Source organism: Dendrobates tinctorius, unplaced genomic scaffold (genome assembly GCF_039654945.1).
Source record: "Dendrobates tinctorius isolate UK_male_01 unplaced genomic scaffold, ASM3965494v1 ptg000039l, whole genome shotgun sequence".
Classification (NCBI taxonomy): Eukaryota; Metazoa; Chordata; class Amphibia; order Anura; family Dendrobatidae; genus Dendrobates; species Dendrobates tinctorius.
The window spans coordinates 36,928,914-37,073,092 of record NW_027361707.1 but is presented as its reverse complement, the minus strand read 5'-3'; the positions used below and the strand labels follow the sequence as shown (position 1 = coordinate 37,073,092).

Sequence of the window (144,179 nt, the reverse complement as noted above, 5' to 3'; positions counted from 1 at the left end):
TCGACTACTGCAACATCCTTTTCTGCGGTCTCCCTGCTAACACCCTCGCACCTCTCCAGTCTATCCTTAACTCTGCCGCCCGACTAATTCATCTCTCTCCTCACTACTCCTCCGCTTCTCCCCTCTGCAAATCTCTTCACTGGCTCCCATTCCCTCAGCGTATACAGTTCAAATTACTAATACTGACCTACAAGGCCATCTATAACATGTCTCTGAACTAATCTCCCAATACCTTCCCTCATGTAATCTCCTCTCCTCCACAGTTATTCGCTCCTCACCCAACTGCCTCCAAGACTTCTCCCGAATAGCCCCTATTCTCTGGAATTCTTTGCCCCAACAAATCCGACTATCAACCACATTTGGATCCTTCAGACGGAACCTGAAAACCCACCTCTTCAAGAAAGCCTACAGCCTTCAATGACCCCGCTACCTCCTTCTCTCTCACCACTACCGGTGATCTCACCTCAACCAACAAAGAAACTGCTGCAACCCACCAACCTACTGTCTCCTTCCCCACCATCCTGTAGCATGTAAGCCCAAAAGGGCAGGGTCCTCTGTATCAGTCTGTCTTTGTTAGTTTGTTTACTGTAAATGATATCTGTAATTTGTATGTAACCCCTTCTCGTGTACAGCACCATGGAATCAATGGTGCTATATAAATAAATAATAATAATAAAAAAAAAATAATAATGACAACCTGTTTGACATATAACTTGTGAAGGGCCGCTCCTTCTCATTTGAGGGGTTTTTGCAGAACGAGGGTAGAACAATTTCTTGGTTGGTACAAAAGGCGTTCTAATTTTAGGATTATATGGTCATCCCAAATCTGAAGATATGGGTCCCGAATGGACAAGGCCTGAATCTCCCGTACATGTTTTCCTGTAGTACCAGCTACCAAAAATGCTGTTTTTACGGTACACTGTGAAATGGACATCTTTTCCCCAGGGACATAAGGATTCGAACATGGGGACCTAAGGACCAAATTAAGATCCCAGGAGGGAACTGACCACCTGATTGTGGGGCACAGACGCTGGATTGCCCTGACAAACCTTATTACCCATGGGAGAGTGGCCAGAGAGTAGGCAAAGAAAGTGCTTAAGGTCGGGGTCAGACTTGCGAGAAACTTGCATGAGTCTCACATCTCAATATCCGACACTGCCACCAGTACTCGGGACCGGAGCGCTCAGCTGCATGTATTTCCAGCTGAGCACTCTGGTCCCACGTGCCGATAGCAGTGCCGGGTATTGAGATGCGAGACTCGTGCGAGTTTCTCGCAAGTCTGACCCCGGCCTAACTTCGCTATCTGGACTTTTAAGGTACTGGGTCTAAGCCCCTTATTAAAACCAGCCTGAAGGAAGTCTAAGACTCTTGGGATATCGGGCTTCCCCGCAATAAAATCAGAACTGCCACTCTAAAAACAGATCTTCCAGATCTTATAATATATTGCAGAAGTAACTGGCTTCCTACTGGCCTGGATTGTGGTTATAACCTGGTCTGACAGCCTCCAAGCTCTCAGGATGTCCTGCTCAGGATCCAAGCTGAAAAATGTAGCCTTTCCGGATCCAGATGGAAGACTGGGCTCTGATGGATGAGGTCTTTACTCCATGGAAGCAGAACCAAGTCTTCTAATGCCATAGTTAGCAGCAGCAAAGACCAACTTCCTTTTGGCCAGAACGTGGTGATCAGAAGTACCTTTGCCTGATCCTCCTGTATCTTCCTGAGGATGGCTGGAATGAGTGCTATGGGGGGGATGCGTAGGACAGGGACCGTCATCATCTCTGACTTAATGCGTCGACGGCTTCTGGATTGGATGACAGAAGTACTGGAACACCTTGTTTAGCTCCCATTTCGTTGTCAGACCTTTCGTCTGCTCAGGTAGTCCGCCACAACATTTTGAGACCCCTCGAGATGAACTGCTGTCGGACTGTCTTCTATGCCCATGAAAACAATCTCTTTTGCCAGATCCTGGAGCATTCAATGTCTGGGACCCCCCTGGAGACACAGGAAGGACACCGTCGTCACATTGTCCGACAGAATCTTGACGTGCTGGCCCCTTAACAGTGCTCGATTAAATCTTAGGGCTTCCGACACAGCGTAGAGTTCTCTCTAGTTGGAAGACATGGAACGCATGTCCGATGGCCATTCTACCTGGAGAATACTTCCTACCAGGTGCGCTCCGCATCGCTACTTGCCGGAGTCCGTGGTTATTACCACCCATGAAGAGGCAATCAAATTAATGCCCACTTTTAGGTTTCCTGGCTGAATCCACCAAAGTAGTGACCTCCTTTCTGCTGGGGATAAGGATATTCTTCTGTCAAGGGTAGACTGTCGTCGATCCCAGGCTGACAGGACCTCTCACTGCAGGGCTCGAGTGAAACTGTGCCCAATGAACACAGGGGATACAAGCCATCATGAGGCCCAAAACTCTCATTGTGGATCTGATGGAAACGTGACCTTTCAGGAGCTCTCTCATTCTGCTCCTCACCGATTTCTGTTTCTCTACTGGCAAGAAAGATGTTCTGTGACTGGAGTCCATTTGGAAGGTGAAGTCTTCCAAATGCCACCTCCTGAAGCCCAAGGTACAGTACCTCGGTCATGTGGTCAGTGCAGAAGGTGTGGCACCAGATCCTGACAAGGTCACAGTCATCCAGGACTGGCCGAAGCCCAGCAGCCTCCATGAAGTACGCCAATTCCTTGGACTGGTAGGTTACTACCGAAGATTCATCAAAGGCTTTACTGAAATAGCCACCCCTATGCAACATCTCCTGGTGGGGCAGTCCAAGAAAAACAAACAGAAGAATTCCACCTTTGAATGGTCGGAGGAGTTGGAGAGGTCCTTCACCAGATTGAAGATGGCTCTCACAGGTGACGAAGTTCTGGCCTACCCAGATTATGACAAACCCTTTTTGCTGTACATTGATGCCAGCAATGTGGGACTAGGAGCAGTACTGTCGCAGGTACAGAACGGAAAAGAAAGAGTAATCTCTTACACCAGCAGGAAGCTGCGAACCCTGATAACTACAGTTCTTTCAAGCTGGAGTTCCATGCCATAGTTTGGGCTGTCACCGAAAGGTTCAAACATTACCCAACCTCCGCCAAGTTTACCATCTTCACGGACAACAACCCGTCGACACACTTGGACACTGCAAAACTAGGTGCACTGGAACTGTGATGGATGGCTCGGCTATCTAACTATGAGTTTACCATCATGTACTGGGCAGGGCACAAGAATGCCAACCCTGATGCGCTGTCCAGGATGCCTAATCTGCCAGATGCAGGAGAAGACCCTGAGGCTCTTGAAGAAATAGAGCTACCTCCCTTCCACCAGCCAATTGCGGCCCAACGTGCTCAAGGAGTAAGAAACGGGCGGTCTGGCTTGAAGCAGGTCACCCTGAATCCATTGCCCCATCATGACTGGGCAGAAATGCAAGATAGTGACCCTGAAGTCCACCTGGTGAAAGAGTTGCTGGCACAAGCTGACTCACGCCCAGAGTCGGATGCCCCTAAAGAAACCCAGCAGTTGTGGAAGGAGAGAGGCCGGCTGTTCATCTATGAAGGAAAGCTGTGTCAGAGGAGTATCAATACCCACACTCATGAGCTGGTCTGGCAGGTGATAGTCCCAAAGAGAGAGGCATCAATGGTCCTGGAAGCATACCACAATGGAGCTGGACACTTTGGATGGAAGAAGTTGGAAGCATTGCTCCGGGAGAGGTTCTATTGGGCTGGTATGAGGAAAGTCATTGAGAGGTGGTGCCGGGAGTGTGGACATTGCAACCTGCGCAGAAAGGATCGAAACAGCCAGAGAGCTCCTCTACAGCCAATCATCACCAAACAGCCCCTTGAGGTGGTGGCCCTGGACCATGTGAAGCTGGTTCCAAGCCGGTCAGGCTACATCTATGCTCTTACCATCGTGGACCACTACTCAAGATTCCTGGTAGTTGTGCCTGTCAAAGCTCAAACGGCCCGGACAGCAGCCAGAGCATTCCAACAGCACTTCTGTAGACCACATGGGTATCCTGAAAGAGTGCTTACAGATCAAGGTCCAGCTTTCGAGGCAGAAGTGTTCCAAGAATTCTGTAACCTGTATGGTTGTAAGACGATCCGGACAACCCCGTACCACCCACAGACCAATGGCATGTGCGAGAACATGAACCAGGTAGTGATTGACCTTCTGAAGGCTTTGCCCTTGGAGGAGAGAAATCTGTGGCCAGAGAAGTTGCCAGATCTGGTAGACCTTTACAATCATATTCCAGTGAACTCCACCAACTGTACCCCAGCATACCTGATGAGAGCGAGGCTTGGCAAATTGCCTATAGATTTGAACATGGGAGTCCTTACACCTGAGGTGCCATCCCCAGATGCTGACTAGGATACAGAAAGACAACAGCAGTACAGAAGAGAACAAGAACGTGTGGAAAAGAGTTTGGCCCAGGCAAGACAAAAGCAGGAGAAGCTTTACAATCAGAATGCACCTGCAGTTCCCTTGTCACCGGGAGAGTAAGTTCTCAAGAGAAAACGAAGACTGCATAAGCTGGATGATCAATGGGAAGCTGAACCTTATACCATTCTGCCCTCAAATTTTGATAATACCAAGGTATGCCTTATTAGCAAAGATGGAGGAGAAACCTCAGCAGAAATATCAAGAGATCATCTGAAGCTGTGTCCTGACTTGTTAAGGGAAAGAGTGGAAGAACCAGATAACATCCAACCCATAGAGGAAGAAGAGAAGGTCAGCACAATACTTGGAGAATTCCCTGCGAATTGGACTAAAGTAAACGATGCGAAAGTGGTGCCAGTGTTGACATTTTCCCAATTGGTAGCACAGGAGACGTAACTACAGAAAACCCTGAGGATCAGGAAAATCAGGCAGCAAATGCCACACCAGCAGTGGAGCCAGAGATCCCTTGCCCTGCCAGTGGTGAACATGTTATACCCGTGGTGAGTCTAAGAGTCCATAGGAGAATGCTACCTAGTTTACCCAGTTTATCCACATCAGAGTTACGCAGGTCTACCCGCACCACACAAGGTATACCACCCATCAGCTATCGTATACAGCAAAGTGAATGTAAATGTTGAAATTGTATGTATATATATAACTATTCTCAAGATTTTTGTGCCTACAGGTAACCTGTAAGACTTTCCTTTAAAAATTTTCCCGTTTTGTTTTATGGACATTGTACCACAGGACTTGTGTGGTCAAAAACTTTACTTGTATATAATTCACCATTTGCCAGGAATGGACCATGGACTATCACGCTTACCCTTATCTGCAGGAGTGTAGCGTGACCGGTCAGCGGTCCCGGTGTTGGGGAAGGAACTCAGACCACGGGGCTGTCAGAGGGAGCAGTGCAGGAGCACAGCTTGGGAGGTCGCAGGACCTGTGGAAGGGGCGGAGTGCTTGCAGAAGCACTCAGAGGCTGCAGGACCTAGCACCACGTGACATGTGATGTCAGAGGGGGCGGAGCTTATCGCAGGGACACTGAAGTGACAGGCAGAGGGCTCAGAGAGCCAGGGGTTTATACAGTAGCGATAGTCGGGCAATCCAGAAGCCATACACAGGAGAATCAATGCGGTACAGAGTCAGGCAGAGCAAGAATGGTCAGGGAAGCAGGAGGTCAGGCACGGGTCGGCTGCACGGTACAAAATCAGAAAGTCAGAGAGTAGTCTAGGGGAGCCAAAGGTCAGAACACGGGTCGAGCAGGATGGTACCAAATCAGGAAGCCAAGAGACAAAAACCAAAATCCAGACCACCAGGTCATACACACCACAAACACGGAAACAGGCGAGAGGCACTTAGCAAAGGCAGGGTCGGACACACTCAAGTATGACGTATAAACGACAGGGAAGGTTGCTCGCCTGTGGCCATAAATACCCTCCCTGAGACCAAAGAGAGGCTCCAACCATTAACCCTTCGCTTGTCAGACCAAAATTCCAGATACCATATTAAGCCTTCGCTTGTCAGACCAAAATTCCAGATACCATGACATGGACAATGATGCTTGAACTTATCATCATAGGACCATTTTTGAAGCAATTGGCCTTTGCAACTTTTTCATTTTTTAAATCTTGTACAATTATTATTGTTTAACTGTTTGTATGTTTTCATGTTTTGTTCAGCCAAGGAGTGCAGACTTGCACTAGGGGGGAATATGGCACCCCCAGGAGTATGGCCACCACACTGGCTTTGCCTTCCTCCAAGGGAGGGTAATGCCAGGCTTGGAGGCAATGATGGGTCTCTCTTGCAGTCAATCTATGCATGCAACACAGTTCCACTCCAGGCCAGCAGGGGGGATTCTGAACCGGAATTGAGGGGAGGAGTGCTCTCTGAGGGCCAAGAGGAAGGAGGAGTCAGTTAGTCTGTGGAGGGTGAAGTGTGCAGACGTGTGGAAGGAGCACTGAGATAGAGCTGAGAGGAAGAGATCATCTCGAGTGAGAACGCATGAACTGGAGCCTGGTCTCCACGGTTGTATGGATACTAACGGTCCTACAACAGACACCAGAGGAGTAGGGGGCTGTAAATGCCCTATTCCCATCTAAGACTTGAGGGCACAACAGCAGCTTGGATAGTGAGCCGGGACTCACGAGAAAGGAGTTCCCGAGATAGGCTACAGCTGTCTGCCGTGCAAGTAAGGTTCTTGAGAACATCTGACAGGAGGAACTTCAGTGTAACTCAGTACTGGAGATCCCTTAAGTAAGCGCTAGGAAAGGAGACTGCACAGCCCTTCTGCTGAGAGAGAAACCCTGAGTTGCTTTCAGGCTAGCCTTCTCCGTTACCATCTGTAATCAGGACCCTGGACTGCAGTTATCAAGTAAAGGTACAGAAATTGCACCCCGCTGTGTCTTGTCTGCTTCCTACCTTTCTCGCACTGCTACATCCCCGTGCCAACCACATCTACACTGCCCTGGGACTACAGCTTCACCTGTGGGGAGCTTTTACATCTTTACTGCACCATACCATCAGTCCCAGCGGATCTGCATGCAGCGTCGGCTCAACACCCCCTTGCCGAGCACCACAGGTGGCGTCATGAATAGAGTTGAGCGATACCGTCCGATACTTCAAAGTATCGGATCGGAATGGATCGGCCGATCTTTAAAAAATGTATCGGTATCGCCGATTCCGATACCGGAAGTCCCATTCAAGTGTATGGGACTTCCGGTATCGGAAAAAGAAAAACCCTGTTTTTGCCTTGTACAGCCTCTCTGGGGTCTGTACGGGCCTTTCGGGGGGCTGTGCCGGCCTGCCAGGGGGTCTGTGCAGGCTCCGGTGGTCTGTGCCGGCCTGCCGGGGGGCTGTGCCGGCCTGCCGGTGGTCTGTGCAGGCTCCGGTGGGCTGTGCCGGCCTGCCGGGGGGCTGTGCCGGCCTGCCGGGGGGCTGTGCAGGCTCCGGGGGGGCTGTGCCGGCCTGCCGGGGGGCTGTGCCGGCCTGCCGGGGGGCTGTGCCGGCCTGCCGGTGGTCTGTGCAGGCTCCGGGGGGCTGTGCCGGCCTGCCGGGGGGCTGTGCCGGCCTGCCGGTGGTCTGTGCAGGCTTCGGGGGTCTGTGCAGGCATCGTCCGATGGGACTACAAGTCCCATCGGGCGATGCCTGCTACCATGACAGTGATTGACACATTAGCCAATGATGGGACAGTAGTAGTCCCATCATCCGGCTAATGTGTTGAATGTAAAAAAAAAATAAAAAAAAAAATTACATGCTACATACATGCTACATACATACAACATGCTACATACATGCTACATTCATACTACATACTACATACATGCTACATTCATACTACATAAATACTACATGCAACATACATACTACATATATACTACATACATACTACATATATACTACATGCATGCTACATACATACTGCATGCTACATACATACTACATACTACATACATACCACATATATACTACATACATACTACATGCATGCTACATACATACCACATACATACTACATACATACTACATACATACTACATGCATGCTACATGCATGCTACATGCTACATACATAACACATATATACTACATGCATGCTACATACATACTACATGCTACATACATACCACATACATACTACATGCATGCTACATACATACTACATGCATGCTACATACATACTACATGCTACATACATACCACATACATACTACATGCATGCTACATACATACTGCATGCTACATGCATGCTACATACATGCTACATACATACTACATGCTACATACATACTACATATATACTACATGCATGCTACATACATACTACATGCTACATACATACTACATATATACTACATGCATGCTACATACATACTACATGCTACATACATACTACATATATACTACATGCATGCTACATACATACTACATGCTACATACATACTACATATATACTACATGCATGCTACATACTACATGCTACATACATACTACATATATACTACATGCATGCTACATACATACTACATACATACTACATGCATGCTACATACATACTACATGCTACATACATACCACATACATACTACATATATACTACATGCATGCTACATACATACTGCATGCTACATGCATGCTACATACATGCTACATACATACTACATGCTACATACATACCACATATATACTACATACATACAATACATTCATACAATACATACATAGACATACAGTACATATAACATAGAGTAACATACTTACCAATACTTGTCACATTGTTCCCCGAAGCCATTGTCTTTTCCGGAATAAATATTAACATAACAAACCACAAAAATACTCACCCACGATCCGAAGCAGTCCACGAGTGTGTCCCACGACGATCTTGGGTAGAGAACTGCAGCATCAGCTGATGCTGCCGTTCTCTACGGGCTGCAGGATTCCAATGACGGAAGGTAGGTATCCTTCCGCACTGTATTCCTCCGCCACTTAAAAAAAAAAAAGTCCCTAGTCTTACTTTATGCCATTGCTGTGTGGGAATTTCCCACGCAGCAATGGCATAAAGTGAGACTAGGGACTTTTTTTTTTTTAAGTGGCGGAGGAATACAGTGCGGAAGGATACCTACCTTCCGTCATTGGATTCCTGCAGCCCGTAGAGAACGGCAGCATCATCTGATGCTGCAGTTCTCTACCCAAGATCGTCGTGGGACACACTCGTGGACTGCTTCGGATCGTGGGTGAGTATTTTTGTGGTTTGTTATGTTAATATTTATTCCGGAAAAGACAATGGCTTCGGGGAACAATGTGACAAGTATTGGTAAGTATGTTACTCTATGTTATATGTACTGTATGTCTATGTATGTATTGTATGAATGTATTGTATGTATGTAGTATATATGTGGTATGTATGTAGCATGTAGTATGTATGTAGTATGTATGTAGCATGCATGTAGCATGCAGTATGTATGTAGCATGCATGTAGTATATATGTAGTATGTATGTAGCATGCATGTAGTATATATGTAGTATGTATGTAGCATGTAGCATGTATGTAGTATGTATGTGGTATGTATGTAGCATGTAGTATGTATGTAGCATGCATGTAGTATATATGTAGTATGTATGTAGCATGTAGTATGTATGTACTATGTATGTAGTATGTATGTGGTATGTATGTAGCATGTAGTATGTATGTAGCATGCATGTAGCATGCATGTAGCATGTATGTAGCATGTATGTAGTATGTATGTAGTATGTATGTAGCATGCATGTAGTATGTATGTAGTATGTATGTAGTATGTATGTAGCATGCAGTATGTATGTATGTAGCATGTATGTAGCATGTATGTAGTATGTATGTAGTATATATGTAGTATGTATGTAGCATGTAGTATGTATGTAGCATGTAGTATGTATGTAGCATGTAGTATATATGTAGTATGTATGTAGCATGTAGTATGTATGTAGCATGGATGTAGTATATATGTAGTATGTATGTAGCATGTAGTATGTATGTAGCATGTAGTATGTATGTAGCATGCATGTAGTATGTATGTAGTATGTATGTAGTATTTTTTTTTTTTTTTTAACATTTAACACATTAGCCGGATGATGGGACTACTACTGTCCCATCATTGGCTAATGTGTCAATCACTGTCATGGTAGCAGGCATCGCCAGATGGGACTTGTAGTCCCATCGGACGATGCTTGCACAGACCCCCGGACATCAGCACAGCCCCCCGGCAGGCCGGTACAGACCCCCACAGGGTGCACAGACCACCGGCAGGCCGGCACAGCCCCCCGGCAGGCCGGTACAGACCCCCACAGGGTGCACAGACCACCGGCAGGCCGGCACAGCCCCCCGGCAGGCCGGTACAGACCCCCACAGGGTGCACAGACCACCGGCAGGCCGGCACAGCCCCCCGGCAAGCCGGTACAGACCCCGGGCACTCCACACAGCCCCCCGGCAGGCCGGCAGAGACCCCCGGAAGGCCCGAAATGACGGCGCATCATGATGCGCACACACCGCGCATCATGATGACGTCAGGCTGTCAATCAACTTTGAACTTCCGATTCCGATGCCGAATTCCGATATTGAAAAAATATCGGAAGTCGGTATCGGAATTCCGATACAGCAAGTATCGGCCGATACCCGATACTTGCGGTATCGGAATGCTCAACACTAGTCATGAACTATTCATCTAACTACATTCCACTATTCAATCTCCCCTGTTACATGGGCGCCCAGGGCCAAGGACCGGGTCACCGCTGCTGTGACACATCCCGCTGACACCGGCCCGGTACAGAGTACACCACAGCCCTGGGAGGGCAACCCAGTTGCTCTTCAGGGCTCTGGCCCTGAGAGGATGTGGAAGTCATTGAAGTCGATGCGTTAGCTGCCATCCATCCGACAATGGCTTCAATTTGTTTGTCCCGGAGCAGTGGGGTACGGCGAGGTCCTACAAAGCTGCGCATAAAGGACTGTTGCCAGGTAAAACTGGGGGATGCTGAGTCACTGGTGCCCGCAGCAGGCACAGAATCCCCACGTCCTCTCCCTGCTGAATCTCCACGCCCACGACCACGTTCCATACTCCCTGCCTTCTTCATCTTGGTAGACTGATAAACATAGGCAGAAAAGTACAAAGGGGGGGCTTAGTGTGCTTATTTCTGAACAGCTGCTAACATGTATAAGAAACACTAATCTTATAAAGTGTGTGGACTACACTTTAATATGAGCTAATGTGGCCTACACAACTGTCAAGTGGAGTGTTTGGTGAACTCTATTTACGTGTTTTTTTTAAAAAAAAAAACGAAAAGGATGTGACTAAAGATGTGAAAGCGATAGTATCACAAACTTTTTGGAGCTATTACAATGCAGGAAGGTAACCTACAATGCAAAAGATCAGGCTCCAAAAAATAGGCTAATACTAATCTGGCAGCGGCTGCAGGGCACAAGCCAGCAAAAAGGCTCCTCTATCTACTCCTATATAGTGTTTGCAACCAACCAATGTAGATGGATATGGATGGAAGCACACTAATAGGATAAAAAAATCAGGAAAAATGAGCTACAATAAAACAAAAAAAGGACTACGTATGAGGCAGTGACGCACGCTGAGCGGACTACAACCAGAGGTGGCTGCAGAACACACTACAACGTGAGCTGCACTCACACACAGAGACCTCACAGACAGCCGTGAACAGTGCAGAGAACTGGGCACTAGCACTGAAAGGCTGCAGAAAGGCTCCGCTGTCTACTCCTATAGGGTTTGCAACCAACGTATATGGATACGGATGGATGCACACTAATAGGAGAATTAATGAAAAATGAGCAGCAATAAAACAAAAATATGTATGAGGCAGTGATGCATGCTGAGCGGCCTACAACCAGAGATGGTGCAGTACACAATACAGCATGAGCTGCACACACACAGACCTTGCAGAAAGCTGTGAACAGCGCTGCAAGGCAAAAGAAAGCTACAGTGACTGATAATGTAGCCTGGGTAAAGCACAATATTATTTAGCAAATCGCTATTTCTAACTGTCCCTCAGAGTCTTGAACAGCAGCCTGTCCCTAACTGAATTCACAGCAGAGTGAATCCTAAATGGCAGCGGCGGCTTTTATAGTGCATCATGACATCATTTCAGCAGCCAATCACAGCCATGCCATTACTTAACATGCCTACATGCCTAACAGGATGTGCCCACACTTCTGAGGATTCCTCATTGGCTGAATCAAATCAAACTGGCTCATAGCATTATGGGAACTTCCAATTTCGGTATTCGATATGCAAAAAGTTTGGGAACTCAGTATCTGTCAGGATTCGTACCGGGGTTTAGTCTGTGTTCCACAGCAAGTCTCGCTGCCTTACTTGCTGTGCCACACAACCATTCTTAATATACAGTTTCTGTTCAACTAGTTCTTTTTCGTTCATTGTTCTTCCTCCGTTCTGGTGATTGGCTGCTTCACTGTTTCCTGTGCTTATGTCCCGCCTTTTTCCTATTTAGCACTCCACAGGGCTCTCACTCCTTGCCGGTGATTCTTCTGTGGTACGGATTCCTGTCTTCCCTACAGCGCTGTCCGGTACAACCTCTGACAGCCTCCCGGTCTCTCTTTCATTGAGTACCTCTGGGACTCCAGCTTTCCTCTTTGGTCTTTGCTGAAATCTTAGTATTTTTTGTGTTAGCTTGGGGTTTCGTGGTTTTACCCTTCAGGTTCATTCACTCTTTAGTTTCACTCTAGGAGTCCTCCTTGCTGCTGCTTGTCTCCCTTAGGTTGTCCTGCACTCATTCCACCCTCAGTTTACCCTCACTGTAGCTCTCTGCACTTACGCTGAGGTAGGGACCGCCGCCCAGTTGTCGCCCACCGGCTAGGGTGGGACCGGCAAGTAGGTAGGGTCAGTGGTGGGTGAAGCTCAGTGGCACCCTCTTCCCCTGCCGTGTGGTGGAATCATAACAGAATCACCGGCCATAAGAATCTTGAATATCTCAAAACGGCCAAACGGCTTAATCCAAGACAGGCAAGGTGGGCGTTGTTCTTTTCACGTTTTAATTTTGTGATTTCTTTCAGACCTGGCTGCAAAAACGCCAGAGCAGACGCGCTATCTAGAAGCTTCTTGCCTGAACAACCGTCAAACATCCCACCTGTTCCCATTTTACCTGATAAAGTATTTTTGGTTGCTAATTCCTCTGATTTGTTTGCTGAAGTTAAGCAATTTCAACATTTGTCTCCGTCCGGCTCTCCTGATAATAAATGGTTCGTTCCCTGTCATTTGCGTTTGAGACTGCTGAATGAACACCACAACTCTCCTCTTTCAGGTCACCCTGGTATCTCTGGTACTATGGAGTCAATCTCCAGAAATTTTTGGTGGCCGACTTTACGCCGGGATGCCACTGCCTATGTCAAGGCGTGTGACATTTGTGCCCGGTCTAAGGTTAACCGCTCACGGCCTTTGGGTGAACTATATCCTCTACCTGTTACCTCCAAGCCATGGACCCATCTTTCCATGGACTTTGTTACTGATTTACCTTCCTCCCTGGGAATGACTACCTTGTGGGTTGTGTTGGATCGCTTTAGTAAGATGGCGCACTTTATTCCTTTACCCAAATTGCCATCCGCCAAGCAATTGGTCCCCTTGTTTCTAAATCATGTGGTGCGGCTGCATGGAATTCCTTCTAATATTGTGTCAGATAGGGGTACCCAATTTGTCTCCAAATTCTGGAGAGCTTTCTGTAGTAAGATTGGCGTTTCCCTTGCTTTCTCATCGGCCTTTCACCCGGAGACCAATGGGCAGACAGAACGGGCCAATCAAGCCCTTGAACAATTCTTACGTTGCTATGTGGCTGATAAGCAAGAGACCTGGGCATCTTTTATTGCCCTGGCAGAGTTTGCCATAAATAATAGGGTGAACTCTTCCACAGGGATATCTCCCTTCTTCTGCAACATGGGATTTCACCCTAAATCCAGCTCTTTCTCTGAGGACCCCTCGGACAATCCTGAGGTAGAGATTGTTTCCTCTGATCTGCGGTCAGTTTGGGAGCAAGTCCAAAGCAACATCAAAAAGGCTCATGAGTCACAATGCCACTTTGCTAATATGAAAAGGAGGAGAAGTCCTTCCTTTGAAGTTGGGCAGAAAGTGTGGCTTTCTACTAAAAATCTGAAACTAAGAGTCCCCTCTGGTAAACTGGCTCCCCGGTACATTGGTCCTTTTAAAATATCTCAGATAATCAACTCTGTTTCTGTCAAATTGGATCTCCCCCAGGCGATGAGAGTGCATAAGGTATTCCATGTCTCTCTCCTAAAACCTTATGTACCTCCAGTTTGTCCGGCTGACACACCTCCTGCTCCTGTTGTTGTACTTGGTCACCCTGAGTTTGAGGTAAAAAAGATCTTGGATTCCAGGAAAGTTCGTGGGGTCCTGCAGTACCTGGTGGACTGGAAGGGGTATGGCCCTGAGGAGAGGTTGTGGGTGTCTCATTCTGAGGTTCATGCTCCCAGGTTATGTAAGAGGTTCCATATCAATTTTCCTGAGAAGCCTTCCCTGTGTGAGGGTCCAGGGGCCCCTCATAAAGGAGGGGGTAATGTCAGGATTCGTACCGGGGTCTAGTCTGTGTTCCACAGCAAGTCTCGCTGCCTTACTTGCTGTGCCACACAACCATTCTCAATATACAGTTTCTGTTCAACTAGTTCTTTTTCGTTCATTGTTCTTCCTCCGTTCTGGTGATTGGCTGCTTCACTGTTTCCTGTGCTTATGTCCCGCCTTTTTCCTATTTAGCACTCCACAGGGCTCTCACTCCTTGCCGGTGATTCTTCTGTGGTACGGATTCCTATCTTCCCTACAGCGCTGTCCGGTACAACCTCTGACAGCCTCCCGGTCTCTCTTTCGTTGAGTACCTCTGGGACTCCAGCTTTCCGCTTTGGTCTTTGCTGAAATCTTAGTATTTTTTGTGTTAGCTTGGGGTTTTGTGGTTTTACCCTTCAGGTTCATTCACTCTTTAGTTTCACTCTAGGATTCCTCCTTGCTGCTGCTTGTCTCCCTTAGGTTGTCCTGCACTCATTCCACCCTCGGTTTACCCTCACTGTAGCTCCCTGCACTTACGCTGAGGTAGGGACCACCGCCCAGTTGTCGCCCACCAGCTAGGGTGGGACCGGCAAGTAGGTAGGGTCAGTGGTGGGTGGAGCTCAGTGGCACCCTCTTCCCCTGCCGTGTGGTGGAATCATAACAGTATCGGAATTCCGATACCGCAAATATCGGCCGATACCCGATATTTGTGGTATCGGAATGCTCAACACTATCCATAACGTGTTTCATAAATCTCTGTTGAAGAGGTTTGTTGAGCCAGTAGTTCCCATGGCGGTGCCTTCTGACCCTGTATTGGTTAAAGGCAATGTGGAATATGAAGTATAGAAAATATTGGATTCTCGCTTGGCTAGAAGGAGACTCCAGTACTTGGTCAAATGGAGGGGATATGGCCAGGAGGATAATGCTTGTGTCTCTGCTTCTGACATTCATGCCGATAGATTGGTTCGTGCTTTTCACCGGGCCCATCCTGATCGGCCTGGTGGCGTTGATGAAGGTTTGGTGACCCCTCCTCAAAGGGGGGGTACTGTTATGAATTCACTTTCTGGTCTACCTCTGGTTGCTGGTGAGGGTGTTGGAGCTGATTGTATTGACAGAGGAGTCGTGAGTTCTCTTTCCGGGCTCCCTCTGGTGGTTGCAGGAGGTAATGAAGCTGATCTAATTAACAGAGACCTGCCACCTGATAATGAGGATGACGATTGGACATCTGGAGTCTCTGACTGGATTTAAGACAGCCGACTCCCTCTATCCATGCTGGTGATTTTACCTGCCTCCAGAGGTCTTAGTTTCCAGTTCAGTCCCTACATTCTCAAGCTAAGTGTTTTTTGCTATTGTTCACATTTGATTTGGTTTTGTCTATTCAGTTTTGTGTGCTCAGCCAGGCCCGGCTGGGGCTGTGCTGAATTTCCATTCTTATGTTACTGTTTGTGCCAGGTTGCATTTTGTCCCTTATTAGAGTGCTGATATAATGGGTGAAGTCTAGTGACTTCAAGGTTTTTTTGCTATTAGAGGTGTTGGACATTTTTGAAGGGTTTTTTGGCATGATTGCAGACAGCATCTTTCCTTTCCTGTCCTTTCTAGTTAGTGTGGGCCCCATAGTTTGCTCAGCCTATTTTCCTACCTGTGTTTCTGTTATCATCTTGTCTCACCGGCAATATATGTTTGGGGGCTGTCTATTCCTTTGGGGTCTGCTCTGGGGCAGTTTAAATTTCCCCTTTTCTTGTTTTGGGCTTATTTAGTCCTCCGGCTGTGTCGAGGCATCTAGAATCATCGTAGGTATGCTCCACGGCTACTGCTAGTTGTGTGGATAGGATCAGGGGTCTGCAATCCGCTTAGTTACCAACCTCTCTGGTTTTCTGTGGCTTAGCTTAGTCTTGTTTTCCTCCTCGATGACCCAATCATAACAGCCACTGCTGTAAGGACGGAGCACGCTACTCAGCCTCCGATGCGCTGCTTGTCCACGCCAAAAATCTTTGATGTCTTGCCCGATTTATCTTAAGCTGGCCCCATGCCACTAGGTCAATGGGTCTGTTTGCTGCATTTTGACACAGTGTCGGCGCTTTGGGTGCATAGTGCACTGCCCCCCTTCGTCTCCTCTTCAGCCTCCAGCTCAAAAAGGTAGCACATCAATCTCAAGCTGGCAGCACTGCCTAATCAAAGTGGGAACAGGCTGTGCTGAAGCTAATATGCTTCTGTGGAAAAAACCACAATGCTGTAAAGTTGTGGACACCTATGAAACAGCAGGCATATTTGTGGATGAGACTGGTGAAAACACAGTCAGGCATGTTTGTGTGTGACAACGGGTGGAACCTGATGGCTGCTCTTTGGCGAGGAGATCTCACACACTTGCCATGTCTGGTTCATGCGCTTAACCAAATTGGTCAATGTTTTTTGAAAAGCGACATGGAGCTGGCAGATCTGCTGGTAAAAATACAAAGCTCTAAATACCCATTTTAGAAAGTCAGCTACAGCTTCATCCGCCATTGCCGTGATTCAACAGTGCTTGCTACTTCTGGCTCACTGACTGGTGTGTGATGCCCCCAGGCCTTGGAACTCAACACTGCAGATGTAGGAAAGGATTTCTGAGCAGAAGAGGGCAGTTGGTGACTAATCTACCAGCATCAACAATGTTGTCAGTATTCTGTTCTGTCTTCACACATAGCATATGAGGTGTGGACATGGATGTCTGACATGTGTGCCATCCTCCAAAACTTTGAGAAATCCACCAAGAGGGTGAGCGTCAAAGACAACATAACTAATGTCTCCATCCTGCTTTTCTGAGTTCTAATTTGAAGCTTTTAAGTTTATTATAGAGCGAAAACATACTTACAGCTTAACAGTTTCAAACACAACAGTCCTAAATAACAAGGATAACAATAATCAAATAATTAAACCCAAATAAAACTACCCTGCTTATGCCAGCTTACAATCTACAGTAAGCAACAACGATGATAATAATTCAACCCAAACAAAACAATCCTGCTCGTGACAACGTACAATCTAAAATTAGGTGGGGGATCTTAAAACTACAGGGGTGTATTTACAAGAAGGTATTTACAACAATGTTTGTACTCTGATCTTACTGAGGTTCGTTGTAAGTGTTGTAGGCCTGAGGACAAGGAGGAGGAGGACAGCATGATCAGTCATCCTGTTGGGGCGAGGACACGGAAGTGTTGCCTGTTAAGAGTCTGGGACTCATTGGGCTGACTTTATGTTGCGCTGCGTTTCCCTTGACCCTCGCATTATAAACATTTTCGGTGACACTCATTACTGGTTGGTGACACTACTAGATCCACGATACAAGGAGAACTTTCAATCTCTTCTTCCAGAGGCAGAGAAGTGTACAAAAATGTTGTACCAGAGGGCCCTTGTAGCGGAATTACTGAAAATATTCCCATGTGAGAACGCTGGCAGCAGACGTCAGAGTTTGTTGTACAACCAAGGAGTCCAAGCGACGGAGACAGAAGTACAATCCAGCTCAGGCAGGGGAACAATGGCAAAGTTCTGGGCCACTTTTCTCAGACCCTCCCATCGTGGCGGCACAGAGGCAAGGGGTGCTGGCACAAGAAGTGCAATGTTTGGGAAGATGCTGAGGGAGTACCTTGCAGATCGTACAAACATCCTCCGAGATTCCTCTGTGCCTTTTATTTATTGGGTATCCAAGCTGAACATGTGGCATGAACAGGCTCTTTACGCCTTGGAGGTCCTGGCCTGCCCTGCTGCTAGCGTTCTGTCAGAGGGGTTTTTAGTGCCACTGGTGGAATTATAACAGATAAGCCCATCCGCCTGTCAACTGACAATGCTGACAGGCTGACTTTTATAAAAATGAGCAAAGCCTGGATTGGGAAAGACTTCTGTACACCACCGAAAGAAAACATCGAAACATAACCTCAAATACATTGTCTTTTTTGTGGAGGTGTATTCTCATGCACCTCTTCACAACCACACATCCGCTTCATGATTTGGTCTACTTGGTGTTATCCTCCTCCTTATCCTCATTCTCATCATTCACAACCAGTAGAACACCCGGGTGAACGTATTCCGTGATGCAAAAGTCACTCAATTTTTGAGCAAGGGTGTTTGTATGATGCCCGTTACTAATTTGAAACCAAAACAAATGTTACTCCCCCAGGGGGGAACTGTCATAAAAATGAGATGTACGTTTATTCTTCCCATTTATTCTTATATTTTCCAGTTTTACTATGTCTGGACCATCCTCTAAGGACCTAGTGTTACCTCTACAATATAAAAATATTGAAATACTATTATATTATATTTTAATTTATATCCCTGTCTCTGAGCTGTTGCTAGGGACAAACATATCTCATTGGGCACATTCTGGCTTCATATCTATGAACCTGTGTTCGCCCCTCCCTTTTGTTTTTGCTTTCATAGGTGGATTCACATTTTTTATTTGTTTGATTTCAGTATGATTTATCATTATGTCTCCTCATTCTCTGCCACTAAATCACCAGGGTTAACGTGTTCTGTGCTGCTACAGGCAGTCCAATTTTTGGCAATGGTGTCTATGATGCCCATAGTATATTTTTAAAAACTGTAGCCCCCATGGGAAATGTTTGTCAGCCCAGGCACTGCATGTATATAACGAGAGTGACAGACTGGCCAAAAAAGGGAATTTAGGCCTAAAATGCCTCCATTTTTGGCCCACGGATGTTTGAGGCATGTCAGAGATAGACCCTGCTGTAAAATGTGGCCTGTTTTTTAAAATAATGCAACATAGTGCTGTATATAACTTGAGTACCAGACAGGAAATCACTGGAGCACCGACCTAAATTCCACACATTTTTATCACACGGACGTATGAGGCGTGTCACAGATATACCACACTGTCAAATATGTTTCTTTGTTTTTTGGTGGATGCAAAAGACTGCTAGATATAACGAGAGTGACAGACTGCCAAAAAAGAGAATTTAGGTCTAAAATGCGTCAATTTTTGGCACACGGATGTATGAGGCGTGTTAGAGATAGACTGGAAAAACTTTGAGCACACACAGATATGAGCTGCCAAGGAGATACCACTACGACAAATGTATGCCCTGTTTTTTTTTTGGCCTAACTAGTGCTGTATATAAGTACAGTTTCACCCAGGAAAAATAAAGAAAAGCGCCCTACACTGGCAAAACTTTGAGCACGCAAAGATATGAGCTGACACAGAGATACCACTACATTAAATGTGAGGCCTGTTTTTTTTTGGCTAAATACTGCTGTATTTAACCAAAAGTGACAGGCAGCCCATAAAAAGATAACAGCCTTAACCCCTTCCTGACATCCGACGTACTATCCCATCCATGGGACCCGGGCCCCTATGCCCATGGACGGGATAGTACGTCTACCGCGATCAGCGGCGCCCACGTGGTGAGCGCCGCTGATCGCGGCCGGGTGTCAGCTGATTATCACAGCTGACACCCGGCACAATGTGTCAGCCGCCCCCGACACGTTAACCCCTTGCACACCGCGATCAAACATGATCGCGGTGTACCAGGAGTTAAAGGGAAGAATCGGCAGGGAGGGGGCTCCCTCCGTGCTTCCCTGAGCCCCCCACGGCAGCGCAATGTGCAGCGCTGCTGCCGGGGGCTCTTTTCCTCCAGGCCCCCGAATCCAAGATGGCGATGGGGGCCTTCGGGGGTCTGGAGGAAGCTGGCTTCCTCAGTGCCTGCAAAGCGCAGGCAAGAGGAAGTCTTCTTCAATGCCTGTGACAGATTGCTGATCTGTCACAGTGATCTGTGATGTGACAGATCAGCGATCTGTCACAGGACAGTGATGTCCCACCTGGGACTATGTAATAAAGTAAAAAAAAAATAAAAAAAAAGTGTAAAAATAATTTAAAAAAAATCGCCAAATAAATTAGTAAAAAAAAAAAAAATATTCCCCAATAAATTCATTTTTTGAAAATAAAAAAAAAACAAAACAATAAAAGTACACATATTAAGTATCGCCGCGTCCGTAACGACCCGCCCTATAAAACTGTCCCATTAGTTAACCCCTTTAGCCAACCCCTTAAAAAATAAAAATAAAAAACGAAGCAAAAAATAATGATTTATTATCATACCGCCAAACAAAAAGTGTACTAACACGCGATCAAAAAGACGCATATAAATATCCATGGTACTGCTGAAAACGTCATCTTGTCCCGCAAAAAACGAGCTGCCACACAGCATCATCAGCGAAAAAATAAAAAAGTTATAGCTCGCAGAATAAAGCAATGCAAAAATAATTAGTTTTTATATAAAATAGTTTTCATTGCATAAAACCGACAAAACATAAAAAAACGACCTAAATGAGGTATCGCTGTAACCGTACTGACCCGAAGAATAAAAACGCTTTATCAATTTTACCGTACGCGGAACGGTGTAAACGCACCCCCCCAAAAGAAATTCATGAAACGCTGGTTTTTGTTCATTCCCAAAAATCGGAATAAAAAGCGATCAAAAAATGTCACGTGCCCGAAAATGGTACCAATAAAAACGTCAACTCGTCCCGCGATAAATAAGACCTCACATGACTCGGTGGGTCAAAATACAGAAAAATTATAGCTCTCAATATGTGCTGATGCAAAAACTATTTTTACAATAAAAAGCGTCTTTTAGCGTGCGACAGCCGCCAAACATAAAAACCACCATAAATAGTAAATCAAACCCCCCGTTATCACCCCCTTAGTTAGGGAAAAATAAAATTAAAAAAATGTATTTATTTCCATTTTTCCATTAGGGCTAGGGTTAGGGATAGGGCTAGGGTTAGGGCTTGGGCTAGGGCTTGGGTTAGGGCTAGGGCTAGGGCTGAGATTAGGGTTAGGGGTGTGTTGGGGTTTGGGATGGAGTTAGAATTGGGGGTTTCCACTGTTTGGGCACATCAGGGGCTCTCCAAATGCAACATTGCGTCTGATCTCAATTCCAGCCAATTCTGAGTTGAAAAAGTCATATAGTGCTCCTTCCCTTCCAAGCTCTGCCATGCGCCCAAACAGTATTTTACCCCCACATATAGGGTATCAGCCTACTCAGGACAAATTGCAAAACAATTTTTGGGGTCCAATTTCTCCTGTTACCCTTAGGAAAATAAAAAATTGGGGGCAAAAATATCATTTTTGTGGAAAAAAATGATTTTTTTATTTTCACGTCCGAGCGTTATAAACTTCTGTGAAGCACTTGGGGGTTCAAAGTGCTCACCACACATCTAGATAAGTTCCGTGGGGGGTCTAGTGTCCAAAATGGGGTCACTTGTGGGGAGTTTCAATAGTTTAGGTACATCAGGGGCTCTCTAAACGCACATGACACCCGCAGACCATTCCATCAATGTCTGCATTCCAAAATGGCACGGCTTCCCTTCCGAGCCCCGACGTGTGTCCATACAGTAGTTTTCTCCCACATATGGGGTTTCAGCGTACTCATGACAAATTGGACAACAACGTTTGCGGTCCAATTTCTCCTGTTACCCTTGGGAAAATAAAAAAATTGGGGAATAATTGATCATGTTTGTGGAAAAAATACGATTTTTTTATTTTCATGCCCGGGCATTATAAACTTCTGTGAAGCCCTTGGGGGTTTAAAGTGCTCACCACACATCTAGATAAGTTCCTTAGGGGTTCTCGTTTCCAAAATAGGGTCATTTGTGGGTGTTTCCACTGTTTAGGTACATTAGGGGCTCTCCAAAGGCAACATGACACCCGCAGACCATTCCATCAAAGTCTGCATTCCAAAACGTCACTACTTCCCTTCCGAGCCCTGACGTGTGTCCATACAGTAGTGTTCTCCCACATATGGGGTATCAGCGTACTCAGGACAAATTGGACAACAACTTTTGGGGTTCAATTTCTCCTGTTACCATTGGGAAAATAAAAAAATTGGGGAATAATTGATCATGTTTGTGGAAAAAATACGATTTTTTTATTTTCATGCCCTGGCATTATAAACTTCTGTGAAGCCCTTGGGGGTTCAAAGTGCTCACCTCACATCTAGATAAGTTCCTTAGGGGGTCTAGTTTTCAAAATGGGGTCATTTGTGGGGGTTTCCACTGTTTAGGTACATTAGGGGCTCTCCAAAGGCAACATGACACCCGCAGACCATTCCATCAATGTCTGCATTCCAAAACGTCACTACTTCCCTTCCGATCCCCGACATGTGCCCATACAGTAGTTTTCTCCCACATATTGGGTATCAGCATACTCAGGACAAATTGGACAACAACTTTTGGGGTCCAATTTCTCCTGTTACCCTTGGGAAAATAAAAAAAATGGTGACTAAAAGATCATGTTTGTGGAAAAAATACGAATTTTTTATTTTCACGCCCGGGTGTTATAAACTTCTGTGAAGCACTGGGGGGTTCAAAGTGCTCAACACACATCTAGATAAGTTCCTTGGGGGGTCTAGTTTACAAAATGGTGTCATTTGTGGGGGGTTTCCACTGTTTAGGTACATCAGGGGTTTTCCAATCGCGACATGGTGTCCGATCTCAATTCCAGCCAAAAACGTCAAATGGCGCTGCTTCCCTTCCGAGCTCTGCCATGCGCCCAAATAGTGGTTTACCCCCACATGTGGGGTATCAGCGTACTCAGGACAAATTGCACAATAACTTTTAGGGTGCTGTTACCCTTGGAAAAATAAGATTTGAGGGTGAAAAGATCATTTTTGTGGAAAAAAATATGATTTTTTAATTGTACGGCTTTATGTTATAAACTTCTGTGAAGCCCTTGGGGGTTCAAAGTTCTCACTACACATCTAGATAAGTTCCTTAGGGGGTCTAGTTTCCAAAATGGTGTCATTTGTGGGGGGTTTCCACTGTTTTGGTACATCGGGGTTTTCCAATCGCGACATGATGTCCGATCTCAATTCCAGCCAAAAACGTCAAATGGCGCTGCTTCCCTTCCAAGCTCTGCCATGCGCCCAAATAGTGGTTTACCCCCACATGTGGGGTATCAGCATACTCAGGACAAATTGAACAATAACTTTTAGGGTCCTGTTACCCTTGGGAAAATAAAAATTGGGGTGAAAAGATCATTTTTGTGGAAAAAATATGATTTTTTAATTGTACCGCTGTACGTTATAAACTTCTGTAAAGCCCTTGTGGGTTCAAAGTTCTCACCACATATCTAGATAAGTTCCTTGGGGGGTCTAGTTTCCAAAATGGGGTCACTTGTAGGGGGTTTCCACTGTTTAGGTACATCAGGGACTCTCCAAACGTGACATGGCGTCCGATCTGAATTCCAGCCAATTTTGCATTGAAAAAGTCAAACGGCGCTCCTTCCATTCTGAGCTCTGCCATGCGCCGAAACAGTCGTTCCCCCCCACAAATCAGGTATCAGCGTACTCAGGACAAATTGCACAATAACTTTTGCAGTCCAATTTCTCCTGTTACCCTTGGTAAAATAAAAAAAATTGAACCTGAAGTATTTTTTTTGTGAAAAAAAGTTAGATGTTCATTTTTTTTTAAATATTCAAAAAAACTCCTGTGACGCACCTAAAGGGTTAATAAACTTCTTGAATGTGGTTTTGAGCACCTTAAGGGGTGCAGTTTTTAGAATGGTGTCACTTTTGGGTATTTTCTATCATATAGACCCCTCAAAGTGGCTTCAAATGTGATGTGGTCCTAAAAATAAAATGGTGTTGTAAAAATGAGAAATTGCTGGTCAACTTTTAACCCTTATAACTTCCTAACAAAAAAAAATTTTGGTTCCAAAATTGTGCTGATGTAAAGTAAAAATGTGGGAAATGTTAGTTATCTAGTTTTTTGTGTGCCGTATCTCTGTGATTTAAGGGCATAAAAATTCAAAGTTGGAAAATTGCGAAATTTTCAAAATTTTTGCCAAATTTCTGTTTTTTTCACACATAAACGCAAGTTATTTGAATGAAATTTTACCACTAACATGAAGTACAATATGTCATGAGAAAACCATGTCAGAATCACCGGGATCCATGGAAGCGTTCCAGAGTTATGACCTCATAAAGGTACAGTGGTCAGAATTGTAAAAATTGGCCCGGTCATGAACGTGCAAACCACCCTTGGGGGTGAAGGGGTTAAACTGGCCAAACTTCGAGCACGCACAGATATGAGCCGGAACGGAGATGCCACAGCAAAATATGTGTGGCCTGTATTCTAATTACACCTGGGGCTAGCTATATACGGCTAAGATATCCCACAGGTAGCAGTAGCAGAACCAGAACACAGGAAGGGAATGGACCCTCTTGATATATGCAATGATCTATATACACACATAAAGTGCCTGCAGGCCTGGCACTGATGCGTATACAGCGACGTACACTACCCTGCCTGCCTAACACTGGAACCTATATTCTCCGGAATCAATTCTTAGACGGACTGTTGGTTTACCTGGATGTGATTAGTTAGGATGGTAGACCCCACACTCACTAAGAAATCCCCAATTCTGACCCTATCAAGGCAGCCGCTCTCCCTACACTCTCTCAATCCGGAGCTGAATGCGCTGAGCAAGACGGCATCCGGTCTTTTATACCCCTGATGATGCTGTGTGGCCAGCCAATCACTGCACGACCATAACAAAGATGGCTGCGGCGCTTCAATGCCTGGCAGACAATCCCTTCAGCGTGAGTGGGTCTCTAAAGTCCGTCAAAAGTGCTGGGTGGAGACCCGAGTTCCCGCCGAGTAATCCCAGAAATGCTCGGTGCTCACCGTGTAAAGTGATACTCGGGTGAATACCGAGTAGTGGCAAGCACATTCGCTCAACACTTGTTACTATATGTCCTGTACACACTTTGCTGCATTATACATGTTTTTATCACTTCCCTGGTATATGCAGCACACATTTTTCTATTAATTGATATTCGTCTATATAAGATTTTTATAATTATCAAGAGGTTGATAGTTTATATGTAGGATTATTATTCCACTATATATATATAACCATCATATTGATGTGATATGAATTACCTATTAGATTAGATTCTCACCTTCATATTGGGATACATTTTGAGTGCACCATTTTAGCTCTACATTTGGAGGCTTCATGTATGGTTATTGTATGTATGTTTATGTCTGACAATCTTTTAAATTTGATTTTGATATTTGTGTAATAAAGAAAATCTTTCCAGTCCCCTTGGCTAGTGATCCTGTATCTGTCTTTATAGGTTTTCTGTATTTAGTGGGAGAGCTCATTCCGGTGCTCAAAAAAATACCGTGTTGTATACTTTATATTATGGGGAAAAAGTTTTTTATAGTTCCAGCACATGATGTGAAAAAATTAAGAAAAGCCTTTATTTAATCCATAATTAAAAAATGCAATTCCAGTGATGATAAAAGCATGTGTAGGCTTACGCGTTTCGGATCATATTTGACCCTTAATCATAGCATAAAATACTGAATAAATGTTGCACTTATCAAGGAAAAGCAACCAGAGAAGGCTGCCTTGGGTAACACCCACCAAAATCAGCTGTGAAACTGACATCACTAATTCAAAGTTAACAATAGTACCTCACTGGTTTAACCCTATGATGCATTCATCTTATACAAACATATTACAATGTGAATTCTCACTTAATAATAATCTGATGATTAAACCAAAAACAAACAAACTTCAGCCTCCCAAGTAGCTGGGATTAAAGGCACATACCACCGCACCCGGCAAAAGAAAAAAAAAAAAAAAAAACATATTAATATAGATACATTAATTCATGCTTCAAATTTAATCCTGCTGGATATCTAGTATTAAGTTTTAGTATCCATCGAGCTTCAATCATCTGGAGTAATTTAATTCTATTGCCACCACGCCGAGGAGCAGGAACAAATTCCAAAGCACTTACTCGCAGGCTATTCAATTCTCCCTTATGTTCATGCAAAAAATGTTTAGAAGCCCCCGAAAGACTACGGGTAGTAATATTATTGATGTCATAAATGTGTTCCGACAATCTTTTTCTTATGCTACGACTTGTGGATCCTACATACTGTTTTCTGCATGTCGTGCAAAAGATGATATAAACACAGTAATCAGTGGCACAATTCATAAAAGTTTTGAGCTTAAATACTTGACCCTCATTACTTATAATAGACTTATTATTATTTATCATGAATTTACATAAACCACATAACTTCTGCCCGCATCTAAATGAACCTTTAGTAGATAACCATGTACAACCTATTTTATCTGTGTTCTCACTGAGTTCACTAGAAGAGATTATATTTCCTATCGTCAAAGATTTTTTGGGGACAAATTTGCAACCATTTTTCAAAATTTCCCTAAGTGTACTATCAGTAGTTAATAATGGTAGATGTTTACGAACAACATTAATTACTTTGTAATAATTACTATGATATGTAGTAGAAAAAATCATTTCATTAGAAAAATCTTTCTTATCTGATTTTTTCGACTGGAATAAATACTGATCTCTGCTTTTTTCATTGGCTTTAGTTTCAGCTTTTTTTAACCATTTTAAGATTATAACCCTTGTGTTGTAACCTTTTTTTAATATTATCACATTCTTCCTTATACTTGCTGTCATCGGTACAACACCTACGGGCTCTGATAAATTCCCCTGTGGGAATATTCCTAATCACGTGTTGTGGATGTTGACTAAAAGCATGCAAAATGGAATTTCCTGAAATTTTTTTACGAAAAAGCTGACAATCTACTTTTTTCTTCAGACTATCACCACCCAATTGTATGTCGAGAAAGGAAATCATATCCCTATTGGTATCTACTATGAAAGACAGATTTAGATTATTATCATTAATATAATCTTTAAAGCTGGACACTAGGTCAACTGATCCTTTCCACACTATCAAAATATCATCTATGAATCGTAAATATTGTTCTATATAATCTGAATAAGGATTAAATTCAGAATAAATAAATTTCGACTCCCACCAGTTCATGTACAGATTAGCCAGGGATGGGGAGAATTTAGCTCCCATGGAACAACCCTGACACTGCACATAGAACTGGCGGGAGAATCTAAAGTAGTTGTTTTGAAGCAAAAATAGAGTAACATCTAAAATATATTCTTTCATTACATCAGAATAATTGGAATATATATTTAGTTGATCTGTCAATGCTTGCATAGCTAAATTATGTGGAATGCAAGAATACAGTGTTTTAACATCACAAGTCATCCACATGAAATTCTCATCCCAATTCTGATTTGACATTACTGATAGCACATGTTTGCTGTCTTTCAAATAACTAGGTGACATAACTACCAATGGTTGCAATCTCTCATCTAACCAAGAACCTAGTCTTTCCAATAATGAATCCACACCTGACACTATAGGTCTGAAAGGAGGAAAAAGCCCTTTATGGGTTTTAGGTAGGGCATGAAAAATGGGAATTTTGGGATTTACTGGTAATAAGAATTCTTTTTGTTTTAAATTAAGAATGCCTAGATCAAATCCTTCTTGTAAAATTTTTTCCAATTTAATTTTTATAGTTTCCGTTGGATCTCCATCTATTTTCTTGTAAGCATGACTTTCATTTAAAATACTATTAACCTCTCTTACATATAGGGTCTTATCCAATATTACCACTGATCCCCCCCCTTATCAGCATTCTTCACTACAATGTTTGGATTATTTTGTATGTTTTTTAGAGCTTTTCTTTCTCCCTTAGATAAATTATCCCCCTTGTTATTATCAGAAAATACAGATTTTAATTCCCGTTCCACAGAGAGCTGAAATTCATCGATAATGGGGACTCTTGATTGTAAGGGATAAAAATCCACATTTGGCACTCTAGAGACCACACTATTGTCACTGACAAAATTGTCCCTTTGTGAAGAATCAGATAAGGAATTAAGTTCAGTCAAGGCAAATTGTTCTCTGAAGGTAAGTCCTGCATATTCATTAACTGGTAAGAGAGGAGTGTTGATTTCAGCAGCTGATTGATCCTGATCAAAAAAATGTTTCTTGATAGTTAATCTTCTCACAAATTTGTTGACATCCAAAATTGTAGAAAAAAAATCTCCATTATTCTTAGGCACAAAATTGAGCCCTTTGCGCAGTACTTTCAATTCATTATTAGTAAGGATACATGCAGATTGATTTAGGACCGTAAACTGATTTATTTGCGATACCTCGTTCTGTAATTGTATTTTCTGTGTTTTAACTCTGTGCTTACGCCCCGCTCTTCTATAGGATTTTGATTTGGATCTATATTTGGGGTTACACCATTTTTTGCCCCACTAGATCCTTCCCCTGAACTATAGCGATCATTTTCATCTTCTTCCATTTCTCCATCAGTCGTTTCAAGTTCAGAGGAGCTGAAAGTAACTCGTGATGTTCCTCCACCTTCTGAAATCCTATTAACTCTTTGACCTTTCAAAATAGATTTTGGTTTCTTAGAAAACCTAAAATTTCTATAAGGTCTTTGCGGGGGTCGCCAGTCATACACATGTCCGGTCTCAAAATCTTTGACATCTCTTTCATATTTTTTCTGTTTATTTTCAACAATAATGTCCTCTAATTTATCCAATCTATCCATAATGTCAGATCTCAGTTTCTTATATGTGGCATTATCAAAAGATTCTGTCAAAGAATTTTCAATTTCTTTAATTTTTAAATCAAGATCTTTCACTTTTTTTTGTTCATAATCTATAAGAAGCTCCATAAGCTTAAGGGAACATCCCGTCAAAATGTCATTCCATTCTTTTTGGAAAACTTCATCAAATCGAACAGTAGACTGTTTTTTTATTCTCAGTCCTCTGGGAATCATCAAATTTTCTACATACTTTTCAAGCATGATATGATCCCACCAGGTTCTCAGGCGTGTAGACAAGAATTTTTCCAATTGTTGCATGTTATGTCTTAAATCTGCCTGACCTTCCATATTGGGATTTCCCTTATTTTTGGAGACTATATTTGCCACTTTTTCCAATTTGGATTTGTCATTTAAACTCAGGAATAAAGTGTCCTTGAAAGTGACTTCCATTTTATCAGAAAATATATAATTCAAATGAAAGGGGAATTAGGAGAGTGCAACAAACACTTATAACTCCTATGGGCAGCTGTAACGCTGTTATTGATGAAGGATAAAAAATTCCTTCAGCGTTAATAAACCAGGGAGCACGAAAAAAGTTCAGACAGTAACAATATCAAACAATGTAGGATAGATCTTCAGCTCACCTGGTTCAGCCTGCCCAGTCCTCCTTTCCATAATCTCGGTGCACGGAGTGGATCCATCCCCATCTGGGAGAAATGCTCAATGAAAAAAAGTTTTTTATAGTTCCAGCACACAATGTGAAAAAATTAAGAAAAGCCTTTATTTAATCCATAATTAAAAAATGCAATTCCAGTGATGATAAAAGCATGTGTAGGCTTACGCGTTTCGGATCATATTTGACCCTTAATCATAGCATAAAATACTGAATAAATGTTGCACTTATCAAGGAAAAGCAACCAGAGAAGGCTGCCTTGGGTAACACCCACCAAAATCAGCTGTGAAACTGACATCACTAATTCAAAGTTAACAATAGTACCTCACTGGTTTAACCCTATGATGCATTCATCTTATACAAACATATTACAATGTGAATTCTCACTTAATAATAATCTGATGATTAAACCAAAAACAAACAAACTTCAGCCTCCCAAGTAGCTGGGATTAAAGGCACATACCACCGCACCCGGCAAAAGAAAAAAAACTCCAAAAAAAAACAAAAAACCATATTAATATAGATACATCAATTCATGCTTCAAATTTAATCCTGCTGGATATCTAGTATTAAGTTTTAGTATCCATTGAGCTTCAATCATCTGGAGTAATTTAATTCTATCGCCACCACGCCGAGGAGCAGGAACAAATTCCAAAGCACTTACTCGCAGGCTATTCAATTCTCCCTTATGTTCATGCAAAAATGTTTAGAAGCCCCCGAAAGACTACGGGTAGTAATATTATTGATGTCATAATAAAAAAAAGGTTACAACACAGGGGTTAGGCCGGAGTCACACTGGCGAGGAATACGGGAGAGTGAGAGGTGCAAAAAGCACGCATTAGACACGGACAAATGATTTTCTATGGGGTCACTCGCACCAGGCGTATATTTCTCCTCCGTATCCTACGCTGCGTGCCACTCGCAGCATGCTGCGATTGTCAGCGTACTACGCCCGTAGTACGCCAATGCAAGTCTATGGGTGCGCAAAAAATACGCATTACACACGGAACACACGTGTGACCTGCGAGCAATACGCAGGTCTTTTGGCTGGTGAACAGGAAATGGGCCAATCCATCATCAGGAAGCCTAGACATGCAAATGAGGTCAAAAAGCGCACCAGACATCCAGGAAGTACGCCTCCACGGAGTACAGCAGCAGCATGGCGTCCACATATATTAATGTAGAGATGATAATTGTGCTGGTGCAGGAGCGTCCAGAAATATGGGACCCACGCGACGCAAACTATGCGAACCGCACAAGAAAGGAGGCGTCATGGAGGCGCATCTGTCGCCAGATGTACCATGACTTTGGTGACAGACCACGTGATGAGCAGCATAAAATTCGTAAGTGCAACCATAAAAATATAATTAACCTTAGCGCGCACTATAAAAGGAATCTACAATCAGCCCCCCCCTTCCTGTGCATGTACTTTTATTAGCCTCATGAGGCCGTTACATTAGGATGTGACACGTGGCTTCACACAGCCATAATTAGGGGTTAGGCCACAAGCTCCTCATCCTCCTAGCCACTAAAATTAGTTTCAGGGGAGCTAATGAGACCCTGGGTATCGGCACAATTACATATGCCACCATGGGTAGAACGCACACCCCAGAAGGCCCCATGCCTAGACTACTGTTTGAAAATGTGACCTCTCAAATATCTGATTTTGACAATCTTTCCTGTCACATTGCAGTGGAAGATGTGATGAAACGGTGGAGAAGCATCCGGGACCAGTACCGGCGGGAACGCCAGCAGCGGTCCAGGAGTGGGGATGCTGGCCATGTCAAGCGCAAATATATATACTATGACCGGCTGAACTTCCTCGCCCCAATTCTGGCTCTGAGACCGTAAGTACATACCTCACACCACATGACACAAAAACATTACACAAATACTTTACAGGGACAAAAATATTGATGTATTTTTGCCTCTGTTCTATTTCATAACAGAACTCAATCCAACCTTACGGATCGAGGAACGGCCTCAGAGGCAGAGCCCATTATAGATCCTGTAGGGGATGAGGTGGCTGGCCATCTTCTCCCCCTACAAGAAGGATGGCTGAAGAGGAGGCTTCACCAGAACACACAATGGCTGCCCTACACAACACACCACCAGGACGGTCTGCAGCTGCAACCTCACCCATCCTGGAAGAGATGGGCAACTTGAGCAGCAGCCCAACTGCCCAGATCAGGCCCTCCCCACAGGCTGCTCTAGCATCAAGGCGAATAAGAAGAAGGCGCCAGGTCACCATTCAAGAGAGCAGGACCAATGTGGACACTGGGGTGCTGAATTACTTGTCCAGAGTCACTACAGATGATGGTGAGGAGGCCTATGCACGTAGCCTCACCCTTTATCTCCGTGCCGTTACCCGTGAGGTCAGGCTCCGTATTAGGGGGGTGTATTCAGATCCTGCTTGATGCAAGCACCCCCCCAATACCCCATATGAGGTGTTTGAATTTCTGGAGAGGTGGCAGCTCTCACCAAGAAATTTAATGCGCATGAGACCATCCACACAGATGCTTGCTCAAGCAGGGTCTGAGCAGCCCCTAATACGTGGGCCAACACCTCAACCCCTTCCTCCCCCTACCCATCCTTCTATTCCGCAGCCCCAAATGTCTTCATCAAGCCAACCCCACCAATATGGCCACTTGTACCCACCCAGTGTTGGAGGCTGGTCCCAACCTGGTTGGGGACGATCTGGCTATCTTGGTGGGTATGAGCCACGGGCCTACCAGAGCCAACAAGAAGCCCCTCACCATCATCATTATTACTCTGGCCAGTATCACCAACAGGCCCAGGAGGCTGGACAACAACAGCATCATGGGCAACAGTATGGCCCCACACAGGGCGATGTTGCCCACAATGTCCAGCAGCACCCACAGGCTGTTCCTCCCCGTTCCCCTTCCCCTACATATGAGGATTTATGATTCAAAGTTTTGGAGATGTCCAGTAACAGGTAACTGGTGCTTCTAATCTAGACAAAAAAACAGGTGTTCTCCTTCACCAACATTTGGAACATAATTTAACACACATTTTTAAACAATGTTTTCCAAACATATGAAACAATCCATCATGACAGGCAACGCTACCTCACGCCTTTCACACAGATATTACATGTGTGTATAAAAGAGAAGATTTAAATGCGCTATACTGTTACCTGAAAGGATGAAAATACACTAATCACTTGCTATTGCATAGGAAAGGCGTGCTTGCCTTTAGTTAAGTAGTCAACTTTGTTATTAGCATTCTCTAGTAAACCAATTTGAGGCGACCAGTATTCACAATATCACGCTCTCTCTATGTCTTAACAAGTGAGTTTTGTATTTTCATCCTTTCCAGTATAGCATGCTTAAATATTGTCTGTTCTACAGACAGGTAATATCTGTGTGAAAGATGTGAGGTAGCCTTGCCTGTCATGGTGGAAGATTTCTATGATTGGAAAACATTATGAGGAAATGTGAGTGTTATCTTATTGACTTTATTTTGGTGATGGAGCTCACCCTTTGTTGCCTAATCAAGGTTAATGTAGGCATGCAGCAATGTTGTTATTGCATAATGGTTATTGCAGTTTTTTTCTGTAATGTTAATGTTACACCAAGTTAAAGAAGGCCCAAAGGGGCATTTTGGCCATTGCCAAATTTGTGTTATGGCAAAATTATGTTTGCCTTTAAACAAAACCCAAAAAAAAAAAAAGGCAAAACTAAAAATTTGTCTACTCTAGTTAACGTCTCTGTGTGATTTCTCACTATCCCTCACAACATACTAACAGACACCAACCAATGCAATGAAACAGTCATAGAATCATAAGGGCTTGAGTAATATATATTTAGACCCACTTTGAAACAAAAAAATTATAACATAGACACAGCATTCTCTTGCCAAGAAGTTGCCCCCTCAGGTGAGATAATGTAATTCGTGAATATATCACGCACTTTGAGGCCAGAGAGCGGTCTATGTTGAGGGATGATATGTGGTCTCACCCTGCGCACATTGTCCGGCCTACGCACAACACCATCAGAGGAGGAACAATCATGTATCCTGGTGAAGTTATGCAGAACAACACAGGCTTTGACAACTTCATTCACATTTTGCTCACTCAACTGAATGGCAGACTGGAGTACCCGCCATTTGGCACAAACAATCCCAAAGGAACACTCCACCAGTCGCCTAGCACGTGATAGGCGCAAGTTAAAAATTCTGCGCCTGTGGTCAAGGTTGCGCCGGGGATATGGCCTCATGACATTACGTGATAACTGAAAGGCCTCATCTGCCACAAGGACATAAGGGACTGATTGTTCGGGGGAGCCTGGTAGCTGGCGTGGTGGTGGGAGATCCAACTGGTTGGTGCGTAGCCGCCGACCCATTATGGAAGTATTGAAGACTCTAGAGTCTCCCGTCCTTCCATAGGCCCCAATGTCAACAATTATAAACTTGTATTGAGGGTCTACCAGAGCCAACAATACAACAGAAAAGTATTGCTTATAATTGAAGAATTGGGAGCCTGAGTTCGGCGGCTTACGCACCCTGATATGTTTGCCATCCAGGGCCCCAATACAATTTGGAAACTGGCAGTCCTCCTCAAAGTCCCTTGAAATCCTTAACCAGTCTTCCATCCTGGGCTCGGGTAGGACCACCTGATGGAGTTTTGTCCAGATTTCTGCACATGTAGACCTCACTATGCCTGAAATGGTTGACTTTCCAATGAGAAACTCATGGTGGAGGGCGGCATAAGACAGGCCAGTGGACAGGAAGCTGTCGAACAACAGAAATAGTACAGGTTAGAATGGGTAAAGTAAAAAAAAATCAGTTACATGCCGACCAAACTTGGTAGGGAATGGACATTGCAAAATGGACATATAATGGAGCCCTATGACAGGGTTTCTAAAAGACACCTGGTGCGTATTTCTCGCAAGTCACATGTGTGGTCCGTGTGTAATCCGTATTTTTTGCGCACCCATAGACTTGCATTGGTGTACTACGGGCGTAGTACGCTGACAATCGCAGCATGCTGCGAGTGGCACGGAGCGTAGGATACTGAGGAGAAATATACGCCTGGTGCGAGTGACCGCATAGAAAATCATTTGTCCGTGTCTAATGCGTGCTTTTTGCGCCTCTCACTCTCCCGTATTCCTCGCCAGTGTGACTCCGGCCTTAGGGAAATTTTGAAAAATGGTTGCAAATTTGTCCCCAAAAAATCTTTGACGATAGGAAATATAATCTCTCCTAGTGAACTCAGTGAGAACACAGATAAAATAGGTTGTACATGGTTATCTACTAAAGGTTCATTTAGATGCGGGCAGAAGTTATGTGGTTTATGTAAATTCATGATAAATAATAATAAGTCTGTTATAAGTAATGAGGGTCAAGTATTTAAGCTCAAAACTTTTATGAATTGTGCCACTGATTACTGTGTTTATATCATCTTTTGCACGACATGCAGAAAACAGTATGTAGGATCCACAAGTCGTAGCATAAGAAAAAGATTGTCAGAACACATTTATGACATCAATAATATTACTACCCGCAGTCTTTCGGGGGCTTCTAAACATTTTTTGCATGAACATAAGGGAGAATTGAATAGCCTGCGAGTAAGTGCTTTGGAATTTGTTCCTGCTCCTCGGCGTGGTGGCGATAGAATTAAATTACTCCAGATGATTGAAGCTCGATGGATACTAAAACTTAATACTAGATATCCAGCAGGATTAAATTTGAAGCATGAATTGATGTATCTATATTAATATGTTTTTGTTTTTTTTTTTCTTTTGCCGGGTGCGGTGGTATGTGCCTTTAATCCCAGCTACTTGGGAGGCTGAAGTTTGTTTGTTTTTGGTTTAATCATCAGATTATTATTAAGTGAGAATTCACATTGTAATATGTTTGCATAAGATGAATGCATCATAGGGTTAAACCAGTGAGGTACTATTGTTAACTTTGAATTAGTGATGTCAGTTTCACAGCTGATTTTGGTGGGTGTTACCCAAGGCAGCCTTCTCTGGTTGCTTTTCCTTGATAAGTGCAACATTTATTCAGTATTTTATGCTATGATTAAGGGTCAAATATGATCCGAAACGCGTAAGCCTACACATGCTTTTATCATCACTGGAATTGCATTTTTTAATTATGGATTAAATAAAGGCTTTTCTTAATTTTTTCACATCGTGTGCTGGAACTATAAAAAACTTTTTTTCATTGAGCATTTCTCCCAGATGGGGATGGATACACTCCGTGCACCGAGATTATGGAAAGGAGGACTGGGCAGGCTGAACCAGGTGAGCTGAAGATCTATCCTACATTGTTTTATATTATGGGGCTATGTAGTTTGGGTTATGTGCAATAAATGAGGGTCCGTGCCATATCCAGAAGTCATTTAATATGATGTTTTATTTCATTGCTGTAAATGATGGTTTGCAATGTCAAAGATGTTAAATTATAATTTCTGGCATAAATAAAGAATAAAAGAAGAAAATTAGGATAGAAGGATAAGAGTCAGTGGTCACAGGTAGCTGGTGAAGGTCCTTCTATACAACTCCAGCGCTGATGGTGGATCTGCTGGTCTTCAGGGAGCTGGATGCTTAGGTTTCCTGTCCTTTAGATGGTTCTAGGGCAACAGTAACAACAAGCAAATATGCGAGCAGCCCTGGATAATCCGCGCCGGCAGGATGCTAATGTCCGGCGGAAGATGGAACCTATGAGAAGAGAAGTAAATATAATGTAAGTGATGGGACTCCATATGACATGATACTACTGTGCGGTCACTGTAACCGGACGGCAGAGGAATATTATCACACAGAGGTCCGGGGTCATTGTCAGCCATCATACATGTGACAATCCCATCACTGACAGATGACATCTGCTCCACACGAATGATTCTCACTGACATCACATAACATGGAGCTGATTCTCACACTTACCTCGTCTCTTTTTCCCCTTTTCTGGTTTTTCTGTATCATTACTCAGATTTGTTGCAGATTTTCTTTCTTCCTGAGCTGGAAATTCTGATCAGAAAATAAAAAAAGTCAGTAACGATTTGTCCTTATAGGATCTGCTTTGTCATAACATGGATGACATAGGAAACCTATAGTATTCTAGAAAAACCATCTGGAAATATTTGAGCCTTGAAGTCAACATTCCCATTGTTGGTGCTGCAGACATGGACATACCTGACAGTGTGGACGAGGATGGCAAGATGGTAGTAACCTTGTCTCTATCAGGTTCGGGGACAGATTCTTTCTGCCTGTTTGGAAAAAGAAAAGCACGTAAATCACAGGTAAACCCAGTATAAGGGGTTGTCTCACTATAAGAACACCGACTATAAGGCCTAATAGGACATGTGACTGTCATAGTGGGGAAGGTCTAATGCTCAAAACTAACTTTTATAGAGCAGAGAGGAAAACAGCTACCAAGAATGTCTGACATGTAATACTACATCTCTCCTACAGTGTGGGGGGCAGCATGAAAAATGCATGACCGGCTACAATAATGATGGACTGTTATCACAAGCACTTTGTAAGGGCAAAAGCACAATGACCGCTAACCATGGGGCTGTGGATGCTGCATGTGAGATTATGGTATTTCTGTCCTATATTTGGTGTTGTGCACATATATCTGCCCGGAGCTCCCAGTAATGACCCCATAATCTACTCACATTTCTGAGCTGTCGGTGTTGGATGTTTGGGTACACTCTGGAGGGGATTTGGGATCCTCATCGTTCATCGTCCCATTAATCTCTGGAGGGGACTTGGGATCCTCATCGTTCATCGTCCCGTTACTCTCTGGAGGGGACTTGGGATCCTCATCGCTCATCGTCCCGTTACTCTCAGGAGGGGACTTGGGATCCTCATCGTTCTTCGTCCCGTTAGTGGTGGTAGAGTGCTAAATGTGGATAACAAAAAGATATTAAATATTTTTTTTCACTCTTAGAGGTCCTTTATTTTAGAGGTTTTTTTATATATTTTGGATTTACTGATCACATACTTACTTTAGAAAGACTTTCAGAAGATGTTATTTTTAGGAAGAAAACATTCTCCTCATTCTTACTTTTGCCCTCCTCATCCTCTGTGACCAGATGGTTGCTCTTATCAGAGTGATCTACAAGACATAGGTAAGGAAGTATTGTTAGAGGTTGTCAGTATAACACAGTCGCTATTTATCTCTAGTTTCCTGGATGCTACAAAGTCATTCAAGGAAAACATAAAAAGTCCTGTACAAATTAGAGAAATAGGGATTCAGTATGGGCCCATGGTCAACACAATTGGGATCCATGAAATATAGATACCATAGGAGAACAATCGCAGAAAAACCATGTGGAAATATTTGAATCTTGAAGTCAACATTCACATTGTTGGTGCTGCAGACATGGACATACCTGATAGTGAGGACGAGGATGGCAAGATGGTAATATCATCGCCTCTATCATATGCAGAAACAGATTCTTTCTGCCTGTTTGGAAGAAGAAAAATGTGTAAATCACAAGTAAACTACGTTTTAAAAAGCAGAGCGTTAAACAACTACCAAGAATGTCTGGCATGTAATACTACATCTCTCCTATAGTGTGGGGGACAGCACTAAAAATGCTTGACTGGCCGCAATCATGGGCTGTTATCACCAGTGGCTTCTAAAGCCAAAAGCTCAATGATGCTAACAATGGGGTGGTGGATGCTGCATGTGATATTACGGTATTTATGTCCTATATTTGGTGTTGTGCACATATATCAGCCTGGAGCTCCCAGTAATGACCCCATAATCTACTCACATTTCTGAGATGTCAGTGTTGGATGTTGAGGTACACTCTGGAGGGGACTTGGGTTCCTCATCATTCTTCATCCCGATATCGGTGGTAGAGAGCTAAATGAGGACAACAATAAGATATGAAATATTGTTTTCACTCTTAAATATTTTTTTACCTAACTTGGATTTATTGATCACACACTTACTTTAGCATGCCTTTCAGAAGATGACATAAAATTTAGAAAGTCAAGACTCTCATTGTCCACACTAGTGTCCTCCTCATCCTGTGAGACCAGCTGGTTGTTTATATCAGAGTTATCTACAAGACAAAAGTAATGAAGTGTTATTAGAGGTTGTCAGTATAACACAGTCTCCATTTATCACTAATATTGAAGGGAACCAATGGTCACATATTAGGGAATAGGAGACAATCAGACACGTAGTCTATATGACGTCTCATTCTACTTACTGATGAAGCAGCTGGTGTCCATGCCTGATAAAAGCTGAGGGACATACTCCGGCTTCTGACTTAGGAGGTTGTCAAAGTCTAAGTCATTAAGGAATGGATGATCCTTGATCTGAAATGCTCCTCCTGGAAAATGAAAAACAAAAGTGATGCCGATATTGTCAGCCACTGCTCCATATCTGAGCAGTATATCATAATCTGACCTAATGATATAACTGAGCCGACATGAAGGAAAATGGCTGAAAGTCTTAGTGCGGAGATCAAGAATTGGAAGAGCAGATAGAGAAGAGCTGATCCTCATAGACATGAGCGATATGTCCTTGGTGTAACAACTAAATATTAACTCTATTATTTCTGTTACCTGTCCCAAGTCTATGCTCAGGATTTGTTCTGAGCAGCTCAGTGATGATGTTCTGAGCATCCAGGGGAGGAGCGCCGTCACAATCCCAAACTATGTCTCCTGTTGTATGGAAAATTATAGAAAATAAAACCTCTTTAATGAACTGCAATATAAAGCAAAAGAAATAACTAAACCATTATAACCAGTCAAAAATTATTACATTATTCTACTTACCAAGAAGACCATTTTTATATAGCTTATTCAGGGAATCTTCATCAAATGGTACACATCCCAGAAGAAATTCATGAAGGATGATCCCCATTGCCCACCAGTCAACAGGTCTTCCATAGCCTTGTTTCAGGATGACCTCGGGGGCTGTGTAATATAGGGTGCCACAGACCTGGAAACCAACGGAAAAAAAGATCAGATTGATGAAACTATACTGTAGTTATTACAAGTTCTCTCCATGAAAACACAAAGAAAGAAGATAGCATCAATGGAAAAGTTCTCTAGAAATGAAGAACGTAGAGAAGAGACAGTACTGTGATGAGTTTTATAAAGAACTAGCTGAGTTCTTGTAAGTAACGCCAACCTCACGGTCCTGGAACTCTCTGCTGATGTCCTCTGCTGATTCCTTGTAGATGTTGGTGTTTGATATCATTAGACCAAATTTTGACAGCCCGAAATCGGTGATTTTTATGTGTCCAGAAGACGTTATCAGGAGGCTGTGAAAGAGAAGATGGGTTTAGTCTCACAGACTGTGAGATAATAAATGATAACTCTCCCTCTTTACTACACTACAGGTATTCACTTACTTATCCGGCTTCAGGTCTCTGTGCACCACACCGTAACTATGCAGGTATTCCACACCAAGGACCGCTTCTGCAAAGTACAAGCGGGCCAACGGGACAGATAAAGGACCTCTGGTGCTTAGAAGGGTCCCACAGTCTCCACCTATAGAAGAAAGGAAATATGACCGGTGAGGGGTTTCTACAGCAGATCACCACGATGTATGATGAGAAGTGAGTAAATGCTGTGTGGGGATGTAACCGTCCACGAGGACAAGTCTTAATGATATGAGAGGTGATAAGATGTCAGCAGACTGGGCTGAATATAATACAATGTACGTGTCCTACCTCCTACATACTCTATGACCATACACAGGTAAGATTTAGTGGGGAAGGAGCAGAGCATGGAGACCACGAAGGGACAATCTGCGATTGCTAAGATGTCCCTCTCCAGATAGGCCCATTCCACTTTCTGTGGAGTATCCAGGTTCCGCTTGGCCATTTTCTTCATAGCGAAGATCTGTTGTGATTCTTTATGGCGCACTAAGTGGACGGACCTGGAGAGAAGGAGAATCCATGGTTTATAATGAACCCTTATTAACAGTCTGTATATACAAGTCATTATATGATCTTTTGCACTAATGTTTAATACCAGCAGTCCGGCCATCACTAGAAATCCATGAAATAACACTACATAGATCACCTATGGGGGTCTGCACAATGCCACGTCTGCCGGACCCTCACCCAGGTCACATTATAGATGAGAGAATCTACCGAAACTCATCTTGGGCAGATTCACTATAACCGACCAGTAGATACGATTCAGTCCAAATATACTGTAAATTGGTGTAAATTGAAAGTTCTCTATTTGCTGGAAGAAGACGCTTATTATGTTCTCCACACCCTAAGGCAGAATAAATGGGAGTGAAGGAGTCAAGTCCTCCATCCTCTGCGCCCGTCTTTGGTTGTCCTCCCTTCTGCTGCTGAGGCCAGTGATCGGACTCACATGGTCATGGTGGAGGGTGGGGGTGCAGATGTCATTGGCGTCAGTATCGTGTCACCCCTCACGTGACCGTGTGCAGCCAATCATTATTCTAAGCTTCATAATGGGAGCCAAGAAACTCAGAAGATCGGTGCGAAGGACGGGGAAGCGGTGGTGGAGGTGGCAGCATTAGAGCAGATGAGGTCTAGGACCGGTGGGTGTAATGTATTATATCATCCCTTTCCTTACAGACTGATTTGTTACAGATCTGGTCGCTCAGCTGTATATAACTGAGCTGAATAGTGACATTGAGATGTGGACAGTGATGTGGACTCTGATCGTTTCCCTATGATAACACTGAATGGCAGAGCATAGAGGCAGAAGCATTGTCATAGGGAACCCTGAGAAATGGGGATTATGGGAACAGAAATCTCACCCAAAAGCTCCACTGCCGATCAGTGTAGATGTCTCATAGTCGCTCATACGCGGCTCTCGTGCCGGGATCAATGATCTGATCACGTCCTAAAAAAGAATAAGAAATTATATTAAGATATAGAAGCTGCAGGAAAACATCTCAGGATGTAAAATCTTCTCCTATATTATGTCCCAGCTGATTTACACTGATGCGATGTAGGGGACGATACAAGCCGGACGTTCCTCATGGATGTAATATAAGGGAGATCCTCTATACACCGGTATTATTGTAAAGTGCTGGATAATACGAAAGATCACACAGGCAAGAACTTAATAGAAATCTGTCAGCAGGTTTTTCTATGTAATGTAAGAGCAGCAGGTTGTAGGAGTAGAGACCCTGATTCCAGCTATGTTACTTAATATGCCATGTGCTGGTATTTCACTAAAATCAGTGTTTTATCAGCAGAAGAATGTCACAAAAGGACTAGCTATATTGTGTCATGTAGTCCCATTGCTCTCTGTAACCCTGCCCCCATCAATGATTTGCAGCTTTCTGTCTATACACAGTGTACACAGAAAGCTGCCAATCAATGGTGTGTGCGGTGTTATGCAGAGATCAGCATTCAGAGCACTGCTAGATCTGCAGCATAGAAGACAGTGATTTTATCACAATTTTTGTACCCAATAAAGTAAGTGATACATCGCTGGATTCAGGGTCTCTGCCCAAAACATAATAATGCTCTTAGATTGGGTAGCAAAACCCAGGGACTGACAGGGAGTCCTGTAAAATGTAACACCAGATCTTGCCATATGTAACTGGTGATCTGTAGAAGATAGAGAGGATGAAGGTGCAGTGGCGTACCAGTCCAGTGGCGTACCAGTAAATGTGGCAGACTACGCATCCTGGATTCAGATACAGTTGAAAGCAATGATGGAAGAGGGAGCTGGCAATTGACAGTGGGGGCCCTGTTTCGGGGCCCTAAAAGAGTTTACGGGGCGATACGTTGGCCATTATACTATTTAGAGGTCTATGATGAGGCCATTATACAATATGGAGGGTTATGTTGGGGCTATCATACTGTGTATTAGGGTTCTGCAGGGGCCATTATACTGTGTGGAGAGGAGTAAGGGCCATTATACTGTGCTGGGGTCACTGTGGGGTATTATACTTTGCGGAATGGGGGGTAATGTAGGGTCATCAAACTATGCGTCTGGATGTTGGTATCTTAGAAATCCCCGGGGTATCATACTGTGTTTAGAGGGCAATTTTGTCGACTTCTGCTATGGGGCCCATGATTCCTATGCATGACCCTGGATGGGTCCTTACCGGTTGATCCAATGGGCGGGTCGGACATTCTATTACACACAGGACTTCTTCGGCCAGTTCTTTAAGAAAAGCCAAATCTCCATTTTGATATTTTATTTCAGCCTATAAAGAAGAAAAAATAAAATCCTGAGATTATGAGAAGGGACATAATGGGGGCGGCCATTGTATGTGACATCTGCTCCTCTCTGCAGATACAACGACTCCATATCTGGGGACTCGTCGTGTTTTATATTGGAGGAAAGAAGAAGCTTCTCTCCCACCATTATTCTCTGTGATTATGGAGAAGTTTTGTGCGGAGCGTCCGCCATTTACCTGGAGAAGTAATGTCCTGATGTTGTGACATAAATCCGTCAGATACTCTGACGTTAGACGACGTTGTCGGTGTTTCCTCAGGCAATCCCTTACTAGCTCCAGCACCAGCTGGTGAGTGAAGCTGAGGACGCCATCGGGTGGTAGAAGCACAATGTCCGGGCGATTATTGATAACAATCTCCCACAGTGCTTGTACCTGATGATTTTCCAAAAGTAATTCAGCCATAGTGAAAAATTGCAAATGCTCTCAGTCACTATAGAACCAAAAATGGCGCCGGTGACCCAGTGTACATTCTAGAAGTAGTGACTGAGCTGTGATGTCACAATGGCCAAGAATCACCAGTGATGTCATAATGGAATCTTGTGATAGAATCTTCGTGCTGAACTAACGCCAATGGTGAACATACCCTAATGATGCGCTACGTCATATTATGGGAAATATTGGACATATTTTGCACCTCACGTGTTTTTTTCACCATAGATCATTTATTTCACTGTTTGCAAAGTTTACTATTAAAAACTGCTAAACCTACAGAGCGAAGAAGCAGCAAAATATCCTGTCCTAAGATATTAACGCAAATAGAAAATGAAGGAAATAAAAAATGCCAGATAGGGAATACATATAAAATATTAGAAAGCGTTATTGAAAAACCATTAAAAAAAGAAATAAGAGACCCAAGCAGACAAAAAAATAAAACTAAACAGAAAGGATGGTATAGATGGCAATAATGGCTGCAGTGATCCATGAATGAGCTGCTTCTCACAAAATTAAAATATCATCAAAAAGTTCATTTATTTCAGTTCTTCAATACAAAAAGTGAAACTCCTATATTATATAGAGTCATTACAGAGTGATCTATTTCACGTGTTTATTTCTGTTAGTGTTTATGATTATGGCTTACAGCCAATGAAAACCCAAAAGTCATTATCTCAGTAAATTAGAATACTTTATAACACCAGCTTGAAAAATTATTTTAAAATCCAAAATGTTTGCCTACTGAAATGTATGTTCAGTAAATGCACTCAATATTTGGTCGGGACTCCATTTGCATCAATTACTGCATCAATGTGGCGTGGCATGGAGGCGATCAGCCTGTGGCACTGCTGAGGTGTTATGGAAGCCCAGGTTGCTTTGATAGCAGTACCAATACCTGGTTTATAAACAACAGTATCACTGTCCTTGGTTGGCCAGCAAACTCGCCTGACCTTAACCCCATAGAGAATCTATGGGGTGTTATCAAGAGGAAGATGAGAGACACAAGACCCAACAATGCAGATGAGCTGAAGGCTGCTATCAAAGCAACCTGGGCTTCCATAACACCTCAGCAGCGCCACAGGCTGATCACATCCATACCACGCCACATTACTTATGACTTGTGTTTTGAAACTGTTAAACTGCAAAGCGCTGGGGAATATGTTGGCGCTATATAAAGATTATTATTGTTATTGATGCAGTAATTGATGCCACAGGAGCCCCGACCAAGTATTCAGTGCATGTAGTATACATACAGTACACTTCAGTAGGCCAACATTTTTGATTTTAAAATAATTTTTTGAAGCTGGTGTTATAAAGTATTCTAATTTCCTGAGATAATGACTTTTGGGTTTTCATTGGCTGTAAGCCATCATCATCAACATTAACAGAAATAAACACGTGAAATAGATCACTCTGCGTGTAATGACTCTATATAATATATGAGTTTCACTTTTTGTATTGAAGAACTGAAATAAATTAACTTTTTGATGATATTCTAATTTTGTGAGATGCACCTGTAAAGTAATAGATCAAGGGACATCGCCAAATTGATTTTGAATAAAGTGTATCACAAAGATCATTATACATGAAGCTCTATGGGCAGGAGCAAGTAACTTGTACATAGTTGGTAAAAGCCAAGGTAGCTGAAAGATGTGAGAAATATATAGGCAAATGGAATAAGATATCAGAAAGAAAAGGAGTCCACTGGCGCCAATACTCAAATGAATAGTGGTGTTAAGCAGCCTGCTGGGAGGACAGTAACCACCTATTGTGTAGTTACAATACACGTACAGAGATCTTTGGAAATATCCCCACGCGGTAACTCAATTTGTTTGCCGATATTTGATCACAGCAGCCATGAATCTGTTTTTATTCATGATTCAATCAAAATTTCTGGATTTTATGTCCTGGAGCTGGACCTTTCTTTTCTTTTCTGGACTTCCATATACGTCTTGGCAGAGACGTGTCCGTGCTCGGAGCTTTCAATCAGTTCTCATGAACTTACTAAAGGTGAGCTGAAATTTATCCTTCACAGTACTTACGCTCTGCCAATGTGACATGGCACCCTCAAACCATTCCAGCAAAATCTGAACTCCAATATGGCGCTTCTTCCCTTCTGAGCTTTGCACTGTGCCTCAAACATAGTATTCCCCCACATTTGGGGTACGGGCGTACTCAGGAGCAATTACACAACAAATTGTATGGTGCAATCTCTCCTGTTACCCTTATGAAAATGCTAAATTTGTGGCCAAAATAACATTTTTGTGGGGAAAATGTGATTTTTTTTATTTTCATGGCTCAAGGTTATTAGCTTCTGTGAAGTACCTGGTCTTCAATATGCTCACCACACAGCTAAATACATTCCTTGAGGGGTCTACTTTCCAAAATGTGGTCAATTGTGGGGGGTTTCCACTGTTTAGGCACATCAGGGGCTTTCTAAATGAAACATGATGTCTGTTAAGGATTCCAAGAAATTTTACTTTCAAAAAGTCAAATGACGCTCCTTCCCTTCCGATCTCTGCCGTGCACGCAGAGAGTAGTTTTCTCCCTCATATGGGGTATCAGCATGTTCAGGAGGAATTACACAACAAATGTTGGGGTCCAGTTTTTCCTGCTACCCTTGTAAAAATAAAAAAGTTTCAAGCAATTTTTTTGTGAAAAAAGTTAAATGTTCATTTTTTTTCCACATTCCACAAATTCCTGTGAAGCATCTGAAGGGTTAATAAACTTCTTGAATGTGGCTTTAAGCACATTGAGGTATACAGTTTTTAGAATGATGTCACTTTTGGGTATCTTCTATCGTATAGGCCCCTAAAGGGACTTCAAATCAGATATGGTCCCTAAAAAAATGGTTTTGCAAATTTTGCTGTAAAAATGAGAAATCGCTGGTCAACTTTTAACCCTTATAACTTCTTAAGATAAAATTTTTTTAGCTCCAATATTGTGCTGATGTAAAGTAGACATGTGGGAAATGTTATCCGTTAACTATTTTGTGTGATATATCTCTGTGATCTAAGGGCATTAAAATTCAAAGTTTGAAAATTGCATTCTATAATGCTGTAGATAAGCCCCCGGTCCGACCTGCAAGATAAGAAAAATAAGTTTTATTATACTTACAGTGGGTCTGTCCGATGCGGTCTGGTCTTATGGGTGTCGCAGTCCGGGTCCGGCGCCTCCCATCTTCTTGTGACGCCGCCCTCCTGCTTGATTCTTAGCTCCCCGGCATTGAGCTCCAGCACAGGCGTACTTCTCTGCCCTGCTAAGGGCAGAGCAAAGTACTGCAGTGCACAGGCACCGGGAAAGGTCAGAGAGGCCCAGCGCCTGCGCACTGCAGTACTCTGCTCTGCCCTCAACAGGGCAGAGAGTTACACCTGCGCAGGAGTGCGACACAAAGCAAGCAGGAGGACGACATCGCATGAAGATGGGAGGTGCCGGACCTAGACCTGCGACACCCATTAGACCGGCCTGCAACGGACCGCCTCCCCGGATGAGTATAGTAAAACTTATTTTTCTTATCTTTCAGGTCGGACCGAGAGCTTATCTACAGCATTATAGAATACTGCAGATAAGGCTAGGTTCACATTGCGTTAGGGCATCCGTTTAACAAATCCGTTAAACGGATGCGCTAATGCTTATGTCATTTTTGGAATCTTTAGCGCCATAGCGCTAACTGTATGCATTAACGCATGGTAACGGTCCGGTACCTAGCGCTACCATGCGTTAGCCCATACATTCCTATGCACAGTGAAAGGGTCCATTCGCTGTGTGTTAATGCCAACGCACCCAAAAACGCTGCAAGCAGCGTTCGAGGGTGCGTTAGGAAATAACGCATACTTGCTAATGCATGCCGATTTCGGCATGCGTTAGTATGCGTTATTAACATTGCGGTCAATGGCTGTGCTAACGGATGCGTTAGATAGTGTTTGCGACGCTAACGGAAAGCGCTAGCGGATTGACCCTAACGCAATGTGAACCCAGCCTAAGCCCTGAATGGCGGTGGCCACATTTTTATAGAGGCAAAAAGAGGTGACAGGTTCCCTTTAATTATCAAATCATAATAATTTTGTCTAAGGAGGTAATCACTACAAAATTAAAATGGCTGCCATCCTCTTAAACTGACAGAAACCTGTCCTAGAATGTGAGGACAGGTACCTGCGAGCATGTGCAGCAGGACGCTGCGCCCTCCTTCATGTATAGGAAGATGTGCTCCACTAATACTACTGGAGATCCCAGAGGTGCTGCGGTAAGAAAAGGCCACTAAAACTTGTGTGTGTCCTATCTATGTGATCTTACACTGGAGATACCAGGGTTCATTCAGAAAGAGGAGACTGCTCACACTGCTGTCCACCATGTCTATCTGATCTAATACTAGAGATACCGGAGTGCTAAGGTCAGAAGAGGCTGTCTATGGATTTAAATTTGACACAATCCAACATATCAATGAACATAATACTTTTTCTATCTAGAAAAAAGAACGTTCAAGAATGGCTAAATAAGGAGGCAACTCCCATGGAAGTATATGAACCTATATAGAAATGGAGTGTAACGCCAAAAAATTCAACAAGGCAGTTATATTATAGTATCAAAAATATTAACTCTTTATTAGTACAATAGCAAAACAAGTACATTAAAAAGTACAATCAAAAATGATCAGGGAAAGTGAATGACACAGAGGAATGGAATCGCCGCACATATATGGTGAGTACAATGGTACAAAGAATTGTCCAAAAACTGCCTAAAGACCCATGCCCATGCCGCAAAGTCTCACATATGGCCATCTATTAAAGCAAAGTTACTACCAAAAGGCATAGGGAATTCATACAGAGGCTTCCATCAACATGCTGTGTGCAAGGAAAATGGACAGAGAAAAAGTTAGTCACCAAACTTACCCATAAGGGAGGTATGTGTGCGGGGTGTCCAGTCCCCAGAGCCCCTACGCACGTTTCGCACTGGGCTTCATCGGGGGGCATATGTGGTGCTGTTGCGTGTGCGGGGGATAAAATATGTATGGCACAGGTGTCCGGAATTAGCATCGCCGCGGGAGGATGTGAGCGCATGAGAGGCCGGCCCCAATCGCGGAACGTCACTTCCGGCCGTCATAATCTGTGGGAGGGACAAGGAGAGGTGCCACTCTCCTGACGTCATTGTCCCAGCCCAGATATACTGACGCCTTCCGGGACGCCCGCTCAAGACAGGACAAGCCGCGCATGCGCAACCCCGCGGCGGCCATCTATGATATTGGCAGAGGGAAGGGCAGAATAGAATAACACGGCCTACAAGGAGGCACAAAAGGGAAAAGGAAGGGAAACAGGAGAGAGGGAAGGAAGGAAAAAAGGAGGAGAGTTCAACACTGATACCAATGGCCATACAAAACCACAATCTTCCACAAACAAAATTAACGTGATTCACCAAACCCACGTAAAATATGTTTAACAGCCATTGTGATTTACGAAAGAAAAAAACAACAAAACAATATTAAACATATGACAGAAAAGTCTAGATATATGCAATTATAACTATTAATATAAAAAGCACCATACATTGATATCCAAATGTGACCAAAGCACATATTTACTCATAAATAGTATAACATCAATTAGGGCATAGCCCATAATCAATTTCATTACTGATCTTTATATCAAAAGAGTGCAACATGTCATCTCATCTAATCAAGATACCATTTAATATGCTATATATCCAAACATTAAATTAAAACACAAAAAATAATAAACAACACACAAATGGCTCTGCAAGGTCTGCATGGAAAAAGGTCAGTATAAAACCTGAGAGAACTTTCTTCCCTCTTCTTAAACTCCATATCCAGCATACAAAAGGGTTCCACATAAGAGTTTCTCCACCCTCCACTCCACGATTCCGATTCGTGCACCCAGGATAAACCCCGCAATACGTACAAGGATTCATATTAATTGTACACTAAAAAAATTAAAATAAAAACAGCAATTAAAAACAAGAACGAAAAACACCTTATATATACATATATAAAAAGCCAGAAAGACATATTAACACTACAAAAAGGGGGCAAAGGATAATTTCTCATTGAGTCCATGAGGTGTCATGGACCCTAAAGTGACTATCCACCGACACTCCAGCTGGGCTAAGATCTTCTTATAATCTCCACCCCTAGTCCCAAGATGTACTTTGTCAATCCCTTTCACTTTAAATGTCCGTGGATCGCAATTATGGACTTGCTTAAAGTGCCGAGGGATAGTCTTCAATATTGCAATATCTGAGATCTCCTTTGCCACCCTTATGTCCCTTACATGCTCCCTAACCCTCATGCGAAGCTCCCTAGAGGTGAGTCCCACATAGATCAAGTCACATGCACATGTGGCATAATATACCACATGTGTGGTACTGCAAGAGATATAATTTGTGATATGGTATTCCATACCACCATCGGCCGCCTTAAAGGTGGTTGCCCTAACAATATTTTGGCAGGCCAGACATGAGCCACATGGATAACATCCCCACCTCTGGGGCCTGGCACAAAAAGGGTTAGTGGATTTAGCCACATAGTGACTTCTCACAAGATGGTCTTTTAAATTTCTTCCCCTTCTAGAAGTCAAAAGGGGTCTATCAGGTAGGATTCCCTTTAGTGTAATGGATTTAATAGCATAAATTGATCCCATGGGATATTCTACCAAACGGGCAGGTGACAGGCATTCATAAGGATGGGTCTGTAGGTCTTATGGTAAGATTTTATCAATAGTATTTTTTCCATTTGAATAGTGACAGTATATCTAAAAAAAACTTTCTGATAACTATATGTTTATGTAAATTGTAGTTAAAATTAATTTGTATTAAAACTAATAATTTCTTAAATGAATCTTACAATCTCGACCATATAAAAAATATGTGTATAAAACGTTCCCAGAGGGGCAGATCTGCACCAAGTCAGCGACCCCAATACAGTAGTGTTCAAAATAATAGCAGTGTGTTCAAAAACATGAGTTATGCACAAAATCTTCATACTAGTTTTTATTTCCAGCATTGGGAATATTGGACACTGTTTTCGAATTTAAAACATGAAGAGAAATGTAGATAATTTTAACAACTTTACTGAAAATAGCAAAAAAATGAACATTGTGCTGTTCTAAAAAATAGCAGCGTCTGCAATTGTCTTTACAAAGTCACAATATGTATTGTTTTTGTGGATTTAGGATTCCTGTGAATCAGTAACCTAATATTTAGTTGTATACTCACACTTTTATACACCTGCTTCACATCTATGTTGCATAGAGTCAACCAACTTCTGGTCCCTGACAGCTGTTATTCCAGCCCAGGATGCTTGGACTACGTCCCACAATTTTTTGGTATTTGTTGGCTTTGCCTCAGAAACGGCATTTTTGATGTCACCCCACAAATGTTCTATCAGATTAAGGTCTGGGAATTGGGCTGGCCGCTCCAAAACCTCAATTTTGTTGGACTGGAACCAAGATTTTGCTTGTTTACTGGTGTGTTTACCGTCGTTGTCCTGGAAACATAATTGCCGGTAGGTCTAATACCTATTTTCCAGGACGTCCCTCCTGACAGCACCATGGAGAATACCAAAGTACCTCCTCAGGGTGGGATTACTGCCTGGAGAACTTTTCTCCCAAAAGCAGTCTGTTAGCTAGATAACATGTCTAATTTGTAATGACTGCAAAATGTATTAAGCCTAGCCCAGGTTGAAGCCTTAAAAATTTGGTCTACTGATGCCCCCAACCCTCTTGGCCCAGGAGGTTGATACCACTCTAGCCGAGTGGGCTCTTAAAGGGAACCTGTCACCCCCCCAGGCGTTTTTAAGTAAAAGAGCCACCTTGTGCAGCACTAATGCTGCATTATGTCAAGGTGGCTCTTTTATTTAGCGTCCCTTCCACCGCCGAAATAAGAGTTTTTAAAATTAGTCAGACATACCAGAATTTTGACCAGGGGGCAGGTCTTTCCCCCTCTGACACCGATGCCTCGCATCCATCATTCATTTCCTCCTTATGTCTTTGCTCCGCCTCCTCTGTGTTAAATTCAAATGCTGGCGCCTGCGCTGTAATATATTTTCTTGGGCATGCGCAGTTAGCGCTGCCTGTTCTCTCACATCACTTCATGGCCTGGCTATCGCACCTGAGGTGGACGTGCTGCCAGAGATCCCGCCCCACAGTCGCTTATGATTTATTCACACTGCGGGGCTGAGTATCTTGGGCATGGGAGCCGCAGAGAACTACTGCACATGCCCAGTTTTTCTTCTCTCTATTCTTTCCCCCAAACAAGAGGAACAAGTTATAGTCCTGCCTCCAACTACAAGTGGCTTCTATGTAATCCTTTCATTTAATGGTACAATCTCTGCTCCTGCTACATTCCCTGTTTGCTGTCATCTAGTGCAACCTTTCATTTAATGGTATCTAACAGTGCCTACTGAATGTTTGCTAAATTCATTTGTTGCATTGAACTCAATACTTACTGCTGTCCAGCCATGTTGGGGCCAGTAGAGATGTTATCAGGTGTAAGGTGTTACTAGCATATGGATGTAGCCAGGCCCTGTGCCTTTGATTCTCACTCTCACCTGATCCTCTACTCAGTCCTATATATTTAGATGCCGCCTAGGGGGGCATGTGTGCGGGTCAGGCATGTGTGTCTCCCTGGAGCATAAGTATCTGAACATGCAGTTATTACTACGGCAGCTATTCTCGGCAGGAGTCAGGACCCCACACTACCTGTCCCTTTTGGGTATGTCTGCTGAGTAAGCCCTTCTTATTACTTGGACTTAGCTTTTCTTAACCTATCTTATTTCATCACCATGTTTACATATGCCCTCACATTGTTTGCTCCTTTAATCCTCACTCTCCTTCACTATCCCCAAACCCCAGCACCCTCTAACCAAATAATCATCTCCCCTTCCCTCTTCCCTCCCCACCTGACCTCCTCTGCTGAACTGCTACTCAATCTCAAATCTGTCTGAATGAAACATAAAACAAGCTGCCCACTCTCCTTCTCCCATCTGCTCTCCCTTTCTCTGCTTCTCCTCACTGCTGGTGACATATCTCCCAATCCTGGACCCCCACAGCTCATACCCCCCATTACTACCCCTTCCTATCACTCCCTATCTAATAAGAACTAACGCAATCTTTCCAACTTAAAACCTGTGCCATTGACACTCAACCCCCTGCTCCCTCTCTCGGGAGCACTTTGGAATGCCCGCTCCATCTGCAATAAGCTCCATGTGATTCATGACTTCTTTCTCTCTTGCAATCTTGCCTTCCTCGGCCTCACAGAAACATGGCTGACATCCTCTGACACCGCCTCCGCTGCTGCGCTGTGTTACGGCGGCCTCCACTTCACCCACACTCCTCGCCCTGCCAACAGACACGGTGGAGGAGTGGGTCTTCTCCTTTCTTCCAACTGCACCTTCAACCCAATCCCACCTCTTCCCTCCCTAATCCTCCCCTCTTTTGAAGTCCACTCTGTCCGCATCTACTCTCCCTCCAACCTCCAAGTGACTGTCATATACCGACCTCCAGGCCCGACCACTGCCTTCATTGACCAATTCTCTACCTGGCTTCTTCATTTTCTTTCAACTGACACCCACACTATCATCATGGGTGACTTCAACATCCCCACTGATACCCTTCAGTCAGCAGCCTCCAAACTCCTGTCCCTTACTTCATCCTTTGGACTTACTCAGTGGTCCTTCTCAGCCACCCACACAGACGGACACACATTAGACCTGGTCTTCACCCATCTCTGCTCTCTTTCTAACTTCACCACCTCCCCTCTCCCTCTATCTGACCACCATCTACTCACTTTCTCATCCCTGTCCTCCTCACCAGGCACCTAGGTCCAGCAACCTGCGTACCCCCGCTGAAACCTTGCGCACCTAGATACCCACGTGCTGACTCTATTCTACCACTGGCATCTATATCCTCACTCCATGACACACAGTGCCACTGCTTTCTACAATGCCACTCTCGCATCAGCTATTGACGCGGTTGCCCCTCTCGTTCATGGCAGAATGCGACGTATCAACAGACAACCCTGGCATAACAACACCACTAAAAAGCTCCGGCAAGTGTCCAGGATTGCAGAGCGGCGCCGGAAGAAAACAAATTCGCAAGATGACTTCACCACATTCAAACAGGCAACACTCGATTTCAAATTTGCCCTCACCTCTGCTAAACAGGCCTACTTCACAACCCTCGTATCTTCCCTATCTTACAACCGCAAACATCTATTCAAAACTTTTAACTCCCTCCTCCGCCCACCACTACCTCCTCCAACCTCCCTCATCTCTGCCGAGGACTTTGCCACACACTTCAAAAACAAGATTGACCAAACAAGGCAAGTCTTCATCACTCAACCACCACAACCCCTTTGTATACCAGACCAATGCCCAAACCCCATAACCTCACTCTCCAACATCACTGAACGGGAGCTTAGTCGTCTCTTCTCCAAATCGCACCTCACAACCTGTGCACTCGACCCCATCCCATCCCACCTCCTCTCCAACCTCACCACCACACTTATCCCATCCCTAACCCACCTCTTCAACCTATCACTAACGTCCGGTACCTTCCCTTCTGCTTTCAAACATGCCACAATCACGCATATCCTTAAAAAGCCAACCCTCGACCCAACCGCTATGTCCAGCTATCGCCCAATATCGTTGCTCCCATTCGCTTCCAAACTCCTGGAACAGCACGTCCATGCTGAACTTTCCTCCTACCTATCATCTAACTTGCTCTTTGACAATCTACAATCTGGTTTCCGCCCCCATCACTTCACTGAGACAGCCCTGACCAAAATTACTAACGAACTACTTACAGCCAAATCAAATGGACAATACTCTATACTCCTGCTTCTAGACCTGTCCTCTGCATTCGACACAGTTGACCACTGCCTCCTACTACAGATCCTCTCCTCCTTTGGCATCAAAGGCCTTTCCCTAAATCTGAACTCATCATCTTTCCTCCATCTCTCAGATCTTCCTTACCCGACCTAGCAATAAAAATTAATGACACCACACTTTCCCCAGTACCGGAAGTCCGCTGCCTCGGAGTAACCTTTGACTCTGCCCTGTCCTTCAAACCACACATCCAAGCTCTTTCTACCTCCAGTCACCTCCAGCTCAAAAATATTTCCAGAATCTGTCCTTTCCTCAACCCTCAGTCTACTAAAATGCTTGTGCATGCCCTCATCATCTCCCTCCTCGACTACTGCAACATCCTTTTCTGTGGTCTCCCTGCTAACACCCTCGCACCTCTCCAGTCCATCCTTACCTCTGCCGCCCGACTAATTCATCTCTCTCCTCGCTACTCCTCCACTTCTCCCCTCTGCAAATCTCTTCACTGGCTCCCATTCCCTCAGCGTATCCAGTTCAAATTACGTATACTGACCTACAAGGCCATCTATAACCTGTCTCCCCCATATGTCTCTGAACTAATCTCCCAATACCTTCCCTCATGTAATCTCCGGTCCTCCAAAGACCTCCTTCTCTCCTCCACAGTTATTCGCTCCTCACCCAACTGCCTCCAAGACTTCTCCCGAATAGCCCATTTTCTGGAATTCTTTGCCCCAACAAATCCGACTATCAACCATATTTGGATCCTTCAGATGGAACCTGAAAACCCACCTCTTCAAGAAAGCCTACAGCCTGCAATGACCCCGCTACCTCCTTCTCTCTCACCACTACCGGTGATCTCACCTCAACCAACACCGAAACTGCTGCAATCCACCAACCTACTGTCTCCTTGCCCACCATCCTGTAGCATGTAAGCCCGAAAAGGCAGGGTCCTCTGTATCAGTCTATGATTGTTAGTTTGTTTACTGTAAGTGATATCTGTAATTTGTATGTAACCCCTTCTCATGTACAGCACCATGGAATCAATGGTGCTAAATAAATAAATAATAATGAAAAAAAAAATAATAATCAATGACAACCTGTTTGACATATAACTTGTGAAGGGCCGCTCCTTCTCATTTGAGGGGTTTTCGCAGAACGAGGGTAGAACAATTTCTTGGTAAATACAAAAGGCGCTCTAATTTTAGGATTATACGGTCATCCCAAATCTGAAGATATGGGTCCCGAATGGACAAGGCCTGAATCTCCCCTACATGTTTTCCTGTAGTACCAGCTACCAAAAATGCTGTTTTTATGGTATGCTGTGAAATGGACATCTTTTCCCCAGGGACATAAGGATTCGAACATGGGGACATAAGGACCAAATTAAGATCCCAGGAGGGAACTGACCACCTGATTGTGGGGCACAGACGCTGGATTGCCCTGACAAACCTTATTACCCATGGGTGAGTGGCCAGAGAGTAGGCAAAGAAAGTGCTTAAGGTCGGGGTCAGACTTGCGAGAAACTTGCATGAGTCTCACCTCTCAATATCCGGCACTGCCACCAGTACTCGGGACCGGAGCACTCAGCTGCATGTATTTCCATGTAGCTGAGCACTCTGGTCCCACGTGCCGGTAGCAGTGTCGGGTATTGAGATGCGAGACTCGTGCGAGTTTCTCGCAAGTCTGACCCCGGCCTAACATCGCTATCTGGACTTTTAAAGTACTGGGTCTAAGCCCCTTATTAAAACGAGCCTGAAGGAAGTCTAAAACGCTTGGGATATCGGGCTTCCCCGCAATAAAGTCAGAACTGGCACTCTAAAAACAGATCTTCCAGATCTTATAATATATTGCAGAAGTAACTGGCTTTCTACTGGCCTGGATTGTGGTTATAACCTGGTCTGACAGCCTCCAAGCTCTCAGGATGTCCTGCTCAGGGTCCAAGCTGAAAAATGAAGCCTTTCCGGATCCTCATGGAAGACTGGGCTCTGATAGATGAGGTCTTTACTCCATGGAAGCAGAACCAAGTCTTCTAATGCCATAGTTAGCAGCAGCAAAAACCAACTTCTTTTTGGCCAGTACGTGGTGATCAGAAGTACCTTCGCCTGATCCTCCTGTATCTTCCGGAGGATGGCAGGAATGAGTGCTATGGGGGGGGAAAGCGTAGGACAGGGACCGTCTCCATCTCTGACTTAATGCGTCGACGGCTTCTGGATGGTATGATGAGTTCAGCGAGTATAATCCGTCTGTCTTTGCATTTTTCCTGGTCACGAACAGATCTATCTGAAGCCTTCCCCAGAGATGACAGAAGTACAGGAACACCTCGTTTAGCTCCCATTTCGTTGCCAGACCTTTCATCTGCTCAGGTAGTCCACCACAACATTTTGAGACCCCCTCGAGATGAACTGCTGTCGGACTGTCTTCTATGCCCATGAAAAAAATCTCTTTTGCCATATCCTGGAGCATTCAATGTCTGGGACCCCCTGGAGACACAGGAAGGACACCGCCGTCACATTGTCCGACAGAATCTTGACGTGCTGGCCCCTTAACAGTGCTCGATTAAATCTTAGGGATTCCGACACAGCGTAGAGTTCTCTGTAGTTGGAAGACCTGGAACGCATGTCCGATGGCCATTCTACCTGGAGAATACTTCCTACCAGGTGCTCTCCGCATCGCTACTTGCTGGAGTCCGTGGTAATTACCAGCCATGAAGAGGCAATCCAATGAATTCCCACTTTTACGTTTCCTGGCTGAATCCACCAAAGTAGTGACCTCCTTTCTGCCGGGGATAAGGATGTTTTTCTGTCAAGGGTAGACTGTCGTCAATCCCAGGCTGACAAGACCTCTCTCTGCAGGGCACGAGTGAAACTGTGCCCAATGAACACAGGGGATACAAGCCATCATGAGGCCCAAAACTCTCATTGTGGATATGATGGAAACGTGACCTTTCAGGAGCTCTCTCATTCTGCTCCTCACCGATTTCTGTTTCTCTACTGGCAAGAAAGATGTTCTGTGACTGGAGTCCAGCAACACCCCTTAGAAAATCTTCCTTCTCTCTGGTGCGAAATCTGATTTCTGTCTTTTTCTGCGCAAAAGAGGGAACCAGTCAGGGGCTGTGATCAGAGGCAGCGGATTGCGCACAGCGCCCTTACCCCTTCCTGCTCAGTCCTGCCCGGATTCTCCATTGCACTGCTGTTATTCTGTCCCCCGCGAGATTCAGGGAAGGCACCACCTGTCTTGCCGAATTCCGTGTTCCTTTTTGGAACGCACACCGACCTTTTGCCCCGACGTCTTGCTCTGACGTCACTGGAATTGCGACGGCCTTCTCCACCGCGCAACTTCCGGTAGTAGCGATGACTTGCCGACCGGTATCGGAGCCGAGAGCCTCCCTGTGGGAGGAAGCGGCTCTTCTGAGGAGCCTCGTCCGCTCACTGATCTCCGAGGCTGAGGGACTCCCACCCAGGGAAGTGTCAGTCCCGGATTCCTTGACAGGGGGAAGGATTGGACAAGCTGCATGATCCCCCTGGGCCCATCCGGTAAGCAAACTTCCCCTTGTGCATTCCTCCATGCAGAGACAGGAAAAACACTGAGGGAATTGGGGTGAAGAGGGGCCTTTTATCCTCTTGTGTGCTTTCCTGTCCCTGTCAGGAGGAGGAAAACCTCCATGGTGCTGTCAGGAGGAACGTCCTGGAAAAGAACAATTTTACTTTCATCAGTCCATAAAATGTTTCTCCATTTCTCTTTAGGCCAATTGATGTGTTCTTTGGCAAACTGTATCCGCTTCAGTACATGTCTTTTTTAACAGTGGGACTTTGCAGAAACTTCTTGCTAAGATATTAGCTTCACTCAGGCGTCTTCTGTCACAGTGCTCACAGGTAACATGAGACTGTCTGTGATCATCTGGGAGTTGATCATTGGCTGAGTCTTTGCCTCCTGGCTTTTCTTCCATTTCCTTTCACGTCTCTCTGGTTTGGCTTTCCATTTTAAAGCACTGGAGATCATTTTAGCTGAATGGCCTATTATTGCACTTTTTCATAAATTTAACCCTCTGCAATCAACTTTTTAATCAAAGTATGCTGTTCTTCTGAGCAGTCCCATATTTCTTTGGCTTTCAAACAGAAATACATGTACAGTGCTGTGCAAATTAATTGGGACAAAGCATTTTTTTAAAGTAAAATCGTAAGTTGGCTACCAGTCAGTGATTCAAACCAGTTTTAACTGCTTTGAACTGGCACTCACACCTGCTCAAAGCAGTTAAAACTGGTTTGAATCACTGACTGGTAACCAACTTACGATTTTACTTAAAAAAATGCTTTGTCCCAATTAATTTTCACAGCACTGTACAACATGTCCTGGCTTGACCCTTAAATAAGGAAGAAAAGGGGGAAATAGGGGAAGGGGAGTTTTTAATAAAATTGTCCTTTATTATAAATCATAAATTAAAATTAAATTTAAATGAAATTATCATACATCATAAGATGTACATTGGATCATAGTATTTATTTTATAAGCACCACTATGATCACTAGTTCCCAAGTGACTGTCTCAGAATTATGATATGATATCCCAGCCACTGATCCTATAATAATAGGCTGGGTTTCAATTTAATATGGGCATTAAGAAGATCCAATGGCTTGATGTTGGATTGCCATCATTGATGTCACACCCTAAACGTTCCCGTTATTGTATTAAATTCAGAGGCTTGTATTATGCAGCACTTGGATAATTATTATTATGTATTACCTGCAGATACATAATTGTGGCACTGTAAAGCTGTGGGCAGAGAAGTACATCGGTGTCGGCTGGGGGTATCATCGGCACTGCAACTCAAACCACTCTGCTAGTTGCACAACTGCAAACTAAAGATAGGCAATTGTGCCGCCGTCTGGCAATAGTGTAGTAAGTATGAATGCCGGTGATCCCCGATCCACCTGTCGGTGTTAACTACGGGGATCGTCTGCGCTGCAATTAAGATCGCTCTTCTTCATGTCTCGTGTCAGGAGACCATGTGAGGATTGATATCAGCCCGCCAGTCCCTAAATCTCATTACCCGTGTCTCAATCAGAGATCTGACGGGGAGTAGCGTGGCGGTGGATATACGAATAGTGCCTTCATTAGTCTGAGATAATATTCTACTTGGGATGAAGTCACTGACGTGCATTTCGCCGGGGTGGCCAGCTTTCTCTAAGGGCGGCGCTCATAGCAATACGGCAGTGACAATCATAGATATCTACCGGAGACCTATGGTAGTTATGCCAACCCATCGGTGACCCGCAATCACGTGACGGGGGTCACCGATAGGCGGATTTCCGGCTCGCTTGCCGAAAGTGCGTGTTAAATGCCGCTGTCAAGAGTTTGACAGTGGCATTTAACGGGTTAATAGCCGAGGGTGGATCGCGATTCCAACCGCGGCTGTTCTGGGCACATGTCAGCTGTTCAAAACAGCTGACGTGCTGGAAAAGAAGTGGGCTTACATCAAAAGGAGGTTGTCTGACATTGGCGTATTATTATGCCCAATGTCGGAAAGGGGTTAAGGACCAGGCAGATGTGCGGCAGCTTTGCACAACTCAGAGCCTGTGAGCACAAGCCTGGATTCTAATGCAGAAATTGTGTTCTCTCATTTCCAGATGGACAATTATAAGGATCTGTTGCAACTAAGACCGTTCTTTCTATTTCAACGGTAGCACCCTCTGGTCTGGGTGTCAGCTAATTTGCCAACAGATCACAAGTTGGATTCATTTGATATATGTTCTATAGGAGTGTATAAAATCATGGGTATTCATCGTGTATATAGTCCAGCCTGATGAAGGGGCTAGACCGTCTCCGAAACACGAAGCAACGATGAAAGCTTTTATACAATGACCCCAGTGGTACATCACCTCATCATCCATGGCAGCACTGAACCAAACCCCGATTTTTCTCCCTTCCTTGGATTTCTGCCTGGATGTCAGAGTCCAGCAGGTGGAGCAACAGAAAATCAGAATCGCCTCATTATTCCTCAGCGCTGTGCCTGCTCTGACACAACAGGCTCAGGTAAAAAACAACCCAAACTCTGTTTTTTCTTACTACGATCTGCACAAGGTACGCTTTCCTTTCTCTATCATGTACTCAGATGGACACTTCTATTATTTTTGCACCACCTCAGTTCTCTGCCCGTCATACATGTGACACTTACTGCGCAGGACAGAGTATTTTAGCTTTTTTGAATCTGACACTTGGAAACATTAAGAAACACTGAAATACACCAGTTTATAGAAGCATTTTTTAATTGACTCACCTTTCCAAAATATAGTATAAAAAAAAACAAACAAAAATATTCTTTACAATTTGTCCTTCAGGTCACGTCTGCTTCATTGGCGCAGGGATATTGGCAGAGGCTTGCTCCAGGAATGCCAGAGGCCCTTGTGGCATTTCGCTTGGCTTCTTAGGCGGACCATTAATCTCCTCTAGGACTTGCTGCCAGCTCCGTAGCTTAGCCAGGTGCTTCTGAATGAGCGCTTCCTTCCTCTGCAGCTCGCTCCTCAGTTCTGTCACATCCTATCAGGAGCAAATGTAGAAAAAAAAAAAGGCAATTTATATTGTAGCAAGGGTTTGATGATGGCAAACAGCAAACAATGCTTCCTGGCAGGAGGAGGTTTGCTATTATGTCTACCAGGGCTGTGGAGTCGGAGTCGTGGTCGGTGCTCATTTTGTTGGAGTCGGTATAAAATGGACCGACTCCGACTCCTAAAATATATAATAAATTGGGTACAGTAGTTCAATGCAGAATGTGCTGAATATTTTTTCATAGGAATTTGGGAAAGTTATGAAATGTCCTATAAATGGCTGTTCTATTCCTGATCTAAGGCTACATTCACACACAGCGTTTTTCCAGCGTTTTTTGAGGATACGTTTTTCAGTTGCAAAAGCAGATCAGCTTTTTAAAAAAACCGCATCACGAGCTCATAGATAATGTTTTCAATAGCAAAAGTAGATTAGAAATCTGCTCTATATATCCATTTATCCATATCACATCTGTACCAAAAAGAATGAAGGCTGGATAGCACACAGACTACACTCCTTTTTTTAGCACCAGTCAGGTACATCTCATAGCTGCCCAAAAGGACGCCCAGGACAGGCATTGCTCGTCTTCAGTAACATCAACTGATAGTTGGAATAAATAGACTGCATTCATCACCACATCTTCTTAAGATGCAGGCTTTATTTTCAAGTGTAGGGGTGTGAAGTATGAGGTTCTGCAGCAGCTGAGGTGTGCAGTATGAAATTCTGCGGAACAGTATGAGATTCTGCCTCCCCCCCTAGGTTTGATCCTGGCTACGCCCATAGTGTGAATGAAGCCTGAGGGTCTAGGGTTTCTCTTAGCCGAGATAAGTCATAGTGTGTGTGTTTATTATATATACACACACACACAGTACAGGCCAAAAGTTTGGACACACCTTCTCAATCAAAGCGTTTTCTTTATTTTCATGACTATGAAAATTGTAGATTCACTCTGAAGGCATCAAAACTATGAATTAACACATGTGGAATTATATAATTAACAAAAGAGTGTGAAACTACTGAAAATACTGTATGTCTTATTTTCTAGGTTCTTCAAAGTAGCCACCTTTTGCTTTGATTTCTGCTTTGCACACTCTTGGCATTCTCTTGATGAGCTACAAGAGGTAGTTACTGGAAAAGGTTTTCACTTCCCAGGTGTGCCCTGTCAGGTTTAAGAAGTTGGATTTCTTGCCTTATAAATGAGGTTGGGACCATCAGTTGTGTTGTGCAGAAGTCTGGTGGCTACACAGCTGATAGTCCTCCTGAATAGACTGCTAGAATTTGTATTATGGCAAGAAAAAAGCAGCTAAGTAAAGAAAAAGGAGTGGCCATCATTACTTTAAGAAATGAAGGTTAGCCAGTCCGAAAAATTGGGAAAACTTTGAAAGTGTCCCCAAGTGCATTGGCAAAAACCATTAAGCGCTACAAAGAAACTGGCTCACATGAGGACCGCCCCAGGAAAGGAAGACCAAGAGTCACCCCTGCTGCGGAGGATAAGTTCATCCGAGTCACCAGCCTCAGAAATCGCAGGTTAACAGCAGCTCAGATTAGAGACCAGGTCAATGCCACACAGAGTTCTAGCAGCAGACACATCTCTACAACAATTGTTAAGAGGAGACTTTGTGCAGCAGGCCTTCATGGTAAAATAGCTGCTAGGAAACCACTGCTAAGGACAGGCAACAAGCAGAAGAGACTTGTTTGGGCTAGAGAACACAAGGAATGGACATTAGACCAGTGGAAATCTGTGCTTTGGTCTGATGAGTCCAAATTTGAGATCTTTGGTTCCAACCACCGTGTCTTTGTGCGACGCAGAAAAGGTGAACGGATGGACTCTACATGCCTGGTTCCCACCGTGAAGCATGGAGGAGGAGGTGGTGTGATGGTGTGGGGGTGCTTTGCTGGTGACACTCTTGGGGATTTATTCAAAATTGAAGGCATACTGAACCAGCATGGCTACCACAGCATCTTGCAGCGGCATGCTATTCCATCCAGTTTGTGTTTAGTTGGACCATCATTTATTTTTCAACAGGACAACGGCCTCAAACACACCTCCAGGCTGTGTAAGGGCTATTTGACCAAGAAGGAGAGTGATGGGGTGCTACACCAGATGACCTGGCCTCCACAGTCACCAGACCTGAACCCAATCGAGATGGTTTGGGGTGAGTGAAGGAAAACGGGCCTACAAGTGCTAAGCATCTCTGGGAACTCCTTCAAGACTGTTGGAAGACCATTTCTGGTGACTACCACTTGAAGCTCATCAAGAGAATGCCAAGAGTGTGCAAAGCAGTAATCAAAGCAAAAGGTGGCTACTTTGAAGAATCTAGAATATAAGACATATTTTCAGTTCTTTCACACTTTATATAATTCCACATGTGTTAATTCATTGTTTTGATGCCTTCAGAATGAATCTACAATTTTCATAGTCATGAAAAGAAAACTCTGAATGAGGTGGTGTGTCCAAACGTTGGTCTGTACCGTATACATGTACATGTATACAGTGTATTACATATTTACAATTTATTACAGTTTTTTGTGTTCTAAAGTTGTATTCCAATAAATATTATGTTCTAAATATCTTGATTATTGGATCATAGAAATGATTAAATGTCTGATGTTCACATTGTACTACAATAAATTTTTCACTTAAATATAAGCAATATATGTGGGAGTCGGAGTCGTGGAGTCGGTGTAAGGGAAATTGAGGAGTCAGAGTCGCAGGTTTGGCTTACCGACTCCATAGCCCTGATGTCTACTATGGTTATATTTAAAGGGGTTTTCTAGGATCTAAAATACATGGCTACTTTCTTCTAGAAAGTGTCATATCTGTCAGCCAGGAATGTCTGGTACTCCAGCTCAGCTTCGTGGAAATTAACGTGGACAGCTGTTTCTGGAATAAAGCAGCCATGGTTTTCTAATCCTTCTGGACAATCCCTGTAGGATATCTCCATGAATAGCAGATTTGCATTTGATTCTTCTGCATCTTATCAGTATGTAACATGAGCTGTTTTGTTGAGAAATTGAAAAAGATTTCAGACTATGCGTTGCAGAAAGTGAAATCTACAATTCCACAACACGGATTAACGCGTCAATTTCTGCACAAAAATGATCAGCAACGTACAGTTTGGTCCATATATATTTGGACAGAGACAACATTTTTCCAATTTTGGTTCTAGACATTACCACAATGAATTTTAAACAAAACAATTCAGCTGCAGTTGAAGTTCAGACTTTCAGCTTTCATTTGAGGGTATCCACATTAAAATTGGATGAAGGGTTTAGGAGTTTCAGCTCCTTAACATGTGCCACCCTGTTTTTAAAGGGACCAAAAGTAATTGGACAATTGACTCCAAGGCTATTTCATGGACATTTGTGGGCAATCCCTTCATTATGTCATTCTCAATTAAGCAGATAAAAGGCCTGGAGTTGATTTGAGGTGTGGTGCTTGCATTTAGGATGTTTTGCTGTGAAGGAAACATGCGTCAAAGGAGCTCTCCATGCAGGTGAAACAAGCCATCCTTAAGCTGCAAAAACAGAAGAAACCCATCCGAGAAATTGCTACAACATTAGGAGTGGCAAAATCTACAGTTTGGTACATCCTGAGAAAGAAAGAAAGCACTGGTGAACTCATCAAAGCAAAAAGACCTGGGCGCCCACGGAAGACAACAGTGGTGGATGATCGCAGAATAGTCTCTATAGTGACGAGAAACCCCTTCACAACAGCCAACCAAGTGACCAACACTCTCCAGGAGGTAGGCGTATCAATATCCAAATCTACCATAAAGAGAAGACTGCATGAAAGTAAATACAGAGGGTTCACTGCACGGTGCAAGCTACTCATAAGCATCAAGGATAAAAAGGCTAGACTGGACTTTGCTAAAAAACATCTAAAAAAGCCAGCACAGTTCTGGAAGAACATTCTTTGGATAGATGAAACCAAGATCAACCTCTACCAGAATGATGGAAAGAGAAAAGTATGGCGAAGGCGTGGTACAGCTCATGATCCAAAGCATACCACATCATCTGTAAAACACGGCGGAGGCAGTGTGATGGCTTGGGCATGCATGGCTGCCAGTGGCACTGGGTCACTAGTGTTTATTGATGATGTGACACAGGACAGAAGCAGCCGAATGAATTCTGAGGTATTCAGAGCCATACTGTGTGCTCAGATCCAGCCAAATGCAGCCAAACTGATTGGTCGTCGTTTCATACTACAGATGGACAATGACCCAAAACATAAAGCCAAAGCAACCCAGGAGTTTATTAAAGCAAAGAAGTGGAATATTCTTGAATGTCCAAGTCAGTCACCTGATCTCAACCCAATTGAGCATGCATTTCACTTGTTAAAGACTAAACTTCAGACAGAAAGGCCCACAAACAAACAGCAACTGAAAACCACCGCAGTGAAGGCCTGGCAGAGCATCAAAAAGGAGGAAACACAGCGTCTGGTGATGTCCATGAGTTCAAGACTTCAGGCAGTCATTGCCAACAAAGCGTTTTCAACCAAGTACTAGAAATGAACATTTTATTTACAATTATTTAATCTGTCCAATTACTTTTCGTCCCTTTAAAAACAGGGTGGCACATGTTAAGGAGCTGAAACTCCTAAACCCTTCATCCAATTTTAATGTGGATACCCTCAAATGAAAGCTGAAAGTCTGAACTTCAACTGCATCTGAATTGTTTTGTTTAAAATTCATTGTGGTAATGTCTAGAACCAAAATTAGAAAAATGTTGTCTCTGTCCAAATATATATGGACCTAACTGTATAAATGAGATTTATCATGTCAGTTAGCTGGTACTGTATTACTTTCTGGATTTCCACATGCAAATCCACACGGGACATCAGCCACAAACATGCAAAGTGTGGACATAACCTTTAGTTCCCCCACAGCGCTCCATCAGCCTTACAATGGATACTATTGCCACCTGAGCGACCATGTTGTCTTACAGTAAGGTCTGTTAGGGTACACAGGTAGATAGATAACCCTCCAGGTAAAGTGATATACGGTTTTATTTCTTGGGCAGGGCTGGATGGGGCCGCACATGTCTTATATAGCGTGTTATGCCTGTAAGGCTAAGTGCACACGTACCGGAACTCTCGCGGAAATTACCGCGAGAATTCCGGAATTCCAGTCCACGGGAAAATCGCATTTTAAATTCCCGCGATTTTCCCGCGGAAAAACTAGCATTTTGCAAGCGTAATTAGCTTGCAAAGTGCTAGCGTTCTCCAAGCGATCTGTAGCATCGCTTGGAGAACTGATTGACAGGTTGGGCACACTCATCAAACATAGTGTTTGACAAGTGTGACCAACTTTTTACTACTGAGGCCGCCTATGCAGCATCAGTAGTAAAAGATAAAATGTAAAAAAAAAAATAAAAAATGGTGTTATTCTTACCCTCCGACGTCCCGCGCATCCGTTCCCAGTAATCCTTTGCGAAAATGCCCGCGATGACGTCAGTTCTCGCGGGATCGTGACGTCTCGCGGTTATTCGCGATGACGTCGCGCGAATGACAGCGAGACTTCGCGATCCCGCGAGAGCGGACGCCATCGTGGGCATTTTCGCAAAGGATTACTGGGAACGAGAGCGTGAAGAGAAGCGGGAAGACTGCGCGGGACGCCGGAAGGTAAGAATAACAATATTTTTTATTTTTAAATTCTATTTTTTACAGGACAGTCTCCTCTACTCTGGACCGTGGGTACCATCCGCAAATGCTCTGCTTACTTTCCGCATGGTGTGCACAGCCACATGCGGAAAGTAAACGGAACAATGCATTCCTATGGGTGCGGGATCGCCGCGATTCCGCAAATTAATGAGCATGCTGCGGTTTTTACCACGAAGCGATTCCGCCGCGGTAAAAACCACAGCATTAGTACAGCATTGCGGAATCCCATAGGAATGCATGGGATGCTTATTTTTCGCGTTTTCGCGGCAAAATCGAGCGGTTAAAACCGCCGCGGAAACGCGAAAACAACGCCACGTGTGAACTCAGACTTAGTGGCACAACTCCCTTATTGCAGCCCTGTACATACAAGTGTGGCGGTGAATGGGGCTGCAGCTTTGGCCCTTTCATAGCACTAATCAGTACGGGCCCTAAGGACAGGTCATGAATGTTTAAAGGGAATCTGTCAGCAGAGAATTACTATTCTGATGTGGCAAACAGTCCCGTGCAGTTTCCCACCTGCTTGTTTTCCCCCATCTTCACCCCCTCTATTTTGATTGACAGCTCTGGCTTTATAAAGTCAGTAAAAGGGCGCTGATAAAAGTGAAAACAAGTATGTGAAAAGGTGCACTGAACTGTTTGGCCACACCAATGGTGCACCAAGCGCCTGTTCATGGTTGGAACAGTCTTCAGCGCCAACAGTCTCTTTTTGAGCAATCATTCAGATGGCAGACATTCCAGCCGCCTCTCTCATACACAAGAGGCGCGCGTCCCGCGTTTTCTATGAGGGAGCCATCGCCTGGCACGTCTGGCTGCAGATTATCTCAGGGAGACAATGCGATCGGCAGGCCAAAAATCAGACCTTCCATTTCATTATGCCCCCCCAACAAACTGTCAGAGGAATTCCAGACACAGACTGTGGGACAATCCTGGAGATATCAGTGGGCTCAGCTGACATTAATCAAATGTGTATGGGGTTTAAGTCCTGGAGACCTCTTTGAGATAAGCCAGTTTGCTATGGAGACATCATCCTTAGGAGTAGTGAGGAGATGACATGGTCCTCACAGTAGGATATTCACCTCCTTAATAACCTGCTCCGGCTTCTGGACAGACAGCTGTAATCTCTTCTGTAGGAAGAAACATTCTGTTTGTCTGGCCACATCCAGGAACTTCTGAATACACTGTTCAACACCTGAGGAGGAGAGAAGAAGACCGGGAACGTTTCAGACTGGTGCTACCACATAACAGACGCAGCATGGACCCCTGGGCTGGGGCTGTAGACAGACATTTGCAGTAAAGCGCTTTCAAAACATTTCAGCAGTAAGGGGACCGTCTGCTACGTCTCTGTGCCTATCTGGAATAACGGACACTTTCAGAAAAAAAAAAAAAAAAAAGTATAAATGGAGCTCACATGAGTTTATGGTGATTTATCTAAACTCTCACACAAATGCAGTCACATTTCCACGCTCCTGGCATTTATTCCCTCCTTGTATTACGTCCAGTACGCTGTAATCTCCCCACCATCGAGTACAGGCCGTCACACATCATAAACCTCTCATTTCCACTGATCCCACATCTCTCCTCAGCCTCCATGTCTCTTAATGGATTGTGTTTCTCAAGCTGGGCAGCAGACTGAACAGTTTCAGTACCGGAGCTGTGTTATGTGAGTAATTACTTTTTAACTATAAGAAATGTCTGTGTGGTGGAAGAGGAATCATTGGATCTGTAGTTCTTCACATACAGTGAGGGAAAAAAAGTATTTAGTCAGCCACCAATTGTGCAAGTTCTCCCACTTAAAAAGATGAGAGAGGCCTGTAATTGACATCATAGGTAGACCACAACTATGAGAGTCAAAATGAGAAAACAAATCCAATTACGATTTCAGTAATTCTTCACAAGGTTGGCGACACTGTTGGTGGTATGTTGGCCCATTCCTCCATGCAGATCTCCTCTAGAGCAGTGATGTTTTGGGCCTGTTGCTTGGCAACACAGACTTTCAAATCCCTCCAAAAGTTTTCTATGAGGTTGAGACCTGGATACTGACTAGGCCACTCCAGGACCTTCATGTGCTTCTTACGAAGCCACACCTTCGTTGCCCTGGTGGTGTGTGTTGGGATCATTATGCTGAAAGACCCATCCACGTTTCATCTGCAATGCCCTTGCTGATGGTAGGAGATTTGCACTCAAAGTCTCACGATACATGGGCCCCATTCATTCTTTCGTGTACACGGATCAGTCGTCCTGGTCCCTTGGCAGAGAAACAGCCCCAAAGCATGATGTTGCCATCCCCATGCTTCACAGTAGGTATGGTGTTCTTAGAATGCGGAGTTGCATACAGTCTCCTCCAAACACGACTAGTTTTGTTTCTACCAAACAGTTCTACTTTGGTTTCATCAGACCATATGACATTCTCCCAATACTCTTCTGGATAAACCAAATGCTCTTTAACAAACTTCAGACGGCCCCGGACATGTACTGGCTTAAGCAGGGGGACACGTCTGGCACTGGAGGATCTCAGTCCCTGGCGGTATAGTGTGTTACTGAAAGTAGCCTTTGTTACGGCAGTCCCATTTCTATGCAGGTCATTCACTAGGTCCCCCCTTGTGGTTCTGGGACTTTTGCTCACCGTTCTTGTGATCATTTTGACCCCATGGTGTGACATCTTGCGTGGAGCCCCAGATCGAGGGAGATCATCAGTGGTCTTTTATGACTTCCATTTTCTTATTATTGCTCCCACAGTTAATTTCATCACACCAAGCTGCTTGCCTATTGCAGATTCAGTCTTCCCAGCCTGGTGCAGGGCTACAATTGTGTTTCTGGTGTCCTTCGACAGCTCTTTGGTCTTCACCATAGTGGAGTTTGGAGTGTGACTGTTTGAGGTTGTGGACAGGTGACTTTTATACTGATAAGTTCAAACAGGTGCCATTACTACAGGTAATGAGTTGAGGACAGAGGAGCCTCTTAAAGAAGAAGTTACAGGTCTATGAGAGCCAGAAATCTTGCATGTTTTTAGATGACCAAATACTTATTTTCCTCCTTAATTTGAAAAATAATTCTTGCCAAATCAGACAAAGTGATTTTCTGGATTTGTTTTCTCATTTTGACTCTCATAGTTGTGGTCTACCTATTATGTCAATTACAGGCCTCTCATCATTTTAAGTGGGAGAACTTGAACAATTGGTGGCTGACTAAATACTTTTTTCCCCACTATGTAATTTAGACAACAAAAGCCAAAGCAGCATCAAAAAAGGTAATAATGAGTAATAACGACCTCTGAGCCATGGTGCCATCACCTGGTTTGTATGGAGAGCTATTTGGATAAATTTGGTAAAAGAAGTAAAATCCCTATAAACGACAGAGACTCAGCATCTCGGCGTATGTTACCTGTGCGGATCTCCTCCTGGTCTGTGCCGTTCACATAGTCCTGGCTCACGAGAGAAGCAAAGCAAGCCTGTAATAGAGAGGAAAACGAATTACATCTACAATGGATTATACCATTTCTGAGGCGGCCATGTTACAGCATTGCCCCGACTAGAAGTCCTTCTCTGTGGAGCAAGTGTGAGTGACAGCTGCCATCTCCAACAAGCTGCGGAAAACCATGAAACTGACAGTGGGCAGGAACATGGCTGCCCTGCAAGCACCCAGAAGAGGACGGGACATGTCTGATCTCCATGCACGGCCGGGCAGTCAGGGAAGGATTGGGGTGAAACACCCCTAAAGTAGAAACATTGTAGTAAGGGATGCTGTGTATAGCTCAGGGCGCACAGACCAGACGTTGTCCCAATGCGCCGAGTACTGGAAACACTAACAATTTCTTCCGTATTTCAGTGATTTCCAGCTGTTACAAAACTACAACTCCCAGCACGCCCTAACACATTATTAATATACATTTATATAGCACCATTTATTCCAAGGCACTTTACATGTGAAATGAGAAATATAGACAAGTATAATAAACATTTGTAAGACAAGGGACACACAAGTACATAAGGAGAGGGGACCCTGCCCGCGATGGCTCACAGTCTACAGGGATGGGTGAGGATACAGTAGGAGAGGGTAGAGCAGGTCGTGCTGGTTGTGTGTCGGAACAGGTGGATCTTCAGGTTCTTCTTGAAGGTTTCCGTTGTTGGTGAGAGTCTGATGTGTTGCGGCAGAGCGTTACAGAGTATGGGGGAAGCACAGGAGAAGTCTTGTATGTGGTTGTGGTGGGAAAGAGATACGGGGGGAGTAGAGGAGGAGATCTTGAGATGATCGAAGGTTGCGTGCGATTAGGTACCGGGAGACCATGTGACAGATGTATGGGGGAGACAGGTTGTGGGTGGCTTTGTATGTTATGGTTAGGGTTTTGAACTGGAGCCTCTGGGCAATAGGAAGCTATTGAAGGGCCTGGCATAGGGGGGAGGCTGGGGAATAACGGGGAGACAGGTGGATTAGTCGGGCAGCAGAGTGCAGGATGGATTGGAGTGGTGCCAGAGTGCTGGAGGGGAGGCCAGAGAGTAGGGGGTTGCAGTAGTCGAGGCAGGAGATAAGGGCATGCACTAGTGTTTTTGTGGTTTCATGGTTGAGGAATGCGCGGATCCGGGAAATAATTGAGTTTGAGGCGGCATGAGGAGGTAAGGGCTTAGATATGTGGTTTGAAAGAGAGGGCAGAGTTGAGGAAGACCCCAAGGCACAGAGCATGCGGGACTGGGGAAAGCGAGCAGCCATTGACAATGATGGATAGGTCTGGTGTAGGAGTAGAGTGAGATGGGGGAAAGATGATGAATTCTGTTTTGTCCATGTTCACTTTGAGAAAGCGAGCAGAAAAGAAGGCTGAAACAGCAGACAGACATTGTGGGATTTTGGTCAGTAAGGAGGTGAGGTCAGGTCAGGTCCAGATAGGTAGATCTGCGTGTCATTGGCGTACAGGTGATACTGCAAACCGTGGGATTCTATGAGCTGTCCCAGGCTGAAGGTGTAGATGGAGAAGAGTAGGGGTCCTAGAACTGAGCCTTGAACACCAACAGACAGGGGGCGCGGTGAGGAGGTGGTGTGTGAGAGGGAGACACTAAATGTTCGGTCTGTTAGGTATGATGAGATCCAGGATAGGGCCAAGCCTGTGATGCCAAGAGATGAGAGAATTTGTAGCAGGAGAGAGTGGTCCACGGTGTCAAAGGAGAAAGACAGGTCCGGGAGAAGGAGGACAGAGTAGTGTCGCTTGCTCTTGGCGGTTAGTAGGTCCTTGGTGACTTTAGTTAGGGCAGTTTCAGTTGAGTGATGTGGTCGGAAGCCAGATTGTAACCGATCACATAGGGAACAGGAGGAGAGGTGGGAGGACAGTTCAAGATATACATGCTGTTCCAGTAGTTTTGAGGCATAAGGGAGAAGAGATATCGGGCGATAGTTAGACACAGAGGATGGGTCGAGGGAGGGCTTTTTGAGGATGGGTGTGATTGAGGCATGTTTAAAGGATAATAATCTTTATTTTTATATAGCGCTAACATATTACGCAGCGCTTTACAGTTTGTACACATTAAGAGGGAAAGACACCATTTGTAAGTGAAAGGTTGAAGAGGTGTGTTAGAGTTGGGATGAAGACTGTGGCAAGGTTAGGGATGAGGTGGGACGGGAGTGGGTCAAGCGTACAAGTGGTGAGGTGTGATCTTGACCAGGGGCGGACACTGACAGCTTGGGGCCCCTGTGCAAGAAATGTGTCTGGGCCCCCCTCCTTTTATGGCGTCAAAGCTACGTGTGTATATAGCCACACACACACATACATGTATATATATTACATAATCTCCTTTATTATGTATATTGCTGTCCCTTACAGTGTGCCCTCTCGTTATGTACAGTACGGTCCCTTGCATTTTGAATTATATAGAGCCCTGTTTTTTATTACTTACCGTCCTGTCTTGTTAGCTGTATAATGCAATGATGGCTGATGGAGCATGGGAAAGCTTCTTTTCTAATGGATTTGCTGATGGACTGGTAGCCTGGTCACCGGCTCCTCGATCAGCAGTCATTTTATATCTAAAAAGAGAGGGGACTATGTAATAAAAGAGGGCAAGAATACACTATGTAAGAGACAGCACTGTACATAACAGCAGAGGAAGGTATATAATAAGGGACGGCACCATATATAACTAGAGAGGATGGTACGTAATAAGGGACGGTGTTATACATAATAAAAGAGGAAACTATGTAACTAAGGATGATGTTATACAGAATTAGTGAGTACACTATATAATTAGGGACTGTGTTAGACATAGTAAGTAATAATAATAATGTCTTCCTCCACCTCCCCCTGTTCCTAAGGCAATTATAAGTCCCCCTTCCTCCCATCCCAATCCCCCACACGCCTCATTGTTCTCCTCCCCTCACATCTCATTATTGTCCTCTCCCCCAAGCCATCATTGCCCTCTTCACCACCTCCATCATTTTCTTCTCCCCCACCACTATTTTGGCTTTCTCCCCCACCACTCCCATCATTGCCCATTCCACCACCTCCACCTCCCCCATTCATTGCCCTTTCCACCACCATCATTGCATTCTCCCCCACCACCCCATCATCATTTCATTTTTCCCCACCATCCCATAATTGCCCTCTCCCCATCACGGCCTTCTCCCCATCACCCCATCATATCATTGCCCCTCGGGCCCGGAGAAACCGGCCAAATTGCCCTCCTCATTAGCCGCCTTGCAGGGCCCCCTGGAGGCTCTGGGCCCCTGTGCAGTTGCACAGGTTGAACCGGCGGTATGTCCGCCCATGATTTTGACAGGAGGGTGGAGAGCTGATCTTCACATGCAGAGAGTTGTGATTTCCTAACAGGTTAGACACCATAGATGTAAATTGGCTGCACTTACATGTAAGTGCCCTGTTTCTCCTCCTGGAGAGCGACATGCCAGGGTAAGGAGGCTTATAGGCCATACAATGCTCCTCTGGGAAATTAAATATGCAAATTGTCTCTTCAGAGAGTAAGAGGACTTGAACTCTAGCGCCATCTACTGGAAGTAGCGATCCTAAAATTAAGTATCGACCCTTTAACGAGCCTTGCCATATGACTTTGGATAAAAGTCAAACCAAAATCTCAACTTGCAGACGTGTTTTGAGATATTACCCCTCCTCAGTGCAAAGCATGAGATCTAATTTTGCTGTATGGAGAGGCCTCTGACTGAGGTCTAAAGGGTGGCATCTCTCTTTGTGGAGAGTGACATACCTCCCAGGAGCATTGTATGGCCTTTAAGTCTCCTTACACTGGCATTCTAGACATGTCACTCTAAACATGGAGATTGTTACCCCGTAGACCCAAGTCAGATGCCTCTCATACACCAAATCAGATCTCATGCTTTGCACTGAGGAGGAGTTACACCTTCCAAACATGTGTCAGCAAACAGATTCTGGTTTGGCTTTTATCCTAAGTCAGTAACCGATCTCAGACTGCGCCAACTTGTGTGATGGAAAAAGTCTCTGTGTGGCCGCACCCAGCATCACCCTAACAAACCACTGGAAACCATTAGGACACGTTCACACAATACTTTCTTGAGTGGAAACAAGTCCAACAACTATGTTTTCAGAGAAATCTGATTTCTTCTCCTCCTGGACTGATCACTTTAAAAATAATCAATTCTTGGTTAAAATCGGAATTCATTGTTACATTAATGAGACGGAAGACAGTTGGTGCCGATAAGATTCTATGTAGATGAGGGAGGAGGAGCTAAAGGCAGAGCTCCTCCCCCCTCCTCTCTACAGTGAACTGTCTTCTCCTGTCTCAGTAATGGGATTTTGAGAATAAGAAAGAAGCAGATTTCTCTGATGTATTACAACGTGTCTAATCTTCATGTGTCCTATCAATTCATGACATAGAAATGAAAACAGCAGCTACTGTAAAAGGAAAACCCTCATCATATGAACAGCACAGAGGATTTCCCATAGAAATTAATAGGAAGTTTTCCAATTGTTTTTCACTCAGTGTGAACATACCTTAGGGTGCCTTCACATTGCGTCTATCCCCCCGGTCAGCGGCGCTGTCGATGGTTACTTCACCGTCCCCCACAAAACAGGATTCGGACATATTCGCCAACAGGGCCATAGACTACAATGGTGCTGACAGAGCGAGCATGGGCTCGAACGTCCATCATTTTCGGGCGTGTACACCTACTAGACACAGTCTCCTCTGTCCGAGCGGCCGCCTCCAGTAGTCACATACACCTGAAAATGACGCACGTCAGAGCCCACGCTCGCCCTGTCACCACCATTATAGTCTATGGCCCCGTCAGCTCATGCGTCCGAAACCCGTTTTTCGGGGAGGTTCGGACATAAGCCCCAACAGGGACAAGGAACGGTGACAGAGCGAAATGTGAGCACACCCTTAGAACAGAGGGAATGCTGGTTATTGTGGTGCATAGACCCCGGTGTTCCCGACATGGCGGCCTGCAGACCCCTCCATCTAACTCCCCGGTAATACACCGGAGCCGCCGTTACAGAAGTCAGCGGGGTCTGCCATAGAGGAGGCAAAATACAAATCATCTCTTCCCTCAGACCAAGATGTTAGGTATACAGCTCCAGAGCCAGGGGGGGGGGGCTGCAGTGCTCCAGAGCTGGGCTGCAATGCTCCAGAGCTGCTGTGGGGGGGCTGCAGTGCTCCAGAGCTGGGGGGGGGGGGGGGCTGCGGTGCTCCAGAGCTGGGGGGGGGGGGGGGGCGCTGCAGAGCCGGGCTGCAATGCTCCAGAGCTGCTGTGGGGGGGCTGCAGTGCTCCAGAGCTGCTGGGGGGGGGGGGTAGGGGGCTGCAGTGCTCCAGAGCTGCGGGGGGGGGGGGGGGGCTGCAGTGCTCCAGAGCTGCTGGGGGGGGGGGCTGCAGTGCTCCAGAGCTGTTGGGGGGGGGTGCTGCAGTGCTCCAGAGCTGCTGTGGGGGGGCTGCAGTGCTCCAGAGCTCGGGGGGGGGGGGGCTGTAGTGCTCCAGAGCTGCTGGGGGGGGGGGGGGGGCTGCAGTGCTCCAGAGCTGCTGTGGGGGGGGCTGCAGTGCTCCAGAGCTGGGGGAGAGAAGAACCAGTGTCCTGTGTGCATGCTGGGACTTGTAGTGAGGCTGCAGACTACTAATATACACCTGTCCCTCCTCCATCATCTGCAGTGCAGACTGTGCAGCTGCTGTGGAACTACAACTCCCAGCATGTTGACGTCATCAGGGAATGCTGGGAGTTGTAGTCGGACGGCCCCAGTTTCCAGTCTGCACGTTCCTACCTCGAACGAGGACTCCAGCTCGTCCACCAGGGTGCTGTTGGTGTTCTTCGCCCCGGGAGGAGTGGACATCAGGCCAGGCCCTGCTCCAGGCTGCATGGGCGGCGGAGGCCCGGGAGGCTGCCCGGAGAACATCCCCCTGAGAGAAGACGCCATGAGAGAGAAGACGCCATGAGACAGAAGAACAGAACAGGGCTACTGACGTCACCGGACGTCTTCCTGCACAACCACTACTGGCATGCGCCCTACGCCGCCATCATTGATTTGGTAACTGATTTTTTTTAATGCTTTATTTTCGGAAGAGAATGTGCTTCCCATCAACAAAGTATGTCCGGAGCTGGGAATCGCCACACAGCGGCAAAGCGTGGAATAACAGCTACAGCCGTGTTTTTTTTTTAGCCACCAGATGGCGCCATAGCACAGGGAAACGAGAGCAGGGCCCGAGCGGCTCAGACTGGTGGGGAGTCATGGATACAGGGCTGGACCGTCCCGGCCTGCACTTGTGCGCATGAGCAGAAGATGACAGTCACTGCTCTACAGTCATAGATGTAACAGCCAGAACTTTTTTCCTTTCCTTTTTTTAGGGGTCAAAGAACCAGACTGGAGTCTATATTCTACAGTTGTGATAAGATACATATCACGTCGCCATTTTCCTGTAGAGTTCTCATTTTTCGGGGGCTGAGGGTTATTCTTTGCCCCCAGGGGTTTTTATTGATGCCACTTTCCAATGTTGCAGCGACCAAAAAACCCCATAATCCTGGCGGTTTGGTTCTTATCTCGTTCCGCTGCTTTCTGAGCGGATTAGTTTCTATTTTCATACATCGTATTTTTACGAATTATTATTATTTATATAGCACCATTGGTTCCATGGTGCTGTGCATGAGAAGGGCTGACATACAGATCACAGATGTCACTGACAGTAACAATGACGGACTGATCCAGAGGGAATGCAGCAATAGGGAGAAGTGGGGAGATCCGAACTTCTGTGGTTCCCCCATATTTTTACCCCCAAGGGTGGTTTGCTCGTTCATGACCGGCCAATATTTACAATTCTGACCACTGTCCCTTTATGAGGCCATAACTCTGGAACGCTTCCATGGATCCCGGTGATTCTGACATTGTTTTCTCGTGACATATTGTACTTCATGTCAGTGGTAAAATTTCATTCATATAACTTGTATTTATTTGTGAAAAAAACGGAAATTTGGCGAAAATTTTGAAAATTTCACAATTTTCCAACTTTGAATTTTTATGCCCTTAAATCACAGAGACACAGCACACAAAAAACTTACTAAGTAACATTTCCCACATGTTTACTTTACATCAGCACAATTTGGGAGCAGCAAATTTTTTTTTGTTAGGAAGTTATAAGGGTTAAAAGTTGACCAGCGATTTCTCCTTTTTACAACACCATTTTATTTTTACGGACCACATCACATTTGAAGCCACTTTGAGGGGTCTATATGATAGAAAATACCCAAAAGTGACACCATTCTAAAAACTGCACCCCTCACGGTGCTCAAAACCACATTCAAGAAGTTTATTAACCCTTCAAGTGCTTCACAGGAAGTTTTGGAATGTTCAAAAAAATGAACATTTACATTTTTTCACAAAAAAAATTACTTCAAATCCAATTTATTTTTTTTTACCAACGGTAAGACGAGAAACTGGACCCCAAAATGTGTTGTGCAATTTGTCCTGAGTACGGTGATACCTCATATGTGGGGGGGAACCACTGTTTTGGCGCATGGCAGAGCTCGGAAGGGAAGGAGCGCCGTTTTAGGCCATGTGCACACGGTGCGGATTCTGCTGCGGATCCGCAGCGTTTCTGGTCCTGTTGGTCCGCAGCAGATTTAGCTGCGTTGTACAGTACCATTGCTTTCAATGGTAAACTGGAAACCGCTGTGCACATGCTGCGGATTTTTCCGCGCGGTTTTGCTGCAGTTTACAATCCGCAGCATGTCAATTCTTTTCATCCATTATGAGGTGTAAAACCGCAGATAAACCACAGGACTTTAATCCTGCAGATTTTTCTGCAGTTTTCACTACAAAATCCACAGAGGCAAAAAACTCCGTGTGCACATAGTCTTACTTTTCAATGCAAAGTTGGCTGGAATAGAGATCGGACGCCATGTCACGTTTGGAGAGCCCCTAATGTGCCTAAACAGTGGAAACCCCCACAAGTGACCCCATTTTGGAAACTAGACCCCTTACGGAACTTATCTAGATGTGGGGTGAGCACTCTGAACCCCCAAGTGCTTCACACACATTTATAACGTAGAGCCATAAAAATGTAAAAATCATTTTTTCCACAAAAATGATCTTTTCGACCCCAATTTTTTATTTTCCCAAGGGTAACAGAAGAATTTGGGCCACAAGAATTATTGTGCAATGTGTCCTGAGTACGCTGATACCCCATATGTGGGGGTAAACCACTGTTTGGGCGCATGGCAGAGCTAAGAAGGGAAGCAGCGCCAGATTTTACTGTTATGGTTTGCAGGTGCCATGACTCACTGGGAGAGCCCATGAGGTGCCAAAACAGCAGAACCCCCCATAAGTGACCCCATTTTATGACTTACACCTCTCAGTGAATTCATCTAGGGGTGCAGTGATCATATTGACACCATGGGTATGTCACAGAATTTTATACCATTGGACAGCCATGCGAAGAGACTCAGGAGGAACGGAGCGCTATTTGCCTATTCAAGTGAATGGCTCTGTGCACATGTCAGTGTGTTCCACAGACCATGTGTCCATGGGCAAAACATGCTGACATGTCCGTTTTTCAATGTCGTCGCTGGCCACAAAACATCCATCACGCATAGCACACATGGATGTCATCCATGCGACACGCATCGGCGCCGGGGAAGAAGCATTACAGCAAGTGCTGTTCCCCGGCGCCGGGTGCTGATTATAGCTCTCATCAGTCTCCCCTTCTTGTGCTGATCGCCCGCAGAGCAGGGGAGAATGACAAGATCAGCATCCGGCGCCGGGGAACAGTGCTTACTGTAACGCTTCTTCCCTGGCGCCCGTCCATGTGGTACTGATGCTGCACACGCATGCCACACGTGTGCCGTAAGTATTACACACATGGACACTGACATCTCCGGTACCGGAAATATCAGGAAGTGTGAAAGAGGCGTTATAGCGGGTTTTTATGTTTGGCAGCTGTCACACACTAAAAGACGCTTTTTATTGCAAAAAAATAATTTTTGCATCACCACATTTCGAGAGCTATGATTGTTCCATGTTTTGGCCCACAGAGTCATGTGGGGTCTTGTTTTTTGCGGGACCATTTTTTGGCACATGACGTTTTTTGAGAGACAGAATGAGCAAAAGCCAGCAATTCATGAATTTCTTTTTTTTTGGGGGGGGGGGGGGCGTTTACACCGTTCCACGTGTGGTAAAATTGATAAAGCAGTTTTATTCTTTGGGTCAGTGCGATTACAGCAATACCTCATTTATATCATTTTTTGTGTTTTGGTGCTTTTATACAATAAAAACTTTTATATAAAAAATTATTATTTTTGCATTGCTTTATTCTGAGAGCTATCACTTTTATTTTTCAGGTGATGGAGCTATATGGCGGCTTATTTTTTTTTGTGGGACAAGATGACGTTTTCAGCGGTACCATGTTTATTTATATCCGTCTTTTTGATCGCGTGTTATTACACTTTGTTTGGCAGTATGATGATAAAGCATTGTTTTTTGCTTATTTTTTTACTGGGTTCACTAAAGGGGTCAACTAGTGAGACAGTTTTATAGGAGAGGTCATTACAGACACAGCGATACCAAATATGTGTACTTTATTGTTTAGATTTTTTTAATTCAAATATTTATTTAGTGATAGAATATTGATTTTTTTTATTTTTTAAATATTTTTACAATTATAGAATATAGATTTTTTAAAAATATTTTTACAGTTATTTAAACTTTTTTTTTACTTCATTCTATCTCTTACATGTTGTCCCACCATGGGACAATCATTTTTTGCAGGCTGATCGCTTAGACTATAGCATGCAGATGAAGATCTGCATGCTATAGAAGCTGTCAGCGCTGCACTTTCTGCACACTGACCTGAGAGACTTCCTGATCATGCACTGCGCATGACAGGAAGTTTCTCAGCTCTGGTACCCGGGTGTTGTCGGATTGCCATAGCAGCGATCGTCACGCCGCGGGGGTCTCCGATCCAAAGGCAGAGGGGCTGTCAGCCCTCTGCTTGCTCCCAGGATGCTGTGATCGCATTCGATCACAGTATTCCGGGGGATAAAGTGCCGGGAGCGGTCTGTGACCAGTGGTGTGGGGGGGCCCACCAGCCCAGGGAAAATTGCCCCATTATAATCCGCCACCATAGCGCCACGCCCCCATGTATCAACCCTTTCCTCCCCCTCCTAGACCCACCGGCCACCGCAGCGCCAGCCCCTCACTGATAAATCCCTGCTCTGTGCGCACACGACCTGTGATGAGGTCACAGGAGGGGAGGAGTCAGGGGTTTCAGTAGAGGCCCCTGATCATGTGACCCCCTGACTCCTCCCCTCCTGTGACTTCATCACAGGTCCTGTGCACACAGCCATCATTGTATTGTATGCGGGACTCTGCTGTGCTGGTTGTCATGGTGCTGGATGAGGAAAGTATGTGTGGGGTCAGGAGGGGTTTACAGGATGGATGTAGCTGCGTGTGTGTGCGAGGTGTACGGAGCAGACCCGCGAATGTGCGAGGTGTACGGAGCGGAGCCGTGTGTGTACGAGGTGTATGGAGCGGAGCCGTGTGTGTACGAGGTGTATGGAGCGGAGCCGTGTGTGTACGAAGTGTACGGAGCGGAGCCGTGTGTGTACGAAGTGTACGGAGCGGAGCCGTGTGTGTACGAGGTGTACGGAGCGGAGCCGTGTGTGTACGAGGTGTACGGAGCGGAGCCGTGTGTGTACGAGGTGTACGGAGCGGAGCCGTGTGTGTACGAGGTGTACGGAGCGGAGCCGTGTGTGTACGAAGTGTACGGAGCGGAGCCGTGTGTGTACGAAGTGTACGGAGCGGAGCCGTGTGTGTACGAAGTGTACGGAGCGGAGCCGTGTGTGTACGAAGTGTACGGAGCGAAGCCGTGTGTGTACGAAGTGTACGGAGCGGAGCCGTGTGTGTACGAAGTGTACGGAGCGGAGCCGTGTGTGTACGAGGTGTACGGAGCGGAGCCGTGTGTGTACGAGGTGTGCGGAGCGGAGCCGCGCGCGATGTATGGAGCAGAGCTGCGCACGCGAGAGGTGTACGGAGGGGAGCCGCGCGTGTACGAGGCGTACAGAGCTGAGCCCTGTGTTTACAGAGCTGAGCTGCACGTGTGCAAGGTGTACGGAGCGGAGCCGCGTGTGTGTACGAGGTGTACGGAGCGGAGCCGCATGTGTGTACGAGGTGTACGGAGCGGAGCCGTGTGTGTGTACGAGGTGTACGGAGCGAAGCCGCATGTGTACCAGGTGTACGGAGAGGAGCCGCGTGTGTACGAGGTGTACGGAACGGATCCCTGTGTGTACAAAGTGTACAGACCTGAGCCATGTGTTTACGGAGCGGAGCCATGTGTGTATGAGGTGTATGGAGCAAAGCCGCATGTGTACAAGGTTTACAGAGCAGAGCCATGTGTGTACAAGGTGTACAGAGTGTGGCCGTGTGTGTATAAGGTGTACGGAGCAGAGCCGCATGTGCACGAGGTTTACGATGTGTGTACTGAATGGAGCTGTGTGTGCGAGGTGTACGGAGCGAAGCCGTGTGTACGAGGCATACAAAGCGGAACAGTGTGTGAATGAGGTGTGCGGAGCCATGTGTGTACAAGGTGTATGATGGGGAGCATTCATACCTCCCAACCGTACCAGATTTTGAGAGTCTGCCCCACTGCCCCGACCTGGAGCTTACTTTTCCCGTGGACACAGGAGTATATGGCGGAGCCCCAAGGAGCACTTGAAAACTCGCACATGACATTCTATCGGAAGTGACGTGATGGAAAATGACCAGAGGAGATTGTGACGGAACCATGGAGGCTCTTCAGGGAATGCTTCAGATCATCACCATGTCCTCCTTTGAGAGCGCGGACAGCGGGATCGCCTTGGACTCGGGGATGTCGGCCATGTGAGTGGATCATGATATGTCCTGCACCAGGAGGCTCAGGTGGGCACTACAATGTGAGCTGGTATAGTATCTTTATAGAATCTTTCTTTCCCCTCTTTCCTTGTCTTTTTCTTTCTTTCTTTCTCTGTTCTTTCACTTTCTGTTCTTTCTTTCCCCTCTCTTTCTCCCTCTCTGTTCTTTCTTTCTTTTTTTCTCTCGTTATTCTTTCTTTCACCTTTCTCTTTCTTTCTTTCTCTCTTTGTTCCTTCTTTCCCCTCTTTCTCTCTCCCTTGCTGTTCTTTCTTTCCCCTCTTTCTTTCTCTTTCTTTTTTTCTCTCTGTTCTTTTTTTCTATCCCCTTTCTTTCTCTGTTCTTTTTTCCTTTCTCTCTGTTCTTTTTTTGTTTCTCTCTGTTCTTTCTTTCTCTTCCTCAGTACCAGTCAATGTGCCCACAGTACCAGCCACTGTGCCCTCAGTACCAGTCAGTGTGATCAGCAGTGCTAAATGGGTGTGGTTTCGGCGTGGACATGGGTGTGACTAGTTGTGAAATGCGTGTGGTCGGGCGGCCGGTAGCCAATCATCATAGTGGAAGGCATCTGTTTCCATCAACTTTGTTATATGTGGGCAGTGGGCACCTCTAGTAAGGTGGGCACAAGATGGCGGGTTCTTGTCACCTGTGCCTCACACAAGTTACTATGAGATGTAAATGACCAGAGGAGATTGTGACGGAACCATGGAGGCTCTTCAGGGAATGCTTCAGATCATCACCATGTCCTCCTTTGAGAGCGCGGACAGCGGGATCGCCTTGGACTCGGGGATGTCGGCCATGTGAGTGGATCATGATATGTCCTGCACCAGGAGGCTCAGGTGGGCACTACAATGTGAGCTGGTATAGTATCTTTATAGAATCTTTCTTTCCCCTCTTTCCTTGTCTTTTTCTTTCTTTCTTTCTCTGTTCTTTCTTTCTTTCACTTTCTGTTCTTTCTTTCCCCTCTCTTTCTCCCTCTCTGTTCTTTCTTTCCCCTTTCTTTCTTTTTTTCTCTCGTTATTCTTTCTTTCACCTTTCTCTTTCTTTCTCTTTGTTCCTTCTTTCCCCTTTCTTTCTCTCTCCCTCGCTGTTCTTTCTTTCCCCTCTTTCTTTCTCTTTCTTTTTTTCTCTCTGTTCTTTTTTTCTATCCCCTCTTTCTTTCTCTGTTCTTTTTTCCTTTCTCTCTGTTCTTTTTTTGTTTCTCTGTTCTTTCTTTCTCTCTTTTCCTCAGTACCAGTCAATGTGCCCACAGTACCAGCCACTGTGCCCTCAGTACCAGTCAGTGTGATCAGCAGTGCTAAATGGGTGTGGTTGGGGCGTGGACATGGGTGTGACTAGTTGTGAAATGGGTGTGGTCGGGCGGCCGGTAGCCAATCATCATAGTGGAAGGCATCTGTTTCCATCAACTTTGTTATATGTGGGCACCTCTAGTAAGGTGGGCACGAGATGGCGGGTTCTTGTCACCTGTGCCTCACACAAGTTACTATGAGATGTATTTTATTCCTGCTATATTTCTTGGCATACTGAAATGTTTTGACCAGTTGGAAGTTGTACAACCTGAGGATTGTGCATGTGTGCACTGCCCGCATGTAGTAATATGTGTCTGTGTGTATATATATATATACTTACTCCGACCCCTATATAAACCCTGCCCCTCCAACCGCCGTCCACTTTCCCATGCTCCTGTTCCAATCCTGGGGTCTTTTTTGGTCCCCCTTGGTCCTCCACATGCTGAACATCTGGGACATGACTAACATTGCGCAATGTGCGCTTGTTCGTCGCCAGATGCAGCGTCGTGTTCAGTGTGTGAGGAGACGGCGACTTGTCTGTGGCGTTAACCCCTCTGCTGCCATGCTGGACACAGCCTGTGACGAGGAGCGTCTCTTCCTGTGTATCCGGCCACAGGCTGCACATCGGAGGCTGCTTCTTCTATCTGGGGAAGTTCATGAAGCAGAAGCCTCTGTGTGACTCATGTGAAGTAACTTGTCTGGCAGGTCATGGGTCCAGGTCAGCAGGTGATTGCAGGCTATTAGCTGGTTTCGATGTTAGGTACAGGTGAGTCAGGACTAGATGTTGGGTGGAAGCCTTCCACTATTTGTAAGACCTCGTACACACGCTGAGTATTTGATGAGTTTTTACCTCAGTATTTATAAGGCCTCGTGCACACGCTGAGTATTTGGTGAGTTTTTCACTCAGTATTTGTAAGGCCTCATGGACACACTGAGCATTTGGGGTTTTTTACCTCAGTATTTGTGAGGCCTCGTGCACACGTTGCGTATTTGCAGAGTTTTTTTACCTCAGTATTTAACCCCTTCACGCCACGTATGCGTCATGAAAACTAGTGACTTCCCGACCCCGTCACATGACCGGAGGGCCTATGGAGTCTGAACAGCCCGGGGCCCTGGCTACCCTTAATCCACCCCTGTGCATCAGCATTGCTGTGTGTAGCAGAGATCACAGTCTTCTATGAAAGCCAGCCATAAGCCGATGCTCACAGTAGGATCGTAATGGCAGGTGCAGAGGTCTTCTGCCGACCCCCGGCTGTCACGACAATCCAATTGCGCCCCACGATCACGTGTCGGGTGCATTGATGGTCAAGATGCAATGACGCACTTCTGGCCGGCACGTGTTAAATCCCACCGTTAGTAATGGACAGCGAGATGTAACCAGATAACAGCCACGGGCAGAGCACCACTACACTCAAGGCTGTTAAAGGCACATGGTGACTGATTAAATCTGCCATCATGTGCGGGGAAAAGTTGTGGGTCGGTGTGCAAGCCCGCATCAAAGACAGGCACAAACTTTGACGTAAATGTACGTCAAAGGTCATGAAGGGGTAAATGATCCAGCAGCTCTCAGGAGATTAATTTTCTCCCTATATCTGAATGTTCAATAAGGCGGACAGGGAACATTATATTGCTATTAAAGGGCAGATTATTCTTCTAGCACCATTACGTCCATGACACCTTACATGTTAAAAGAGTGTAAAAAAAAAAAAGTACAATAATCATGAATACAAGTCATCGACTGGTACAGGAGGAGAGATAGGACCCTGCCCGTGAGGGATCACTGTTTACAAGGGATGTGTGAGGCTACAATAGGGAGGGTAGAGCTGTTTGTGCAGCAGTATGATGGAACAAGGGTTACTGCAGGTTGTCTGAAGAGGTGAGTCTTTAGGTTTCTTATGAAGGTTCCCATGGTGGGTGAGAATAGATGTTGGGAGACTAACTCACAGCTGTATGGAGGAGACAGGTTGTGGATGGCTTTGTATGCCATGATTGTGGTTTTGAACTGGAGTCTCTGGTCAATCAATGAGGAGCCAGTGAAGGGATTGACAGGGAGAAGAGGTGGGGGAATAGGTGTATTAGTCGGGCAGCAGAGTTTAGGATAGTATTGAGGGATGCAAGTGTGTTAGAAGGGAGGTCACACAGCAGGAGATTGTAGTCTTTGAGATGGGAGATGATGGGGGCATGCACTATTGTTTTTGCAGATTCCTGAACCAAGAATGCATGAATCCAGGAAATATTTTTGAGTTGGAATTGGCAAGAAGTGGAAAGGGCTTGGATATGTTGTTTGAAAGAGAGATGAGAGTCAAGGATAACCCCAAGGCAGCGAGCAAGTGAGATTAGGGAGAGTGAACAGGCGTTGACTTTGATGGCCAGGTCGGTTGGGAGGCGGGTTGAGAGAGATGGGGGAAAGGTGACAAATTCTATTTTGTTCATGTTAAGTTTTAGAAATTTAGCTAAGAAGAAAGATGAAATAGACAGATGTTGGGATTCTGGTAAGCAAGAAGGTGACATCAGGTCCAAAGAGGTAGATCTGTGTGTCATCAGCATAGAGGTGATACTGAAAACCAAAGGTGTAGATTGAGAAGAGCAGGGGTCCTAGAACTGAACCTTTGGGGACATCTATAGATAGGGGGTGATGAGGTGGTGTGCAAGAGGGAGACAATGTCCGGTCTGTTAGGTATGACAAGATCCAAGATAGGGCCAAGTCTGTGATGCCAAGAGATGAGCGAATCTGTAGTAAGGGGGAGTGGTCCACTGTGTCGAAGGCAGAGGACAGGTCTAGGAGGAGGACAGTCGTGTCCCTTGGCTTAGGCAGTTAGTAGGTCATTGGTGACCTTAGTCAGGGCAGTTTCAGTGGAGTGATGCAGCTGGAAGCCAGATTATAAGTGGTCAAAGAGGGAGCAGGAAGAGAGGTGGGAGGACAGTTCAAGATGGACGTGTTGTTCCAGTAGTTTTGAGGCATAGGGGAGAAGTGATATGAGTCGATAGCTAGATACAGAGGATGGGTCAAGGGTGGGCGTGATCAAGGTACATATAAAGCATAAGGGGGAAGACCCCAGTTGTTAGTGAGAGGTTGAAGAGGTGGGATGAAGACTGGTGAGGTTTAGTATGAGGTGGGACAGGATCAGTCAAGTGCACAGGTGGCGAGATGTGATCTGGAGAGTAGAGAGGAAAGTTGGTCTTCTATAATGGCAGAGACACTGGTTTTGGAGGAGGAGGGCTGAGTTATGAGGAAGGGCTGTAGGCCTGAGCTTTCTCAGATGTTAATTTTCTGCTTGAAGAATTAAGCAAAGTCTGCAGCTGATATGAGAGGAGAGAGAGGGGGTGCTGGGGGATGGAAGAGACAACTGAAACTACTGAATAGCTGATTAGGGTTGCGAGACAGGGAGGATATAAGATATGAGAAGCAGATTTGTTTTGCTGCAGTGAGTGTGGACTTGAAGGTGGCGTTTTCCAAGGAGACAGGTCCCCATTAACTATACAAAAGGAATCTACTGAGAACAAATGCCAGGAAGATCCCTTCCACTAATATATTCAGTAAATCTACATCAGGAGAAAACAGCATCCTGAGTGAGAAACTCCACAACTGCTTTGCAGCGTGACCAGGAGCTGAGCAGATTGATATATAGAAGATTCAGGGAAACCCGTGACTTAATCATTTACACTTTGCGGCCCAGCTCCATACACATATGACTTGCACAGTACATGTACGGCAGATAGTAAAATATACCCAGCTCATGATGAATTGAACCCTTTAAGTCTTTCAACTTGTGGTTTTTGCTGACTTTGTTGCACTAGATTCATCAAAATGGCACATGAGACTCGAGTTTTGAGCATAACCTCAAGCTGTCTTTTTCCTAACTGGTTCTGCGAGTGCTTAAATGGGAAAAGTTGCAGCCAAATAACTGATATATTCACTCCAGGGAGGACTAGAAGAGTAGAATTGTGCCAAATTTTGCAACTTTTTTTTTTTTAAATAGTCGCATTTAATGAATCTGTTTAATTCATCTGGAAAGTCACACTGACATAAAAATCAGAAACCGCTTGGAGGAAAAAAAAAAAGTACAAATAGTTTGATTAATTTGTCACGTCCAAAATGCAATGATGAATCGTGCCTAAAGCGTTCAACACCTATAAAACAAATGTGTGAGATATGACTGGCAGATAAAATTTTTGATTTTTTCTTTATTTTCAGACATTTCTCCACTCAGCACGTAGATGTATTAAAATTGCAGAATCATCTGAAGATGGAGGCGCAGATTCTAGATTTGCTTTGGTCGTGTTAGTAAAAAAAATAAGTGCATAGCAAGGTCATTGCGCTTTAGTTCATTACGTCCACATAGGACGAAGCAGATCCGGTAACTGATGTCCGGATTATTTGGGCTTCTTGTCCTTACTCAGCCGATCGGCGAATTCTACCAGAGTCCTTGTGGGGCGGCCGGACATGCCCTTGCGCAGATAAGGGACCTCATCCTTGTTGGACATGACTCCGGCTATATCCAGGTGAGCCCAGTGCGGGGACGTGACAAACTCCTTCAAGAAAGCCGCGGCCGTACACGCACCCCCAGATCTGCGAGAAGAAAACCTTTCATTAGTTTCTGTGGAGCAAGATACATTACCTCATGTATACTACTGATGTGGAAATTGTAGGTTTATTTTTTAATAAAATCCACATAAAAAGGAAAAAAAAAACCCCAATAATAATAATAATATTCCCATGATAGAAATTGATGACATATCCTGTAGGGGTGCACCCATGTGGTTAGGATCTCACCAATCATTTCTATAGGAATTCCAACAGATGAGCAAATCTGGATCTCCGTTTTGGTGATGGATGGAGGTCTCAGAGGCGGGGGTCGCTCTATGAGATACTTTAGAAACCTACTACAACCACCATATTTACATCCATTACCTGCTGTACTTCCCGACATTATTAAGGTCTGCGAGGGCCGACTCAGTCACTTGTTTAGTGTAATGATCAAAGAGAGGCATTCTCCATACACGATCCCCAGTCACGACGCTGGCCTGGAAGGAACATGAAACATCAGCAGTAAATTCAGCAATGTGGAGGACATCCCACAGGTCTAGAATACATACTTGGTGCCTTCCCACAAAAGGTGCAGGTGTACGGAGTTCTCTCAGGAGCTGAGCCGCCCCCATACAGAACAGATGCTGGCAGTGTTACACAGCTGGCAACTGCCTCTAGTAGCAACAACTGGAGCTAGCTCAGATCGCTGTATGACAGCTGAAATAGTGCTGAATGGGAAGGTGCTGATGGTTTCGTTGGCAGCCAGACACCTTCTGAAGGCCCTCATTGCCTCCATCTTTGTGCTCCTACGCAGCCTTGCCCTATCTTAATAGGCGACTGGTAATTTTTACTATATATTGCTGCAGTATACAGAACAAGTTCAAGTAAAGAAAAACACACCCTGACAGTATGAATTGAATTCCTTTTCCTGATCTGAATCTATTTGGCATTGCTGCAAAATGAAGGAAAAACAATGAAAAATGTTAAGAATTACAATACTGGAAAAGACAAAAAATAAAGCCAAACTGACCATTTTTTTGGTCAACATAACCTCCAAAAAATGCAGTGAAAAATCAAAACGTTGCATGGACCCCATAATTGGGTCAAGGAAAAGAAAGAGAAAAAAAAATCTCGCCATGTGAAAAACAAGCTCTTGCACAGCTATATGAATGGAAGAAATTTTTTTATTCTTTTTATTTATTACAAAAGTTCCAAATGTTTTCTTTAAGACCAAACAAAGGGGGGAGCCCAAACCTATGCAGCTTTGGCACTGTTGTAATTGCACTGACCTGAATAATTGTGTTCCAGGTCATTTACTGCACAATGAGCGCTATAAAAAAAAAAATTAAAAAAAAAGACAAATATAGTACAAAAAGTGAATGGTGTCTTTCAAAACTAGAACACACCCTCCTCCCAACCCAAAAAAAAAAAAAAAAAAAATCTCTCGTACAGTTATGTTAGTGGACAAATAAAGAGCTACTGGAATAAGGAAAGGGGGGGGAATAAAGTGAAATGAACAATGATTCAGACAGAAGAGCATGTTATGACAAGAAGATAGAAAGTAAAATGTTTCCGACCTCTTGAAGGTGATTCCAAAGCCAAGAAGAATTGGTGAAGACTCCAGTGGCTGCAGATCCCAGGGCTACGTCCATTGCACCTACACAACAATTCCCGGTGAGCCGCGCTCCTCGTGAGAAGACACAGGCAGACATCTACATACAATAACTGCATACAGCTGCAGTACAATCCCACAAAGTGAAACGGATAAAGCCGGGCTCCATCTGCACCAATCACATCCTGGTAGCTGGTTGTGTCTACTGACACTTCTTCCACCATTCATATTCCACCCAATTGCAGCCGCCATAAAGCACAGACCACCAGACAGACAATGCAAAACTAATAAAATATACAGCTAAAGAAAAAACAAACATTATTTCTCTACGACATACATTAATTATATTTTTTTGAAATCCAAATTAAAAGGGTTCTCCAGTTATTACCCATCCATAGGACTGGTGATTAGAGTTGAGCGAATTTGTTCGGGTTCCCTCTTATTCGGCAAGCTATAAGCGCTTACCAAATAAGCTGCAGAGGGAACCCGGCTTCCTGGATCACACCGGCTGAACGGCTCTGCAGCTGCATGTGTCGCGCCTGTGTCAGTCACAGCATGTGACATATGCAGCTGCGGCGGCGATCAGCTGATGGGCAGGCGTGATCCAGGAACCCGGGTTCCCTCTGCAAAGTCGCCCAAGTCTACTGGTGAAATCTTACTGATCGGTAACCGTATTAATCGGCAAAATTGGAACTTTTATCTCTGGTTAAATAGAGCGGCAATGCAGATACCTGACCGCTGCTCTGCTCATCCTATGGGGGGCTGCCCAGTGCTGCACTCGGCTTTTTCTGGCAGCCCTGTAAGAGGAGGTATGGAGCAGTAATCAAGTATCCAATCTGCCACTCAATTTTGTAACTTGAATTAAAAAAAAAAGCTCAATCAGGGACAGTTATTCCCTGGTCAGACCCTCACCGATCAGTAACGGATCATCTATTCTGAGCTGGTGAAGGGGGATGGGGCCTGGCTACACCCGCCCATTAAATTCATCAAAAGTGGGGGGTGATTCTTACTCTACAAGTGTTACTCCAGTCCTGTTTCTTGCGAGGTGCATGGATCCGCACGGCAGTGATAACGAGTTTGGGGCATCCTAAGTGGCGCGCGCCTCTGACGTTGAGACCCCACACTTAATGAATCGGAGCCCATGTGTACATTCTTCCAGCCCCTTCCATCATGTGTACGCAGCTCCCATACCTGTTAATGTCGCTGCATTTACGATCGCTCTTGCATTAAAGTTGTGTGCGTAACACAGAGCGTCCGCCAACAGCAGCCGTCCCTCCGCGTCAGTGTTATCTACCTGTGAGGAAACAGCAGCAGTCATGGATTTACTACTTTGCCATCTATAAAATAAAACAAACTAAATTGCTGTTCAGATCTGATCAGTACAGGGCAAGGGATCAATACTTATTAGAGGAGAACCCTTCATCTTGCGGTTAGATATCTGTATTCTATTGAATTATAGGACTCGCACTTTATCTATAATAGTCACAAAACTGGTGGCATTAGAGAACAATCCGGCTCTATCGTGGTCTATTCTAGAAAGATCCTGCACTGTAATAAATCTAAACCCTGAAGGACTGAATACAGCAATTTATCCACTATTGTGGGATGGGTTTATATTTTGCTCGTGTCCCCCTTCTGTGGAGGCTTCTTGCCTTGTCTTTTCAATTGTAATTTGTTTTTATATATCCATCGAAAAAGTCAATATTTTAATTATGAAGCTGGAATCTCTTCCTATCTGACAGCTACTGACTATTGCAGGAACAGATATAGGTGGTGTATTGAATAGTGAAGTGTCTACCATTATCCTCCTTGGATATATAGGATTAAGCAATACCAGTGTTGCTTTATATAGGAAAAAATCCCGCTCTCATTGGAGCACCACCATGACAGCCATAAGGAGTCTTCAGCAGACCCCCAGCTGTCATGGCAACCCATTGTGAGACCGCGAGCACCTCGCATTGGAGCCAACAGCCAATTAGAACAGCGCGCTCCTCAGGACGTGAGCTGTGAATGCCGCTGTCAAAAGACTGGCAGCTAAGTTTAACAGGTTAACACCTGTGGACAGAGCTCCGCTCTACACGAGGATGTTAGAGGCAGATGATGGCTGAATAACACAGCCATCATCTGCTGGGAAAGATGCAATCTCAGTTCCTGAGCTCGCATCAAAGACAGGGTGCCGACAGATATCAGTAAGGGGTTAAAAAACAAAAACAATAATATGTTTGGGGGTTCAGTACTGGATTAGTGTAAGGGACTCTATACTAATACTACACAGCACAATGAAAACACTTGCCTTACCGGGGCCCCCAACACACGCTACGCCATTGACTATACATGACAAATGTATGGCCACTCCTCAGTGCCACTTTGAACTGGATAGCACTACTAACAATGGCTCAGGGTGGCGAGTTTTGAGCTGGTTCTCCATTGTTTGGTGGTGTTGGTACAGAACACTTTCCAGCTTCACACTGACCATGTACATCTAATGGTCCAACCCATCACAGGCCCCGCTACACATTGCCTTGGGTTACAATGAGATAAGAGCATAAACCCAGGGGCCAGATCTCCATTTATATCATGTTTACTAGGGAGCCAAAAGCTGAGGAAACCTAGGGCAAAGCTGATATTTGTATTCGTCACCCTACTAAACTCCTACTAGTCAGGATAATGGCCGTCACCACAGCCGGCAATGGGTGAAGATTACCTGGATGGTCTTCCCCGTTCTTGGCCTTCACCACATCCCCAGGCTTATTAGCTCTGCCGCTGGGCATATTTTCACAGTGGAGCCAAACCTTACAGGACGAGATTAACACCATCATTAGTTTTACAGAAACATATTACATACAAGATAAAAAGTATCAGACAGGAGTAGAGATGCCATAGAAAACCTAGGACCAATGCTGAGTAACTACAATGGCCGCTGTTTGGGAGCCTCTTGGCAACAGGACCAAAGACTTGGCCGACTTCCTACTGTTCTGATAAGCCGCTGCGTGACGGGTGTTTTACTTTGTACCAAATTGATTTTTTTAAGTAATTTACTGCAAAATAATCAAATATAAAAAAAATGTCCTAAAAAGTGGTCCATGGGATGGGACAAGAAAGTAATCCATTATCGCATTTTGCCTGTTTTAAAGTTTATTTTTGTGTGTTTACGTGTCTATTTTTCTGTTTTTGCTGTCCCCGCCATTGTTGCCAGAGTTTGGGTGGTTTCGTGGAGTTTTTGTCCGATTCATCAATGGATTTAAAAAGAAAAAAATGCAGGTCAGCTATCTACTCCAATCTCCCTCTTCAGTTTTTTTTTTATTTTAGAGAAACTTCACAAAAAAAAGTGCCACAATTCTGGGCAATTCTCCCCCCCTCCATGGAAGACAAAAAGCAATTTTAGAGAACTTTTTATATGTCACACTTAAACGCTTTAAGTTTTGATCAGTGAGGGTATGCGAGTTTAGCACCCCCCCACTGATCCATAAAACAAAAAGGTCAGGGGCACTATAATCAGAATTGTGCCCTTTTAGCTCATTTTTGGAGGGGCAGGGTTAGCATTGTATATGCTCACAAAAGTATATAAGTGGTCTGCGAAGGTTTCAGCACTCCGACACCATTAATCAAAACAGTTGATGTGTCGGAAGTTACCGTACTTAAATTGGGAGGGGAAAACATTTACAGCCAGATTTTTAAAAATTGTTCCACTGCATTTAAAACAAAATTAATTTTCAAATATTCCACAAATTTGTGTACACAGCTTATACCACGGTATGTGGTTCAATTGGTGGCATAAAAGTAAAAGTGAATAAAACTGTCATTTTCATATAGCCTTTATATAACTAAAATTGAAAGATAAATACTGTATTATTTTGCACTACACTCTAGGTTTAGAGAGCACAAAATAGGAAAAACATTTTTCCTACTAACTAAAACTTCCCGGGTAAAATGGAGAGGTCATGATCACTAATTTTAATGCACTAGGGTAGAATAGGAATGTAATAGATCAATTGTTAATGTGTATTATACACACACAGATCTGCTACGTATAGACACAGCTCTGAAACATTTGCTCATTTATAGATGCACACAGCTCTGCTACATTTGCACATTTATAGATGCACACAGCTCTGCTACATTTCCACATTTATAGATGGAAAACAGCAAAAGAGCAAAAAGGTTTACCCGTACAGGCCTCCAGACAAATGCACCATCAGGATGCAGTGGACCCATACAATTAACCCCTTCATGACCCAGCCTATTTTGACCTTAGCGACCTGGCCATTTTTGACAATATTGACCAGTGTCACTTTATGAGGTAATAACTCAGGAACGCTTCAACGGATCCTAGCGATTCTGAGAATGTTTTTTCGTGACATATTGGGCTTCATGTTAGTGGTAAACTTAGGTCGATAATGTTTGCATTTATTTGTGAAAAAAACGGAAATTTGGCGAAAACTTTGAAAATTTTGCAATTTTCACATTTTGAATTTTTATTCTGTTAAACCAGAGAGTTATGTGACACAAAATAGTTAATAAATAACATTTCCCACATGTCTACTTTACATCAGCACAATTTCGGAAACAATTTTTTTTTTTGTTGGGAAGTTATAAGGGTTAAAAGTTGACCAGCGATTTCTCATTTTTACAACAAAATTTACAAAACCATTTTTTTTAGGGACCACCTCACATTTGAAGTCACTTTGAGGGGTTTATATGGCAGAAAATACCCAAAAGTGACACCATTCTAAAAACTGCACCCCTCAAGCTACTCAAAACTACATTCAAGAAGATTATTAACCCTTCAGGTGCTTCACAGCAACTAAAGCAATGTGGAAGGAAAAAATGAACATTTTAATTTTTCCAACAAAAATTTTCTTTTAGCATCAATTTTTTCATTTTCACAAGGGCAACAGGATAAAATGGATCCTAAAATTTGTTGGGCAATTTCTCCTGAGTACATCGATACCTCATATGTGGTCATAAACCACTGTTTGGGCGCATGGCAGGGCTCAGAACGGAAGGAGCGCCATTTGACTTTTTGAATGGAAAATATACTGTAATATTTAGCGGTTGCCATGTCGCGTTTGGAGTGTCCCTGTGTGCCTAAACACTGGAGCTCCCCCACAAGTGACCCCATTTTGGAAACTAGACCCTCCAAGGAACTTATCTAGATGCATAGTGAGCACTTTGAACCGCCAGGTGCTTCACAAATTGATCCGTAAAAAAAAAAAAAAAAAAGGACTTTTTTTTCACAAAAATTTTATTTTAGCCTCAGTTTTTTCATTTTCACATGGGCAATGGGATAAACTGGATCCTAAAATTTGTTGGGCAATTTCTCCTGAGTACAAGGATACCTCACATGTGGTCATAAACCACTGTTTCGGTGCACGGCAGGGTCCGGAAGGGAAGGAGCGCCATTTGACTTTTTGAATGGAAAATTAGCTCCAATCGTTAGTGGACACCATGTCGTGTTTGGAGAACTCCTGTGTACCTAAACATTGGAGCTCCCCCACAAGTGACCCCATTTTGGAAACTAGACCACCCAAGGAACTTATCTACAGTCATGGCCAAAAGTTTTGAGAATGACACAAATATTATATTTTCACATTATCTGCTGCCCTCTGGTTTTTATGTGTGTTTGTCATATGTTTTTATCACATACAGAAATATAATTGCAGTCATATTATGAGTAGCAAAAGGTTATATTGACAGTTAGAATGAGTTAATGCAGCAAGTCAATATTTGCAGTGTTGACCCTTCTTCTTCAGGACCTCAGCAATTCTCCCTGGCATGCTCTCAATCAACTTCTGGATCAAATCCTGACTGAGCAGTCCATTCTTGCAAAATCAATGCTTTTATTTTGTCTGAATTTGAAGGTTTTTGTTTGTCCACCCGTCTCTTGATGATTGACCACAAGTTCTCAATGGGATTAAGATCTGGGGAGTTTCCAGGCCATGGTCCCAAAATCTCTATGTTTTGTTCTCTGAGTCATTTAGTTATCACCTTTGCTTTATGGCAAGGTACTCCATCATGTTGAAAAAGGCATTGTTGATCGCCAAACTGCTCTTGGACGGTTGGGAGAAGTTGCTCTTGGTGGACATTCTGGTACCATTCTTTATTCATGGCTGTGTTTTTAGGCAAGACTGAGAGAGAGCCCATTCCCTTGGCTGAGAAGCAACCCCACACATGAATGGTTTCAGGATGCTTGACAGTTGGCATGAGACAAGACTGGTGGTAGCGCTCACCTGGTCTTCTCCGAATAAGCCGTTTTCCAGATGTCCCAAACAATCGAAAAGGGGATTCATCAGAGAAAATGACTTTACCCCAGTCCTCAGCAGTCCACTCCCTGTACCTCTTATAAAGAAGCAACCGAAAAAACAGTGCATAAACATCCAAAATAGGTAGAAATAACATGAATCTTTATTAAGGACACAGATAAAAATTGGCATGACAGAAGTGACACAAGCAGAACGCACAGAGGTACAGAGATTCCCTAAGGTATATCAATATGGTATAATGTATCTCCATTAGTGGTATATACAAGCCGACTAGTCATAGTGAAATAAAGGGTAAAATCCCCAGACCGTCAGGCAACCCCAAAGAAGGGGGTTATGAGAGATCAAAATACAAACATAATACTCATACCTAAGGGGGCACTGGACCACCGGCGCAAGGAAAACAGCCCAACGTACGTTTCGGAAGCTACACCGCTTCCTTCCTCAGGGGGTGTGTCATAAAAGGCCACCGGGTGTACTATAAATAGGGGTCCAAATAAACCTGAGCACCAATCAGGGGAGCGACCAACCACCCACCCACCAACACGTCCGGGCTGGCGCTGACAATACACGGGGCCCCGTGACGTCAGACGCCAGACCACGGGCGGATGGGGGTGGAGTTAGGCGCGCGTCACCTGCGCATGCGCAGACGGCCACAAAATGGTCGCGGCCATCTTGACTGGGGGCATAATAGATGGCAAACAGAAAAATATGATATCTAACATAGTATTTGACCAAAAAAGAGCGCCAAATGTTTTACCAGTATCTAGTTCATCACATAGCGACTATTTTAGGCACCATGGATAAGTATCCAATAGCATAGGTGGATAAGGTAACCGCACATGCGCAAATGACCATAAAAAATTTATATACGGCCATCAAAGATGGAAACACACCTAATAGTAAGCGTAAAAAATACCAATGTATTTATATGAAAATTTATAGATTGTTACAAAGCATCAAAAATGATTAAACACGAGGGTTATAAGGATATAGGGTAAACCAACGTATTCCAGTCCTATACAGGTTTATGACAACAATATATATACCCCATGCATTAGTTTAGTCAAAAATTATAGCCATAAAAATGTACATAGTCCTATTATAATCTAAATGGAATAAGTTAGCCCAAAAATAATGCTATTACAATGAAATATAAAGAATAATCTCTATCAACTGCATTATTATGCCTTGCCCCCATATATATAACTACATATGCTTGTAAATAGAGGTGTATACAGCCATATATCAATGATCACCACATAGAAGTCCACCCATAAAAAATGGAAAAAAAATGGGCAACAAAGAGAACACATTTTCATCTTCTTGTATAGGAGAATGTTGATATATTCATAGAAGAGACGATCATATTTATCCAAAGCCTCCAGAAGATATTTCGGACCCAGACAACCCAACCAAAAAGATGCCAAATCTAAAAGACTAAAATAAAACAAAGTTAAAAAAGACACAACAAATGTCACTCCAGAAGTGTAACAGTACCACAACGGGGGAATAGGTGGAGGAGAAGAGGGAAAGATAAAAGGAAAACTCACAAAAATGGAACGAATGAAAGACATTCGTTAAGGCCATATGGATGGACTGTTTTCAATTTCCAAATCCATTTAGCTTCTAATTGACTCAATCTTTTAGAGAGACCCCCACCTCGAATATCAATTTTCAGGGCCTCAATGCCCCATACCATAAGTGAGGTGGAATCACAGCCATGGTGCTCCTTGAAATGTCTAGGTATAGTCCTCAGGGTGGAAGGATCCGTGTGGCCACGAGCCGCCTGAATCCCCAACACGTGCTCCCTGACTCGGACCTTGAATTGTCGCATAGTAAGGCCTACATAAATAAGGCCACAGGGACACGTAGCATAGTATAGGTCATACCTAGTCGTACAGGTAATGCGTTGTCTAATACTGAAGACCTGATCTCCACTCGAATTGTTAAATTCAGTACACCGCATAATGTTGGGGCAGGCGACACAGTGGCCACACGGATAACAACCAACCCCGGGAATGTGACCATCCAGAAAGGTAGTTTTAGAGCCCACAGCGTAGTGGCTCATAACCAGATGATCCCTTAAGTTTCTAGACCGTCGGAACGCCATGGCTGGTCTCTCTGTTGTGATCCTGTTAATGACCGGATCAATGCGGAGGATAGGCCATGCTTTATCAAGGGCAGAACGAACAGCCTCTGATCTAGAGCTAAAAGTAGTAATAAACCTAACAGTTTGGTTACCCCTAGATGTATTGGACATCCCTGATCTATATAATAAATCCTGCCTAGTAGCATGCTTAGCTCGATTGAAAGCAATTTTGATGGATCTCCGGCTATATCCACGTTCTAGAAATCGTTGACGAAGCTCATCCGCCCGATGAAAGAATGTCTCATCTGTGGAACAGATACGGCGCAGTCGTAAAAATGGACCGATGGGTACCGCCTTAATGACATGTCTCGGATGTGCGGATGAGGCGTGCAGCAAGGAATTTGTCGCGGTAATCTTTCTAAATATGTCTGTTTGCACCATCCCATAGGGGTCCAAAAAGTCCAATTCATTAGCATCAGATGTGAACGTAAGTATAATATTACGGTCATTGTTGTTCAATTTTGAGATGAGCTGCGCAAGGTCGACGGAGCTGCCTTGCCAGATGAAGAATATATCATCAATGTACCGCGTCCAAAGGGGGACACGGCACATTGACGCATCCTCATCTGACAAAAAGAGGTCCCTCTCCCACAGCCCCAGGAATAGGCCAGCATAGGTGGGCACAAAGGCCGCACCCATGGCGGTCCCCTGGAGCTGGAGGTAGACCTGTTATAGAAAATTGACCTATAACCCCCTCTCATACTTATCTCAGCTGGAAACAATTCTGAAAAGATCTCTACGGGATGGCGTTATCACCAAACCATTATTTTCAGCATTAATGGTTCCTGAACCCAAGATCCCAACTCTGTATCTGCTCCCTAAGATACATAAGAGCTCCTCGGTGCCACCCGGACGACCTATAGTGTCGGGACGTGGCAACTTTCTGGAAAATATAAACAAATGGATAGATTACCACCTGCAACCTCTTGTTATGAGCCTCCCTTCCTTCCTCCGTGACACTGGGGATCTGCTGCGCAGGGTCAACAGACTCTGCCTTGAGGGTGACACTCTTCTAGTTTCAGCAGATGTGGAGTCCCTATATACTAACATCAGACATTCGGATGGCCTGAGAGCCGTGAAATTCTTTTTGGAGACTTCTCCTTTGGCTCCCAGGCTTAGGGACCTTCTGCTGGAACTATTAGAGTTCACCCTCACGCACAATTTTTTTGTGTTCAAGGGGTCCTTCTACCTCCAGCTCCAGGGGACCGCCATGGGTGCGGCCTTTGCGCCCACCTATGCTGGCCTATTCCTGGGGCTGTGGGAGAGGGACCTCTTTTTGTCAGATGAGGATGCGTCAATGTGCCGTGTCCCCCTTTGGACGCGGTACATTGATGATATATTCTTCATCTGGCAAGGCAGCTCCGTCGACCTTGCGCAGCTTATCTCAAAATTGAACAGCAATGACCGTAATATTATACTTGCGTTCACATCTGATGCTAATGAATTGGACTTTTTGGACGTTACCGTAAGGAGGGACCCCTATGGGATGGTGCAAACAGACATATTTAGAAAGATTACCGCGACAAATTCCTTGCTGCACGCCTTATCCGCACATCCAAGACATGTCATTAAGGCGGTACCCATCGGTCAATTTTTACGACTGCGCCGTATCTGTTCTACAGATGAGACATTCTTTCATCGGGCGGATGAGCTTCGTCAACGATTTCTAGAACGTGGATATAGCCGGAGATCCATCAAAATTGCTTTCAATCGAGCTAAGCATGCTACTAGGCAGGATTTATTATATAGATCAGGGATGTCCAATACATCTAGGGGTAACCAAACTGTTAGGTTTATTACTACTTTTAGCTCTAGATCAGAGGCTGTTCGTTCTGCCCTTGATAAAGCATGGCCTATCCTCCGCATTGACCCGGTCATTAACAGGATCACAACAGAGAGACCAGCCATGGCGTTCCGACGGTCTAGAAACTTAAGGGATCATCTGGTTATGAGCCACTACGCTGTGGGCTCTAAAACTACCTTTCTGGATGGTCACATTCCCGGGGTTGGTTGTTATCCGTGTGGCCACTGTGTCGCCTGCCCAAACATTATGCGGTGTACTGAATTTAACAATTCGAGTGGAGATCAGGTCTTCAGTATTAGACAACGCATTACCTGTACGACTAGGTATGTCGTATACTATGCTACGTGTCCCTGTGGCCTTATTTATGTAGGCCTTACTACGCAACAATTCAAGGTCCGAGTCAGGGAGCACGTGTTGGGGATTCAGGCGGCTCGTGGCCACACGGATGCTTCCACCCTGAGGACTATACCTAGACATTTCAAGGAGCACCATGGCTGTGATTCCACCTCACTTATGGTATGGGGCATTGAGGCCCTGAAAATTGATATTCGAGGTGGGGGTCTCTCTAAAAGATTGAGTCAATTAGAAGCTAAATGGATTTGGAAATTGAAAACAGTCCATCCATATGGCCTTAACGAATGTCTTTCATTCGTTCCATTTTTGTGAGTTTTCCATTTATCTTTCCCTCTTCTCCTCCACCTATTCCCCCGTTGTGGTACTGTTACACTTCTGGAGTGACATTTGTTGTGTCTTTTTTAACTTTTTTAACTTTGTTTTATTTTAGTCTTTTAGATTTGGCATCTTTTTGGTTGGGTTGTATGGGTCCGAAATATCTTCTGGAGGCTTTGGATAAATATGATCGTCTCTTCTATGAATATATCAACATTCTCCTATACAAGAAGATGTGTTCTCTTTGTTGCCCATTTTTTTTCCATTTTTTATGGGTGGACTTCTATGTGGTGATCATTGATATATGGCTGTATACACCTCTATTTACAAGCATATGTAGTTATATATATGGGGGCAATGCATAATAATGCGGCTGATAGAGATTATTCTTTATATTTCATTGTAATAGCATTATTTTTGGGCTAACTTATTCCATTTAGATTATAATAGGACTATGTACATTTTTATGGCTATAATTTTTGACTAAACTAATGCATGGGGTATATATATTGTTGTCATAAACCTGTATAGGACTGGAATACGTTGGGTTACCCTATATCCTTATAACCCTTGTGTTTAATCATTTTTTATGCTTTGTAACAATCTATAAATTTTCATATAAATACATTGGTATTTTTTACGCTTACTATTAGGTGTGTTTCCATCTTTGATGGCCGTATATAAATTTTTTATGGTCATTTGCGCATGTGCGGTTACCTTATCCACCTATGCTATTGGATACTTATCCATGGTGCCTAATATAGTCGCTATGTGATGCACTAGATACTGGTAAAACATTTGGCGCTCTTTTTTGGTCAAATACTATGTTAGATATCATATTTTTCTGTTTGCCATCTATTATGCCCCCAGTCAAGATGGCCATCTATTATGCCCCCTTTTGGAAACTAGACCCCCAAGGAGCTTATCTAGATGTGTAGTGAGCACTTTGAACCCCCAAGTGCTTCACAGAAGTTTATAAACGCAGAGCCATGAAAATAAAAAATCATTTTTTTTTCCTCAAAATGATTTTTTTAGCCCGCTATTTTTTATTTTCACAAGGGTAACAGGATAAATTGGACCCCTAAAGTTGCTGTTCAGTTTGTCCTGAGTACGCTGGCACCCCATATGTGGGGGGGGGACCACTGTTTGGGCGCACGGCAGGGCTCAGAAGGGAAGGAGCGCCATTTGACTTTTTGAATGGAAAATTAGCTCCAATCGTTAGCGGACACCATGTCGTGTTTGGAGAGGCCCTGTCTGCCTACACTTTGGAGCTCCCGCACAAATCACCCCATTTTAGAAACTAGACCCCCTAAGGAAGTTATCTAGATGCATAGTGAGCACTTTGAACCCCCCAGGTGCTTTACAGAAGTGTATAACGCAGAGCTGTGTAAATAAAAAAATTTTCCTCAAAAATTTTTTTTCCTCAAAAATTTTTTGATTTGATTTTTTAGCCCGCTATTTTTTATTTTCACAATAGTAACAGGAGAAATTGGACACCAAGAGTTGTTGTCCGGTTTGTCCTGAGTACGCTGGTACCCAATATGTGGGGAGGGACCACTGTTTGGGCACATGTCGGGGCTTGGAAGGGAAGTAGTGACGTTTTCAAATACTGACTTGATGGAATAGTCTGCGGGCATCATGTTACGTTTGCAGAGCCTCTGATGTGCCTAAACAGTGGAAACCCCCCACAACTGACCCCATTTTGGAAACTAGACCACCCAAGGAACTTATCTAGATGTGTGGTGAGCACTTTGAACCCCCAAATGCTTCACCGAAGTTTATAACTCAGAGCCGTGAAAATAAAAAAAATCAATTTTTTTTTCACAAAAATCATTTTTTTAGCCCCCAATTTCTTATTTTCCCAAGGGTAACAGGAGAAATTAGACCCCCAAAGTTGTTGTGCAATTTTTCCTGAGTACGCTGATACCCATATGTGGGGGGTAAACAACTGTTTGGGCACACGTCGGGGCTCGGAATGGAGAGAGCGCTGTTTGACATTTTGAACGCAAAATTGGCTGGAATAAATCGTGGCGCCATGTCGCGTTCGGAGACCCCGTGATGTGCCTAAACAGTGGAAACCCCTCAATTCTAACTCCAACTCTAACCCCAACACACCCCTAACCCTAATCCCAACCATAACCCTAACCACAACCCTAACGCCAACACACCCCTAACCCTAATCCCAACTCTAACCCTAACTACAAGCCTAACCCTAATCCCAGCCCTAACCCTAATTCCAACCCTAACCCTAATTTTAACCCTAATTCCAACCCTAACCCTAATTCTAGCCCTAACCATAACCCTAATTCCAACCCTAACCCTAATTCCAACCCTAACCCTAATTCTAACCCTAACCCTAATTCTAGCCCTAACTATAACCCTAATTACAACCCTAACCCTAGTTCGAACCCTAAATGGAAAAAAAAAATATTTTTTTTATTTTATTATTTGCGCCTGGCTATGGGGGTGATAAAAGGGGGGTGTATTTACTTTTTTTTCATTTTGATCACTGTGAGAGTGTATCACAGTGATCAAAATGAAAAATGAACGGGCAGCCGGCAAATTCATGGGCGCCGCCATCTTGGACAATGGCAGGCGCACTGCGCATGCGCCCGCCATTTTCCAAGATGGTGGGCCGCTGGGAGCCACGGCGGGACACCGGGAGCACCATCGGAGGTCCCAGGGGGGATCGGAAGGTGGGAGGGAGCAATAGGAAGGGGAGGGGGAGCAGATGATGACGGCGGCGGCAACCGGTTGTTTCATCGGTATTCTTGCACCTGTGTTGCCATCTTAACCCCTTCACGACCCATGACGCCTACGTAGGCGTCTAGAAAAGTCGTGCCCAAACGACCTATGATGCCTACGTAGGCGTCATGCTATAAATAGCCCCCCTGCGGGTCGGGTGACAGGGGTCAGTCGGTGTGGGGGGGGTCGGGTGTCGGTGTCCAGCCATGTCCGATGCTATTGCAGCATCGGCCATGGCTGGATTGTAATATTTCACCAAATTTCATTGGTGAAATATTACAAATCGCTGATTGGCTGTTAAAAGTGAAACAGCCAATCAGAGCGATCGTAGGCACGTGGGGGTTAAGCCACGCCCCCTGGGATTAACCGTAGAGTGTCCTCTGTGTGCGGGTCGGGTGACCTTTCAGTGACCCCGGTCACCCGACCCGCAGGGGGGCTATTTATAGCATGACGCATACGTAGGCGTCATAGGTCATTTGGGCACGACTTTTCATGACGCCTACGTAGGCGTCATGGGTCGTGAACGGGTTAAGATGGCAACACAGGTGCAAGAATACCGATGAAACAACCGCTCGCAGCCTACCAATACATGGAGGGGGCGGTTGCCTGGTATGTTAATGCACAACAAAACACTTGTATGCGGCGCTGTTCACACTATGGCCATGCACAGCATCCAGGCCAGCCTAGTAGAGACACCCTTCTATGAGCTCAGGCGGGCTGGCCCAGCGCTATCAAAATGCATGCCATGTGAACAGACACCGCAGTTTACAAGACCAAATGGGCCCAACTGCACCCTGAATAAAAAGTGCAAAAAAACACATTAAAAATGTGGAGCATTGGCTGACATTTTGGCCAAAATACGCAAGCCCGTAACCTGCGTCAAAAATCTCCACGTTTACGGGTACCCAACACTAAATCCTAAGCTGATATTTTGGCCATCTTAATTATATGGGTCCACTGCATCCTGACTGCATTTGTCTGGATGCCTGGACGGGTAAACCTTTTTGCTCTTTTGCTGTTTTCTATTATTGGTGGATTTTCAAGTCTGTGCCGTATCACATTTATAGATGCACACAGCTCGCTACATTTGCACATTTATAGTTGCACACAGCTCTGCTACATTTCCACATTTATAGTTGCACACAGCTCTGCTACATTTACTCATTTATTGATGCACACAGCTCACTACATTTGCACATTTATAGTTGCACACAGTTCTGCTACATTTCCACATTTATAGATGCACACAGCTTGCTACATTTGCACATTTATAGTTGCACACAGCTCTGCTACATTTCCACATTTATAGTTGCACACAGCTCTGCTACATTTGCACATTTATAGATGCACACAGCTCACTACATTTGCACATTTATAGTTGCACACAGCTCTGCTACATTTCCACATTTATAGTTGCACACAGCTCTGCTACATGGGCACATTTATAGATGCACACAGCTCTGCTACATTTGCACATTTATAGATGCACACAGCTCTGCTACATTTCCACATTTATAGATGCACACAGCTCTGCTACATTTCCACATTTATAGATGCACACAGCTCTGCTACATTTCCACATTTATAGATGCACACAGCTCTGCTACATTTCCACATTTATAGATGCACACAGCTCTGCTACATTTGCACATTTATAGATGCACACTGCTCGCTACATTTGCACATTTATAGACACACAGTGATTGGAAAGGATGCGGTGTCTAGTAATGGGCAGTCTGACTCTTTCGGGTGACCTGGATAATTTGGCTTCGCTCAAAGAGAGCAGGCTCCTTTGGATCCCAATTAAATGTGAGATCACCCTAGAGGACACATACACACATTTAAAATGGACTTTATACTGCCGAAACCCCGCAAACGTGTAGCCAACCAATACAACTGCTGGCAGGGTTTCAGCCACCAAACACTGTAATTTTACCCCCAGTGAGAGCCATTCAGAGACTTCAGGTGGCCCTCACTGGGATGCTGGCTCTCTTCGTTCACAGAGCCAGTTCTTTGTACGGGGTCGCTCGTGAACCACTAGAGTTTGCGTTCTCCGCCATCACAGGAAGCTTCCTCCGGAATTTAAGACACACACTTTTTAGTAGTAAGTTTTTCTTACTAAAAAGTGCATCTGATAATTTTTGGGGATAACCACACTTACTTACCAATGAGGTTAATGGGTAATTTGAGAGTCGCAGCAGTCAAGATGGCAGAACAGACCGTCGCTGCACCACCCATATCCGCTCTCATTGCATCCATTCCAGATGATGGCTTCAAGGAAATCCCACCACTTAGAAAAAGAGACATTTTGGGGTCAGTGGTACTTTCAACAAGGCACAAAATGCTCTGTAGTTTTAGTCTGCACATATTCATCAGGAGGATGTGCGCCCAGCTGATAGTTGCTGCCCGGGCAGGGACTGTGCTAGTAGTAATACATTGCTTCCATCATCTAGGTACACACAAGTAAAAAAACCTCCATACTGTCCAATAGTAGTCAGCAAGTGTTTTCAAAGGTTGTGCAACCCAGTGTCATACCGTACGTGATGTGTCTCTGACCTGTCAAAAGTAACTCCTTTCCCCACAAACACAAGAGGAGGCTCGTTAGGATCACGGCTGCCAGTATAATGGATTTCCAGGAACACCGGCGGCTCATCAGATCCTTTGGCCACACTTAAAAACGCTCCCATTTGTTGCTCTTCTATCCAGGACTTTGATCTAGGAAACCAAAGTGGAAGCATATCACTGCATGGCATACAGTCGCTGTAACTATAGTCTACTGGTTAAAAAAAATGCAACATTGTATGTATTCAAATAACCAAAATTCAGTCCTAGTTACAAGAGTTCTAAATTGCACAAAAAAAGCCCAAAAAAGAAAAAACTCAAAACATGAAATACATACAAGAAAGGTATACTGCAGAGAATGATGGGGTGGTTGTATTAATACATTTAGAATATCCCCTGGAAGAAGCATTTCTTGCGAAACACTTCATCTCACATCTCATCCTTTCTGCAATATTTACAGCAGATATGTCCGCAGTCTTACCTAGTGAGCACCTTAACCCCGTCCCCCAATGCTCCAGTCTTCTGTTGAATTATCTCAGCAAACTTTGACGGAGTCACATAATTCGCTGGAGATTCCATCAAGTAACGAGCCAAGTTCTGCCCCTTCGCGTAGGAAACTCCTTTTTGCCAGGCATCTAGTTCTTCACTAAATAGAACAAATCATTCTGGGTAAACACACTGCAGGCTAGATACAAAGATGATTTTTTTTCCAACTTTATGGAAGCCGTCCACAGATTTTCTAATATGCAGCAAATACGCAAAAAAAGGGAAGAAAAAAAAAAAAGATACAATAACAAAAGATGTACCTGTGTAAGAGTAAGATTGCAACCGCATTCTCCACATCACCACTAATACTATACAACTGAAGTACTAATCTGCCACCAATATTTCCTTATTTTTACATTAGGACGATTTCCAATGTATACTTATTATATTGTTATCCCAATATTTGTGCCATATGTACAATAATGTGACAATTTTGCTGAATGTTATCACATTTGCGCACACACAAAAAACAAAAAACAAAAATACGGGAAAATAACCAAGGAGTATATACTTTTAGGCTATGTGCCCACGCTAGCGTTTTTAAACGCTCAGGAAAAGGATCCCCTTTCCCAGAAAACGCGCGTCTTTTTCCGCGATTTTTGACGCGTTTTTGACGTGTTTTTTGACACGCGATTTCTGGGATCATTGGGGATGGCTAAAAACGCTGAGCAATGCGGGAATTAATGAGCATGCTGCGTTTTTAGCTGCTAAGCGATTCCTGAGCGGTTAAAAACGCATGCATTGGCACAAAAAGCCAAAAATGCATGCAAATGAATTAGAAGCATCTTGTAAGCATTTCTGCAGCGTCTGAGCCGGCACAAACGCTGCGGAAAAGCATACAAAAATGCAACGTGGGCACCCAGCCTTAAAATGTTTATTATTTATTATTATTATTATTATTATTATTATTATTATTAAACATGTTAAAATTGACACAACAAAAGAAGAACAAAGGAACTACTGGACAGTCAATAGTGGGGACGCTATAAAGTACCGGTGACATGAGGTAGTACGCTTATCATACAGTTAGGTCCATATATATTTGGACAGAGACAACATTTTTCTAGTTTTGGTTCTAGACATTACCACAATGAATTTTAAACAAAACAATTCAGATGCAGTTGAAGTTCAGACTTTCAGCTTTCATTTGAGGGTATCCACATTAAAGTTGGATGAAGGGTTTAGGAGTTTCAGCTCCTTAACATGTGCCACCCTGTTTTCAAAGGGACCAAAAGAAATTGGACAATTGACTCCAAGGCTATTTCATGGACAGGTGTGGGCAATCCCTTCGTTATGTCATTCTCAATTAAGCAGATAAAAGGCCTGGAGTTGATTTGAGGTGTAGTGCTTGCATTTGGAAGGTTTTGCTGTGAAGGAAACAGCGGTCAAAGGAGCTCTCCATGCAGGTGAAACAAGCCATCCTTAAGCTGCAAAAACAGAAAAAACCCATCCGAGAAATTGCTACAACATTAGGAGTGGCAAAATCTACAGTTTGGTACATCCTGAGAAAGAAAGAAAGCACTGGTGAACTCATCAATGCAAAAAGACCTGGGCGCCATGGAAGACAACAGTGGTGGATGATCGCAGAATAATCTCCATGGTGAAGAGAAACCCCTTCACAACCGCCAACCAAGTGAACAACACTCTCCAGGAGGTAGGCGTATCAATATCCAAATCTACCATAAAGAGAAGACTGCATGAAAGTAAATACAGAGGGTTCACTGCACGGTGCAAGCCACTCATAAGCATCAAGAATAAAAAGGCTAGACTGGACTTTGCTAAAAAAACATCTAAAAAAGCCAGCACAGTTCTGGAAGAACATTCTTTGGACAGATAAAAACAAGATCAACCTCTACCAGAATGATGGAAAGAGAAAAGTATGGCGAAGGCGTGGTACAGCTCATGATCCAAAGCATGCCACATCATCTGTAAAACACGGCGGAGGCAGTGTGATGGCTTGGGCATGCATGGCTGCCAGTGGCACTGGGTCACTAGTGTTTATTGATGATGTGACACAGGACAGAAGCAGCCGAATGAATTCTGAGGTATTCAGAGCCATACTGTGTGCTCAGATCCAGCCAAATGCAGCCAAACTGATTGGTCGTCGTTTCATACTACAGATGGACAATGACCCAAAACATAAAGCCAAAGCAACCCAGGAGTTTATTAAAGCAAAGAAGTGAAATATTCTTGAATGGCCAAGTTAGTCACCTGATCTCAACCCAATTTCGCATGCATTTCACTTGTTAAAGACTAAACTTCAGACAGAAAGGCCCACAAACAAACAGCAACTGAAAACCACCGCAGTGAAGGCCTGGCAGAGCATCAAAAAGGAGGAAACACAGCGTCTGGTGATGTCCATGAGTTCAAGACTTCAGGCAGTCATTGCCAACAAAGGGTTTTCAACCAAGTACTAGAAATGAACATTTTATTTATTCTGTCCAATTACTTTTGGTCCCTTTAAAAACAGGGTGGCACATGTTAAGGAGCTGAAACTCCTAAACCCTTCATCCAATTTTAATGTGGATACCCTCAAATGAAAGCTGAAAGTCTGAACTTCAACTGCATCTGAATTGTTTTGTTTGAAATTCATTGTGGTAATCTCTAGAACCAAAATTAGAAAAATATTGTCTCTGTCCAAATATATATGGACCTAACTGTATCTTATAAAGCAGCATAGACAACGGTACAAGGGGCAAAACATCCAACAGTTCAAGCCAAATAGCTTACAGCATGGAAGCATTACTTACATAAAAGGTCCTACTTGTTAAAGCGTTCCCACCGCCCCAACATACGTTTCATCCAGTACTTCATCAGGAGGCGTGTGAAGTACTAGATATCTTATTTATAAGATATGATAAGCATACTACCTCATAAAATCCCTGGTCTCTGCTGCAGATGTAATAGCGCTGTGAACCCTGAGCTGTGTATAATCCCACCCACATCCCTGACTGGCAACTTACTGTGTATAGGCAAAAAGCTGCCAATCAGTGGTGGAGATTACACAGATTAGCTGGACTGCCTGGCACGCTACATCCAGTCCCCCAATGATCATCTCTTTGCTGATAAAACAATGATTGTATTGAAACTACAGCAAGCAGCTGATCAAGTGACACATCGCCGGAATCAGTCCCTATAGTATGCTGCTCTCAGATTACATACCAAAACCTGCTGATGGATTCCCTTTTAATACTGTGATAAATATATATAGATTTTCGACAATGCAGCTAATTCTGGAACACGTTTACTGCAAACGTCTTGGGAAACATTATGCAAAATGCTATAAAAGTGTCATTCCATGTGGGGTACAGTTAATCTGGTGCTTTTCCTATAGCGGCACAGACGTTGCAGCACAATTATGATGTTCCTGCACTTGACTCGCAGTGTTGAGCGCCCAGAGAACATACAGTGCCTTGCGAAAGTATTCGGCCCCCTGGAACTTTTCAGCCTTTTCCCACATATCATACTTCAAACATAAAGATACCAAATGTAAATTTTTGGTGAAGAAACAACAACAAGTGGGACACAATTGTGAAGTTGAATGAAATGTATTGGTTATTTTAAATTTTTGTGGAAATTCAAAAACTGAAAAGTGGGGCGTGCAATATTATTCGGCCCCTTTAATGTAACACTTTGTTGCGCCACCTTTTGCTGCGATTACAGCTGCAACTCGCTTGGGGTATGTCTCTATCAGTTTTGTACATCGAAAGACTGAAATTCTTGCCCATTCTTCCTTGGCAAACAGCTCGAGCTCAGTGAGGTTTGATGGAGATCGTTTGTGAACAGCAGTTTTCAGCTCTTTCCACAGATTCTCGATTGGATTCAGGTCTGGACTGTGACTTGGCCATTCTAACACCTGGATACGATTATTTGTGAACCATTCCATTGTAGATTTTGCTTTATGTTTGGGATCATTGTCTTGTTGGAAGACAAATCTCCCATCCCAGTCTAAGGTCTTTTGCAGACTCAAACAGGTTTTCTTCAAGAATGGTCCTGTGTTTGGCTCCATCCATCTTCCCATCAATTTTAACCATCCTCCCTGTCCCTGCTGAAGAAAAGCAGGCCCAAACCATGATGCTGCCACCACTATGTTTGACAGTGGGGATGGTGTGTTCAGGGTGATGAGCTGTGTTGCCTTTACGCCAAACATATCGTTTGCCATTGTTGCAAAAAAGTTCGATTTTGGTTTCATCTGACCAGAGCACCTTCTTCCACATGTTTGGTGTGTCTCCCAGGTGGCTTGTTGCAAACTTTAAATGACACTCTTTATGGATATCTTTGATAAATGGCTTTCTTGCTACTCTTCCATAAAGGCCAGATTTATGCAGTGTACGACTGATTGTTGTCCTATGGACAGACTGTCCTACCTCAGCTGTAGATCTCTGCAGTTCATCCAGAGTGATCATGGGCCTCTTGGCTGCATCTCTGATCCGTCTTCTCCTTGTATGAGATGAAAGTCTAGAGAGACAGTCGGGTCTTGGTAGATTTGCAGTGGTATGATACTCCTTCCATTTCAATATGATCGCTTGCACAGGGCTCCTTGGGATGTTTAAAGTTTTTAAAATCATTTTGTATCCAAATCCGGCTTTAAACTTCTCCACAACAGTATCACGGACCTGCCTGTTGTGTTCCTTGGTCTTCATGATGCTCTCTGTGCTTCAAACAGAACCCTGAGACTATCACAGAGCAGGTGCATTTATACGGAGACTTGATTACACACAGGTGGATTATATTTATTATCATTAGTCATTTAGGACAACATTGGATCACTCAGAGATCCACAATGAACTTCTGGAGTGAGTTTGCTGCACTGAAAGTAAAGGGGCTGAATAATATTGCACGCCCCACTTTTCAGTTTTTGAATTTCCACAAATTCAAAATAACCAATAAATTTCATTCAACTTCACAATTGTGTTCCACTTGTTGTTGATTCTTCATCAAAAATTTACATTTGATATCTTTATGTTTGAAGCATGATATGTGGGAAAAGGTTGAAAAGTTCCAGGGGGCCGAATACTTTTGCAAGGCACTGTAGATGTGAAGAGCTTACTGAGCCTTTGCAGGAAAGGTTTCTGTGGCTCAGTGTGTAACACTTGCTTTGCAGCACTGGGGTCCTGGGTTGAATCCCGCCAATAACATCTGTAAGGAGCTTGCATGTTCTCCCAGTGTTTTTGTGGGTTTCCTCCCACACTCCAAAGACAGACTGATATGGAATCTAGATTGTGATCCCCATTGGGGACAGGGATGATGTCTGTAAAGTGCTGCGGAATTAATGGCGCTATATAGTGGAATAAAATAAACTCTACCTTCCATATGGCATTGTTGAGACTTTTTTCTTCTTTTTGGCCTTAAGCTCATCATATTCATATAACCCCAGAACGGCCCCTTCTGCCGCGGCCTGAGCGTCTCTGCAGGGGTCAACGTCAACATGTGCAATCTCCAAATCCTGCATGTGCCTACAGCCCGCTGGGTGGGAAAGCAACAAACAGTCAGAAGTCAGGGCAGGTAAAGCCCCCACACGCAATAGATGTCCGGCTGACTGCTAAGGCACCAGACCCCTCACTACATGGCCGAGTGTTCCTGTGTTCTCTATGGGGGGGCCGCTGTCAGACTCCTCCAGCGTCAGCTCATCTCCATGGAGAACAAAAGGGTTGATGCTTTTAAACAGGTGTCTGACCTGTCATAGACCCCCGTACACGGACTCACTGCTGACCTCTCACACATTGGCAGGGTCAGTCCACTTTAGGCTGGTTTTACATTAGCATTTTTTGCGCAGCACAACGTGCGTGTCCATGGGCATGCCTACCTATGTTTAACATGGCGCGCGCATGGTCTTGCGTTTGCACGCGTTCATACGCATTTTCGTGCACACGCGTTTTTTCGCCGTGTGCGCCTAGGCGCGCCCGACGCAACCTGTTGCATTTTTTGGTCTGCTGAAAGGCGTAAAAACACGCATGCGCACAGAATGTGACAAAATAACGCATTACAGTCTATGGGAATGCAGGTGTGTGCATGGACATGCGTTCGTCTGTGTTTTCGTGCGCATGCACTTTTGGGGCAAATATGTGTAGAAACTGGTTTTAACCCCTAGAGAACGAATGCGCAAAAAAAACGCAAACGCATGCAAAAACACATCATGCATTTTTTGTATGCGTTTGTATTGGGCACGATGCGCTGCACAAAAAAACACTAAGGCCTCTTTCACACATCAGGTTTTCGCTGTCAGGCGCGATCCGGCGCTTTTGACAAAAACCGGATCCGGCGAAATGCAATGCCGGATCCGGTTTCCCCCCATTGACTTGCATTTGCGCCGGATCGCGCCGGATGGCCATGCGTTTCATCCGGTTTTCGCCGGATTTGGCAATGTGTCTCAATCCGGCGTCTGGAAAAACGGCTACTGTAACGTTTTTTGTCTCCGGCGAAAAAGCCGGACACGCCGGATCCGGCGCGTCCGGCTTTTTCACACAATGAAAGCCTATGAGCGCCGCAATGCGCCGGATTCGGCGACAGCCGGATCCGGTGGCCGGATCCGTTTTTTTTCGTCTGAGCATGCTCAGTAGCTCTGCCCACAAGACACATATATAAAAGCAAGACAGTGGGACCCTCAGCCACACCCAACATGCCACCCAAGACAGCAACCAGGTGCAGGAGAAGGCAGGAGACCACTGCAGCAGCACCATCAGCACCACCACCACGCCAAATGGAGCAGCAAATGGAACATGCTGAGGAGGGGAGTCCAGCAGCAGATGAGAGACGGTAATTATCAAATCCCCCATTCCTCCAAACTAGGGCCATGGAATATCAAGATATTCATTGGCCCTTTGTTTCTCTTTATTCAACAGCCGCCCAAGAGATGCAGCAGCAGCACTGGCAGCAGCAACACCACCCACAGCCATGGAGTCTGGCCAGCAGGAAGACAGCACATCTTCTTCTGGGAGCCCTCCCTCTCATCGTCAGCGTTTGACGGTAAGTTTTTATTTCCAAAATCCATCATCTCTGGAATATATGTGTATTCATTGCCTTTTATTTCAAAACAGGAATCACAAGCTGAAGAGGAGCTCCCAGAAGAAGAAGGAAGGGGTGGACAGACACCTGGAGTGGGCTCACAATTGGTACGTTTTTGGCATCAAACGCAGAAACACAACATCACACTACACACAACACATAGAAAACAATGTTCTGCAGACCACACACAGCAAACAAATGCCTACATCCTAAGAAATAACATTTTTTGTTTTCTTCTCTAGTCTTCCCAATCTGGTGCTCGGTGAAGAGGTCCTCGCAGTGCCTCCCAGGGTCGTCGGCGACAGCAACGCGGCGGTCACCAGCGTGTAAGTATAAATATTTTTGCTTTGTTTTTTTGCACTTTTTATTTCATTTCTTTTGTGGAGGCCAATTATGTTATTTTTGTCTTTTTCTTTAACAGCCTTCACAGCGTTGTCCCGACTCTGACGGTGAGGATGGAGGAATCGATGTGGACCACCTCATCGATCTCGTCAGAGAAAGGGAGCCGCTCTGGAATATGGCTGACCGCCGCCACGCTGACCTGATCGTTACCCGACGACTCTGGGAGGAAATCTGTTCGCTCCTTGTGGACCGCTGGGAGGACCTCGATGCTCGGGCCCAGATTAAAGAGCGTAAGTATATACAGTACCGGTTGCTTGATGTAAACCAGTGTTTCCCGAACAACAGTCCTCGTGGTCCCCACGGATCATGTGTTCAGGATTTCTATTTACTATGGAAATCCTGAAAACATGACCCCTGGGGACCATGAGGACTGGAGTTTGGGAAACACTGATGTTGTATACTAACCACTTTGTCCTTTCTCGTTTCAGGGGACAGAATTGTGAAGCGGTGGCGGTCTGTGAGGGATCGTTTCAAGAAAGAGTTCAATAAAGAGATGCGGGCCCCGAGTGGATCTGGAGGACGCAGGAGCAAGTACAAGTACGCACAAGCCCTGTCGTTCCTCCAGGATACAATGGTCACCAGAAGGTAAATATTACACACCACATGTGAAAAAAAAATGTTTAGATGTAACAATTTTTTTTCAGCCAGGGCCATACCATGTCACTATTTTAATTGTTTTTTTTTCTCTTTATTCCACAGCACGGTGAGCAGCACTCGGGAGCCTGCATGGTTGGACCCTTCTGAGGCGATCCCTGAGGAGACCGGCACCGAGGGACACTTCGACCGCCCCGGTACATCTGCACCTTCACAGCCTTCCAACACATTCGACCCCTCTGTCCCATCCACCAGCACAGGAGCATCGTGGCCACCTACATTACATGAAGCTGCTGGTGAGGAGATCGCTTTCCCTTTACCCCACCCTTCTGCCCCTGCCACCTCTAGTACACCTGCGGGTACTGGGCGACAGCGGCAGAGGGGTCAGGAAAAGACTTATGCGCCAGAGTTCTTGCATCTGAATGAATCTTTCCAGAACTGTCTAAAAGTCTTGTCAGAGCAAATCTCCTCAGGCTTTCAGCAGATCAACTCCAGCATTCTGGAGGTGAAGACACTTCTGCAAACCATGCATTTAGAAGCAAGATCTTCGCCAAACCACACCTTTTTCAGGTCTGTTGTGGAGCGCATGGAAACGCTATCTCCTACCCAGCAGATGCATGTAATGCATTCATGCCACGGTGCTCTCCAGCACGTTACCTCCCAACCTCCTCCTCCCACCCCAGTTGTTCCTCCACCTGCACCCCCTCCAGCCACTTTCCATCCTCCCCCTCCTATTACATACCATCCACCTCCCCAGTACCAGCAACCTCCCCAGTACCAGCAACCTCCCCACTTCCAGCAACCTGCCCCATACCAAACTCCTTCCCCATACAACTTGCCATCAACATCATCTGCTCCTACAGTCCCTGCCCAACCCTCCACTCCACCGCCCACCACCTCTTCTGCCTCCCACATGTCCACCCATTCTGTAGCTTTTTCCACACCTTCACCTCTAACTGTTCCTTCCCCACCACGATCCCAGTCCTCTCTCCACACTCCCAGTGTCGAAGTGTCCCGCAGCCCCTCCAGCAGTATTTCCACCCCACACTACACAGATTTATAATATGTGTATTTTAATAAAAATGACCAGTTTTATGGTTTCAAAGCTTTATTAAAAAAGTTTATTAAAATTTAAAAACAGTTTACTAAAAAAAACATTTTTCAATAAAAGTTAAATTATTTTACACTGGTTGTCTGTCATTTCTTTCTGCGGCCAAAAAGGTTAAATACAGGGTATTTAAAAGGTAAAAAGGTATTCAAAACTAGGTATATAACTGTGGGTAAATTTTAGCTTTTTGCCACAGTTGTGTTCCTGGTTGTGTTTGAAGCAAAGTATTTCACCTAAAAAGTTGTGTTTATTGTTGGTGATTTCCTAACAATGTACACAACTTTTGTTAAAAGGTGAAATACTTTGCATAAAACACAACCAGGTACACACCTGTGGCCTAAAGCTAAAAATAGTAAGACCATGACAAGATAGCCAACTTTGGTTGGCAAAGGTATATACTGTTGGTACAGAAGGTACACAATTTTGGTTAAGGGCACAAATCTTTCACACTCTGTCATCCTGCCAGTGTACTCTGCCTTGAGGTGACATCAAGTATAGTGCAAAATTGTCCCTCATTACTGAAACCGTCACAGAACTTCTAGTGGTAATGTCATGGTAATCTTGCAAGGTGGTTTCTTCAGAGGTGTAATCAATGGAAATGGGTTCCTTGCAGATAACAAAATTGTGGAGTACCACGCACGCTTTGATCACCTCGTCCACAGTTTCTGTCTTGAGGTTGATCGCAGTCAATAGGACCCGCCATTTGGCTGTCAGAATACCAAAGGTACATTCAACCATTCTTCTTGCTCTTGTGAGGCGGTAATTAAAAATGCGTTTTGTTCTTGACAATCCTCTGCTACCGTACGGTTTCAAAAGGTGTTCTGACAGCTGGAAGGCTTCATCCCCTATACAGACAAATGGCATAGGTGGACCAGATGTTTGCGGCAGCGGTCTAGGGGGTGGGAACTGGAAGGTGTTTCCATACAGTTTACGCCCCATGGCAGACAGTTTGAAAACTTGAGAGTCATTGGAGCGGCCATAGGCCCCAATATCAACAGCAATAAATTTGTATTCCGCGTCAGCGATGGCCATGAGGACAATTGAAAAATATTTCTTGTAATTGAAATATTCCGATCCCGATCCGGCTGGCTTTACAATGCGGATATGTTTCCCGTCCACAGCGCCCAAGCAGTTGGGAAACTGACATATCTGTTGAAACTTTTCTGAAATTTCAATCCACCTCTCTGTTGTTGGCTCTGGTAAAAACTCTTCAGCTAAGGAGTCCCAGAGTGCACGGCATGTGTACTTCACTATTCCAGATATGGTGGAAATCCCGAGTCTGTACTAGAAATGCAGTGACGAAAGGGATTCTCCAGTTGCAAGAAATCTGTGGAGAATTAAAAAACAATCAATTAGTTTTAAATCACAGCATTACATACCAAAACTCAGCTATAACACTTGGAGATACAAATTACCACCAACAAGATTGCAGTGAAAGTGTGCTCTGATGCGATCACATCCAATAAATGTGGCTTACCTTAAAGTCACCATCAGACGCTCTGCGGGTGAAACAGAGAAGCGGCAATAGGTGTCTGCTTTTCTTATGAGGTGTGCAATGTGCTCCACCAAGTAATCAAAATTCTCCATTTTCATCCGAACATATCCAAAAAATTTATCCGGGTTTCGTCGAAGGTCCATGCAGAGTGTAGAATAGACCCCACGCGTCATTCTCTTGGCTGTGATGGGGTGGATCCACAAACGTCGTCTACGATGCCTGATGCGCTGCTGTCTCGCTCTCTCCTCCAGATCACCCTCAAACGATTCGCCTCCGCTATAAAATCCGCCAAATTCTTCAAAATATTTCCAATGACAACATCCATCTTCGCCAGTAACTTGCTCTTCTCTCCATCCTGCACTTTCTCCTCTACAACCTGTCAAAGAAGGGCTGTAGGAACATGCTATATATAGTTTTCCAGTATCCAATCCCGTTCGGAAGGCCACAAGGGGTGTTTTTAAAAACCGGATCCGGCGTAATCCGTCGAAAAACGGATGAACCGGATGAGACGGATCCGGTTTTGTCTGTCAAGAACAAGACAGATCCGGCAGAAAAATGGATCCGTCACATCCGGTTTTATGAAATATTTGCCGGATCCGGCGCTCCGGCACAACGCCGGATCGCGCCTGACGCCGAAAACCTGATGTGTGAAAGTAGCCTAATGTAAAATTAGCCTTAGAGTAATGTGTAATGGGGTTTTATTCACATTTGTAGTTATTTGCCATAATTAATCACAATAACACAGAAAAATAAAGCAGCAGGATGAGAAATGGGTCCATTTACAGCATCAACAATAGTCAATTCTGGCTGCATACACCGGCAACAGATATAGGATTTTTTTTTTTTTGCTTAGAAACATGTATTTGGAGCAGAAAATATAATTTTTTACATTGCGTTTTTTTAATTAAACATTGTGCACAGTTTAGCTTTTCCAGGCTCTTAGGTTTTCTCACATTTCGATGTGGTCTGTGGTTATAGATCAGATGAGTGAAACTCAGAAAAGTTACGAATTCATAGAATCATAGATTCGTAGCGTTGGAAGGGACCTCCTGGGCCATCTGGTCCAACCCCCTGCTCAAAGCAGGATTCGCTAAATCATCCCAGTCAGATGTCTGTCCAGCCTCTGTTTGAAGACTTCCATTGTAGGAGAACTCAGCACTTCTCGTGGCAGCCTGTTCCACTCATTGATCACTCTGTCAAAAAGTTTTTTCTAATATCTAATCTGTGTCTCCTCCCATTCAGTTTCATCCCATTGCTTCTAGTCTTTCCTTGTGCAAATGAGGATAAAGTTGATCCTTCTACAATGTGACAGCCCTTGAGATATTTGTAGACAGCTATTAAGTCTCCTCTCCGTCTTCTCTTTTGCAAACTAAACATTCCCAAATCCTGCAACCTTTCCTCATAAGACAGGGTTTGCAGACCGGTCACCATTCTGGTTGCTCTTTTCTGAACTTGCTCCAGTTTGTTGATGTCTTTTTTAAAATGTGGTGCCCAAAACTGGACACAATATTCCAGATGAGGTCTGACCAAAGAGGAGTAGAGGGCAATAATGACTTCACGTGATCTAGACTGTATGCTTCTGTTAATACATCCTAGAATTGCATTTGCCTTTTTTGCTGCTGCATCACACTGTTGACTCATATTCAGTCTGTGATCTATTAGTATACCCAAGTCTTTTTCACATGTGCTGTTGCTTAGCCCTATTCCTCCCATTCTGTATATGCTTTTTTCATTTTTATTGCCCAGATGTAGTACTTTGCATTTTTCCCTGTTAAAAACCATTCTGTTAGTTGCTGCCCACTGCTCCAGTTTATTTATATCTTTTTGAATCCTCTCTCTCTTCTCTAGTATTAGCTATCCCTCCTAGCTTTGTGTCATCAGCAAATTTAATCAGTTTACCCTCAATTCCTTCATCTAAATCGTTGATAAAGATGTTGAACAATACAGGACCCAGGACAGAGCCCTGTGGTACCCCACTTGAGACATTCTTCCAACTGGATGTGCAGCCATTTACGACCACTCTTTAGGTCCGATCACTAAGCCAGTTATGAATCCACCTAACAGTTGCCTTGTCCATTCCATACTTAGTCATTTTTTCAATAAGGATTGTATGAGATACTTTGTCAAATGCTTTGCTGAAGTCAAGATATACTATATCTACAGCATTTCCTTGATCCACCCAATCAGTGATTCCATCATAGAAGGAAATTAAGTTAGTCTGACATGACTTACTAGTTACAAACCCATGCTGACTCTGTTTAATCACTTCATTCTTTTCCAGGTACTGACATACATGTTGTTTAATAATTTGTTCAAAGATCTTTCCTGGTATAGAAGTCAGACTCACCGGCCTATAGTTGCCTGGGTCCACCTTCTTCCCCTTTTTGAAGATAGGAACAACATTTGCTCTTCTCCAGTCTTCTGGGACTTCTCCTGTTCTCCAAGAATTTTCAAAGAATTCATTCAGACCAAGCTCACTGATAGATTCTCAGTTAACTCATCCGGCTGCAAGCAATAGGCCGTGCAACTCCGAGGCTTCAGAAGTCAAAGGGTGAAAAACTTTTAATGAAACCTATTTCAAAATGATTTTTTAGCCCCAGATATTTTCACGTGAGAGGGGAAAAAAAAGTTCCCAAAAGGTGAATAGCCCTTAATTAGAAAAGGAGGACCAAGCAGAATATTTGCTGGGTGTCAGATGTAACATAGTAATTAAGGTTGAAGGGAGACTTTAAGTCCATCTAGTTCAACCCATATCCTATCCTAACTTGCCCTAACATGTTGATCCAGAGGAAGGCAAAAAAAACCCATGTGGCAAACAGTGAGCTTCATATTGGGGAAAAAAATTCCTTCCCGACTCCACATACGGCAATCAGACTAGCTCCCTGGATCAACGCAACACTAAGGAAACTAGTGTATATACCCTGTAATATTATACTTTTCAAGAAAGGCATCCAGTCCCCTCTTAAATTTTAGTAGGGAATCACTCATTACAACATCATATGGCAGAGAGTTCCACAGTCTCACTGCTCGTACAGTAAAGAATCCGCGTCTGTGAGTATGCTTAAACCTTCTTTCCTCCAGATGTAGAGGATGCCCCCTTGTCCCCGTCACAGGTCTAAGAGTAAAAAGATCATTAGAAAGGTCTTAGTATTGTCCCCGCATATATTTATACATTGTAATAAGATCACCCCTAAGCCTTCGATTCTCCAAACTAAATAACCCCAAGTGTAATAACCTGTCTTGGTATTGCAGACCCCCCAGTTCCCTAATAACCTTGGTCGCTCTTCTCTGCACCCGCTCCAGTTCAGCTATGTCTTTCTTATACACCGGAGACCAGAACTGTACACAGTATTCTAAGTGTGGTCGCACTAGTGACTTATATAGAGGTACAATTATGTTCTCCTCATGAGCATCTATGCCTCTTTTAATGCATCCCATTATTTTATTTGCCTTTGCAGCAGCTGCCTGACACTGGCCACTAAATGTGAGTTTGTCGTCCACCCATACACCCAGGTCTTTTTCAGTGACTGTTTTACCCAGTGTTTTACAATTAAGCACATAATTATACATCTTGTTCGTTCTACCCAAGTGCATGACCTTACATTTATCCCCATTAAAGCTCATTTGCCATTTATCAGCCCAAGCTTCTAGTTTACATAAATCCTCCTGTAATATAAAATTGTCCTCCTCTGTATTGATTACCCTGCAGAGTTTAGTGTCATCTGCAAATATTGAAATTCTACTCTCTATGCCCCTTACAAGGTCATTAATAAATATGTTAAAAAGAAGCGGGCCCAAAACTGACCCCTGTGGTACCCCACTGCTAACCGTGACCCAGTCCGAGTGTGCTCCATTAATAACCACCCTTTGTTTCCTATCCCTGAGCCAGCTCTTAACCCACCTACACATATTTTCCCCTATCCCCATTGTTCTCATTTTATGTATCAACCTTTTGTGTGGCACCGTATCAAAAGCTTTTGAAAAGTCCATGTACACCACGTCCACTGCATTCCCTTGGTCCAGTCCGGAACTTACCTCTTCATAAAAGCTTATCAGATTAGTCTGACAGGAACGGTCCCTTGTAAACCCATGTTGATATTGGGTCATAAGTTTATTCTTCTCCAGATACTCCAGTATAGTATCTCTTAGAAAACCCTCCAGGATTTTACCCACAGTTGAGGTTAAACTTACTGGCCTATAATTTCCAAGTTCAGTTTTTGTCCCCTTTTTGAATATTGGCACCACATTTGCTATACGCCAGTCCTGTGGTACAGACCCTGTTATTATGGAATCTTTAAAGATTAAAAATAATGGTCTGTCTATGACTGTGCTTAATTCCTGCAGTACTCGGGGGTGTATCCCATCCGGGCCCGGGGATTTGTCAATTTTAGTGATTTTTAGACGCCGCCGTACTTCCTGCTGGGTTAAGCAGGTGACATTTAATGGAGAATTTTCATCCCTGATCATGTTATCCGTCATGGGATTTTCTTGTGTAAACACTGTCGAAAAAAAGTTATTTAGCATATTGGCTTTTTCCTCATCCTCCTCCATCATTTCACCCAGACTATTTTTAAGGGGACCAACACTATCATTTTTTAGCTTCTTACTATTTATGTAGTTAAAGAATATTTTGGGATTATTTATACTTTCTCTGGCAATGAGTCTCTCTGTCTCAATCTTTGCTGTTTTGATTTGCTTTTTACAGAATTTTTTTAATCTTCTGTATTTAGTTAATGCCTCATCACTACCTATTTGCTTTAATTCTTTAAATGCTTTATTTTTATCTCTTATTGCGCCCCTTACAGCTCTATTTAGCCATAGTGGTTTCCTCCTATTTCTAGCATGTTTATTCCCATACGGTATATATTGTGCACAGGTCCTATTCAGGATGCTAATAAACGTCTCCCATTTTCTTGGTGTATTTTTATGTCTCAGGATATCGTCCCAGTTAATTGCACCAAGATCATCTCTCATCCGTTGGAAATTTGCTTTCCTGAAGTTTAGTGTCCTTGTAACCCCTCTACTACACATCTTATTAAAGGATACATGAAAACTTATTAATTTGTGATCACTATTACCCAAGTGACCCCCAACCCTTACATTTGATATGCGGTCTGGCCTGTTGGATAATATTAGGTCTAGCAGTGCCCCCCCTCTTGTTGGGTCCTGAACCAGTTGTGAAAGGTAATTGTCTCTCATACTAGTCATAAACCTGTTCCCTTTGCTGGAACTGCAGGTTTCGGTTCCCCAATGTATTTCAGGGTAGTTGAAGTCCTCCATAATAATGACTTCTCCTTGAGTCGCAGCTTCATCTATTTGCTTTATGAGGATATTCTCTGTTGCTTCCATTATTTTTGGAGACTTATAACAAACCCCTATCAGTAATTTATTATTTTTCCCCCCTCCCCTTATCTCTACCCACAGGGACTCTACATTTTCATTAGATTCATATATATTATCACGCAGGATGGGTTTTAAGGATGATTTTACATATAAACACACGCCTCCCCCTCGTTTATTAGTACGGTCATTTCTGAACAGACTATAGCCCTGTACATTAACCGCCCAGTCATGGCTCTCGTCCAGCCATGTCTCAGATATCCCCACCATGTCATAATTATGCTCCAACAACATTAACTCCAATTCCTCCATCTTGTTGGCGAGGCTTCTGGCATTAGTATACATGCACTTTATGTATCTCTATGTACCTCTATTCTCTCTTAAATTATTAACTGTTCTAACCCCACCCCCCCATGCCACCCCCACCCCCAATTTCATTATTTGTGCCCAGGTCTCTATCTGCACTGTCTTCCCCTCCTATAAAAGGAATACCCTCCCCCCCCGTCCCTAGTTTAAACACTCCTCCAACCTTCTAGCCATTTTCTCCCCCAGCACAGCTGCACCCTCCCCATTGAGGTGCAGCCCGTCCCTAGCATAGAACCTGTAGCCAACGGAGAAGTCGGCCCAGTTCTGCAGGAACCCAAACCCCTCCTTCCTACACCAATTCCTGAGCCACTTATTAACCTCCCTAATCTCCCGTTGCCTCTCTGGTGTGGCACGTGGTACAGGGAGTATTTCCGAAAATACCACCTTGGAGGTCCTTGCTTTAAGCTTACAGCCTAATTCCCTGAAATCATCTTTAAGGACCTTCCACCTACCTCTAACTTTGTCATTTGTGCCAATGTGCACCATGACCACTGGATCCTCACTAGCCCCTCCCAGTAATCTGTCAACCCGATCAGCGATGTGTCAGACTCGAGCGCCAGGTAGGCAGCACACCGTTCGACGATCCCTGTCTTTGTGACAGATTGCCCTATCTGTTCCCCTAATAATTGAGTCTCCCACTACCAGAACCTGTCTGGCCTGCCCTGCTCTCCTATTTCGCCCCTTACTGGAGCAGACACTCCTCCGGCTTTCAGAGGACATGCCTTGCTGCAGCAGTGCTACTCCTGCACTAACACTCCCCTCATCTGCCAACTTAGCAAACTTATTGGGGTGTGCCAGATCAGGACTAGCCTCCCTGGTGCTCTTCCCTCTACCCCGCCTTCTAACTGTCACCCAGCTAGCTGCTTCATTGTCCTGCAGCTCCAACCTAGCATCCCCCCTCATCTATCCCATTGAGCGTCTGCTCAGTGAGCAGAAGACTCCTTTCCATATTGTCTATGGATCTCAGTGTTGCCAGCTGCACATTTAGATCCAGAATCTGGGCTTCCAAATGCACAACGTGCTCACATCTCGCACAGCAGTATGCACCCTCGACCGGCTGTTCAAGGATTTCATACATGCGGCAAGACGTGCACTGGATGGCATTGGCAATAGTGGAGCACATCCTAATGGGGATTGCAAAAGACAATACGATAAGCAAAAATAAATAAAAAGTATTAATAAAATATAACAGCAATTCAGTAATACCTCCCTTGGAAACTCCCTGAATCCAAAGTCACTGAATCTCAAGTCACACACTTACCACAGTTCGCACTTACGCTCATGTCACACTCAGCTCGTTCACACTCGCTCAGGCAGAAGATTTAAAAGAATTTTTTTTTTTTCCCCCCTTTTACCAGCACACCACCTTGCTGCTCAATGCACTTCCAAAAGGAGTTAAGCCCCAACCAGCTGCCCCTTATAAACCCTTAATTACTGTATGAACTCCCACCCTTAATTAACCCCTTGTGAATATAGTTACACCTCAAGATTTAAATTCAATATAGTTAACCCTTAAAAACACAGATAGTAAAATAAGAGATTAAAGATTAGAGAGAGAAAAAAAAAAAAAATAGGTTAAACAAGCCCCCAAGCCCCCCAAAAATTGGACAGGTAGAAAGCACTCAGCAACCTACAATTCAGCAACTCACACAGGTATTTGTTATAGGTTTTCCAAACACCTCTTCACTGAATCTCAAGTCACACACTTACCACAGTTCGCACATACGCTCAGGTCACACTCTGCTCGTTCACACTCGCTCAGGCAGAAGATTTAAAAGATTTTTTTTTCCCCCCCCCCCTTTTACCAGCACACCACCTTGCTGCTCAATGCACTTCCAAAAAAAAAAAAAAACGTGTCAAGAATGTGACAAGACTAAGTCTAGCCATTCCCTTTAACTAATAAGCTGATGTACATTTTCCTTTTAGTTCACTACTGAAGTATTAAGAGAATCACTGCCAAAAATACAAAGGTCAGCGGTAACCACAGCCACGACCGGTCACACTAAGTTACCTGATACCGCAGCCCTAATGTTCTCCTTGCTTTCATTCCAGAGCTCCTGCTGGTGGACACCTGGTGACTGCTTCCCCAACCCCACCGTCACCACACTGGGGAAATCCTGCCATTGAAAGAGACCTGTTAATGACGGGGTGAAATTCTGTTCACAGCTCATGGGTACAATTGTACGTAGAAATAGGTCAGACCCATCAAATGCCGAGATAAAATGTGGTCAGGACACCACCATAGTGTACATTCACTTAGGACAAACTGTGGCCGGCCTGTGGGTCACATGCAGCCCTTTGGCGGTTTCGTGTGGACTGGAACTGCCAAAGGCATGGAATCAGCGGAGTACCGCCCAGGAGTTTGGGGTGGCGGGGTGAGGGGCCTGGTATGGCATAGCATCACAAGTACAGTATAACACTATCTGCATCCTCAGAGTGTAGATACTGCTGAACACAACGGTCGAACAGGCAAGAGTCAGCTCCCTCCTCCACCAGTCAGAATGAGACAGCGCAGCGGGCAAGATGACATTACTAGATGTCTGTTACTGAGCCTCAGTACTTACAGCAAAGCACATGGGAGAAACAAGGCGAGGCGAGTAGTCATTCACTTGTGAGTGAGGGAAGTCTGGGAGGCATCATACTTTGTGTGGGGGAGGGTTGGGGGATCCATCATGCTGTACTATGAGGAAGCCATCACACGGTGTTTGGAGGACAGTGCTTTAGGGTCCCTCTCGCTGTGTGTTGAAAAGGTTTGTGGGATCCCCCATGCTGTGGGAGGGAGGGCTCCATCATGCTGTGTGAGGCCATCAAACTGCTTGTGGGGGGAAGGGCTGTGGGGTCCCATATGCTCTGCGTCGGGGAGAGCTGTGAGGGGCACATCATACTGTGCGTGTTGGAGAGGGGCATGGTGGCGAGGGGCACATCATACTGAGCGTGTCGGGCATGGTGGCGAGGGGCACATCATACTGAGCGTGTTGGTGAGGGGCACATCATACTGAGCGTGTTGGTGAGGGGCACATCATACTGAGCGTGTTGGTGAGGGGCACATCATACTGAGCGTTGGGCATGGTGGCGAGGGGCACATCATACTGAGCGTCGTGGCGAGGGGCACATCATACTGAGCGTCGTGGCGAGGGGCACATCATACTGAGCGTCGGGCATGGTGGCGAGGGGCACATCATACTGAGCGTCGGGCATGGTGGCGAGGGGCACATCATACTGAGCGTCGGGCATGGTGGCGAGGGGCACATCATACTGAGCGTCGGGCATGGTGGCGAGGGGCACATCATACTGAGCGTCGGGCATGGTGGCGAGGGGCACATCATACTGAGCGTCGGGCATGGTGGCGAGGGGCACATCATACTGAGCGTCGGGCATGGTGGCGAGGGGCACATCATACTGAGCGTCGGGCATGGTGGCGAGGGGCACATCATACTGAGCGTCGGGCATGGTGGCGAGGGGCACATCATACTGAGCGTCGGGCATGGTGGCGAGGGGCACATCATACTGAGCGTCGGGCATGGTGGCGAGGGGCACATCATACTGAGCGTCGGGCATGGTGGCGAGGGGCACATCATACTGAGCGTCGGGCATGGTGGCGAGGGGCACATCATACTGAGCGTTGGGCATGGTGGCGAGGGGCACATCATACTGAGCGTTGGGCATGGTGGCGAGGGGCACATCATACTGAGCGTTGGGCATGGTGGCGAGGGGCACATCATACTGAGCGTTGGGCATGGTGGCGAGGGGCACATCATACTGAGCGTTGGGCATGGTGGCGAGGGGCACATCATACTGAGCGTTGGGCATGGTGGCGAGGGGCACATCATACTGAGCGTCGGGGGGTTGCTATTGATCATGGCACAAAAGCTGAATCGGATATGTATGATTATAGAAAACAGTGATGTATATGGTTTTGATTAGTGGTTACTGATAAGCGTAAACCTTACAGTAATCCCAATCCTAACATGTAATAGCAGTAACAGCCAGACATACTTAATTCTGCTCAATATTAAATGATAAAATTAACAAAAATATATTAACATTGAACAGAATTAGTTTTAGTCTATTGGTTCGGCCCTACTCAGCCAGTCTCATGTCACCGCTTGGGATAAGTTACTCAACCCCAGGGTGGATAAAAATCAATGTTTTTTTAAAAAAAATAAAAAAAAAAATCGGATTTTTTTTTTTATTTAAATCGGATTTTTTTCAATAAACTGCTTTTTGAGGAAAATATTTTACCATCCAAAGGTTCTTCCATCATGAGATAAAGCTGAGTTGTTTAACTCAGTAGAATAAAGGCTGTATATGTGTAACATTCACAATGCCATGCTCTTCCAGAGGTTTCTGTAGGATTAGTGGGCAGTTTCTCTCCTATATTATCACAGACGCTCGCTTTACTTACGCAGTTCTCAAAACTGAATTTGACTCCGCAGAGGTCCCAGCCTCTTCTTCACGGCAAAAATGTTACAACATGAACAGAGTTGAGAAAAAGACCTTAATCCTATTGTTCTACAAACCTATGAATACAGAATTAACCCCTTCAGTGCCAAGTCCAAGAAGTTAGACAATATGTTTCTGATTGTTTGGAGTGGAATAGATCTGCACAACACAAGAAGAATGTGAATCTAAGTGTGAGGAGGAGGAAGGGCAAGCAGACAAGAAAATGAAAGTGAAACTTTGAGCACAATACTGCAGCATAGCCACAGACAGGCAAGTCTGGATCTGTTTGTGTGTACGATCTGAGGTTTATTACATTCTTTCCTTATAATGGCAGCAGGCCGTAAAAGAGACCCAGTTTGGGAATATTTTAATCGGTAAGGCAGGCATGCGTGCAAAATGCAAACGATGCAACAAAGAGATGCAAGGCCTGGTGGCGCGAATGAGGCAACATCATGAGAAGTGCGGTGATGAAGATGACCAAAGAAACACTTCTGAACAGGCAGGATCTTCAGGTTGGTAAACATTTTTATTGAATCCTATTTCTAAAGACTGAACTGTCATGTGTGAGAAAAATTATATTTCTTATTATTACTGCATGTTACTGTCATTTGGTACAGTTATGAAGAAAAACAAATATTCCTTTTGGGGCAGGGGCAGTGATGTGTTGTGTACAATAAGCAGAAATTGTATAAACAATAAAATAACAGCATTGACTTTTTTTGTTTAGGGGAATTCCTGGATTCTGGAAACTATCCACCTCCAAGATCACCATCATCCTGTTCTACAGTTTCAGAGTTATCCATCCAGGATAGTGCTTCATTAGCAGCATCATCATCAGACACCCACAGCCACATATCACCATCACCCAAAAGGAAGACAAAACCTTTACCTCCTGGAACCACCATAGATAGGTTTGTGATAAGAACTAGCAGATTAGAAAAAGAGTTGATTGATGAAAAAATTGCCCAGTTTATTTATGCAACGAACTCTTCTTTCCGTCTGACTGAGAACCCACATTTCATTAATATGGTTCAGTCACTGAGACCAGGATACAGTCCACCCAGCAGAGCTGATGTTGCAGGGAAACTGCTGGATCAAGTGCATGACAGAGAAATGGAGCAATGTGCAACAGCTCTGGAGGGTAAAATTGTTAACCTAAGTATTGATGGGTGGAGTAATGTCCACAATGATCCTATTGTATGTGCTTGTATAACAACAGAAGAAGGTAAAGTCTTCCTTGCACAAACAACTGATAAGTCAGGAAATGCACACACAGCAGAATACTTACAAGAAGTGGCAGTAAAAGCTATAACGACATGTGAACAAAAATTCAAATGTCTAGTACGCAGTTTGGTCACTGACAATGCTGCAAACGTATCCAAAATGAGAAGAGATTTAGAAGAGCAGGGAGGGAATACAAAGCTGCTAATAACATATGGTTGCAGTGCTCATTTGCTGCACCTCTTAGCCAAAGACTTAAGTGTTCCAGAAATAAAGGCTAATGTTGAAATTGCTAAATACTTCCGTAATAATCATTTTGCTGCAGCAGCTCTGAAAAGGATGGGTGGAACCAAGCTAACGCTCCCACAAGATGTTAGATGGAACTCTGTGGTGGACTGTTTTGAGCAGTATATCAAAAACTGGCCTATTCTGATGACACTTTGTGATGAAAATCGAGATAAAATAGATGGCACTGTCACGGCCAAAATCCTCAACATTGGGCTTAAGAGAAATGTTGAACATATGCTGAGCTTCCTGAAACCCATCTCTCAAGCTTTAAACAAAATACAGAAAAATAGCTGTTTTATTGTGGATGCTGTTGAAATTTGGAAGGAACTGAGTGAACACTTAAAAACAGAACTACACATGGACAGAATTAAATTACAAGCAGTAAACAAACGAATGGGACAAGCACTGACTCCAGCTCATTTTTTGGCAAATATTGTCAATATCCAATATCAGGGTCAAAACCTAAGTGCTGAGGAAGAGGAGTTAGCTATGACATGGGTATCCAGCAATCATCCATCTTTAATGCCAACTATAATAAACTTCAGAGCTAAGGGGGAACCATTCAAGAAATATATGTTTGCTGAAGATATTTTAAGGAAGGTCACACCAGTAAACTGGTGGAAGTCACTTAAGCGCTTGGATTTAGAGACTGTTCAAGTAATGATTTCACTTTTAACAGCAGTAGCTTCTTCTGCAGGCGTTGAAAGAATATTCTCTTCCTTTGGACTCATTCATTCTAAATTGAGAAATCGGTTGGGACCCAATAAAGCAGGAAAGCTTGTTTTTCTTTTCCAGATTATGAATAGGAACAAAGAAGAAGATGATGATGAAGATGACGACAAGTGAGCTACAGAGGACAGCAGGGACAGTAGTATTTAAGTTTTTCATGTGTCGGCTGGGCTGACAGTCTAAGTTTCTTAAAATATATATATATTTTGTTTAGCCAAATTAGTTAACACACATGGATGTTTGTTTAAGCAAATAACTTATGCTGTAATGTTGTTATTGTTTCAGTTGAATAAATCTATTTAAATTGTTATTAAGGTCAGGATTATTTTTCTCCTTCCCAAGTACAACAGAACAGTGGTGTCCAAATATGAATGATTAACCCATTAAACTGGGGAGAAAAAAGTAATATAAAAAGTGATTCTAAAAATCTTCATCTACTTGCATGTTAAAGTAGCAAGAACTAGTTTAGGTAGAAACTTTGATTTAAATCACTGATTTAAATCAAGCCTTACTGACTAGTGATTTAAATCGTGATTTAAATCGTGATTTAAATCAGTTAGATTTAAATCAAATCCACCCTGGTATGGTCCCTGCCATTTCGCAAGAAATTTATTCTCTACGGTAGGCACCAATACCAACACCCTGTCTTCGGGTTGAAAGACTCGTGTTTTTGCCGCTCAGTTGTATACCGTGCTTTGGGCATGTTGTGCGCGCTCTAAACACTCTTTAACTATTGGCATAACTGCTGCAATTCGGTCCTGCATAAGTGTTATGTGTTCAATTACACTGCGATAAGGAGTCACCTCTTGTTCCCAAGTCTCCTTGGCAATATCTAACAGGCCTCTAGGACACCGCCCATAAACCAACTCAAAAGGTGAAAAGCCTGTGGAGGATTGGGGTACCTCACGTATAGCGAACAGGAGGTATGGTAGTAGGGCATCCCAATCTCTCCCGTCCTTATCCACCACCCTTTTCAACATTCCCTTTAGGGTTTTGTTAAAGCGCTCCACCAAACCATCAGTCTGAGGGTGATATACTGAGGTACGCAAATGGGAGATTTTTAGTAGTTTACATAAATCCTTAAGTATACGAGACATAAAGGGGGTCCCTTGATCCGTAAGTATTTCTTTCGGAATGCCGGTGCGGGAAAACATATTAACCAGCACCTTTGAAATTGATTTCGCATTGGCATTCCGCAAGGGCACTGCTTTGGGATAACACGTGGCGTAATCCAATACTACCAAAATGTACTGATGACCCCTGGCAGATTTTACTAATGGACCGACTATATCCATTGCTATCCTCTCGAAGGGAACCTCTATTATTGGTAAGGGCACTAAGGGGCTTCTAAAATGTGACATAGGTGCGGTCAATTGACACGTAGGACATGACCGACAGTACTGGGTCACGTCTCCCACTAGACCCGGCCAAAAGAAACGTTGCAGAATACGGTGTTTTGTCTTTTCTACCGCCAGGTGTCCTCCCAAGGGATGTTTATGTGCCAACTCCAAAACTACATGGCGAAAGGACTTAGGTACTACTAGTTGTTCTACCACCACCCCTCGCACCTTGTCTATGTGATACAACATATCTTGCTGCACCGCCACATGTGGGAACTCGTTTTGAGCCCCTGGGTACAATGGTCTTCCCTCGGAGACCTTTATGTTTTCCCACGCCCTTGCTAGAGTAGGATCCTGGTGCTGAGCGGTCCCGAACTTACCACGGGCCACCTCAAGATCAGGCATTTCTAAAACATCCTCTAGCTGGTCTGCCTCGCCTGCATACACAGCCAGAGGAGAGTCCACAGATTCTAGTACTTCCTCTGAGATGAGTTCTCCGTCGTCTTGCTGCAATGGTTCAGGGGCTAGCTCTGGAGCACCGTCTTCAACTAGAGGGTTCATGCTACTTTTGAAGTTCCACAAGTCCCAAAATAAGGGAAAGTCTCTCCCCAGGATTACACTGTGTCCCATAGACTTTATGACTGCTGCCTGATGTCTTTTGGTCCCTACTGGCGTGGCAAGAGTAACCCAGGCAGTGGGGTAGTTCTTGGTATCCCCATGGATGCAACTAATGTCCACGGTTAAGTTCGTTTGGGCGTTAGAGTCCACCAAACTGGCATGTACCAAAGTTACTTGACTGCCGGAATCCAAGACGGCATTCACACTATAACAGTCAACCTCGACGTGGCACACGTGTTGTTCATTTCCTGTAAGGGTCTCTGCCACACAGACTGACTGCACATATAGCGAAAGACGCCTCATAGTGTTACAGTCCATTGGCTCTGTAGTCATTGGGCAGTTAGCTGCTACATGGCCAAGCCCGCGACATCACCAACATTGTATAGGCCCTTGTCTCCTCGATGGAGATCCCAGATGAGGTCTGCTGGCTTGATGTGAGCCCATACCACCTCCATAGTCCTTTGTAGGTCTGCTACCCTTCATTGTGACGTTCTCTTCTTTTGAAGATGAAGTAGGTTTCGCAGGACTCTCCAGCGATTTCTTGGGGAGCCAGTGGGGTGCTAACGTCCCTTGGAGTAGGCTTTCAGAAGCATTGTAGCGTTCGACCATATTCACCAACTGGTCAGCGGTAGTTGGGTCACCCTGTCCAACCCACCTCTGGATCTTAGCGGGTAAGGACCGCAGGTACTTGTCTAGAACAACACGCTCCACCATCTGTGCGGACGTCAAAGCCTCTGGTTGCAGCCATTTTTTTACTAGATGGATGAGATCATGCATTTGTGAGCGGGCTGGCTGATGCTCCACAAAATTCCATAAATGCACCCTCTGTGCGCGTACATACGTGTTTACTCCCAGCCTTGCCAGGATTTCGCCTTTGATATAGTCCATAGCATCCGCTCCACTCAGATCGTAATAGGCCTTTTGTGGATCTCCGCTCAGAAATGGAGCAACTACCTCAGCCCATCTGTCCAGTGGTAAGTGCTCACGTTCTGCAATACGTTCAAACATGGTGAGGTATGCTTCCACATCATTGTCTGCGGTCATTTTAAGCAAAGTCTTCTGTACGACTTTCTGCGCACTAGCAGCGCTTTGTGCACGGTCTCCCTCATCTCGGGGTTGCCGAACCAAGGCCTGTTTTATTGCCTCCAACTGCTCTTGCTGCATCTGGTGTTGCTGCTCCAGAGCCTTCTGGAAGCAAGTATTAGTCTGCTGTTGTTGCACATTTGCTTGCAATAACTGCTTCACTAGTTCCTCCATATTACTGGACTCTTGGCTCTTCAAAAGCGCAGAAGCTTTCAGCCAGGACATACACAGCGTTTTCTCTGCTGTCACAGTCCAGCAGCCACAAGTGCCCGCATTCGAAACACCATTTGTGGGGAATAGATAGCTCAGCTGGGATCTTTCCTTTGGCACAAGCGTGTGGCTATGAAGTCACTTCAGCAGACTAGCAAGTTCCACCTGGATATGAACACGGCTTATTTATTGTGCACACTTGTTACTCAATGTTAAACATGCCAAACATGAAATAAAACATCTAAGGCCGTCTGGCCACTAACTAACTAACAATAGCAGGCTAACTACAAAATAAACCTATATAACAGCAAAGAAGTCCATGTAATCTTACTGTGTCAGCTCCCAGCTCAGCAGACGAGATAGACTGAGAGATCCCAGCTCCTCCTGATTATATCAGCTGGACCAGTCAGGAAACCAAAACCTGGATTGAATTAGTGGAGGGGGAACTACCAGTCCTTTCCATGCTGATCACTAAGGAAACCAGGACTGGATTACAGTGAAATGAACTGGCTTCATCATCAGTACAGGGAGACATATGAAATGAAACGGGGAGAAATATACCTGTTTTCTAGTACTTCTCCCCTTGGCACCTCACAATATGTTTTTATCACTTCCCTGGAATATGCAGCACACATTTTTCTATTGATTGATACTCGTCAATATAAGATTTGATAATTATCAAGAGGTTGATAGTTTATATGTAGGATTATTATTCCACTATATATATATAACCATCATATTGATGTGATATGAATTACCTATTAGATTAGATTCTCACCTTCATATTGGGATACATTTTGAGTGCACCATTTTAGCTCTACATTTGGAGGCTTCATGTATGGTTATTGTATGTATGTTTATGTCTGACAATCTTTTAAATTTGATTTTGATATTTGTGTAATAAAGAAAATCTTTCCAGTCCCCTTGGCTAGTGATCCTGTATCTGTCTTTATAGGTTTTCTGTATTTAGTGGGAGAGCTCATTCAGGTGCTCAAAAAAATACCATGTTGTATATTTTATATTACTGGGCTATGTAGTTTGGGTTATGTGCTAATAAATGAGGGTCCGTGCCATATCCAGAAGTCATTTAATATGATGTTTTATTTCATTGCTGTAAATGATGGTTTGCAATGTCAAAGATGTTAAATTATAATTTCTGGCATAAATAAAGAATAAACGAAGAAAATTAGGATAGAAGGATGAGAGTCAGTGGTCACAGGTAGCTGGTGAAGGTCCTTCTATACAACTCCAGCGCTGATGGTGGATCTGCTGGTCTTCAGGGCGCTGGATGCTTAGGTTTCCTGTCCTTTAGATGGTTCTAGGGCAACAGTAACAACAAGCAAATATGCGAGCAGCCCTGGATAATCCGCGCCGGCAGGATGCTAATGTCTGGCCGAAGATGGAACCTATGAGAAGAGAAGTAAATATAATGTAAGTGATGGGACTCCATATGACATGATACTACTGTGCGGTCACTGGGGCCGGATGGCAGAGGAATATTATCACACAGAGGTCAGGGGTCATTGTCAGTCATCATACATGTGATAATCCCATCACTGACAGATGACATCTGCTCCCCACGAATGATTCTCACTGACATCACATAACATGGAGCTGATTCTCACACTTACCTCGTCTCTTTTTCCCCTTTTCTGGTTTTTCTGTATCATTACTCAGATTTGTTGCAGATTTTCTTTCTTCCTGAGCTGGAAATTCTGATCAGAAAATAAAAAAAAGTCAGTAACGATTTGTCCTTATAGGATCTGCTTTGTCATAACATGGATGACATAGGAAACCTACAGTATTCTATAAAAACCATCTGGAAATATTTGAGCCTTGAAGTCAACATTCCCATTGTTGGTGCTGCAGACATGGACATACCTGACAGTGGGGACGAGGATGGCAAGATGGTAGTAACGTTGTCTCTATCAGGTTCGGGGACAGATTCTTTCTGCCTGTTTGGAAGAAGAAAAGCACGTAAATCACAGGTAAACCCAGTATAAGGGGTTGTCTCACTATAAGAACACCGACTATAAGGCCTAGTAGGACATATGACTGTCATAGTGGGGAAGGTCTAAAGCTCAAAACTAACTTTTATAGAGCAGAGAGGAAAACAGCTACCAAGAATGTCTGACATGTAATACTACATCTCTCCTACAGTGTGGGGGGCAGCACGAAAAATGCATGACCGGCTGCAATAATGATGGGCTGTTATCACAAGCACTTTGTAAGGGCAAAAGCACAATGACCGCTAAACATGGGGCTGTGGATGCTGCATGTGAGATTATGGTATTTCTGTCCTATATTTGGTGTTGTGCACATATATCTGCGCGGAGCTCCCAGTAATGACCCCATAATCTACTCACATTTCTGAGCTGTCTGTGTTGGATGTTGGGGTACACTCTGGAGGGGATTTGGGATCCTCATCATTCATCGTCCCGTTAATCTCTGGAGGGGACTTGGGATCCTCATCATTCATCGTCCCATTACTCTCTGGAGGAGACTTGGGATCCTCATCGTTCATCGTCCCGTTACTCTCTGGAGGGGACTTGGGATCCTCATCGTTCATCGTCCCGTTACTCTCTGGAGGGGACTTGGGATCCTCATCGCTCATCGTCCCGTTACACTCTGGAGGGGACTTGGGATCCTCATCGCTCATCGTCCCTTTACACTCTGGAGGGGACTTGGGATCCTCATTGCTCATCGTCCCGTTACTCTCAGGAGGGGACTTGGGATCCTCATCGTTCTTCGTCCCGTTAGTGGTGGTAGAGTGCTAAATGTGGATAACAAAAAGATATTAAATATTTTTTTTCACTCTTAGAGGTCCTTTATTTTAGAGGTCTTTTTTTATATATTTTGGATTTACTGATCACATACTTACTTTAGAAAGACTTTCAGAAGATGTTATTTTTAGGAAGAAAATATTCTCCTCATTCTTACTTTTGCCCTCCTCATTCTCTGAGACCAGATGGTTGCTCTTATCAGAGTGATCTACAAGACATAGGTAAGGAAGTATTGTTAGAGGTTGTCAGTATAACACAGTCGCTATTTATCTCTAGGTTCCTGGATGCTATAAAGTCATTCAAGGAAAACATAAAAAGTCCTGTACAAATTAGAGAAATAGGGATTCAGTATGGGCCCATGGTCAACACAATTGGGATCCATGAAATATAGATACCATAGGAGAACAATCACAGAAAAACCATGTGGAAATATTTGAATCTTGAAGTCAACATTCACATTGTTGGTGCTGCAGACATGGACATACCTGATAGTGAGGACGAGGATGTCAAGATGGTAATATCATCGCCTCTATCATATACAGAAACAGATTCTTTCTGCCTGTTTGGAAGAAGAAAAATGTGTAAATCACAAGTAAACTACGTTTTATAAAGCAGAGAGTTAAACAACTACCAAGAATGTCTGGCATGTAATACTACATCTCTCCTACAGTGTGGGGGACAGCACTAAAAATGCTTGACTGGCCGCAATCATGGGCTGTTATCACCAGCGGCTTCTAAAGCCAAAAGCTCAATGATGCTAACAATGGGGTGGTGGATGCTGAATGTGATATTACGGTATTTATGTCATATATTTGGTGTTGTGCACATATACAGTATCAGCCTGGAGCTCCCAGTAATGACCCCATAATCTACTCACATTTCTGAGATGTCAGTGTTGGATGTTGAGGTACACTCTGGAGGGGACTTGGGATCCTCATCATTCTTCATCCCGATATCGGTGGTAGAGAGCTAAATGAGGACAACAATAAGATATGAAATATTGTTTTTACTCTTAAATATTTTTTTACCTAACTTGGATTTATTGATCACACACTTACTTTAGCATGCCTTTCAGAAGATGACATAAAATTTAGAAAGTCAAGACTCTCATTGTCCACACTAGTGTCCTCCTCATCCTGTGAGACCAGCTGGTTGTTTATATCAGAGTTATCTACAAGACATAAGTAATGAAGTGTTATTAGAGGTTGTCAGTATAACACAGTCTCCATTTATCACTAATATTGAAGGGAACCAATGGTCACATATTAGGGAATAGGAGACAATCAGACACGTAGTCTATATGATGTCTCATTCTACTTACTGATGAAGCAGCTGGTGTCCATGTCTGATAAAAGCTGAGGGACATACTCCGGCTTCTGACTTAGGAGGTTGTCAAAGTCTAAGTCATTAAGGAATGGATGATCCTTGATCTGAAATGCTCCTCCTGGAAAATGAAAAACAAAAGTGATGCCGATATTGTCAGCCACTGCTCCATATCTGAGCAGTATATCATAATCTGAACTAATGATATAACTGAGCCGACATGAAGGAAAATGACTGAAAGTCTTAGTGCGGAGATCAAGAATTGGAAGAGCAGATAGAGAAGAGCTGATCCTCATAGACATGAGCGATAAGTCCTTGGTGTAACAACTAAATATTAACTTTATTATTTCTGTTACCTGTCCCAAGTCTATGCTCAGGATTTGTTCTGAGCAGCTCAGTGATGATGTTCTGAGCATCCAGGGGAGGAGCGCCGTCACAATCCCAAACTATGTCTCCTGTTGTATGGAAAATTATAGAAAATAAAACCTCTTTAATGAACTGCAATATAAAGCAAAAGAAATAACTAAACCAGTATAACCAGTCAAAAATTATTACATTATTCTACTTACCAAGAAGAACATTTTTATATAGCTTATTCAGGGAATCTTCAACAAATGGTACACATCCCAGAAGAAATTCATGAAGGATGATCCCCATTGCCCACCAGTCAACAGGTCTTCCATAGCCTTGTTTCAGGATGACCTCGGGGGCTGTGTAATATAGGGTGCCACAGACCTGGAAACCAACGGAAAAAAAGATCAGATTGATGAAACTATACTGTAGTTATTACAAGTTCTCTCCATGAAAACACAAAGAAAGAAGATAGCATCAATGGAAAAGTTCTCTAGAAATGAAGAACGTAGAGAAGAGACAGTACTGTGATGAGATTTATAAAGAACTAGCTGAGTTCTTGTAAGTAACGCCAACCTCACGGTCCTGGAACTCTCTGCTGATGTCCTCTGCTGATTCCTTGTAGATGTTGGTGTTTGATATCATTAGACCAAATTTTGACAGCCCGAAATCGGTGATTTTTATGTGTCCAGAAGACGTTATCAGGAGGCTGTGAAAGAGAAGATGGGTTTAGTCTCACAGACTGTGAGATAATAAATGATAACTCTCCCTCTTTACTACACTACAGGTATTCACTTACTTATCCGGCTTCAGGTCTCTGTGCACCACACCGCAACTATGCAGGTATTCCACACCAAGGACCGCTTCTGCAAAGTACAAGCGGCCCAACGGGACAGATAAAGGACCTCTGGTGCTTAGAAGGGTCCCACAGTCTCCACCTATAGAAGAAAGGAAATATGACCGGTGAGGGGTTTATACAGCAGATCACCATGATGTGTGATGAGAAGTGAGTAAATGCTGTGTGGGGATGTAATCATCCACGAGGACAAGTCTTATTGATATGAGAGGTGATAAGATGTCAGCAGACTGGGCTGAATATAATACAATGTACGTGTCCTACCTCCTACATACTCCATGACCATACACAGGTGAGATTTAGTGGGGAAGGAGCAGAGCATGGAGACCACGAAGGGACAATCTGCGATTGCTAAGATGTCCCTCTCCAGATAGGCCCATTCCACTTTCTGTGGAGTATCCAGGTTCCGCTTGGCCATTTTCTTCATAGCGAAGATCTGTTGTGATTCTTTATGGCGCACTAAGTGGACGGACCTGGAGAGAAGGAGAATCCATGGTTTATAATGAACCCTTATTAACAGTCTGTATATACAAGTCATTATATGATCTTTTGTACTAATGTTTAATACCAGCAGTCCGGCCATCACTAGAAATCCATGAATTAACACTCCATAGATCACCTATGGGGGTCTGCACAATGCCACGTCTGCCGGACCCTCACCCAGGTCACATTATAGATGAGAGAATCTACCGAAACTCATCTTGGGCAGATTCACTATAACCGACCAGTACATACGATTCAGTCCAAATATACTGTAAATTGGTGTAAATTGAAAGTTCTCTATTTGCTGGAAGAAGACGCTTATTAAGTTCTCCACACCCTAAGGCAGAATAAATGGGAGTGAAGGAGTCAAGTCCTCCGTCCTCTGCGCCAGTCTTTGGTTGTCCTCCCTTCTGCTGCTGAGGCCAGTGATCGGACTCACATGGTCATGGTGGAGGGTGGGGGTGCAGATGTCATTGGCGTCAGTATCGTGTCACCCCTCACGTGACCGTGTGCAGCCAATCACTATTCTAAGCTTCATAATGGGACCCAAAAAACTCAGAAGATCGGTGCGGAGGACGGGGAAGCTGAGGTGGAGGTGGCAGCATTAGAGCAGATGAGGTCTAGGACCGGTGGGTGTAATGTATTATATCATCCCTTTCCTTACAGACTGATTTGTTACAGATCTGGTCGCTCAGCTGTATATAACTGAGCTGAATAGTGACATTGAGATGTGGACAGTGATGTGGACTCTGATCGTTTCCCTATGATAACACTGAATGGCAGAGCACAGAGGCAGCAGCATTGTCATAGGGAACCCTGAGAAATGGGGATTATGGGAACAGAAATCTCACCCAAAAGCCCCACTGCCGATCAGTGTAGATGTCTCATAGTCGCTCATACGCGGCTCTCGTGCCGGGATCAATGATCTGATCACGTCCTAAAAAAGAATAAGAAATTATATTAAGATATAGAAGCAGCAGGAAAACATCTCAGGATGTAAAATCTTCTCCTATATTATGTCCCAGCTGATTTACACTGATGCGATGTAGGGGACGATACAAGCCGGACGTTCCTCATGGATGTAATATAAGGGAGATCCTCTATACACCGGTATTATTGTAAAGTGCTGGATAATACGAAAGATCACATAGGCAAGAACTTAATAGAAATCTGTCAGCAGGTTTTTCTATGTAATGTAAGAGCAGCATGTTGTAGGAGTAGAGACCCTGATTCCAGCTGTTACTTAATATACCATGTGCTGGTATTTCAATAAAATCAGTGTTTTATCAGCAGAAGAATGTCACAAAAGGACTAGCTATATTGTGTCATGTAGTCCCATTGTTCTCTGTAACCCTGCCCCATCAATGATTTGCAGCTTTCTGTCTATACACAGTGTACACAGAAAGCTGCCAATCAGTGGTGTGTGCGGTGTTATGCAGAGATCAGCATTCAGAGCACTGCTAGATCTGCAGCATAGAAGACTCACAATTTTTGCACCCAATAAAGTAAGTGATACATCGCTGGAATCAGGGTCTCTGCCCCAATACATACTAATGCTCTTAGATTGGGTAGCAAAGCCCAGGGACTGACAGGGAGTCCTGTAAAATGTAACACCAGATCTTGCCATATGTAACTGGTGATCTGTAGAAGATAGTGAGGATGAAGGTGCAGTGGCGTACCAGTCCAGTGGCGTACCAGTAAATGTGGCAGACTACGCATCCTGGATTCGGATACAGTTGAAAGCAATGATGGAAGTGGGAGCTGTCAATTGACAGTGGGGGCCCTGTTTCGGGGCCCTAAAAGAGTTTACGGGGTTTTACGTGGGCCATTATACTATTTAGAGGTCTATGATGAGGCCATTATACAATATGGAGGGTTATGTTGGGGCTATCATACTGTGTATTAGGGTTCTGCAGGGGCCATTATACTGTGTGGAGAGGAGTAAGGGCCATTATACTGTGCTGGGGTCACTGTGGGGTATTATACTTTGTGGAATGGGGGGTAATGTAGGGTCATCAAACTATGCGTCTGGATGTTGGTATCTTAGAAATCCCCGGGGTATCATACTGTGTTTAGAGGGCAATTTTGTCGACTTCTGCTATGGGGCCCATGATTTCTATGCATGACCCTGGATGGGTCCTTACCGGTTGATCCAATGGGCGGGTCGGACATTCTATTACAGACAGGACTTCTTCTGCCAGTTCTTTAAGAAAAGCCAAATCTCCATTTTGATATTTTATTTCAGCCTATAAAGAAGAAAAAATAAAATCCTGAGATTATGAGAAGGGACATAATGGGGGCGGCCATTGTATGTGACATCTGCTCCTCTCTGCAGATACAACGACTCCATATCTGGGGACTCGTCGTGTTTTATATAGGAGGAAAGAAGAAGCTTCTCTCCCACCATTATTCTCTGTGATTATGGAGAAGTTTTGTGCGGAGCGTCCGCCATTTACCTGGAGAAGTAATGTCCTGATGTTGTGACATAAATCCGTCAGATACTCTGACGTTAGACGACGTTGTCGGTGTTTCCTCAGGCAATCCCTTACTAGCTCCAGCACCAGCTGGTGAGTGAAGCTGAGGACGCCATCGGGTGGTAGAAGCACAATGTCCGGGCGATTATTGATAACAATCTCCCACAGTGCTTGTACCTGATGATTTTCCAAAAGTAATTCAGCCATAGTGAAAAATTGCAAATGCTCTCAGTCACTATAGAACCAAAAATGGCGCCGGTGACCCAGTGTACATTCTAGAAGTAGTGACTGAGCTGTGATGTCACAATGGCCAAGAATCACCAGTGATGTCATAATGGAATCTTGTGATAGAATCTTAGTGCTGAACTAACGCCAATGGTGAACATACCCTAATGATGCGCTACGTCATATTATGGGAAATATTGGACATATTTTGCACCTCACGTGTTTTTTTCACCATAGATCATTTATTTCACTGTTTGCAAAGTTTACTATTAAAAACTGCTAAACCTACAGAGCGAAGAAGCAGCAAAATATCCTGTCCTAAGATATTAACGCAAATAGAAAATGAAGGAAATAAAAAATGCCAGATAGGGAATACATATAAAATATTAGAAAGCTTTATTGAAAAATCATTAAAAAAAGAAATAAGAGACCCAAGCAGACAAAAAAATAAAACTAAACAGAAAGGATGGTATAGATGGCAATAATGGCTGCAATGATCCATGACTGCATATACAGGAGCTTCTCACAAAATTAGAATATCATCAAAAAGTTCATTTATTTCAGTTCTTCAGTACAAAAAGTGAAACTCCTATATTATATAGAGTCATTACAGAGTGATCTATTTCATGTGTTTATTTCTGTTAGTGTTGATGATTATGGCTTACAGCCAATGAAAACCCAAAAGTCATTATCTCAGAAAATTAGAATACTTTATAACACCAGCTTGAAAAATTATTTTAAAATCCAAAATGTTGGCCTACTGAAATGTATGTTCAGTAAATGCAGTCAATACTTGGTCGGAGCTCCTTTTGCATCAATTACTGCATCAGTGCGGCGTGGCATGGAAGCGATCAGCCTGTGGCACTGCTGAGGGGTTATGGAAGCCCAGGTTGCTTTGATAGCAGTACCAATACCTGGTTTATAAACAACAGTATCACTGTGCTTCATTGGCCAGCAAACTCGCCTGACCTATGGGGTATTATCAAGAGGAAGATGAGAGACACCAGACCCAACAATGCAGATGAGCTGAAGGCTGCTATCAAAGCAACCTGGGCTTCCATAACACCTCAGCAGTGCCACAGGCTGATCACATCCATACCACGCCGCATTATTTATGACCTGTGTTTAGAAACTGTAAAACTGCAAAGCGCTGCGGAATATGTTGGCGCTATATAAATAAAGATTATTATTGTTATTGATGCAGTAATTGATGCCACAGGAGCCCCGACCAAATATTCAGTGCATGTAGTATACATACAGTACACTTCAGTAGGCCAACATTTTGGATTTTAAAATAATTTTTTGAAGCTGGTGTTATAAAGTATTCTTATTTACTGAGATAATGACTTTTTGGTTTTCATTGGCTGTAAGCCATAATCATCAACATTAACAGAAATAAACACGTGAAATAGATCACTCTGCGTGTAATGACTCTATATAATATATGAGTTTCACTTTTTGTACTGAAGAACTGAAATAAATTAACTTTTTGATGATATTCTAATTTTGTGAGATGCACCTGTAAAGTAATAGATCAAGGGACATCGCCAAATTGATTTTGAATAAAGTGTAACACAAAGATCATTATACATGAAGCTCTATGGGCAGGAGCAAGTAACTTGTACATAGTTGGTAAAAGCCAAGTTAGCTGAAAGATGTGAGAAATATATAGGCAAATGGAATAAGATATCAGAAAGAAAAGGAGTCCACTGGCGCCAATACTCAAATGAATAGTGGTGTTAAGCAGCCTGCTGGGAGGACAATAATCACCTATTGTATAGTTACAATACACGTACAGAGATCTTTGGAAATATCCCCACGCGGTAACTCAATTTGTTTGCCGATATTTGATCACAGCAGCCATGAATCTGTTTTTATTCATGATTCAATATAAATTTCTGGATTTTATGTCCTGGAGCTGGACCTTTCTTTTCTTTTCTGGACTTCCATATACGTCTTGGCAGAGACGTGTCCGTGCTCGGAGCTTTCAATCAGTTCTCATGAACTTACTAAAGGTGAGCTGAAATTTATCCTTCACAGTACTTACGCTCTGCCAATGTGACATGGCACCCTCAAACCATTCCAGCAAAATCTGAACTCCAATATGGCGCTTCTTCCCTTCTGAGCTTTGCACTGTGCCTCAAACATAGTATTCCCCCACATTTGGGGTACGGGCGTACTCAGGAGCAATTACACAACAAATTGTATGGTGCAATTCCTTCTGTTACCGTTATGAAAATGCTAAATTTGTGGCCAAAATAACATTTTTGTGGGGAAAATGTGATTTTTTTTATTTTCATGGCTCAAGGTTATTAGCTTCTGTGAAGTACCTGGTCTTCAATATGCTCACCACACAGCTAAATACATTCCTTGAGGGGTCTACTTTCCAAAATGTGGTCAATTGTGGGGGGTTTCCACTGTTTAGGCTCATCAGGGGCTTTCTAAATGAAACATGACGTCTGTTGATTCCAAGAATTTTTACTTTCAAAAAGTCAAATGACGCTCCTTCCCTTCCAATCTCTGCCGTGCACGCAAAGAGTAGTTTTCTCCCTCATATGGGGTATCAGCATGTTCAGGAGGAATTACACAACAAATGTTGGGGTCCAGTTTTTCCTGCTACCCTTGTAAAAATAAAGTTTCAAGCAATTTTTTTGTGAAAAAAGTTAAATGTTCATTTTTTTTCCACATTCCAAAAATTCCTGTGAAACATCTGAAGGGTTAATAAACTTCTTGAATGTGGCTTTAAGCACATTGAGGTATACAGTTTTTAGAATGATGTCACTTTTGGGTATCTTTTACCGTATAGGCCCCTAAAGGGACTTCAAATGTGATGTGGTCCCTAAAAAAATGGTTTTGCAAATTTTGTTGTAAAAATGAGAAATCGCTGGTCAACTTTTAACCCTTATAACTTCCTAAGATAAAAAATTTTTGGCTCCAAGATTGTGCTGATGTAAAGTAGACATGTGGGAAATGTTATCCGCTAACTATTTTGTGTGATATATCTCTGTGATCTAAGGGCATGAAAATTCAAAGTTTGAAAATTGCATTCTATAATGCTGTAGATAAGCCCCAGGTCCGACCTGCAAGATAAGAAAAATAAGTTTTATTATACTCACAGGGGGTCTGTCCGATGCGGTCTGGTCTTATGGGTGTCGCAGTCCGGGTCCGGCGCCTCCCATCTTCTTGTGACGCCGCCCTCCTGCTTGATTCATAGCTCCCCAGCATTGAGCTCCAGCACAGGCGTACTTCTCTGCCCTGCTAAGGGCAGAGCAAAGTACTGCAGTGCACAGGCACCGGGAAAGGTCAGAGAGGTCCAGCTCCTGCGCACTGCAGTACTTTGCTCTGCCCTCAACAGGGCAGAGAGTTACACCTGCGCAGGAGTGCGACACAAAGCAAGTAGGAGGATGACATCGCATGAAGATGGGAGGTGCCGGAACTAGACCTGCGACACCCATTAGACCGGCCTGCAACGGACCGCCTCCCCGGATGAGTATAGTAAAACTTATTTTTCTTATCTTTCAGGTCGGACCGGGAGCTTATCTACAGCATTATAGAATACTGTAGATAAGGCTAGGTTCACATTGCGTTAGGGCATCCGTTTAACAAATCCGTTAAACGGATGCGCTAACGCTAATGTCATTTTTGGAATCTTTAGCGCCATAGCGCTAACTGTATG

The 144,179-nt window shown here is 44.2% G+C and overlaps 3 protein-coding genes and 1 long non-coding RNA gene across 5 annotated transcripts; 2 read left to right on the top strand and 2 right to left on the bottom strand.

Annotated features, from left to right (window-relative positions):
• Positions 1-60,319: 60,319 nt before the first annotated feature.
• On the bottom strand, positions 60,320-75,794 carry LOC141088510 (mediator of RNA polymerase II transcription subunit 28-like). 2 transcript variants are annotated; one of them, XM_073574636.1, is made up of 4 exons: positions 75,492-75,794; positions 69,658-69,724; positions 67,353-67,465; positions 60,320-60,608 (listed from the first exon to the last, which is right to left on the bottom strand). In XM_073574636.1, the coding sequence occupies exons 1-4, from the start codon at positions 75,642-75,644 to the stop codon at positions 60,411-60,413; spliced, it is 531 nt and encodes a 176-aa protein (XP_073430737.1). In that variant the 5' UTR covers positions 75,645-75,794; the 3' UTR covers positions 60,320-60,410. The 2 variants fall into 2 exon arrangements, 1 of the variants encoding a protein (XP_073430737.1); XR_012231964.1 differs by lacking the exons at positions 60,320-60,608; positions 67,353-67,465 and adding an exon at positions 72,156-72,282 and having other exon boundaries at positions 69,656-69,724; positions 75,492-75,629.
• Positions 75,662-79,203, top strand: LOC141088511 (uncharacterized). Its single transcript, XR_012231965.1, has 2 exons — positions 75,662-75,755; positions 79,058-79,203. It is a non-coding gene; the product is annotated as an uncharacterized lncRNA (long non-coding RNA).
• A 7,850-nt stretch (positions 79,204-87,053) lies between these two features.
• LOC141088509 (cytosol aminopeptidase-like) lies at positions 87,054-124,142 on the bottom strand. Its single transcript, XM_073574635.1, has 7 exons — positions 124,088-124,142; positions 111,073-111,232; positions 105,702-105,866; positions 105,215-105,373; positions 104,824-104,948; positions 91,733-91,820; positions 87,054-90,322 (listed from the first exon to the last, which is right to left on the bottom strand). Exons 2-6 carry the CDS (start codon positions 111,216-111,218, stop codon positions 91,804-91,806), a joined length of 612 nt encoding a protein of 203 aa, XP_073430736.1. The 5' UTR covers positions 111,219-111,232; positions 124,088-124,142; the 3' UTR covers positions 87,054-90,322; positions 91,733-91,803.
• A 2,482-nt stretch (positions 124,143-126,624) lies between these two features.
• Positions 126,625-128,874, top strand: LOC141088381 (uncharacterized). Its single transcript, XM_073574396.1, has 2 exons — positions 126,625-127,031; positions 127,247-128,874. Exons 1-2 carry the CDS (start codon positions 126,905-126,907, stop codon positions 128,872-128,874), a joined length of 1,755 nt encoding a protein of 584 aa, XP_073430497.1. The 5' UTR covers positions 126,625-126,904.
• Positions 128,875-144,179: the final 15,305 nt, after the last annotated feature.

Coding starts and splice junctions, on each gene's coding strand:
- LOC141088510 (XM_073574636.1), bottom strand. CDS start 75,644: ATGGCGTCTTCTCTCAGGGGGATGTTCTCCGGGCAGCCTCCCGGGCCT. Junction 69,725..75,491: donor AGCTGGAGTCCTCGTTCGAG/GTAGGAACGTGC, acceptor TCTCTATTACAG/GCTTGCTTTGCTTCTCTCGT. Junction 60,609..67,352: donor CGGAGCAGGTTATTAAGGAG/GTGAATATCCTA, acceptor TGCTCCTGATAG/GATGTGACAGAACTGAGGAG.
- LOC141088509 (XM_073574635.1), bottom strand. CDS start 111,218: ATGCAGGATTTGGAGATTGCACATGTTGACGTTGACCCCTGCAGAGAC. Junction 105,374..105,701: donor GGGGTTAAGGTGCTCACTAG/GTAAGACTGCGG, acceptor TTGGTTTCCTAG/ATCAAAGTCCTGGATAGAAG. Junction 104,949..105,214: donor AAAGGAGTTACTTTTGACAG/GTCAGAGACACA, acceptor TCTTTTTCTAAG/TGGTGGGATTTCCTTGAAGC.
- LOC141088381 (XM_073574396.1), top strand. CDS start 126,905: ATGCGTGCAAAATGCAAACGATGCAACAAAGAGATGCAAGGCCTGGTG. Junction 127,032..127,246: donor TGAACAGGCAGGATCTTCAG/GTTGGTAAACAT, acceptor TTTTTTGTTTAG/GGGAATTCCTGGATTCTGGA.